The sequence below is a fragment of the Nicotiana sylvestris genome, chromosome 4 (genome assembly GCF_000393655.2).
Source record: "Nicotiana sylvestris chromosome 4, ASM39365v2, whole genome shotgun sequence".
In the NCBI taxonomy this organism is placed as follows: domain Eukaryota; kingdom Viridiplantae; phylum Streptophyta; class Magnoliopsida; order Solanales; family Solanaceae; genus Nicotiana; species Nicotiana sylvestris.
The window spans coordinates 72,169,534-72,313,712 of NC_091060.1; the positions used below are offsets into that span (position 1 = coordinate 72,169,534).

The 144,179-nt window shown below is 39.4% G+C and overlaps 3 protein-coding genes across 3 annotated transcripts in view; 1 reads left to right on the forward strand and 2 right to left on the reverse strand.

The window, feature by feature from the left end:
* The first annotated feature begins 59,769 nt into the window (after positions 1-59,769).
* Positions 59,770-118,448, forward strand: LOC104213927 (uncharacterized). Its single transcript, XM_070172013.1, has 10 exons — positions 59,770-60,200; positions 64,941-65,166; positions 65,318-65,404; positions 65,690-65,859; positions 67,146-67,288; positions 88,810-88,984; positions 89,057-89,651; positions 90,234-90,346; positions 117,194-117,437; positions 118,005-118,448. The coding sequence occupies exons 1-10, from the start codon at positions 59,980-59,982 to the stop codon at positions 118,227-118,229; spliced, it is 2,199 nt and encodes a 732-aa protein (XP_070028114.1). The 5' UTR covers positions 59,770-59,979; the 3' UTR covers positions 118,230-118,448.
* Positions 91,858-96,009, reverse strand: LOC104213933 (uncharacterized). The gene is made up of 5 exons (XM_070172014.1): positions 95,374-96,009; positions 93,692-94,606; positions 92,728-93,537; positions 92,490-92,608; positions 91,858-92,396 (listed from the first exon to the last, which is right to left on the reverse strand). Exons 3-5 carry the CDS (start codon positions 93,080-93,082, stop codon positions 92,352-92,354), a joined length of 519 nt encoding a protein of 172 aa, XP_070028115.1. The 5' UTR covers positions 93,083-93,537; positions 93,692-94,606; positions 95,374-96,009; the 3' UTR covers positions 91,858-92,351.
* Positions 118,449-142,867: 24,419 nt separating the features above from the next.
* LOC104222686 (subtilisin-like protease SBT1.5) overlaps positions 142,868-144,179 on the reverse strand; it is a 2,793-nt gene continuing 1,481 nt past the window's right edge. The window contains exon 1 of the mRNA XM_009773954.2: positions 142,868-144,179. This exon is cut by the window's right edge and continues 1,481 nt beyond it. Within this exon, the coding sequence (XP_009772256.1) occupies positions 143,059-144,179 (1,121 nt within the window). The 3' untranslated portion in view covers positions 142,868-143,058.

Below are 144,179 nucleotides of genomic sequence, written 5' to 3' on the forward strand. Positions count from 1 at the left end.
ATTTTAGGTTTCTTCGTTTGGTTCTGTGCATCAACATGACTGACCGATTCTTGTTTTTGAGTTTCTGTGACCATCTTGTCTCGAATATGTTTCTACTGAGTTTCTTAGCCTAACTTACATCGATTCTATGTGCTTTTGTTCATCTTGACTGTTAAAGACTTGCCTCTCTCTCATCGAATCAGTACTGTTTAACTTTTGTGCTTGCTAGAGTTATGTGTCGACCTCTGGTTATCCTTTTCTCACTCTATTTATATGCTAAACACTGACTCGGGACTCTCTCTTTGATTGATTTTGAGTTCCCTGTTTCTTGGCTTGATTTGAAAACTTTCCTTTAGACCTTCGATTCTTCCTGTTTAAACTTGGCTTATTTTGCTTATTCATGGGAACCTATGTTATTCTCCTTAAATCAGTATTATTTCGAGTCCTTGATTCACTGATTTGCTATATGTTGATTCTCAATTATTTCCATATTTTGCAACCTTATTTAGTTTTCTTACCTTATTTGGTTAACCGTGTTATTTGTTGATTCTTCACTAACTATTTCCTTAATTGAACCCTTGTGTATTTACCCCTAATTGTCTATTTTGTACCTAATTCCTTACTTGATTTTCTTTCCTTAAACATGTCCTGCTCTTTACCGTTGGTTAATTACCCCTTAATTGAGGGAGTACTTGCATTGATTTGATTCTAATTAGTACATGGTTCCATATTTATTGTTGAACTTTGATTCTTGCCTTATTTTCTACCTGTTTTCAAACTATAAGTATCCTGCTTTTTTTAACACAACACATGAGCACATTGGTTCAAAACTCTCTCTCTCTCACACTCAAAGCTTTCTTCTCTCTTTTGTGTTACTTACTACTGTTCTAATTTAGCCGGCTGCAAGCCAAGGCTAACTATTGGGTTCTCTTTCACTTTGTGTTTACTATCTCTTTATTGGTATGTTCTAATTTCAATTCAAGCCCCAAAACAATATGCTTCTTCTACTACTTCAATTTGTCATGTTTCTAATATGCTTCTTTCTATGGTTTTGTTGTTCAACCTGCAACTAACATGTCTACTTCATTGTCTTCTTTACTGCATGCTTCTGAATATACCCCATTAGGATTAGCCTGCTCATGAATCCCTTTCTAGTATACCCCAATGTGACTATGTTTCTCTGATTTCTAGCATGCACTTTCCTGTGTAAAGTAGTTGGCTATCCTAAGTCTGTTTGATTCTGTATTAACTCTGAAGTTCATGTTGTACCTTAAAATCCCTTGAACCCCTTTCAAGGCTTCTCTGATTCTGTACCTATGTGCATCTGTGCTTACTATGTGCCCTATACTTACCCCAAATCCTCCATTACCCCTAAGTGAATGTGTGTACCTGTTTGATTCCATGTATTGAAGTGTTGATGAACCTCTTCTGGTTCTGTATTTGGTTTGTTGATTGTTGGTCACCTTACCCATTTCAAAATTGTTTTATTTAATAACTCCCTATGTTTTTTTACAAAACTATTTCAAGCAATCTCTTTTAACACTGTTTTCCTACTAAAACCCGTTTCAAACTATGTCAAGCACTCTCACTCTACTCCTAAGTCCCTAGGTTTTGCCCCTTCCAGTGTGTGTACTGCCTTGGGATCCTTTTGAGATCCCTCTGAACTCCGACACACTGAGGCTGGCCCTTTCACACTGCACTTACTCAATTTGGTTACAAAGTCTAGGTGTGAGCACTGCCCGGGATCCTTGAGATCCTTAGGGAACTCTGACGTACCTAGACAATAATATTGTCTATGAAATTGGCATTTGAGGCTATTGGAGGTTTGGGAAATCACTTGGGCCTGCTTCAGGCTCTATATAGTATAACTTCTTCTTTTTCTTTTATCTATTTATGTAATTCATTCACCTGGTTTGTAATAATTTATAAATGAATATTGGGGTGATTAGTGAAAAGGGGTGGGTAGTTACATATTTGTGGGGGAATATGGGTAGAAACCATTCCAATAGGATTTTATATTTGCTATGTTTGCCTTACCATGCTAGAAATCATGCCTATAGGTTTCAAGTGGTTCCGATAATAGAAATCATGTCTATAGGTTTTTAAAATCAACTTCACAAGTAGATACCATGCCTATAGAATGTGATCCAGTTCAACATTTGTTATAACGGGTAATTACGTTTGTTTTCATTAAATATCATACTTACAAGTTTCTAACATCAGCTCTTAACAACTAGATATCATGCTTATAGGGAACAACATCAGAAATTCTGCCTATAAATCTAAAATTAGTTTAGTTTAAATAAGTCAGTTCAATTCATGTTAGTTTACTTCAAAACTGGTCTAATTAGTGGTTTGTTTTCCTGAAATAAATTCTTTCGAGTACTGCCCTAATTTACTATTAGAAAGTATGCCTATAGGAATTCAAGAGTCCATTTTTAAAATCTGCCCACTGTTTTACTATATCAAACGTAGTTATCATGCTCTTAAGACACCACTATTCAGCGTTTAGGCAAGCCTATAGGGTGAGTTTAAATTCTGCAACTCTGAAGTTGTATTTCTACTACTTGAAATTGTTCAGATTTAACAAATTTAATCAGTAGGCAAGTTAAATAGGATCCTTCACATATTGGCCTAGTTCAGTACTTTATAACCTCTGCTCACATAGATATCATGTTCTAGGATTTATTTTCTTAAGTGTTTGAATGTTGTTTGAAGACATACACTTATGTGATATGCTTGAGGAGGTAACTGTGAGCCTCTAACTTGCTTTATATGCAGTCCTAAATTGTTCTTGCATGTCTCCTAGAATTTTCTCCTTTTAAGCACCTTAGGGGTTGTCTAGAACTACCCAGATTTAGAGGTCCTAAAATATCTCCAAGGCCACAAAGAAGGGACGGGTAGTGGACGCATAGGCATTGTCAAGGTTACTAGAACACTTTAGGCTATGACCAAGGGGAGGGACTTGGGTAGAACAGGATATGATGACTGCGCGCTAATGTCACATGTAGCCCCTCATTGAGGAGTGTTTACCGGACATTATGTGGGGTGATCCTGTAGGCTAACCAACCTAGGACCCCTCCTTTCAGAAAATCCTTTTGCTTTACTTTTCCATATGTACACAACTTGTTCAAAATCTTTGTCTTATTATTTGAGTTATACAACGTCCAATGTGCTTTACTTGCAATTATTTGTTTCAACTACTTATTTATTAATGGACTAATTCATAAATATAAGTTCGGTCGGGACCCACAGTTGTGGACCAAGAGGGGTGCCTAACACCTTCCCCTCAAGGTAATCTCGAGCCCTTACCCTACATCTGTGGTAATGCAAACCAATCCAAGAGTTAATCACTCTAGGTTCCCTAACGCACCATAACTCGTTAGGTGGCGACTCTTCAAAATACTCAATTCCCAAAAGGAAATGAGTTACTACCCCCATAGATGTCGAAACTCAGACCTTTTTCTCCCCGTAAAAAGGGGAGGGAGAAAAAGGGGGTGCGACACCACTGACTTGCCCTTCTAGGCGGTTGTAGCATTCTTAGGCATCGCTGAAACATAACATATCGTAGGAAAATAAGTCCTTATTTCACACGATCCAAGATAAGAAGGGAGGATAACATCTTACATGTACTATAGCCTCTTGTTTATAGTGTGGTGCACAACACACTCATAAATAAGACTCTACTAGACACAGTCTGTAGACAACCCTAGGATGGAACTGCTCTAATACCACTTTTGTCATGACACAAACCGATGGGTTGTGACGAGTGCCCGAGTTCTACCTATCAAACACCCCTAAGCATACGTCTAAGATATAAACATGCAATAAGTGTAGGTCATGCATAACGTCTGGCAATAAACTACTGATTCATGTGAATAACATACACTGGAAAACATGCCCAAAAGTCATATATATATATATGGAATACGGTAGGGCGAGCCGAAAAGGCCACATTTTATCCAACTATAAATGACTGTCTACAGACCTCTAATAGAGTGTACAATTGTATAAAAGACGGGAGTAGGGCTCATAATACCTATATATGTATACAAAAGTATCATACCAAAACCCAATAGCAGCTCCGGATCAAATGGAGCACACCAACTCTCACTGAGCAGGATCCTAAGAAGGGGGACCATTAGCCTGTCTACCTGCACATGTGGGCATGAAATGCAGGACCCCAGGCAATAAGGGCATCAGTAGGAATAATGTACCGAGTATGTAAGGCATAAAAATCAGTATATAAAAGACATGAAAGAAACATGGAGTAAAGGACTCAACCTGTTAGTCTGAATAGCTCTGTGAATCATGAAATATTTATAATGTCATGCATATGCGTATAAATATCATATCATGCATAGGTATATGCGTACATAACATCATGAAGCCTCTAAGGGCAACCCATCATATCATCTCGGCCTCAGTGGGCAAAATCATTAACGTATCAGGTGGTGATGCGTATATAACGCCATAACATTTCCCCACATCCCATATACATATATTATATGCGTATATAATACCATATAGTAATGGGTCAATATGCATGTATAAATGAATGCAATGCACAATGAAGTAAGTCAATAAGATCTCTCGGGATGTCATAAGACCCATGAATAGGCGATATGATAGTAGGATATATGGGGAATCAAGAACATAGGCAACCCTAGTACTTATAAGAATATAATCATTTGTGAAAGTTGCGTGCTTGTGCATTTTGTTGTATCATATGGGTCATGCCAAAAGGAAAGAAGAGATAGCCTTAACATACCTCAAGTCGTCAATGCAACTCAACAACAATCTTATGACAACTAGAGAGACAACCTTATAACAAAGAAATACATGTACAACTTAGATGGCGCTAGTATATCACGTATCTCGAACGATAACTCGATTCTAAATAAAACGGACAGCATTTCCCTTGATTTTACTACTTCCTCAAGCCTACTATAGGCGAGATAACAACACAATACAACTAGCAACTCAAAAACAATCTAACTACAATTTGGGACCTTTAATACAACAACAAAAAACTAAATATACCATAACACACCCAATCAACAAGTTATCAATTAGCCTCAAATTGCAACGACGAGCGACCAGCCTACTTCCCTACCACATGTGGTGTTTCTCCATGCCTTTTATCCTTCCAAACTCCATAAATCAGCAGCACAATAGGCCAACACGAGTGGACTACAAAACAGTCCACTAAAAGTGAAATAAATTAAACTCACGGCTTCCGATCACTGTCCCGTGAGTTCTAACTATTAGAAAACGAATTTATCAACCTTCCTTGATACTTAAAAGCTTAAATACAGAAAGTATATATTTTCTTAACTATGAAGTACCTTCCAAAACTCAAACTACAAACAAAAAGGGAGGCGATATAGCGATACTTACGTAGTAGGGATTGTTTTAATGTTATCCTTCTTGATTCCGTACATGGGATGTTAATCTTATTTGAAACCCTAGAAGAGAGCTTAAGAATATGTTTATGGGTGTTCTCTGGTCGTGTTCTATGGATAAATGAAGATAAATACGACCTAAGACCTATATATATCAACTTTTGAAAAGTCAAAGAGGTACTAGCTTGGCACCCTAGCATTGGCCCATCTTCCGACACTTATATATTTTTATCCGAATGTCGTATCAATAAACGGTTAAGAGCATTGGAAACTACATTCCAAGACCTTAAATTTGGTATATAATATGTCCCAATAAGACCTCATATAACATACGAAATGCAATTCTCAAAAAGATTTGTTACAAAGCGAATCCTTCGTCAGTTTTTCCGCAACTTAAATCCGATTTTTCTCAAACTTTATATTTTATATCCAAACATCATATATAGTCATATTATGAATTTAAACTCATTTATATCATGATTAATAAGTCTCATATTTATTATACGCCACCTTGGGAGGCAAAGAGTGTAACACCTCGGATGGAAAAAGATGCCAAAGCTTATGTGATATACGTCAATGCTATGCACCATTGGTACATCAATCCACAGAACCATTAGACTTAGTTTTGTCAGCATGGTCGTTCATGAAGTAGGGAATGGATATCGTCATACCACTGCCACCGGCCCACGGTAAGGTAATATTTCTTTTAATTTTAACTAATTATTTTTCTAAGTGGGTTGAAGCAGGTCCTTATCAGAAGATCAGAGAATGTGAATTGGTAGATTTCTTGTGGGAGAACATAATCTGCAGATTTTGGATACCAAAAGAGATAGACTGCAACAATGGGTCACTATTTATAGGCACAAAGGTCACAAAGTTCCTCAAATACTTGAAAGTTAAGAGGATAACACCATCACCCTATCATCCGAGTACAAACAACCTAGCAGAATCAACGAACAAGGTGATCATACAAAATCCCAAAAAGAGATTGGAAACGACTAAAAGTAAATGGCCCGAAGAGTTGCCAAGTGTACTATGGGCGTACCAAACAACAACCAAATATAGCATGGAGGAAACTCCTTTCTCTCTTGTGTACGTGGCAGAAGCCCTGATCCTAGTGAAAGTAGGGGAACCGACCCTGAGATATTTCCGGTCAAACGAAGAAGCGAACAATGAAGCAATGTTAGTTTTTTTGGAGCTGCTCGATGAATGCAAAGACTTGGCGCATATAAGGATGGCATCCTAAAAGCAGCGAATAGAGAGATACTACAGTCATGCCCCAACCTCGGGAGGTGAGACCGACGCTCAATCGAGTGAACCCGACTGAGCAAGCCTTTTTGGACACTTTCTACCCAACCCATTATGATCAAGAAACCATGCTTTCATTTAATTAGACAGTAGGAAAGATCGTACATATAACATTGCTGGTTCATTTTCTATTACCACCCTTACACTATAGTTAAATTCCCAAAATTTCATACAGTTTACAGTTTAGAATAACAAGAGTTTAGAATTATAACACAGTCCAGTGACCCATCCAACACTCGTACATAACCCACACAAATGTCTACGGAGCCTCTAAAAATACAAAAGACGGTTATGATAATGCCGGCAACAAGGCCCCAGCTACACCTCAAAATGTGGTAATTTATAACAAAAGATATATTGCATGACCCTTGGAAGAAAAAGGGGCTCACCAAGACTACTGAAAGGAGGATGCACCACTATCTGCGATTGACACTGTCTATTACGGAACCACCTACATCCATTCAAATATGTAACGCCCCCGGCAAAAAGGACATTAGTACTATAGAATAGTACTAATATGTATAACTAAACACCATTTCATTAGAAAGAACAACAATACAAGAATAAAGTAATCATAAAGATCAACAAAAGCCTCAAACAACACCACATCATCAAATTAAGGAATCACACAGCTTTCAAATAATTTCTATAGCTTTATGTTGGGACATTTAATACTGTTACACCATCATCCACAATATCATCACTTTCTTGCGCGGAGTCCGATCACGACCCGGTCGGCTAGGTTTTCTCATTTACGACATGTATCTCAATCACAATTCCATTCTCACTTTTTGGTTTCAATATCAGCACACTACCACCATGTGTGCGGCATGGTGTCCAATCACGACCCGATCGTCTAGGCCATCTCACCAAGACATTTTCATATTTCATCAATCATCTCATTTCAAATTTATTTCACAGATATCAATTCATCGGCACTTGGGGCCACAATTTTTTTATCATGTTTGGCACTAGGCCACGTTTCATAACCCAAGCTCTTTTCCCACACATTTCACATTATTTCCACTTTTAACATTAAACCTTTCAATTCAAGATAATAGGCACATACAAGAGCAATTATAAGTCGTAAGCATAAAGAGGATTTCACACATTTCGGCGTAACAGGTTCAATTTAAACTCGACTTGAAGTCTAGGCATTTTAGCACATGTTTCACATTCTTCACACATTCTCAATTGACAAAATAGCATATTGAAAGCATTGAGACACACCTTGCACATATATTCTTGCAACACAAATTCATTTGAAATAGCAACCGCTACATCGATCAATTTTCAGAACTTACAACATTTGCATGGACACTAAGGAGGTTCAATTTCTAAGAAGATGTGGTTTTAGCCATACATACCTCAATAAAGCTTTTCTTAAATTCTTACAATAATTTTGTAACCCTTAGCAACTTCGATCTCTTAGGAAGAAGGCTTAGTAAAATTTAATTGATAATCTTCAAAGATTGGGCAAGGATTGAAGAGTGATTTGGTGAGGATCACTTTCTCCCTCTAGAACTCTTTCTCTCACTCCAAAGGTAGCAGAAAATAGCACAATATGGTCTAATGTGGTATTTTAATGGGATGGGTCGTGTTTTAAAAGTTAGAAAATAGGAGTTCTGACTTAACATGCGACCGCATAACTAATATGCAACTGCAAAAGGACTGCAAAAGTAGCCCTCAAGGGATGGAATCTTCTGCCCAGGTATGCGACCAATATGCGGTCCACATACCTATTTTGCAGTTGCATAATGCACCGCAAAACTACCCTTCACAAAAATCCCAAGGAGGTTATGCGACGACTATGCGGCCCGCATATCAATTATGCAATCGCATAATTGACCGCATAGTTGTATTTAAAATTAGCCAACCTTTTGCCTCACTCTGCGGCAACTATGTAGTTCGCATAGTTATTATGCAGCTGCATAATGGGCCGCAGAAATGCGCTCTTCTAAAAAACATTTTTCCTTTTTAATGCACAGATCAATCCAAAAAGTCTGGACCGTTTATAAATTTCTAACACATATTCCTAACTTGGCACTACGAGATTTTGGGTTTTTGAGTAAAAATTTCACGGGGCCTTATATCCTCCCCCACTTAAGATCATTCGTCCTTGAATGAGGATCAAGGTTAACTTATCAGTACTTTATGCAACTTCAGTTTCACACCACATACCAACAGCCCCCAAATTTTTCTAACTCTCTAAATTTCCAAAAAATTTTGCCAGAGTTTCCTTTGTAACTAGGCCTATCCACCTGACAGAGGGCCCCAGAAGCATATTTTGACAACTTATATGATCAAATGATGCAACGAAACACAATACAACACCAACTATGGCCCCATACTGAACATATAATCAGAAAGGAATGTCTTTACATTAGTTGAACAAGGGATACAAAATTTATAGGAAACAACTTTGTAGAACTATTATATGGCTATTCAAACAAATGGGGGTACTTCTTCTTCATTTCTTCCTCGGCTTCCCAGATGACCTCTTCAACTTTCTGGTTTCACCATAATACCTTCACGGAGGCAATTTCTTTATTTCTCAACTTTCAGACCTGTCTATCAAGAATGACAACTAGAATTTCCTCATATAACAGTTCTTTATTAACCTCAATAGTCTTAACTGGTACAATAAATGAAGGGTCCCCGATTACTTTCTTTATCATGGACACATGGAATACCGGGTGTACCAATGACATTTCAGGTGGTAGCTCAAGCTTGTATGCCACCTGACCGATCCTCTGAATGATTCTATATGGCCCGACATACCTCAGACTCAATTTTCCTTTCTTTCCAAACCGCATAATACCTTTCATGGTGGAAACCTTCAAAAATACCTGATCATTTACTTTGAACTCTAAATCTCTATGAAGAATGTCCGAATAAGACTTTTGGCGACTCTGAGCAATTTTCAACCACTCCTTAATGATCTTAAACTTCTCTATACCTACATCTTCTACCATACAACGCCTCAATTGGTGCCATCTGGATACTAGCATGGAAGTTGTTGTTATAAGCAAACTCTATGAGTGGAAAATGATCATCCTAGCTACCTTTGAAATCAAGAACACAAGCACGCAACATGTCCTCAAGTGTCTGAATAGTCCGCTCTACTTTCCCATCGATCTGAAGATGAAAACTTGTACTAAGATTTACCTGCGTACCCAAACCTTGCTAAAATTTCTTCCAAAAGTTGGTCGTGAACTGAGCCCCTCAATCTGAAATGATTGAGACTGGAAAGTTGTGCAACCTGACTATTTCTTTGATACACAACTGAGCATATTGTTCAGCTGTGTCGGTAGATTTGACTAGCAAGAAGTGCACTAATTTCGTGAGTCGATCCACGATTACCCAAATTGAGTTGAACTTGCGCGGAGTGCGCGGTAACCCTACCACAAAATCCATATTGATTATTTCACATTTCCACATTGGAATTTCTATGCTTTGATCCAATCCACCGGGCCTTTGATGTTCGGCCTTCACTTGCTGATAGTTCGGACATTTTGCCACAAAGTCTGCCACATCCCTTTTCATGTTATTCAACTAATAAAATTCCTTGAGATCATGATACATTTTTGTAGAACCTGGGTGTGCGGAATACCTGGAAGTGTAAGCTTCTACCATAATCCTTTCCCGAAGACCGTCAATATCTGGAACACATAGGCAATCCTGGTACCGTAGGGTACCATCATCCATGCCAAAGGAAAAAGTTGTGGTCTTGTGTTTATGAATCCCCTCCTTCAATTGGGCCAATAATGGATCATTGTATTGCTTCTCTTTCACTTCCACCACTGCCTTTGATTCAACTCCTTTTGTTTGAAAATATATTGAAGGCTCTTGTGGTCCATAAATACATCTACATGGACCCCATACAAATAATGTCGCCAAATCTTTAGTGCAAACACCACCACTGCAAGCTCTAAGTCATGGGTTGGATAGTTTTTTCATGATTCTTTAGTTGCCTAGAAGCATAAGCTATAACCTTGCCATGTTACATTAACACGCACTCAAGCCCGATCCTTGAAGCATTGCAATACACCACAAATCCCTCTGTACCCTCTGGCAGGATCAATATTGGCGCTGTAGTCAATCTTAATTTCAATTCCTGGAAGCTCCTTTCACAAGCATCTGACCACTAGAACTTAACTACTTTCTACGTCAATTTAGTCAATGGAGAGGCAAGAGTAGAAAATCCTCCACAAATCTTCTGTAGTACCCGGCCAAACCCAAGAAACTGCGAATCTCTGTTGGAGTGGTAGGTCTAGGCCAATTCTTTACTGCTGCAATATTTTGAGGATCAACCATAATTACTTCCTTGGAGATGATATGACCCAAGAACGAGACAGATTCAAGCCAAAATTAATATTTCAAAAACTTCGCATACAATTGTTGTTGTTGAAGACTCCACAGAACTGCCCTGAGATGGTCAGCATGGTCCTCTCGACTTCGGGAATACACAAGAATATCGTCAATGAACACTATCACAAAGGAGTGTAGAAAAGACTTGAAGACTTGATTCATAAGATCCATGAAAGCTGTCAGGGCGTTTGTTAGCCCGAAAGACATCACCAGAAATTCAAAGTGCCCATACCGTGTCCTGAAAGTTGTTTTTGGAGTATCCTGCTCCCTTATATTCAATTGATGATACCCGGACCGTAAGTCAATTTTTGAGAAACACTTAGCACCTTGCAATTGATCAAACAAATCATCTATCCTTGGTAGAGGGTATTTATTATTGATTGTGACTTTGTTGATTTGCCGGTAGTCGATACACATTCGTAGCGACCCATCTTTCTTCCTTACAAACGAAATCGGTGTGCCCCATGGCGACACACTCGGCCGGATGAAACCTTTATCTAACAAATCCTTCAATTCCTTCAATTCTGTCGGTGCCATTCTGTAAGGTGGAATTCATATAGACTGCGTGCACTGGCATCACGTCGATCCCAAAATCAATCTCCCTATCTGATGGGATCCTAGGGAGCTCATCTGGAAAGACATCTAGAAATTCATTCACAACTGGCACGGACTCAAGGCTAGGTGCCTCGGCATCGATGTCCGTAACCCGAACTAAATGATAGATACACCCCTTATTGATCATCTTTGCGGCCTTAAGGTAAGAAATAACCAACTTTTTGGCACTACATTATCTCCCTTCCATTCAACAATGGGCTCATTAGGAAATTCAAGCCTCATAGCTCTAGTCCGACAATCAAGTTTGGCAAAACATGAATAAAGCCAATACATCCCTATTATTACATCAAAGTCAACCATCCCCAATTCAATAAGATCGGCTATGGTATCCCGACCATGTACCGTAACAACACAATCTCTATAAAATCGCACGGCCGTAACACATATTCCTAACTTGGAACTACGAGATTTCGGGTTTTTGAGTAAAAATTTCACGGGGCCTTACAACTACAATCGAAGGGACAACCTCCATTATTTCAAAGTTAGAGACTAGGTTTTAAGGAAAGTAGCTTAGCACAACCGGGAGCTCAATGTAGGGAAACTAGGTCCAATATGGGAAGGTCCCCACTGGCTTTCAGCTTTCAACGGGAAAGGGTCATATGAGTTAGAAAATCAAGATGGAGAAAAGTTGCCAAGCAATTGGAATGTGGCACACCTCAAGAGATATTATTGCTGATAAACATCGCTTGTACTAAAAGTATGTGTTGCACTCTTTTTCCCTTCGTCCAGTTTTTGTCCCAATCAGTTTTTTCTGGCAAGATTTTTAAAGAGGCAGTAACAAAAAGCATAATACGAAGGAAGCTTCAGCAATACTACCTTTAAAATGACAAGTCACACAAGCAAAGAACCACTATAGAGCGGTTAGATAGTCTTTTGCTCGATAGCAAAGTTCCTAAAGTTAAGTTTGTTGTCAAATAGAGATTAACTGACCGTTCACAAGTGCAAGCCACTAGGGGATTGTAAGATAATCTTTGGCTCGATAGCATAAATTCCTAACGGGAAGTGAAGTTTGTTATCGAACTGAAGATTATCTAGCAATTCACTAATGGAATCCTTGAAGGTGTAAAACTTCCAATGTTTAAATTTTCATTTTTCTCATTTGAACACTGAGGGAAATGATATGAGGATAAGATAACAACGACTGCCACTTCGACCAAAATACGAAACCTGGAAACGTAATTGTATCATCGGGACCTGGGACTGTGCGGCCAGCCCCGTAGAAACAAGTTGTACAAGTTAGCCATAAGAAATGGCAATTTCTTTTTAGCATAATGAATGCTTATGTACTTTTGAAAATAGAAGGAATAAAGTAAAGTCCTTTTGTTTTTATCTTGTTTTTTGTCGGAATGATGAATTGATTGTATCATTTGAAAGTTAAACAAGTACTTCAAAAGCTATTGCCATAATTAACAGGAGATGTCCTCTTTAAGAGTACCGTAAACATAAGAGAGCCCTCTCTTATAAAAGCCCTCACGTTAAAGGGTTGATTTCGGAAGAACTTATGCCCGAAATCCAAATGCCTTCGAGGGAAAATACACCCGAATCCTTTCAGAATTAGATGCAAACAGTAAAACTTGTGTAAACTCTTAAATGAAAAAAGTTGCAAAGAGCAAACTTGCACAAATACTTAAACAAAAGGGCGCAAAGAGAAAAATGTACACAAAAAATGTCTTTTTTTGCAATAAATGTGCCAAATAGCACAAGTACAAATGTTTGAAAAAGAAAGCAAGAACTAAGTTATTGCATCTCCGGAACCCAGAGGAAGAGAAGCATCTATGCTCCTAGGAGATGTGGGTAAATCTACCATCGATTCGATATTTTGGCCTTCATTATTTTGGCCTTCAACATCATTGCCTTCTAGTTCTTCTTTAGTTCCCAAGAACTCAGAACCAGAACCAAAAGAATTGGTAGCATCAGGCCAGACTGGAAGACCTCTTTTTGCACCTAACTCCAACTCATGGGCCTTAGCGATTTCGGCATCAAAGTTAATGATACCCACTTTGGCCTCTTCCAAGGTTTTTCTCCTCATGTTGTACATAGCATATGTTTTTTCAATAATGAGAGAAGCCGCTCGGCGCTGAAGTTCTTCTTTAAGCTGGCCAACCTCAGCAAAAAGGTTTTCCCATGCAGATCTCATGGACCATAGGCTGATATCAAAATTACGGATAGTAAAGCTGTAGATTTTATTATGATATATGATCTTCTTAGGCTTCTCCTCCAACCGGACATACTTTTCTTCGGCAGTGATCGCTGCCAACTCGATGCTACACTAAGGTAGGAAGAGCGGGTCATAATAGCTTTTACCCGATATGAGGGTAGGGATCGATTTTCTCAGGGATCTAGTAGTGGAGTTGGATTGTCTGTCTAGCCTAGAGATGTGTTTGTACTCCTAATGTCACTTCAAACATTTTTGGGTTTTCGAATTATAACTATTTTTATAAAACTATTGATTAACACTAAATTATGCTACGAGAATATTGCTAAGTTGTATCTAATGGGAAGAAAGGCACTAGGGTCGTGACATTACCTAGGAGGCTAATTGACGGGTAGATGTTACTAAGGTTCGATTGACATAATTGGGGATTATGCTATAATCGTTGCACAATTTTACCCACTCTCACACCTCTCGGTAGAGAAAGTGACTTTGCCTAATTGACTCTCTCGAGACCAAATGGGTAGGCAAATTAGACCAAGCAACTAGAGTTCAAGTAGGGTAATTACTCTCTCGAAATTTAACCCGTTAATTGGAACTATCATTTCTCATGAGTCCATCCCAATTCCTTGTTAGGTCAATTTTGGGGTCATAGACTCTCTTTCTCAAGAAGAGTTAAACCCACAAAGCTTGAATCAGTGTTTGCTACCACCAATTCTAGATTAAAACATAAAATCAACCCAATTAGCAAACACCCATAGTCAATCTAACATTAGATGGCAACACCCATCAATTACCCACACTAGGGTTGAGCCACAACCCTAGCTAATGGGTTTAGCTACTCATGCTTGAAGAATAAAATACAGAAATAGATGAAGAACTAAGCATATTAATTAATTGCTAAAACTAAAATACAAGAATTTATTGTAAATATAAAAGCAAAAGTGCCAAAATGGCTACAAAATTCGTTCTCACAAGCACAACCCTTGTCTGATCTCTCTCCTCCCCTAAAAAATGGTGAAATGTTCTATTTATACTAGGCTAGAAAAATTGGGCAAAAATACCCCTGTGGGGTCAGTGCGGGCCGCATTAAATGGACCGCAACCGCACTGGGCTCACTTATGCTTCTCTGAACTTGGACTCCGCGTACCGCGTAGAATAGACCACGGCCGTGGAGGGAGCTGGCGCGGTCTGCACAATCACGACCGCAGACCGCATGGCACTGGCTTTGCAAACTTTCATCTCTCTGAATCTCATAACCGCGGACCACACAAAAGAGTAGTGCAGCCGCGGAGCATTCACCGCGGACCGCGAGACGTGTACCGCGGCCACGTTTCTTCTAGCCTGATTCACCGACTCTCTGAACAACCTAGTGCGGCCGCATTCCACTTTGCGCGGTCTGCACTAGGCCTTCTTTTCTTAAATTTCTTGGTCTTTGATACTTGAGCAGGTTTCACTCATTTTTTTGAGCCGATCTTTGACATTTCGTCACGTTGTTGATCAAACCTGCAATCAAGCACAACTTGTGAGCCTTTTAAGACTATTTTGTAACAATATATGATCAAAGCATAGGCAAGTAGGGGCATAAAACTTGTTAAAATCCTAACTTATTAACTCCCCCGAACTTAAACCTTTGCTTGTCCTCAAGCAAACAAAATAAGACCCACCCTTAATGGAAAATCCAAGTAATTCCAGCTGTCCTAAAGTAACCTCAACACGCATTAATTGGGACTAACAATTGTCCTCAATATGAATGGATCATTAACAAAATTTAAACTTTGAAAAACTATGGATCAAGTGTGACACAAGAGCATCAAGAATTGACTCATTACATCAAAGAACTCTCTTAATTACTTTGGTCGATGTGGAACCCAAACTCACACATCCTCAACTCTCCCTAAACAAACCTCACCTTTTAGAGTATAAGCACGCAAACCAAGGTTAATGGGAATTCACTCGTTTCTCTCAAGGAAAGGTCACAAGTTCGGCTCTAAGTATCATATTCTTGACCCTCATGTAAGTATCCACTAATGCGAGCATCATCCAACTCAAGATCATATAGGGCTTTTGTGGAGTCAATGTGAGGGCTTTTGGCTCAGGATAGGAAATGTTGTTAGTCTATATGGGTTCCATCTTCCCTTAAGCACTTCTTTTGATTCATTCTGGCACAATTCTCTTTGGCTCTTTGAGTATTTCACTACTTTTCAAGGGGTTAGAGAGACACATTGTCACTCTTTCTTATGCAATTCAAAGCATTTCTTCTTTTTCTACTTTTTCCACACCTTTTTCAATTTTTTTTTCTTGAATCTCGTTTTATTCTTTGCACATCCTTTTCTTTCTTTTTCATCACCTTCCTTTCCTTCTGCTTTTGTACCTTTTATCACTTTGTTTCCTTTCTTGTCTCCCCCCCCCCCAAACTTAGACTTTTGCCATTACTTATGTGACGATTTGGGTGCCAAGAGAGGGTATAATTTAGAACGGGCATAGGCTGGTAGCATTGGTTCTTAAAAGAAAAAAAGGTTTAAGGCTCAAAAGGGTTAGCTAGGGATTATATCATTGGTAGGCTATGGAATTGTTCGACTATTGTTTGGATCAAGGAGAGCCTATAATCACTTCTCAAGTCGAATTTCACTCAAAATTCCGCTTCAACAAACATTCAGGGCAAGTTCTAGACCATTGGCTCAGGACTTGGACTCACAATTTGATTTCTCACCACACACACTCAAGGATTGCTAAAGACATAGAGTCGAGTGCCCATAACAACCTTAAACACGATTGAGCACACAATAGTCCCGAAAGACCACATGATGTTTGTTTGGTCAAAACAAGAGTCTCAAGGTCACTACTTTCACCATCCTAAACACAACCAATTGTCTTTGACCGTGGGATCAAAGGCAAATGTGTTAGGCCCAAGTGAAGCTTTGCTTGAGGTACCTTTAACTATAAACTACTAAAAACAAAAGAAAAATTAAAAACTGACTCAAACTCTTTAGAAGGTTGTCACGCCATCCATTATCGGGAAGAGACACCTGGTTCGCACAATACTCCACCCTTGGAAAGAACCGTGGCATTAAGAAAACCAAGGGTTGAAAGCACCAAAACCGAAACAAAAAGGCTGCGAGCCTATCTACTAAGCTAAAAATGAAAACTTTGTACGAAAATAGAAAATATAATGAATATTTACAATAGGGTATTAGAATATACAACGGGGGATGAATATATATACAAAAATGTAAAGTTATATACAGACCAAATAAAAAAATCAACAGAAACATAAACTAAGTCAACTAATATATACAATCATCCAGATAAAACAAAAGTAGGGCGCACCCCCACAAATAAAAGCTGGCATTGTCCCCAGTGCCAACTAAACAAATAAGCATCAAAAAATAAAGATGAAAGGATATAGGATCTCCCTAAGCCTCGTCTATATGCATGGGAACATGAGGGGTCCCCGGGTCCTCTATATGTACGGGAACCTCAGACTGGTTCCCAGTCTTCTGCTGCTCAGCTGCTGGGACTGGGGCCTGGATCTGTACGGGCTGAATATCAGGAACATCCTGTGGCTAACTGGAGGAAGCCTCCGGTGGGTCCGCCAACTGGATGATCGCCTCAATGCACTATGGAGCTTCCTCTTCTTCTTTGGAAGTTGTTGTGTCTGCTCCTGCTGTGGCTCTGCTACTGGTGCTGCTGCTGGGACTGGATCCTCGAAGAGCAAGTCTAAAGGAAGTTGGTATGCCTTCAATTTGTTAACATCCTCCCTCAGCGCCTTCACAGACTACTTGGAAGCCCGTGTTTTGCGCAGCTTCTTGTGCTCCCTGGCAAGCTCCTTCAGGGCCTTGCCATGTGAATCCACCGCCTTAGCCAAGGTAGCCTGAGAATCGAGGATCTTTTGCTGGTTGGCAAGAATCTCCTTAAGTGAATCCTCAATAGACTAGGGCACCTGCACTGGCTGTGGTGCCGACTGAGCTGCAATGGTAGAAGTCAAGGTGGACAACTTGGATGAAGCAGTCGCCATCTAGTTGTTCAAGCTTTGAAGTGTCTGGCGGAGCTGGTGGGCGGTGATAGGATGGGTCTGGGAAGATGGATCCCCGGGCCAGCTGAAATAGAGGGACCAGCAGTAGTGGAAGGTCCGGGAGGCATGTCAGCAACTGTGGAAGTAGGCTCAGTGGAGGGCTCTACCGCAATCGGCTCTTCAGAATGGCCGGTTGGGGCAGAAGCAGGCGGCTTGTAATTTTTGTCCTTTGGGTTGTCTAACCCCTTCAAACTGTCCCATAAAAACGGAGCCATAGGTTTGACCTTGACATCAAAAGGTTTCTTCTCCACCTCCAGGTCCCGGAAATACATAGTGAGGGTGCTGGGAAAAGGGTAGTTCCGGTCATGCTCAACCCCCACTACAGAAATGACGCGGGATATCACATTGCCCATGTTGATAGGATATCCCACCATAATAGAAGCAATAAGAACAGCCCGGGTGAGTGGAATAGTCTGATCATGGGTAGTGGGGTCGAGTCAACCGCACACAAAAGTCAACCACCCTCTAGCCTCAAAGTTAAAGGTTCTCCAAAGTATTTTGGTCCCTGCTTGTAACCACTCTGGAACCGTACCCGGGATTGCCAGGTATGAAGCTAACCACGGACAAACCTCCTCGCCCATTGCCAACTTTTCATTGTAAAGGGACCCATCTTCATCATTGAACCGCAGGTATTCATTTATTGTCTTCCCGGTAAATACCACATATTTGTTTCTCACTTTGGTCAACTTAGTTCCCTTCAAGATGTAGGCCACATTGCTATAGAACTCCTTGACCATATGCTCATTCTCTTTCACACAATTATCGTTAAAGAACTCCCAACCAACTCGAGCCTAAAACTGTCTATGTACATTGGGGTGTAGGGGTAGGAGGTCTTTGTCAATGAAGCTCCTCTCAAGAATCAATTTTCGTGACGGCCACCATTCCCTAAACTTGTGGAACGCCACCTGGCTGACGAATTTATCCTCCCAAACAGCGAGATTCCTAGTCCGGTCAACACCCCCAACCTGCGGCACACCACCCCCCGGTAACTCCCCATCTCCCTCATCACCTCTAGCACCCTCTCCAGATATTGATGCTATGGGAGAGGTAGAGTATTAATCCCCACTACCTGCCGCTGAGCCCTCAGACGACCTAGAAGAAATGTTGATTGAGGCTCGATCATTGGGGGAAGATGGGGGAGTGTCTCTATGTATGGCATTCTCCGGTTATGGGATGTATAGAGGGACTGAATCTGAAGAGATCTCCCGGGAGGGCTCGTACTCACTCCCCGAGGTGTCAAGGGCTCTATCAGCCGCTTTGATTGCTTTCCTCATATCCTTTATGTTTTGTCTAGCCTGGGGAGTGAGTTTTACCATCCGTTGCTTCCCTCCCCGGGAGGAATTACCTCGGCCGGGTTGTTTGGCACCTTTACCTCGTTGTATGACCATTATCTGCAAGCATACACATCTAACATGGTTAGTATCAGCACATGCAGAGAATTAAGTCTTGAAATTAAATTGCAGACAGCAGATTAAATGTTGCAGAAACAGTTGTAGAACATGGCACCGCAGCCCACACAAACAGGAGTGCGGCCACACTGGGGGCACCGCGGACCGCGTAAAGGTGATCGCGGTCCGCATTAGGACAAGGCCCTGGACAACATCTCTCTGACTCTCCCCACCGCGGCCCGCACAAAAAGTAGTGCAGCTGCATTGGGGCACCGCGGCCCGCACAAAGTAGCACCGCGGCCGCGGTGGGCCAGCGCGGACCGCATAAAGTGCAATGCCGCCATACTGGGCATAGGTTCAATTTCAATCACTTGGGCAATGCGGACCACATCAGGGCACCGCGGGCCGCGGAGAGTATTTTGCACAGGCACTAAGTTAGGGTTTCATGTTTTTGCACAATTGTTCAAATTTGTTCACCTACTTTGTCCCTACTCATTTGCTCAACCATTATGCATATCCAGCACACAAACTCAGCTTTTAAAACTACCCTAAGCTAACAACTAAATAAAGAAGACGAAACTAACGAGATGAAAAAGAAGTTATAAGCTAAAAAATAAAATAAAATTAATCAAGTGAATGCACAAAGACTGAGTAAAACATTACCAGATGAGAAGAGGAAATGTAATTAGTTAATCTCAAGCAATAATCACGGTCAAAAGAGGTTATGAACAGTACTATGATGTCCCTGAGTGTAAAAAGTTCGAAAAGGGTAAATAGTGACATGTGGGATCTATTTATAGAAAAACCATGGGACCCAGCCTTACCTACCAGCGCGGCCGCACAAAACCGACCACGGACCGCGCTGGGTTTGTTCAAATGAAGCTTGACTAGGCAACCTATGCGGACCGCGAGAAACAGACCGCGGCCGCGGAGGTCCACCGCGGACCGCGCGAAATGGAATGTAGCCGTGTTGGCAAACTTCAGAGAGCACCACTTTTGACCATCACTAGTGCGGACCACACAAAAGCAACCACGGTCACACTGGCAATCTTCAGATACTGTTCAACCCTTTTTTCAAACTATTTTGTACTGCATCAACTCAATCCTTGCAACATCTCACAATCAGTTAGCTCAAAAATCAAACCTACACTACCAAGAAAACATAGAAAACAACAAAAAGGAAAAAAGACATGGGTTGCCTCCCAAGCAGCGCCTGATTTAACGTCGCGGCACGACGCATGTTACCAGCACATCACTTTAGATGGAGAAGTGCCACCATGTGGCTATCATCAAATTTCCAAGATAATGGTTGACCCGATGTCCATTGACTCTGAATACTTCACCATTCTTGTTCCTTAGATCAAGAGCACCAAATGGGGTCACGAACACAACTTTAAACGGCCCACTCCACTTTGACTTGAGCTTACCCGAAAACAAACGTAACCGGGAATTGAACAAGAGAACCATATCTCCAACCTTGAACTCCTTGCCCCGAGCATATTTGTCGTAAAGGTACTTCATTTTGTCCTTGTACAAGGACAAGTTGGAGTAGGCATGGAATCTAAACTCATCAAGCACATTAAGTTGTTCAATCCATAGATTTGCCGCAACATCCCATTCTAAGTTCAACTTCCTCAAAGCCCACATGGCCTTGTGCTCTAATTCCACCGGAAGATGACAAGCTTTCCCAAACACCAACCGATACGGTGACATACCAATCGAAGTTTTGTAAGCCATCCGATAAGCCCAAAGAGCGGCATCCAACTTTTTCGACCAATCGGTCCTATTAGCATTGACAGTTTTAGACAAGATACTCTTAATTTCTCTGTTGGAGACTTCCACTTGGCCACTAGCTTGAGGATGATAAGGGGTCGAGACCTTATGATTGACACCGTACTTAGAAAGCAATGTGTCGAAAGCCTTGTTGCAAAAATGAGACCCCCCATCACTAATGATAGCAGGAGGAGTGTCAAACCTTGTGAAGATACTTTTTTTCAAAAATGCCACAACACTCCGGGCTTCATTGTTGGGCAAAGCCACGACTTCAACCCATTTTGAGACATAGTCCATCGCCACGAGAATGTAAGTGTTCCCATAAGAGCTCACAAAAGGACCAATGAAATCGATGCCCCAAACATCAAAAATTTCCACTTCGAGAATTGTATTGAGGGGCATCTCATCCCTTTTAGAAATTCCGCCGGCTCTTTGGCACTCATCACATCACTTCACCAAATCGCTCGCATCTTTGAACAAGGTGGGCCAATAATATCCGCAACTAAGCACTTTAGAAGCCGTTCTCGCCCCGTCATGATGGCCACCATAGGGTGAAGAATGGCAAGCCTCTAGGATACTCAATTGTTCTTTCTCCGGGACACATCTACAAATCACACCATCCGTGCAAATCTTGAACAAGTATGGCTCATCCCAATAGAAATCCAAACTATCCCACTTGAGCTTCTTCCTTTGGTTAGAAGAGATCTCACATGGGATTATTCCGATCACAAGGTAATTGGGGACATCGGAAAACCATGGAATATCCTTCATTGACACCACAAGGAGTTGTTCGTCGGGAAATGAATCATTGATCTCAAGGCTGTCATAAGGCCTCCCCTCCTCTTCCAAACGGGACAAGTGGTCCGCCACTTGATTCTCACTACCCTTCCGGTCAACAATTTCTGGATCAAACTCTTGAAGAAGTAGCACCCATCTCTCAATCTTGCCTTGGAGTCCTTCTTGGTCATCAAATACCTAAGGGCAGCGTGATCGGTGTGCACTATAACTTTGGCCCCCATAAGGTAAGGTCGAAACTTTTCCATAGTAAACACAATAGCCAACAATTTTTCTCGGTGACTCTATAGTTTCTTTAAGCCTCATTCATGGTCTTGCTTGCATAGTACACCGGATGAAACATCTTGTTGATTCTTTGACCCAAAACAGCCCCAACCGCAACGTCACTAGCATCACACATGAGCTCAAAAGGCAAGCTCCAATTTGGTGCGGTAATGATGGGGGTAGAAGTCAACTTGAGCTTAAGAAGCTCGAATGCTTGCATACAACTCACATCAAACAATAACTTTGCATCTTTCTCTAGCAACTTGCACAATGGATGTACCACTTTAGAAAAATCCTTTATGAACCTCTGGTAGAAACCCGCGTGCCCAAGGAAACTCCTCACCCCTTTGACAGAAGTAGGGGAGGGAGCCTCGAAATAACCTCAATCTTGGCCTTATCAACTTCAATTCCTCGCTTAGAGATCTTGTGACCCAACATTATACCTTCTTCTACCATAAAATGGCATTTTTCCCAATTGAGAACAAGGTTTGTGTCTTCACATCGGGCCAACACTCTATCCAAGTTTACCAAGCACTCCTCAAAAGAATCCCCAACCATGCTGAAATCATCCATGAAGACCTCCAAGATATCCTCCACCATGTCGGTGAAAATAGCCATCATGCAACATTGGAAGGTCGCCGGAGCATTACACAATTCAAATGGCATTCTAGAGAAAGCGAATGTGCCATAAGGACATGTAAAGGTGGTATTCTCTTGGTCCTCTGGGGCAATTAGAATTTGATTGTACCCTGAGTAACCATCCAGAAAACAATAGAAAGCCCGGCCCGCAAGACGATCAAGCAATTGGTCAAGGAATGGCAATGGGAAATGATATTTTCTAGTCACCTTGTTCAGCTTCCAGTAATCCATACAAACTCTCCACCCGGTGACCGTTCTAGTGGGAATGAGCTCATTGTTGTCATTGGTCACCACGGTCATACCACCCTTCTTCGGCACACATTGCACCGGAGAGGTCCACGAACTGTTAGAAATAGGATAAACCACCCCTGCATCTAGCCACTTGATAACCTCTTTCTTTACCACCTCTTGCATCGCCTTATTTAGTCTTCTTTGATGCTCTAAGGAAGGCTTTACATCCTCCTCCAAGATGATTTTGTGCATGCAAAATACGGGGCTTATTCCCTGAATATCAGCTAGAGTCCATCCGATTGCCCTTTTCCGCTTTTGAAGTACCGCCAAGGTGGCCTCAACCTGTATGTTAGTAAGGCAAGAAGAAAGAATAACAGGTAAAGTAGAATTTGAACCCAAGAATTCATACCTGAGGTGTGGAGGAAGTGGCTTCAACTCCAACATCGGTGGCTCCTCAATCGATGGCTTTGTTGGTGGAGTTTTGCGGTTTTCAAAATCCAAGAATAGCCTCCTAGGCTCATATGAATATGAACCCATACAATGCAATGCATTCATGCATTCCACTCTACTAGAATCATCATTGACATCCATATTAAGAAGCACGTCCTCAAGGGGATCTTCAACATGGATCATGGAACTTGTGTCATCCACTATCACAGTTGTGACAATGTCCACAAATTAACACACCTCCGTGCTATTGGGTTGTCTCATTGATTTGCAAACATGGAATACCACCTTCTCATCCCCCACTCGTAAAGTCAACTCACCAGATTCAACATCAACCAATGCCTTCCTCGTAGCTAGGAAAGGCCTACCAAGAATAATCGGCACTTCAAAGCCCACCTCACAATCCAATATGACAAAGTCGGCCGGTAGTATAAACTTATCCACCCGGACAAGTACATCATCGATTATGCCCAAAGGTCACTTCATTGATCGATCCACCATTTGAAGTATCATTGAGGTAGGTCGAGGTTGTCCAATTCCCAAAGTCTTGAAGACCGAGTACGGCATCAAATGTATGCTAGCCCCCAAGTCACAAAGGGCCTTGGCAAAAACCGCACTTCCGATAGTACAAGGGATAGTAAAAGCTCCGGGGTCCTCAAGCTTAGGTGCCACTGAATGCACTATAGCACTCATTTGATGAGTCATTTTAATTGTTTCACACTCCATCGACCTCTTCTTTGTTACCAAATCTTTCATGAACTTAGCGTACCCCGGCATTTGCTCAAGCGCCTCCACCAAAGGCACATTGATTGTGAGGCTCTTCATCATGTCAATGAACTTTTTCAATTGATTGTCACTCTTTTGCTTTGCTAACCGTTGAGGATAAGGTGGAGGTGTCCTAGGCAAAGGTGCCTTGGCCTTTTGTACAACCGGCTCAGGCATGTCAATCACGTGTACCCTAGACGGGTTCACGACATCTTGAGTCTCTACCTCGGCTTCATCATCAATATCAATCCGCACATAATTGTTCACATTTTGATTAACCACATCATCAACAATCAAAGGTACATCATCATCCCGCAATTCAACATCCTCTTCCATAATTTGCTTTTGCTTTGAGGCATTCACATCACCGCCTTTCCCACTTCTTGTTTTAACCGCCATCACATGATTATTAATCCCACCCTTCGGGTTCACTACCGTATCACTCGGTAGCGCACCCCTGGGACGAGTATTCAACTCTTGAGAGATTTGGCCTAATTGCACCTCCAAGTTCCGGATAGATGTATTATGAGAAGCTAATTGGGCATCGGAATCTTGGTTCTTTTTTATCATTTGCTCGAACATGCTTTCAATTCTCCCCATATCACTCCCGTAAGAACTCGGACCTTGAGAAGGAATGGGGGTGGATTGTTCGGTTGTTGGTACATGGGGGGCCTTAGAAAGCCTTGCCCCCGGTTGCCTTGGTTTCCGCTATTGTTCCACCCTCCTTGATTGTTGTTGTTGCCCCAATTATTGTTATTACCATTCAAATTCCCTTGGTTGCTTTGATTACCCCAATTGTTGTTTTGGTTGTTATTATTTCAATTGCCACCACCTTGTTGTTGATTGTTGTTATTCCAATTACCTCCGCCTTGTTGTTGAATGCCCCAATTTTCTTGAGGACGTCATTGTTGATTCGAAGAGTTGCCTCTATTTCCTTGGTAGTTATTGACATATTGGACCTCTTCACTTTGGTCATCATAGCACTCATTTGAATAACCACCACCATCATTGTTGTTGTCATATTGTTCACAATTACCTTGAGTATGTTGCCCTCTTTGCCTCCTTTTCAACATAGAAACACCTTCCATTGCATTGACTTGGTGCGGGTTTTGGACTTGTTGCAATTGCGCCTTTGCCAATTGATTCATAGTTGTTGTAAGCTCGGCAATAGCTTGGCCATGATCGTGCAATTCCTTGTGAAAATGGATGACCGTAGGGTCACCTTGGGGCACATTTGCTAGGCTTTGCCATGCCGAAGAGGTGTCGGCCATTTCATCAAGTACATCACATGCCTCTTGGTAAGAAAGTTTCATAAAGTTCCCTCCGGCCAATTGGTTCACAATGCATTGATTCGTGGTGTTGATGCCCTGATAAAAGGTTTGTTGAATCATAGCCTCGGTCATGTCGTTATTAGGGCACTCTTTCACCATTGTTCTATATCTTTCCCATATCTCGTGCAAAGGTTCTGTTTGCTCTTGCTTGAAGGCTAGAATTTCATCCCGAAGAGCCTCCATATGACTTGGAGAAAAGAACTTGGCAATAAATTTGTCCTCCAATTCATCCCATATTGTAATAGAATGATTGGGGAGCCTTTCTAGCCAATCCAATGCTTTACCCCGAAGAGAGAACGGGAAAAGCCTCAATCTCAACGCATCCTCAAACACGGTTGTCTGCTTGATACCTCAGCATATATCCACGAACCCCTTCAAGTGCTTGTAGGCATTTTGATCGGAGGTGCCCCTGAAATACCCTCTTTGCTCGAGCAAGGTCAACATAACATTTCTGATTTGAAAGTTCCCCGCCCGGATTCGAGGAGGCACAATAGCACTGGCGTATCCTTGATTTGGTAAAACTCTAGGAGCCACTCTCGACGGTTGCGGAGGAGGGTCTGGAATATTGTTGTTCTCATTTGCATTTATATTGGCATTTTGGCCCCTCCGTGGAACTTGAGGTAAGACCTCATCTTATTCTAGATCCTCTACCTCCTCCCCCGCTATCACATTACCGAGAGGGTCATTTGCATTAAGAGCCATTTGTACCTGATTGATCGACACAAACAGAATTAGTAAACAAGAAAGAAAGAGAAGCAAAACACAAAATTAACTAAACAGATAGTCAATACTGTAAGCTCCTAGGAAACGGCGCCAAAAAGTGATCGCTGCCAACTCGATGCTACACTAAGGTAGGAAGAGCGTCTCGCAATAGCTTTTACCCGATATGAGGGTCGGGACCGATTTCCTCAAGGAGCTAGTAGTGGAGTTGGATTGTCCGTCTAGCCTAGAGATGTGTTTGTACTCCTAATGTCACTTCAAACATTTTTGGGTTTTCGAATTATAACTATTTTTATAGAACTATTGATTAATACTAAATTATGCTACGAGAATATTGCTAAGTTGTATCTAATGGGAAGAAGGGCACTAGGGTCGTGACACTACCTAGGTGGCTAATTGACGGGTAGATGTTACTAAGGTTCGATTGACATAATTGGGGCTTATGCTATAACCGTTGCACAATTTTACCCACTCTCACACCTCTCAGTAGAGAAAGTGACTTTGCCCAATTGACTCTCTCGAGACCAAATGGGTAGGCAAATTAGACTAAGCAACTAGGGTTCAAGTAGGGTAATTACTCTCTCGAGGTTTAACCCGTTAATTGGAACTATCATTTCTCATGAGTCCATCCCAATTCCTTGTTGGGTCAATTTTGGGGTCATAGACTCTCTTTCTCAAGAAGAGTTAAAGCCACAAATCTTGAATCAGTGTTTGCAACCACCAATTCTAGATTAAAACATAAAATCAACCCAATTAGCAAACACTCATAGTCAATCTAACATTAGATGGCAACACCCATCAATTACCCATACTAGGGTTGAGCCACAACCCTAGCTAATGGGTTTAGCTACTCATGCTTGAAGAATAAAATATAGAAATAGATGAAGAACTAAGAATATTAATTAATTGCTAAAATTAAAATACAAAAATCTATTGTAAATATAAAGCAAAAGTGCCAAAAATGGCTACAAAATTCGTTCTCACGAGCGCAGCCCTTGTTTGATCTCTCCCCTCCCCTAAAAATGGTGAAATGTTCTATTTATACTAGGCTGGAAAAACTGGACAAAAATACCCCTGTAGGGTCAATGCGGGTCGTATTAAATGGACTGTGGCCGCACTGAGCTCACTTCTGTTTCTCTGAACTTGGACTCTACGGACCGCGTAGAATGGACCGCAGTCGCGGAGGGAGCTGGCGTGGTCCGCGCAATCACGACCGCAGACCACATGGCACTAGCTTTGCAGACTTTCATCTCTCTTAATCTCATGGCCGTGGACCACACAAAAGAGTAGTGCGACCGCGGAGCATTCACCGCGGACCGCGAGATGTGTACCGCGGTTGCGCTTCTTCTAGCCTAATTCACCGACTCTCTGAACCACCTAGTGCGGCCGCATTCTACTTTGCGTGGTCGGCACTAGGCATTCTTTTCTTAAATTTCTTGGTCTTTGATACTTGAGCAGGAAAAAGTGATCGCTGCCAACTCGATGCTACACTAAGGTAGGAAGAGCGGGTCGCAATAGCTTTTACCCGATATGAGGGTCGGGATCGATTTCCTCAGGGAGCTAGTAGTGGAATTGGATTGTTTGTCTAGCCTAGAGATGTGTTTCTACTCCTAATGTCACTTCAAACATTTTTGGGTTTTCGAATTATAACTATTTTTATAAAACTATTGATTAACACTAAATTATGTTACAAGAATATTGCTAAGTTGTATCTAATGGGAAGAAGGGCACTAGGGTCGTGACATTACCTAGGTGGCTAATTGACAGGTAGATGTTATTAAGGTTCGATTGACATAATTGGGGCTTATGCTATAATCGTTGCACAATTTTACCCACTCTCACACCTCTTGGTAGAGAAAGTGACTTTGCCTAATTGACTCTCTCGAGACCAAATGGGTAGGCAAATTAGACTAAGCAACTAGGGTTCAAGTAGGGTAATTACTCTTTCGAGATTTAACCCGTTAATTGGAACTATCATTTCCCATGAATCCATCCCAATTCCTTGTTGGGTCAAATTTGGGGTCATAGACTCTCTTTCTCAAGAAGAGTTAAACCCACCAAGCTTGAATCAGTGTTTGCAACCACCAATTCTAGATTAAAACATAAAATCAACCCAATTAGCAAACACCCATAATCAATCTAACATTAGATGGCAATACCCATCAATTACCCACACTAGAGTTGAGCCACAACCCTAGCTAATGGGTTTAGCTACTCATGCTTGAAGAATAAAATACAGAAATAGATGAAGAACTAAGCATATTAATTAATTGCTAAAATTAAAATACTAGAATCTGTTGTGAATATAAAAGCAAAAGTGCCAAAAATGGCTACAAAATTCGTTCTCACGAGCACAACCCTTGTCTGATCTCTCTCCTCCCCTAAAAAATGGTGAAATGTTCTATTTATACTAGGCTGGAAAAATTGGACAAAAATACCCCTGTGGGGTCAGTGCGGGCCGCATTAAATGGACCGCGACCGCACTGGGCTCACTTGTGGTTGTGTGAACTTGGACTCCACGGACCGCGTAGAATGGACCGCGGCCGCGGAGGGAGCTGGCGCGGTCCGCGCAATCACGACCGCAGACCGCATGGCACTGGCTTTGCAAACTTTCATCTCTCTGAATCTCATGATCGCGGACCGCACAAAAGAGTAGTGCGGCCGCGGAGCATTCACCGCAGATCGCGAGACGTGTACCGCATCCGCTCTTCTTCTAGCCTGATTCACCGACTCTCTGAACCACCTAGTGCGGCCGCATTCCACTTTGCGCGGTCCGCACTAGGCCTTACTTGATACCTGCAATCAAGCACAACTTGTGAGCCTTTTAGGACTATTTTGTAACAATATATGATCAAAGCATAGGCAAGTAGGGGCATAAAACATGTTAAAATCCTAACTTATCAGGCAACAACAAGCTCTCCAGCTTTGGAGTTTAAGGCCTCCTCCAGATTATTCAATATTTCATCAGAGGCTGCCTCATGATCGGATGCAGCAAGAATGACATTATGGACTTCAACCCATTTGGCCCTAGATTCTAAATTAATCCCTCTACCAAGTGACCTCTTGGCTAAGGGACACTAATCTTTGCTCGCATTGCTATAACTGAGCCTCCAACTCAATGGCCTCAGTAGCTCGAGCTTCTAGTTCTGTGAGACGAGCAATAGTTTGGTCCCGCTCGGCCAAAAGTTGATCCCACTCAGAGGTAAGTTCCTCCATATCACGAATTAGCCTTTGAAGGCCCTCGAAAGCAAGGAAGTTGGCATGCAAAACAAGAATGCAAATTCAAAACCCTGCCCTAACACAAATACAAGAAACAACAGAGAAAATAAAAACTAAACTGACAATGTGTTGTGCATGGCATTGTTCAATAGACACTCTCCCAAGAGAGTTTGTATGTTTTCCCAATCTTTCTCTGAAGCCAAAGGCTTCAGATAATTAGCAAGTTCCACCGATCGGGATAACAGATTGCTTCTGGTTGAAACCGAGAGGGTGACGTTCCTCCTTCTTGGGGAATCTTCTGAGGGGGCAGCATAATTTTTCCCAAGGTTCGCATGAACTAGGGACTGGGGAAGAGGGACATCCTATTCTCGGGCAGTTGCAGCCGGCAGAGATGATGTAGCAATTGTTGGTGGCGAAAGCAGAGTTGGAGAATAGGGAGATGAAGCAGATAGAATTATAGGGTGAGACACACCTACGACAAGTATAGTGCTGGTTGTTGGTTGCTCGTCAACCGAAAATAGAAGAAGCCTCGTACTTAGCCTTACAGTACCGGGTGCTGCAGCGAGGACTCAGAAGTGTGAGTTGGAATCTTCCACCACATCAAACTCCCCCCAAGAGTGCCGAGGCATCATTCTCGGTTGGTATAGATAACTCAACTAATTGAGCATTCTGTTTAGCTTATGAAGGTTGTTGTCTTCTATGTAGAGAAGCCCCATCATCACTAGCTTCTCCATCATCGTCGACCACCACGATTTCTGGGACCAGCTCAAGCGCGTCGCTCACCTCCACAACATCCAGCGATGCTCAAGCACCGCATTCTTTGCCTTTTTATTTGTTCCCCCGACCGCAGATGAACATCTCCTTTTGTTATTGCTTGTTCTCCAGCCAGGGAATCTGAGAAGAAGCACTATCACGACCCTAAACCCGGACCCGATCGTGATGGCACCTCTCGTGAAGATAAAGCTAGTCGACACACTCCCAATTCATTTTAAGCAATTAAATAATACAAATTAAGTCTTAATCATAATAATAATCCCAAAATAAGGTGAAACAATACAATTGCGGAATAGACATAGCCCGACATCGGGGTGTCACCAGTCATGAGCATCTACTATCCGAATAGAGATAGGAAAAATCTGTATAGTCTATTACAGAACTAAACAAGGAAAAATAAGATAGGGGAAGAAGCACTGGGCTGCGAACGCCGAGCAGCTACCTCGTGAATGTCCAAAATCTGCTGAAAGCTCTCAACCCTCGCAAGCAGGACCTGAAGCGCCTGAATTTGCACGCAGGGTGCAGGGAGTAAAGTGAGTACTCCAACTCAGTGAGTAATAATAATAAATGAAGACTGAGCGATAAGAAATCACGTAAAAGCACATCAACATGCTATAAAGGAGCAGTATAAAACCAGTAAAAATAATGAAACAGTGAAAACATGTAAAACCACTTAGTTCAGAAGAAGCTTCTTAAAAACACCTTTTTAACAGTTAAACAATTTAATGAAAAGTAGCTAGAATAGATAAACACATAAAAATCTGCCCCTTGGGCACAATGTCAACAGAATTCGCCCCTCGGGCAATATCATGGAACAACACCAGCCCCTCAGGCTATATCTCATATCACAATGGGTACCCGCGCTCACTGGGGGTGTACAAACTCCGGGAAGGGCCTCTTACGGCCCAAGGGCAATATCAATCCATCTTGTGGCATAATCAGTAGGCTCTCGGCCTCATATCAACAAGCCACCTCGTGGCATATAACCTCAGGCCCTCGACCTCATAATCATAAATCAGTGTATCCTCACAACACAGGTCCTCGGCCTTACTCAGTTAGAATCTCATAAGCCACTCGGGCAAGAGTAAAACATGATGCTCAACTCAAATTATCATTTAGAATATCATTTAATGTGTTAAAACATAGTAAACATGGATGAGTTATAAAAACAGTAGAATATAGCATGACAGGGTACAAGAATAAAGTCAAAACAATGAGGAAATATTAGTAAAAATCCCTTAAGAGTCCAAATAGTCAGCATGAGGCCCAAATATGGCATATAGCCCAAAACATGATGATAGCCAACAGTTTTCAGTCAAATATGCGGTAAAACAGTCATTCGGGATGGACTAAGTCACAGTCCCCAATGATGCACAACCCCACGATCGTTATCTAGCGTGTGCGTCACCTCAATATAGCACAACAATGTGAAACCGGGATTTCATACCCTCAGGACAACATTTACAATCATTGCACACCTTTATCCGGTCCAAATCTCTAGCTCGCGATGCCTTTGTCTCTCGAATCGGCCTCCGGATGCGCCAAATCTAACCAAAATCGGTGCAAAACCATCAAAATAAGCTAAGAGAACAAAGCCTACCCGAAAGAAATCAAATTACAACACAAATCCCGAAATTGGCCAAATCCGACCCCCGGGCCCACGTCTCAGATTCCGATAAAAATTACATCAATAGACTCCTTATCACTCCCCCAGTTCATTCATATCAAAAGCATCAAAATCCAACCACAAACGACCCCTCAAATCCCAAATTCTAGGTCTTCAATTACAAGCCCTAGTTCTTCAATATTAGGCTTAAATTCCATGATTAATTAGGTAGAATTCACATTAGAATAGAGTATTAAGTCCGTAAATCTTACCTCCAAGTGTTCCCCCTTGAATCCCTCTTTAATCCCCTTCAAAAAGCTTCAAAATCGCTTAAAATGGTGGAAGTTAGCCCTAAAATCGCGGACAATGGCTATTTAAACATTCTGCCCAGGCATTCAAATCATTCTTTGCGAACGTAGTCAAAGCCTCGTGTTTGCGAAGCACAAATTGACGTTGACCACATTTCCCTCTTTCGCGAACGCGACCACTACCTTGCGAACGCGATGACTCCACAGCTCAACCTTTGTGAACGCGGCTCCCCTCTTCGCGAACGCCATGCTCAATGGCCCAGCCCTTCGCGGATGCAGGACCTCCCTCGCGAACGCGAAGGCCAAAACTCCAGCCTCACATGCTAACCCTTCGTAGACGCGAGGGCCCACTCGCGAACGCGAAGGCCAAATGTCTACAACACTCAGCAGCAATTTTCTGCAATTTTTCACAATATGAAATGGTCTGATTGACCACCCGAAACTCACCCGAGGCCCCCGGGTCCTCAAACAAACATGCCAACGTATCCCATAACATCATTCAAACTTGTTCCAATCTTCGGAATGCTCAAAACAACATCAAAACACCGAATTCGCATCGGATTCAAGCCTAAGAATTCTGAAATCTTCTAAATTACGCTTTTGATCAAAAAGTCTATCAAACCATGTCCGAATGACCTGAAATTTTGCACACACATCCCAAATAACATAACGGAACTACTTCATCTCCCGGAATTCCATTCCGACCCCTATATCAAAATCTCACTTATCAACCGAAAAACGCCAAAATTCCAATTTTGCCAATTCAAGCCTAAATCTACTCCGGACCTCCAAAACACATTCCGATCACGCTCCTAAGTCCCAAATTACCTCCCAAAGCTATCTAAACCATTGGAACTCACATCTGAGTCCTTTAACACATAAGTCAACATCCAGTTGACTTTTCCAACCTTACCAAAACCTTTCTGAAACCGAGCCAACCAACCGATCATACATAAAACCGACAAACAAAGCAATAAGAAGTAGAAATGGGGGAAACGGAGCGGTAACTCATGAAATGACCGGCCGGGTCATTACATCATCCCCCTTTTAAACAAGCGTTCGTCCTCGAACGAGTCAAGAAACATACTTGAAGCCTCAAACAGGTGAGGATATCTGCTCTGCATCTCCCGCTCGGTCTCCCAGGTAGCCTCTTCCACGGGCCGACCTCTCTGCTGCACTTTCACTGAAGCTATATCCTTTGATCACAACTTTCGAACCTGACGCTCCAAAATAGATGCTGACTCTACATCATAAGTCAAATCACCATCTAACTGCACCGTGCTGAAATCCAGAACATGAGACGGATCCCCAATATACTTCTGGAGCATAGAAACATGAAATACCGGATGCATACTCGACAAGTTGGGTGGCAAAGCAAGCTCATAAGCCACCTCCCCAATCCTCCGAAGCACCTTAAAAGGCCCAACGAACCGAGGACTCAATTTAACTTTCTTCCCAAATCTCATAACACCCTTCATGGGCGAAACCTTCAACAGAACCTTCTCACCAACCATGTAGGACACATCCCGAACCTTCCTGTCAGCATAACTCTTTTGCCTCGACTGCGCTGTACGAAGGCTCTCCTGAATTACCTTTACCTTTTCTAAAGCATCCTGCACCAAGTCTGTCCCCAATAGCCTAGCCTCACCCAGCACAAACCAACAGATTGGAGATCTACACTGCCTCACACACAATGCCTTATATGGAGCCATCTGAATACTCGACTGGTAGCTGTTATTATAAGCAAACTCTACGAGTGGTAGAAACTGATCCCATGACCCTCGAAAATCAATGACACAAGCACGCAACATGTCTTCCAATATCTGAATAGTGCGCTCGGACTGCCCATCCGTCTGAGGGTGAAAAGTTGTGCTCAACTTAACCTGAGTACCCAACTCTCGCTGCACAGACCTCCAAAACTGCAAAGTAAACTGAGTGCCCCTATCTGAAATGATGGAAACTGGGACACCATGCAAACGAACAATCTCCCGGATATAGATCTCTGTCAACCGCTCTGAAGAATAGGTAGTATACATAGGAATGAAGTGCGCAGACTTGGTCAGCCGATCCACCCAAATAGCATCGAAATTCTTCAAAGTCCATGGGAGCCCAACTACAAAGTCCATGGTGATCCGCTCCCACTTTCACTCTGGAATATCCATCTACTAAAGCAAGACACCCGGTCTCTGATGCTCGTATTTCACCTGCTGACAATTGAGATACCGAGCTATAAATCCCACAATGTCCTTCTTCATTCTCATCCACCAATAATGTTGTCTCAGATCCTGATACATCTTCGCGGCACCTGGATGAATGGAATACTACGAGCTATGGGCCTCCTCCAGAATTAACTCCCGAATCCCATCTATATTGGGCACACATATCCGGCCATGCATCCTCAACACCCCATCCTTACCAATAGTCACATCTCTGGCATCATCGTGCTGAACTCTGTCCTTAAGGACAAGAAAATGAGGATCATCATACTAGCGCTCTCTGATGCAATCATATAAGGAAGACCGAGAAATCACACAAGCCAAAACCCGACTAGGCTCTAAAATATCTAACCTCACAAACCGATTAGCCAAGGCCTGAACATCAACTGCAAGAGGTTTCTCCACAACTGGAATATATGCCAAACTCCTCATACTCACTGCCTTTCAGCTCAAAGCATCGGCCACCACATCGGCCTTCCCCGAATGGTACAATATAGTAATATCATAGTCCTTTAGCAACTCCAACCATCTCCGCTGCCTCAAATTGAGATCCTTCTGCTTGAACAAGTGTTGGAGGCTACGATGATCCGTAAACAACTCACAAGACACACCATACAAGTAATGCCTCCAAGTCTTCAACGCATGAACAATGGCAGCCAACTCCAAATCGTGAACGGGGTAGTTCTTCTCATGGGGCATCAACTGACGAGAAGCATAAACAATAACTCTACCATCTTGCATCAATACACACCCAATACCAACTCTCGAAGCATCACAATACACGGTATATGAACCTGAAACTGATGGCAAAACTAACACTGGAGTTGTGGTCAAGACTGTCTTGAGCTTCTGAAATCTCTCTTCACACTCATCCGACCATACAAATGAAGCACCCTTCTGAGTCAACTTGGTAAAGGGTAATGCGATGGATGAAAATCCCTGAAAAAATTGGCAATAATAGCCTGCCAAACTAAGAAATCTACGAATCTCTGTGGCTGAGGACGGTCTGGGCCAACTCTGAACCACCTCTATCTTTTTCGGATCAACCTGAATACCCTCGCTGGACACCACGTGCCCCAAGAAAGCCACTGAACTGAGCCAAAACTCACAATTGGAGAACTTTGCATAAAGCTTCTCCTCCCTCAATCTCTGCAACATAACTCTCAAATGCTCCGTGTGCTCCTCCTGACTACGCGAATACACTAGAATATCATCAATGAAGACTATGAAAAACAAGTCGAGATAAGGCCGGAACACGTTGTTTATCAAATGCATGAACGTTGCTGGGGTATTGGTCAGCCCAAAAGACATCACCAAGAACTCATAATGACCATATCGGGTCCTAAAAGCAGTCTTAAGAATATCCAAGTCCCTGATCTTCAACTGGTGATAACCTAAACGGAGATCAATCTTGGAGAATACTCTCGCTCCCTGAAGCTGATCGAATAAATCATCAATGCGGGGCAAAGGATACTTGTTATTAATTGTTACTTTGTTCAACTGCTCATAATCAATGCACATCCTCATGGTGCCATCCTTCTTCTTCATAAATAGAACTGGCGCACCCCAATGTGGCACACTAGGCCGAATGAACCCCTTATCAAGGAGTTCCTAAAGCTGCTCCTTTAACTCCTTCAACTCCGCTGGTGCCATATGATACGGCGGAATAGAAATGGGCTAGGTGTCTGGCACCAAGTCAATACCAAAATCAATATCCCTGACCGGTGGCATGCCCGGTAGGTCTGCAAGAAATACGTCGGGAAACTCCCTCACAACTGGAACAGAATCAATACTGGGAGTCTCTGCGCCGATATCCCTCACAAAGGCTAGATACGAAAGACAACCCTTTACAACCATACGATGGGCCTTCAAGAATGAGATTATCCTACTGGGAACATAATCATTCAAACCTCGCCACTCAATCCGTGGCACACCACTAATATCACTATCCTAGCATGACAGTCTAGAATAGCACGACACGGAGATAGCCAATCCATGCCCAAAATAACATTGAAATCCACCATACATAATAATAAAAGATCCACTCGGATCTCCAGACTCCCCATAGTCACCACACACGACCGGTACACACGGTCTACAACAACAGTATCGCCCATCAAAGTAGATACATGAACAGGTGAAACAAGAGACTTACGGGGCATATCCAAATAACGAGCAAAGTATGATGACACATAAGAAAAGGTGGAACCGAGATCAAATAATACAAAAGCATCTCTATGGCAGACTGAGTAATAACAGCATCAGAAGCAATAGCATCGGGTTTAGCTGGAAGTGCATAGAAACAGGCCTGACCACCACCTGATCGACCTCCCCATCTAGGGTGACCCCTAGCTGATTGACCTCTACCCCTAGCTGGTTGGGCGGGTAGTGGTGAAGTAACTGGTGCCTAAGCTGATGGCTGACTCCTCTACTGAGATGAACTCGCAAGACGACGAGGACACTGCCTCCACATATGACCCATCTCTCCACACTCATAGCAACTCCCGGGTGCTGGAGACGGGGACTGAAAGGAACCCCTAGCACTGGAATGACTAGCAGATGCACCTGGCATAGAAGAGCCCTGAACTAATGGAGCACGGGACAAACTCTGAGCTGGAAGGGCACTAAGTGATGACTAGCCCTGATGAGAATTGTGAGAACCATGACCCGATTATGCCCCACGATAGCCTGGGCGAGCTAGTTGAGCATGCCTGAATGGACGGCCTTTGCTGTGCTGAAACTGACCTCTCGAAGGAGCACCACCATAACTACCAGATCCTCGAGGCCTCTTGGCCTCCCTCTCATCTTGCTCCTGGCAACGAACTGACTCAATCTCACGAGAAATGTCGACAACCTCCTCAAAAGTAGCACTAGACACCCTCTCCCTGGTCATGAGAATACGAAGCTGATAAGTGAGGCCATCTACAAACCTCCTAATCCTCTCTCTATCTGTTAGAACCAACCAAATAGCATGACGAGCTAACTCGGAGAACCTCATCTCATACTGCATCACAGTCATCTCTACTTGACGCAACCACTCAAACTGTCTACGCAACTCCTCTCTACGAGACTGCGGCATATACTTCTCCAAAAAGAGAACGGAGAACTGCTGCCAGGTAAGGGGTGCTGCACCAACAGGCCTACGCCTCTCATAAGCCTCCCGCCAAGTGAAGGCAGCTCCAAAAAACTGAAAAGTAGTAAAAGCGACCCCGCTGGTCTCCAGAATACCCGTTGTGCGAAGAATCCGCTGATATTTGTCCAAGAAACCCTGGGCATCCTCGCCCTCTGCACCATTGAAGGTCGAAGGCTGAAGTCCACCAAACCTCTCCAACCTACGTTGTTTGTCCTCTGGCATGGCAGGAGCTACATAGTCCTAAACAACTACAACCGGCTGGGCTGGATATGTCCCCGATGTCTGAAGTCCTTGCACGACCTGCTCAGGTGTGCGAGCGACGGGAGTTTAAGTGCCTCCCCTGGCCTGAGAAGTAGTTGTGGCTGTAGTAATTGAAACCGCCTGAGCTAGGCCAGTGCATACTGATAAGATCTGATCCAAGGCCTCCTAAAGACCTGGATTCACAATGGGCACAGCTGGTGCCTGAGTTGGTGCTGCTGGAGCATCCACAACTAGGACATGATCCTAAACTGGGGCGGCTAGTAGATCTACAAGTGCTGCCCTAGCTGATGTGCGTGCCACACCCCTGCCCCTACCGCGTCTTCGGCCTCTAGTGGCCATAACTGGTGGTACTGGTGGTCGTCCATCCTGACCGGTAATATGTGTCCTCATCATCTGTGAGAGAATAGAATAATAGAAGTTTAGTACTCGGATCAACAGATTTGCACGAAAATAATTTCAAGAATATGAAGTTTTTCCTAAAAGTTCTGCAGCCTCTCGAGGATAAATACAGACATCTCTGAACCAATCCGCGAGACTCTACTAAACCTGTTCATGACTCGTGAGACCTATGTAACCTAGGTTCTGATACCAACTTGTCACGACCCTAAACTCGGACTCGGTCGTGATGGCGCCTCTCATGAAGACAAGGCCAGTCGACATACTCCCAATTCATTTTAAGTAATTAAATAATACAAATTAAGTCTTAATCATAATAATAATCCCAAAATAAGGTTAAATAGTACAATTGCGGAATAGATATAACCCGACATCGGGGTGTCACCAGTCATAAGCATCTACTATCTGAATAAAGACAGGAAAAGTCTACATAGTCTATTACAGAACTAAACAAGGAAAAATAAGATAGGGGAAGAAGCACTGGGCTGCGAACGCCGAGCAGCTACCTAGTGAATCTCCAAAATCTTCTGGAAGCTCTCAACCCTCGCAAGCAGGACCTAAAGCGCCTGAATCTGCACGGGGGTGCAAGGAGTAAAGTGAGTACTCTAACTTAGTGAGTAATAATAATAAATGAAGACTGAGAGATAATAAATCACGTAAAAGCACATCAACATACTATAAAGGAGCAGTATAAAACCAGTAAAAACAATGAAACAATGAAAACATGTAAAAACATTTAGTTCAGAAGAACTTCTTTAAAACACATTTTTAACAGTTAAACAATTTAATGAAAAGCAGCTAGAACAGATAAACACATAAAAATCCACCCCTCGGGCACAATGTCAACAGAATCTGCCCCTCGGGCAATATCATGGAACAACACCAGCCCCTCGGGCTATATCTCATATCACAATGGGTACCCGCGCTCACTGGGGGTGTATAGACTCCGGGAGGGGCCCCTTACAGCCCAAGAGCAATATCAAGCCATCTCGTGGCATAATCAGTAGGCTCTCGGCCTCATATCAACAAGCCACCTCGTGGCGTACAATCTCAGACCCTCGGCCTCATAATCATAAATTAATGTATCCTCACAACACAGGCCCTCGGCCTTACTCAGTCAGAATCTCATTGTAAGCACGTGATTTTTGCCCTATATGAGAATTACTCCCAAAAAATTCAAAAATAGAGTAATTTTTCTTGATGTGCAATTTTGTGATATTTTGTGATATTTTGAATAATTATTTGTATTTGTCTGTGCATGTTTATTTGCTAAATTAATAAAAAATACAAAAATATGTCGCATTTTGCATGTAGGATTTAATTCTACAATTGTTAGTAATTAAATTTGTTTTACAAAAATTAAAAATTACAAAAATAGGCATCGTTTGCATTTTTAGCATTTAATGTCCAAATATACAATTTTATGCTTAATTATTACTTAATTGTGCGTTAATTGTTATTGGGAGTTAATTTGCGCTTTTATAACTTAATTTAATTCTTAATAATAGTTTAAGTATTTTTATAATTTAGTTTTAGAGAAATAAAAGAAGAAAAGAAAGCAAAAATATAAAGAAAGTCGGAATTAGGCCTCTTCTTCAATTTCAAGCCACAAGCCCAAAAAATGGCCCAATCTTCCCTACGACCCAGTCCATTTCGAACTGGGTCGACCCAGTCCATAACCCAACACCCCTATTGTCTTGCAAACAACACAAAACAAAAACAAAAAAGAAGAAAAAACCCTAAAAAAGACCTAAGTCATCCGCCCCCCCCCCCACTTTTGCTTCTTCTTCTCCATGTTTCTCCAAAGCTCATCCATGGCTTCCCCCTTAAGCTCCAGCAACTTCGTCTCCTTCGACACAAGCGCACACACCACCAAGAAGCCCATCTTCTCCATGTCAAGCTCAAAAGGCTCGTCCATGGCTGCGTCTTCGTCGTCGACCCATCGCCATGGCCATAACGCCATGTTTGTTGCTTCTTCTTGCTGCCTCTGCGTCGTCCATGGCTTCCCGAACTGCTGCTCCATTTTCTCCATAAGCTGCTGAACACAGCAGCAGTAGACGACCAGCTGCTTCCTCCGCCGTAGTTGTCGTTGCTGCTGCTCGAACTTGCTTCAACTGTGCAAGGCTGCGACTCCATCTCCTCGCCATTGTTGCTAGCTGCGAGCTTCTGCTTCACGCTGCCATGGTCGCCACTGCTGCTGCCGTTCCAGCTCGTCCAGCTGCTCCTCATTGACGCAGGCAGCCATGGCTGCTATTGCTTCTCTTCTATTCAAGCTGCGTTTGCTTCATGTTGCTTCGTCGTCCTTCGTTCGAGCTTTGTGCGAGGCTCGGACAGATTTGTTTACAATCAAAGTTCGTCGTTGATTCATCTCCGGTTAGTTGTTTTTGAGTTTTATTTTTTGTCCATATTTTGTTTGATATTTTCCGGATCCAAAATCGTTAAATGATTTAATCCTTATTTTGTTCGTTGTTCATCGTTGAAATAATTTTCTAGTGTGTTCATGTTGTTTGTTAAATTAATTTTCAGATTTCAAAATAAAAGTTTAATTAGTTGTTTTCATGTTTATTTCATGTTTGTATTATTGTTTAAGTAAGTATTTGTTAGTTTGATGTTTGTTAGATTCAAATTGAAATTTAATTAACTATTTCTTCAATTTGTTTCATGTGTTTATGTATTGTTAGAAATTGTTAATATTGTTAAGTTCAAGTTTAAGTTCATAATTGTTTCTTCGTCGATCTTGTTATTTGTTTAAAGAATTTAGTTGTGTTAGAGAAATATGTTGGTTTAATCGTTTAAATCCATCATGTTTGTTGTTTAAAATAGATTTAATTCATGTTCATACTTTGTTTGATTGTTCTTGAATCCGAAATTTGTATAGCTTGATTTCTTGTTTACCATTTGTGATTATTTCTTGAATTTGTCTCATAAAGTTTAATATAGGAATTGTTGGTTGTAATGTTGTTAGAATTGATTTTAAGTTCAATATGATTGAAGTTAGAAATCTAAATATACTTGTTTGTTGTAGTTGTTGAATCCGAAAATAGGATTGTTTGTTGCTAAAATATTGTTCAATCAAATTTTAGTTGTTCTTTGTTGTTCAATTTGTGTTCATGTGATTTGTTGTTGAAATGTTGTTAAAATCGTGTTCATGTGATATTGTTGTTATGATGTTCATCCGTGTTCATATTGTTGTTTGAACATTGTTAGAAATTGATCATATTGTCTATATTTTGGTTAAGTTTGATTAATTGATGTGTTATAGCTGATGGGTAGTTTGGTAAATTTGTAGTACGTTCAGGGGTAGTTTGGTAATTTCAGTAAGGTCGGAGGGGGTAGTTTAGGAATTGTACATTTTGTAATTGTTTATTTGAAGCATGAGGGACAAAATGAAATGGGGTGGGTTGTGATATGATTATTTAATATAAAGGGGGGACAAGACAAAATTTAAAGGGGGAATCTTGCATTATTTTAAATGAAGCATGGGGGACAAAATATAATGGGGTGGTGTGATATGTTTATTTAATGTAATGGGGATGAGTGGAAAGATAATGGGTTGGGTAGAGAAAAAGTATTGATTTAATTGATTAAAAGATTTATGGGATGGGATTATATATATGAAGTCTTGAACACAAGACAAGAACAGAAATAGGGAGAGAGATACGAAAAAAAATTCACACACAGATAGAGAGAGAAAAACCGGACAGAGAATAGAAGAGAGAAAAATTCCGAAAAATATTTAAGCTTTCAAAATAAAATAAAACTAAAAAAAATCTACTGCTTTCTTTCTTTGTTTGAAATTAGTATTAATGGTTGTTGTTTCATTTAAAGCTTAAAGCTTTTGTTTTTGGGATTACTACTCCACCGGTCTGTTACTGGGTTGTTACTGTTGCTGGGCAGTTGTTGCTATTGTACTGTTATTACTGCTGCTGATTCTCATCATCATTTTCTTTTGCTTCCAATATCAGGTATATATTTTAAATTCATGGCATGAAAAGCTTCAACATGGCAAGTAAATGAAGTTTGGAATTATAAGGATGTCTTCTACTCATTTAAATTTTATTAGTTTAAGTTTCAGTTTTGTTTTAGTTGGTTAATATAGTATTATACTTGACATGATAAACTGTTAACTAATTAACCTTCTGGAGTAGTAAATTCCACGATAATCTTATATGTTTTGAGGACTAGTGATGACATTTACTGTTTAAATTGTTGAGATAGGGAACAATGCAGAAAATTCTTGTGATATTGTTAGCTAAGTAAAGAATAGTACGGAAATACCCAGAAATTACATTACTAGATTATTTTGTCAAATATCCAATTTTGTTTAAAGCTAGATGATGTCGTCTTATTAAATCAATTGGTAGATTAGTTCTCTTTCTTAATAACAAATGGCATAGTTATTTTAGGAACGCGATCAACTCATTTCTTTTAATGTATGAAATAATGTCGATGATTTTTTTACAAAATATAGAGCTAGTGTTTGTAAATATTCGCATAGGCAGAGTTATTGTTTATCTCAAACTCAATCTTCGTAATCAAAAATTAACTAAATAATTATAACCTCAGACTAAAAACAAGTGGTGTAAAAGAAAGATGAGATTTATAAATTGTAACATTTTAAGTCAAAAATGTGTAAATAGCGTTTGCTACAAATAGAATAATGAAAATTCTTCAAAAATATCACTTCCTTTCTTACATCCATTCTTTCCCAATTTTTATACGTAATTTGCACGTTGTTTATTTGGGTAGGCAAATATTGTATTCACTAAATGGTAGTATTAATCACACGTTGTTTATTTTACTCCTCAAATTCGAATGGTTTGAGGAATATAATTCATACGCGAAAAAATATAAATTGCGATCAACGTCCAATAAATTGTAAATTCTTTTTAAGGAATTTAGAGAACTAGAAGAATATTTATTTCTCATGACTTTCACATAAAAATGTATGGATGTAATAAACAATTTGTGGAAAATTTATACTACCATCAAGAATATTTTTGTGATTAGGGATACGTTCGCGTAACCTAATTATATTTCTAAAAGCAATTCGGATTATGCGTTCGCGTGACTTCGATCGAATATTTAATAAAAGGGATTTCTCGGAGAATATCATTATTAATTTCATAAAAACCCGAGATGTGAGGTTCACTACTTAATTATACCAAAAGGGCGAATGTTTTTGATTTTATTTAAAGCATAATTTCGAAAATGATTATTTTAATAAAAATATTATCTATATTATTGTGTACACGTGCGCGTGACACAACTCCGCATGTTTTAAAAAATATAATTTATAACACGAATATACGTACGCGTGATTCGATTCAAAGAAGGGTCTTTAAATCTAAATAGAAGCGGTAACAATAAAATCATGCAATAAAAATGTATTTAACAAATCAAAATAATCAAGCCGAATATAACAGTTGAGCGACCGTGCTAGAACCACGGAATTCGGGAATGCCTAACACCTTCTCCCGGGTTAACAGAATTCCTTATCCGGATTTCTGGTGCGCAGACTGTTAAATAGACAGAGTCATATTCTCCTCGATTCAGGGATTAAAACTGGTGACTTGGGACGCCTTAAAATTCCCAAGTGGCGACTCTGAAACAAACAAACAAATCCCGTTTCGACTGTCCTTTAATTGGAGAAAACTCCCTGCACCCTCGCGGGCGCGGAAAAAGGAGGTGCGACACTCATAAGTCACTCGGGCAACAGTAAAACATGATGCTCAGCTCAAATTATCATTTAGAATATCATTTAATGTGTTAAAACAGAGTAAACATGGTTGAGTTATGAAAACAGTAGAATATAGCATGACAGGGTACAAGTAGAAAGTCAAAACAGTAAGGAAATATCAGTAAAAATCCCCTAAGGGTCCAAATAGTTGCCACGAGGCCCAAATATGGCATTCAACCCAAAATATGATGATAGCAAACAGTTTTTAGTCAAATACGCAGTAAAACAGTCATTCGGGATGGACTAAATCACAATCCCCAACGGTGCACGACCCCACGCTCGTCATCTAGCATATGTGTCAACTCAATATAGCACAACGATGTGAAATCTGGGGTTTCATACCCTTAGGACAACATTTACAATCATTACTCACCATTATCCCGTCCAAATCTCTAGCTCGCGATGCCTTTGCCTCTCGAATCAACCTCCGGATGCTCAAAATCTAACCATAATTAGTGCAAAACCATCAAAATATGCTAAGGGAACAAAGCCCACTCGAAAGAAATCCAATTACAACACAAATCCCGAAATTGGCCAAACCCGACCCCCGGGCCCACGTCTCGAATTCTTATAAAAATTACATCAATAGACTCCTTATCACTCTCCAAGTTCATTCATATCAAAAGCATCAAAATCCAACCACAAACGACCCCTCAAATCCCAAATTCTAGGTCTCCAATTACAAGCCATAGTTCTTGAATATTAGGCTTAAATTCCATGATTAATTAGGTAGAATTCACATTAGAATCGAGTATTAAGTCCATAAATCTTACCTCCAAGTTTTCCCCCTTGAATCTCTCTTCAATCCCCTTCAAAAAGCTCTAAAATCGCTCAAAAATGGTGGAAGTTAGCCCCAAAATCGCGGACAATGGCTATTTAAACATTCTACCCAGGCATTCAAATCCTTCTTCGCGAACGCGGTCAAAGCCTCGCGTTCGCGAAGCACAAACTGACGTTGACCACATTTCCCTCTTTCACGAACGCGACCACTACCTCGCGAACGCGATGACTCCACAGCTCAACCTTCGCGAATGCAGCTCCCCTCTTCGCGAACGCGATGCTCAATGGCCCAGCCCTTCACGAACGTGGGACCTCCCTCGCAAACGCGAAAGCCAAAACTCCAGCCTCACCTGCTAACCTTTCGCGGATGTGAGGGCCCACTCACGAACGCAAAGGCCAAATGTCTACAACACTCAACAGCAGTTTTCTGCAATTTTTCACAACATGAAATGGTCTGATTGACCACCCGAAACTCACCTGAGGCCCTCGGGACCTCAACCAAACATGCCAACATATCCCATAATATCATTCAAACTTGTTCCAATCTTCAGAACGCTTAAAACACCGAATTCGCATCGGATTCAAGCCTAAGAATTTTGAAATCTTCTAAATTACGCTTTTGATCAAAAAGTCTATCAAACCACGTCCGAATGACCTGAAATTTTGCACACACATCCCAAATGACACAACGGAACTACTTCAACTCCCAGAATTCCATTCCGACCCCTATATCAAAATCTCACCTATCAACCAGAAAACGCCAAAATTCTAATTTCGCCAATTCAAGCCTAAATCTACTCCGGACCTCCAAAACATATTCTGATCACGCTCCTAAGTCCCAAATCACCACCCGTAGCTATCTGAACCATCAGAACGTACATCCAAGTCCTTTAACACATAAGTCAACATCTGGTTGACTTTTCCAACTTAAGCTTCCTCAAAAGAGACTAAGTGTCTCAAACTATACCAAAACCTTTCCGAACCCGAGCCAACCAACTCAATCACACATAAAACTGACAAACAAAGAAGTAAGAAGCAGAAATGGGAGAAATGGAGTGGTAACTCATGAAACGACATGCCGAGTCGTTACAAGCACTTGCACCAAAAGCAGGCCCGGAGACACCTGTTCGAGTAAATGCCTCTATAGTAGCCTCATCGCGTCAGCAATATTAGCCAAAACGTCCTCCTCGGGGATGAAAACTGAGCCTTGGGGTAGACCTGAATTCAACAAAAGAGAAAGGTTAATCAACTTCCTTATACGAAAAGTAAAAACAAGATGAGTTCGATTTACCATGATTTTTGGACTTCCACCCATACTTAAGGGTAGTTCTTTCTACGTGTAGGTATGGGGCATAGTAACGTCCGAAATTTTTTGGACCCACTGGTCCAAGCCTTAGAATTTAGGTGGTACCCACCGAGTTGCTGAAACAAGCAAAGGAAGAAGGGTCAATAATGATGATGGACGATCTTTATTGGAATAAAAGACAAATGGTGAACTTACCAGTACGGTTCCATAATTCCAGAAAGGATGAAGCCGTGGACTGAATAATGTCACTAGTGGCAATTTCAATGAACATTTCTATCCACCCACGGTCATTGTCATCAATAATGCTAGATAGCAGAGCATGGTGGCCACACTTGCTGAAATTTATCATTCCCCCGTGAAAAATCTTGGGGGAATAGAGATTCATTAATCAAGCTAGGTTAGCTCCTCTCCCGTCTCCCGGTAGAATCGCCAAAGACAAGCGATTGTCCTCCACACAGAAGGACTTATTTATGCCAGGCATACCTAGTAGCGGATGCAGAACTCTGCGATGACGGAATCAAGCTCTCCATGCAAAGAGAATGGCCCCAAAGTGAAGGGGTACGTATAAAAATACATAAAACCCTTCTTGGGTAAGGTTACCCGCTCCGCCAAATCAGGAGCGATAATGTTTAAATCTTAGCAATGGCAGTTTTCCTTCATAGCAGGAATACTGGAAGGACGGATGGAAGAAGGGTGTACACTAACAACTCGCATATGAGGGTGAGCGGAAGGATACTTCTTTTCGAAGTTCTTAGTTCTCACAAGACTCTTTAGGATGATGGTACTCACTGTAGGAGGAGCAACATCACCAGCTTTAGCTTTGTTCTTTAAGGAACTAGTGTTGTAGAAGAATAGGCCATTTTTTATCAGAAAAGAAGGAAAGTTTTCTCTCAAGAAGAAGGTTAAAGAAAGGTTGGAGACATGGTACGAGTTGAGTAAAGGGAGTTTGAGAAAATTCGAAGAATTATGAAGTATAAATGAAGAAGTTTGATGCATATAAGTAAAGGAATAGGTGGCAAAAATCATGGCCATAATTACCTCGATCACGGCAAAAGTGATGTTGAATCGTGGGATGACGTGTTTTTGGGGCATTAAATACGAAGAGGCGTGCGTCTAATCAACCATCAGAAACTTTTCAGAGGGTATCAGAAAATTTCCCACTAAGAAAGGTATATCTACTAACTTCCCGGTGACACAAAGTTATACCACCGGAAAGCATGGGGACTATTTGTATGGGGTAAAATATGCTTGTATTTAATGATCATATGAGAAAGCGACACGTGGAGCCGAAGACAAAAGACATTCAAACCCAAAGGCAATGATCTCGCTTTTCTACGGAGAGAATGATATTCATAAAAACAAAATAAATGCCTACCATCCTATAGCATTTATTGAAGAATATTCTATAGTATTAAGTGCATGATCCGTTATAGAGAATATGCCATTTACTACCCATTATTACACATTCCTCAATGGTCCTCATAATTGTCATTAAAGAGGGGCTTGATCCTAGGACCTTGTTCCCTAGGTGAAACTATAAATAGTGAGTTTTACCATCATTATAGAAAACAAATATTTAGAAAAACATATACTATATTCCATCAAAAGCTCATATACACTTTACTTTCTTGCACACACACACACACACATATATATATATATATATATATATATATATATATATATATATATATATATATATATATATATGTGTGTGTGTGTGTGTGTGTGTGTGTGTGTGTGTGTGTGTGTGTGTGTGTGTGTGTGTGTGTGTGTGTGTGTGTGTGTGTGTGTGACGATCAATTTTGTATTTTCCCCTTAAAATATGAATTACCCAACCCAACCCGACCCAATACCCATTTATATATATATATATATATATATATATATATATATATATATATATATATATATATATATATATATATATATATATATATATATGTATGTATGTATGTATGCGTGTGTGTGTGTGTGTGTGTGATATGCATATAATATACATATTTTATATATGTTTTTGGCTGGCGAATGCAATTAGTTTCAGTTGAGCATCAATTTTGTATTTCCCCCTTAAAATATGAATTACCCAATCCGACCCAATACCCATTTAAATGAATTAAAATAATATTAAAAGTGGATTCTTATCACACAAAAAAACTTAGTTTGGAATGCATGAGATTCTGACTAAAAAGGGTATAATTAGAGAGAACTTAGAACAAAAATGCTATCAATTTGAATGAATATTGTAACGACTCGATCGGCTGTTTTGAGTATATTAGCCTCGATCCCCTAATTTATGCTTCCTCTATATTTTATTAGTGTTACGTAACTTTTCGGGGTGTTTGGTTTTGATTTCGGTTTAGTTTCGGAGTGAAATAGGACACATATTTCCTAAGTTGGAAGGTTAAGTCGTAGGAGTTAACTGTAGTTTGACTTATGTAAAGATGACTCCATAATGGAATTTTGATGGTACTGATAGCTTTGTAGAGTGATTTTGGTGTAGGAGCGTGTCCGAATGTTGATTTGGGGTTCCGTAGGTCATTTCGGCGTGATTTGGTGAAAGTTGAAAATTGGAGGAATTTGGAAAGGTCGACCGAGAGTGGACTTTATTGATATCGAGCTCGGATCCTGATTCTGGAAGTTAGAATAGGTCTGTAATGTCAATTATAACTTGTGTGCAAAGTTTGGTGCAATCAGAGTAATTTTGGTATGAACCGGCGTCGGTTTCGGAATTCGAAAGTTCATAGTGGCTTAGGCTTGAATTTAGGTTGCTATTCATTGAATTTAAGTTGTTTGATGTGATTTTTGGCCTAGACTAGTTTAGTTATGTGTTTTGGAATTAGTTTGTATACTTGGATGGGGTCCTGGGAGCCCCGGGTCTGAATCAGAAGGAAATCAGATCAAGATTGGACTTGTGTGAATCTGCTGAAACTAGGCTGGTTCTGGTGTCTTCGCACTTGCGGAGGGATTTGCCGCAGGTGCGGGCTCGCAAATGCAACCCACTGGTTGTAGAAACGAAATTGTCCTAGCCCAACTGGGATTGCAGGTGCGATCATTTGTCTGCAGAAGCGAACTCGCGGATGTGGAGGTTACCTTCGCAGAAGCGGAATTTGGGGAAGTAGCCTTGGGCGTGACCGCAGATGCAGTCGTTTCTCCGCAGAAGTGGGCTCACAGATGCGAGCTCTTATCTGCAGAAGTGCAACTCTGGGACTTAAGCTGGGACCGCACATGCGATGGTTTTTCTGCAGGTGCAACATCGCAGATGCAACAAAATTCCCGCAGAAGCATTTTAACTAGGCAGAAAAGAGGGTTTTCGAGGGATTTTCTTCATATTTCTTTTCGGGATTTTGGGAGCTCGATTTGAGACGTAATTTCGAGTGTTGTTCAAAAAAAGTGTTGGGGTAAGGATTGTTGACTCATTTTTGACTAATTCCATGAATCTACTGATAATTACATCTTTTAATTAGTGTTTTGGAGTTTAAAATTGGGAAAAAAGTGTAGAAGTTCTTAGACTAAGTTTTTGGGTTTTGAAAGGCTAAATGAGGTCGGATTTGGATAATCTTATATAGTTGGACTTGATATCGAATGGGTGTTTGGATTTTATAATTTTGGTCGAGTTCCGAGATGCGGGCCAGGGTTGACTTTTTGGGGCGATTTTTCAATTCTTTGCTAAAATCGTAATTTCATTATTTAAATTAGTTTCCTATAGTTATATTTATAGTATGAATTTAATTTGGCTAGATTTGAGCCGTTTGGAGTTGGAAAACCGAGGGAAAGGCCTGTTAGTTAATTGACTTAGCGTGGTTTGAGGTAAGTGACTTGTCTAACCTTGTGTAGGGAAAATTTCCCTTAGGATTTGGTATTGTTGCGACAATTTTGATATGTGGAGGCCGTGTACGCAAGGTGACGAGTGCGTATACTGGCTAAATATTGACATCCCGTTTTTAGCTACGTAGTTTCCCTTTCATGCTTTAATTAAGTTACTTTGGCATGTTATAGTCACCTTGTTTTGTCTAATTTCACATGTCTACTTGTCTTATCTCTTATTTGAAACTTGTACTACATGTTTAGTTGAATTACTTGCTTTCTTAATTCTGTATTCATTATTTAATTGTAGGAATATTTACTTGAAATTTGCTATCCTTGAAATATCTTGCTATTGAGTTTGGTATTGAGTTGCAAAGGCCGTGGTTTCTATTGAGGTAAAGTGTAAGTTGTGAAATATCATTTTATTGAGTTGTTATGTTTTGGCATTCGTGTTATTGTTGAGATGATTTTTTGGTTGTTTGCATGAGGTTTCTGTCGTGAAGTTGCTACTATTTGCACTAGGATCTGCCATGTTGTTGTTATTATTGATACGCATATGGTGGTATAAGGTCTGGGTGTTGAAACGCATGCGGTGACATAAAATGGGCTTGATACGCATGGATAGTAGGGAAACTACTAGAAGCCATGCAATGTGATAATATGGGCTAAAATGCGGGGTGCTATTTCCGGAAAAATAATTTTCAAAACTAAATGTAAAGGCTCCCGTGGTGATATAAGAAAAAACTGTGAGTTACTTTATAATATGGGACTACGAGGTGGTACCTCAGTAGGGCCCCTATTTATCTTTCTCTATTTGTTGTATTTGTTTGGTTGTTGTTTCCTTAACATGCAAAATCCTTGTTTTCCTTTCGTGTTGTATTAACTACCTTGATTCCGTGTTGTTAACTTTCTGTAAATTCTTTATTGTTCACTTCTTTTGTCATTATCATTATATCATTATATCTTTTGTCTTGTTTTTTATTATCTCTAGTAGGGCTTTGACCTGACCTCGTCACTACTCTACCAAGGTTAGGCTTGACACTTACTAGGTACCATTGTGGTGTACTCATATTACGCTTTTGCACACGTTTTTGTGAAGATCCAGATACTTCTTATCAGTCCCAGCACTAGTGCGCTGAGTTTGCATCTGGAAACTTCAAGGTACACCCGCCCACATCTGCAGGCCTCAGAGTCCTCTTCTATCCCGTTCTTCCTTATTTCTTTATACTTGTATAGACAGTGATGTACAGGATTTTTCAACACTATATCTAGAGCTTGTGACTTATATCTCACCAGGTTTTGGGGAGTTGTACCATTGAGTTTATAGTTTTTATTTATGAAATTGTTAGAGTTTTGAAATTCTAAGTTTTATTTAACGTTTCCGCATTTTGTTAGGCTTACCTAGTCTTAGAGACTAGGTGACGTCGTGACATTCTACGGAGAGAATTTAGGGTCGTGACAAATATCTTGAAAAGAAAAATAAAAGATAGAAGCATGATGTTTTTAAGGATTCACTTTTAGTATTATTTTAACTTAGGGGAACTTTTAGAAATGTCTATTATTTGGAGGCTTATTGCTAGGCGTAGCTATAATTTAGCTAATTATATTATGTAGATACTAATTACTTGCAATGGGATATATCTCGTTGTATTCAATTCGGTTGTATACACTGTATTCAATTCGAATATATTTGTGCTTACATATTTTATATTGTATTCAATTCCACTGTATTAAATTTAGTTGTATTCAAACAATAAAATATCAAGAAATAGGTTGTATTCCGCTTTATTCAATTCGACTGTATACACTGTATTCAATTCGACAATATTCATTCTTATCTATTTTACATTGTATTAAATTTTACTGTATTCAATTCGATTGTATTCAAACAACAAAGTCACAAAAAATAGTGATATTCGGTTGTATTCAATTTACTGTATTCATTCGTAACTATTTTTATACTGTAATCAATTTATCATATTCAATTCACTATATTTAAATACAAGCAAAAATATTAAAAAAAAATAAACTATGTTTGCATTAAAAAATAAATAATACACTAAATCTGAGTGTATTTGTACGGAATTCAACGTATTTGTATCATTGTGTGTGACTTAACAACAAAGAAGAGAAGAAAGTTCGTCGGAGAAGGCATTTTTCGGCCAAGAAAATCACCACTCTCCGTTTGGATCTAAAGTTGTATCTGGATATTAAACCTCTTTCATTTTCAACTGAAAAAAAAGGGTTCAACAAAAGAAATTGGGCATTGACCTCAAATAGCATTTGATTCCTATCAAATGATCGGGAGTTGACTTTATTGATATGGGGGTCGAATTCTGATTCTGAAAGTTGGAATATATTCGTTGTTTCATTTATGACTTGTGTGCAAAATTTAAAGTCAATCGAAGTTAGTTTGGTATGAATCGGCATTAGTTTTGGAAGCTGGATGTTCATGGTTTCAGTAGGCTTGAATTGGGTTATGATTTGTAGAATCGATGTTGTTTGATGTGGATTTAGGCCTCTAGTAGATTCGTTATGTGTTTTAGAATCTGTTGCTATATTCGAACGGGGTCCTGGGGGCGCCGGGTGTAAATCTGATTGAAATCGGATCATTTTTGAACTTAGTTGCCACAGAAGCGAGATCCCTTGACAGAAAAAGGGGCAAATCGAGGGTTTTATTTCATTCTTCATCTTTTGACTTAGAGAGTTCGGTTTTGGGAAATTTTGAGAGAGATTTTCAAGGAGTTGATTAGGGTAAGTGATTCTAACTTGGATTTGGCTATTATACATGAATCCATCATTATTTTATCATTTAATTAGTATTTTGAGTTGGAAAAATTGGAAAAAACTGTGAAAACTTCATAGACTATATTTTGAGGATTTGAAGGTCGATTTGAGATCAGAATTGAGTAATTTTAGTATGGTTGAACTTGTTATTGAATGAGTAATTGGATTTTGCAAGTTTGGTCGGGTTCCAAGAGGGGGACCCGAGGTTGACTTTTGAGTTGACTTTTTGATTTTCTTTAAAGATTGCAACTTTATTCGAAATAGTTTCCTATGGTTTGTATTTATGGGATAAAGTTATTTTTGGCTATATTCGAGCCATTCAGAGTCGGATATTTACGGAAAAGGCTTACTAATGCATTGAGTTAGCGTGTTTTGAGATAAGTATCTAACCTAACTTTGTGTGAAAAAATTACCCCTTAGGATTGGTGTTGTTTTGTGTTAATTGTGATACGTAAAAGCCGTGTAGCAAGGTGACGAGTAGTTACACGGGCTAAATGTGGTAATTGACTTATTTAACCTATGTAGATTATTTTCATGCATTTAATTTAGTTGTTATAACATGTTATATTCATCATCGTTAATCTATCCTTAGATGCTTCATTTGACATTGTTAATACTTGTTTCATCTCTTACTTGTTATTTGCTCTTACATGCTTAGTTGAAGTTACTGGTTTCTTATTTCCTTGTTAAATACTTAACTGTTGAGTTACCTTACATGAAGTTATTATTTCTTGAAATATCTTATTGTTGATTTTTGGTGTTGAAGTTGTAAAAGTTGTGATCACATTGAGGCAAAGTTGTAAATTATTGAAATACCATTCTTGTTGAGTTATTTCACTCGATTGTTATTGTTGAGACTCCTATACATATTGTGATTGAGCCATGGACTATTTATTGTGGAAATATTATTATTATTGACTTCTTTGGTAAGTAGTGGTATTAGGCACTTGAGGTGCGATCGGTGATATATTGTGATATTGATACGCATGCGGTACCTCGGACATAATTCTTGTTGTTATCTTTCATTTACATCACTTGTGTTTTGTTTGCATCATTTTCTTGGTGTTCTTATTACATGTTTCCTCCCTTGATGCCTTTATTACCCTAACTTTCGGTGTAGTTATCTTATTGTATTTCTTCATTGTTTCATTTCTTGTTTCCATTATTATATTGTACCATACATGTCAATTTCTTTATTTATTCCAGTAGGTGTCTTGACCTGACCTAATCATTACTCTACCGAGGTTAGGCTTGATACTTACTAGGTACCGTTGTGATGTACTCACACTGCGCTTCTGCATATATTTTTGTGCAGATCCAGGTACTTCATACCAGCCTAGGCATCCGTGAGTTGAGCTTGGATCAGAGACTTCAGGGTATACCAATTGGCGTTCGCACGCCTCGGAGTCACCCTCTATCTTAGTTTCTATTGCATACTCATATTACAGATACTGATGTATTAGGGATGTTTTAGTATACTCGTGTAGAGCTTATGACTGGGTTTCACAAGATTTTGGGGTGTTATTTTCAGTTGTATTGTGGAGTCCTTTTTATGATAACTGTTGATTTTAATTAAAAGTTTTATTATTATTTTCGTTAATTCTTCATGTATGTTAGGCTTACCTAGTCTTAGAGACTAAGTGCCATCACGACATCCTACGGAGGGAGATTGGGGTCGTGACAAATCCATATACCTTACATGCAAGCTCATAATCTTTTCAGCTACCAATGAGGGACTTTATTCACATACCTAATAATCTTCCCTCGCCCCCCAAACTAAGTTTCATGTGGGCCACTACCACGAACCACGAGTCAAATTTTGAGATTCGCTATGTGTGGCCCATATCATTAGAATATTTGTTACATCCGAATCTTGTAACTAGTTTCTTCTTGTGTTCGTGTCTCCAAGCTTGTAAAGGTAAGCAAATCGAGCCTCACGCTTTCACTGTCCATTGCCATACTCGTCCAGCCGAACCTGGGATTTAATACTAGTTGTAGGGCTCAACTAGCCCGTAGATACTATTAACTTGGTGTGATATTGTTCGTTTTGGTAGAAGCCCGTGCGATTTTCCTCAAAAAAGTCTTCATACCATTAAGATATGCCTACAACTTGTGTAGACTCCCAATCTTTTCAGCTGCCGATATGGAACTTTGTTCCCGAACCCAATAACCTTTCCCTTAAATTAAGTTTCACGTGGCTCACTATCACAATCCACGGGCAATTTTTAAGATCCACTATGTGCGACCCACATTGTTAGAGCATTTATAGCAACCGAAGCTCGCAACTAGTTTCTTCTTATATACGCATGCCCAAGCTCATAAGGGTAAGCAAGTCGATCCCCACCCCATGACTATATCACTGCCATACTCGTCGCGACAAACTTTAACTCTGATACTAATTGTTGGATTAAATCAGTCCATATATACTTTTAATATGGTGTGATATTATTCGCTTCGGGTCAAGCCCGTTCTTTTTTTTCTTCTAAAAGGCCTCACTCCTTTAAGAGATCCGTATACCTTATATGTAGGCTCCTAAGTTTTTCAACTACCAATGTAAGACTTTATTTGCACATCCAACAAAAAAAATATTTTTTTTACTATTTATAGGATTTGTTACATCATCATCCCCAACTATCATTCTTGCCGTTTAAACCCAAGCTTTCCAAAATACAAAGGGCAAAATACATAAGTAGCCACCTGAACTTTACACCAAATCCTTGTTACACACTTTCTGAGGACGAATATCATATTACACACGAAACCTTTCAAAATTGTGTCTAGTACACACTACTAGATTCTTAACCAATTTCTCAGAATATGTGTAGTGTCACGCACCAATAACATCATGCCACGTATTAATAATTTTTTTAAATAAAAAAGGCTTAAATTTCTGTTGACCAGTTTCTCTTTCATAGTCTCTTTCTCTTCCAGAAAGAACCAGAGGTACCACACCATACTTCAATTCTTCTCTTTATATGAAGACCCACTTTCTTCATCATCTTTGTTCTTATTTACCACTATTTCTCCTTACTCTAAAAATTTATTACCATTTTTTGGTTTCTAGGTTTTGTTTGCTATAGAAATATCATTTTTACCGATGAGTATTGCCATTGTAACAGTGGCCGGAAAATAGAGGTCGCCATCGTTTGCAGTTTTAACAAAACGAGACCAGATCTGAACGAAGAACCACCAATTTGTCGGAAAGATCTGAGAGCTTTACCCCGTCGGAGAAAATCTGACCTCGTCGGCCATGAACTGACAGTGAAAGTAACAACCTGGCAACAGAGGGCTCGGCGTTGCTTGAGGTCGCTGCCGACATTATGAGTTATGATCGAGATCTACTTAAAGGAGATGAAAGGGGTAGGAGATGGGAGGCGTGGGAGAGCAAATGGTGTTGTGGTTGTCGCCGGATGCCCAAGACGGTAGGGGGTTCCAAATGGGGAAGAAAACCTGAACATCTTTATCTTTTCTTTTAACTAATAATTTAAGAAAAATAAGGAGAACAAATAAGATTTGGACACGTGTGCGTATATAAGGATTTGGACAAATAATGCATAGGTTTTATGCGCTCAGTGTCTTTTGTTAAACACACGCGTGCCATCTGGCAAAAGTAGTGTGTAGTAGACACAATTTTGAAAGGTTGCGTGTGTAAATTGATATTCGTCCTCAAAAAGTGTGTAACATGGATTTGGTGTATAGTTCAGATGGCTACTTATGTATTTTGCCAAAAAAAGAAACCAATAGAGAACTCTGCAACTAATTAACATGTACTAATAATGAACTGCTCTCACTTTTAAAACTACATAGCCATATTCAGGTGTCCCTCCCCTACGATTTATCCTTCCACCCCAACAAGCGGACGATGAGTATTTAATTACTAAACTAGTACCTTACAACTTTAACAACATGTTATTCCTTCCATCTCAAATTATCTGTCATGATCTTTAAAAATAGTTGTCTCAAATTATTTGTCATTTTAGAAGTTCAAAACAAAACTAATTAATTTTTTTCTTATTTTACTCCTAGTAGTAATTGTTCTTGAAGATAACACGTAAATAGAATAAATATTCAATGAAGATAGATTATATCTTAAGACATAAATAGGAATAAAATTATCAAAAATTCCTCCTAATTAATATTTCTTAAGGGTCGTATAAAAGAAAAATACGACAAATAATTTGAGACGGAGGGAGTATTGTTCTATTTTGCAACTCTATAGGTTATGAAATTTATCCTAGAAAGAACAATGTAACAAATCCTAAGAAGTCATAAATGACTAAACAATGGGAAAAACTATTTTTTTGGCATTATCACCTTGAAGATTATAAATAGGAACATCAAATTTTGGAAGTTTTATAGCTTTACCCATAAAAACCAAATTAATTATCCTTATCTACTCATTTATTTTTTTACCCATTAAACTAATTACTGTTCCTACCCATTGTAGGTTTTGTGGGTAATTGGCTATTTTTTATCCTTTTCTTTTTCCCCTTTTTCTTTATTTTTTCTTTTTTTTTTCTTCTCTTTTTCCATTCTTTTTCAAAATCATATTATTCTTTATTTTATTATATTTAAATAATCTGATTCCATATTCAATTTTGGCTCCATTCTTTTATTTTATTTTTTCTCTTTTTTCTTTCCTTTTATTCATTTTCTTTATTTCTTCTTTATTTTCTAAATTAATTTAGCTATTTTTTTCTTTTACTTTTTTTTTATAACTAATTATATTCACTTTTTTTGCTCCTTTTCTTTATTCTTTTTTATACAATAATAAAAGATAACTAATATAGTAAATATTTATTCATTTTCTTTAATATCGCTGATAGTATAATATACTATTTGTCTTCTTTTTTTCCTCTTTTTTTTTTCTTTTTTAAGTTAATTATTAGAACAACTTACATTATATCCGTTTTCTCTTCTCTTTTTTTTCATTGCATTTTTAAAAATAAAAATATATGTATTATTGTAAATATTTCTAGTATATAGGATCCAAAATTATATATTATTATAATAATATAGCATATTAATATAATCAAATGGCATATTAGTGTTTAATGTTATTATAAATTACTCGTCATAATAGAATACCAAAAGTGCATTTAAATATATCAAATAGGTATATTACTATTTTATATTTTCCAACACCTACGTCTTATACAATGAATATCAAAAAATTCATTTAAGAAAACAATTGCAAGGACTTAGATGGAAAAAATTTAAAAAAGACTTATTTATCACGTCATACTGTTATATTATATTGTATACTATAACAGTATAATGTTACTATAACCATGACTTTAGATTTGCACAATTGCGCATAAATGATTCAACAAATAGTAGTCGAAGTACACTATTATGGTATATCGTATACAATTACAACATGTTGTTGCAGTATATTGCACATTATTATAATATACCATTATAGTTTTTTGTATAGCATTGTAGTATACTATTAGGTAATGTGTTCTTCTTCGATAATTACAGTATACCGTTGCAGTATATTCTATACTATAATAGTATATTGTTACAGTATAGCCATATACTCCTACAATATATTGTATACCGTAGCGGTTGGGTAATTGTGTTCTTTTTCAATTTTCAGCTGAAAAATTCGATATCAAATCACCTCAAATCAGCTCCAAATGCGATTAAAATTTAATAAGAACTCCAGAAGGTACTATAAGCAATTTTTAATAACACCCACTTTAATCAATGTCAGAAACTTTTCACCAAAGAAAATTACAAACCATTGGGTGATCGAAGACAAAAAATGTCAAATACAATAATTGGAGAGAGGACATATGAAAGGAAGAATATCTATAACTACGTATCAGTTTGACCAATTGGAAGTGCAGAAAGGCCGGCAGCAACAATTAAACAAGTTGGGGTCGGTTATATGAACCATGCCCCTTTTGCTTCATTTAAGCTTATCTGAGGCCAATATTATACAAAATAAAAATAAAAAGTACTAGAAGTTCTCTACACAAAAATATTGAGTAATCAGAAATTTAGAATCCTTGTACTGTTGTGCTAAGCCATCCTTCAACTCAGAAATCTTGTTGAACAAGAACAAGGGGGGGTGGGGTTTCTTAACCATTATTCACATATATATAAATAAATGATCTATCTTGATGTGAAGTAATTTAAAGATTAATTCTTTTTCAAGACTTACAAGGAGAAAGTTGAGAAAAAGGAATCCTCAAATTTAGCTTCTTCTTATTCTTCTTCTTGATGACCTTCTTGTAATCCTGCAGAACACAAACATCGCCATTGCAGATGAATCGGCTGGATTTTTAGGACTCTGAGAAGCAAATAGCTAATGGGTGGGCGGGGTAAATAATCTGAGCCGCATATGTAGGAAAAGTAAATAGTCTAGGCTTGGACATTAAATGGTAAATAGTTTGGGCTTAACAAGGGGGGGGGGGGGTTTCTTATCCATTATTCACACATATATAAATAAATGATCTATCTTGATGTTGTGAGTAATTTAAAGATTAATTCTTTTTCAAGACTTACAGGGAGAAAGTTGAGAAAAAGGAATCCTCAAGTTTAGCTTCTGCTTATTCTTCTTCTTGATGACCTTCTTGTAATCCTGCAGAACACAAACATCGCCATTGCAGACGAATCAACTGGATTTTTAGGACTTTGAGAAGCAAATAGCTAATGCATGGGCGGGGTAAATAATCTAAGCCGCATATGTTGGAAAAGTAAATAGTCTAGGTTTGAGTATTAAAGGGTAAATAGTTTGGACTTAATGAGTATAAAGTGAGATTTACATTTTTAGTTCGGAGGCAAAAACATCAAATTACTCTCGTTTAAACGGACTAGTAGCTACTTCACTACTTCCTCCAGTCCATAATAAGTGACCAATTTGCTTTGGACACACCCAATAAGGAAATACTAAATTCTAAATAAAAATAGTTAGTGTAACTAAATTACCCTTAATTAAATATTGTAGCATAATTTAATGTGAGGAGTAAAAAATTTTTTAGGAATACGTACATAAGGATAATTTTGAAAAAATAAATTAATTTTTTTTTAATTATATAGATGAATACTTATTTTGGACTAAAATAAAAAAGTAAATTGATAACTTAGTAAATTGACAATAGCTCATTGTGGACAGAGGGAGTAATATAATTTAAAAGCTGACCTAATAGTCGACCCAAAACAATGGCTAGGCCAACCAATTTTCTAGCTAAGCCAAAGCTCGTGACAGGACAAGTTCTGATTTCGCGATTGGCGCGTCCTTGCCTTTCCTATTCCCTAATCCCTATAATAAAATCCGTTACCAATTAGAACCATATCTATCCGCCGGCGGCAACCGCCCGGCGATCGATCTGAAGCCTGTAGTAGGAAAAAGGAGAGAAGTGAAGGCAAACAGGAAGATGGAGAATGAGAATGCACTGGGATTGGGGAAAAGTAAAAAGCAGAAGAGCAATGGAAACGAGATTAAGAGTATGTTAGCGTTGAAATCCATATTCTTTTTCAGCGGCAAAATGCGTAACGGTGACAATGAAGGTGTTGATGATGTAGCCACCACTCCGCCTTATCAGCCTTTAACTTTTCTCTCTCCACTCGCAAACTCTGTTGTCTCTCGTTGTTGCAAGTAAACTCCTTTTCTTTCCATGTAGAAGCATACAAATGTATTAGTAGCTTATTGTCTCTGAAATGCGATTGAACATAAGGCACGAGGCTGCTATTACCAGTGTGCCCATGCTGAAGTTTAAACAAATCCTGTTGGGGTAGATGGTTTCAATAATCTACTTAATATTTATGTTCGCATGCTATTACAATGCGAATGTGCTTATTTTCAGAGGTGCATCCATGATTTGATGGTTGCCGGTGACACTAAACTTACCACTCGTCAAGGAGATTGAATTAGGTAGGGTGTTCGTCCGTCTATTTAGACATTTCGGTTCGGTATTTTCGGTATTAGGTTTCTTAAAATGCAATACCAATACCGTATCTAATTAAATTCGGTATGGTTCGGTTTTTCTCCTTTCGGTTTCGGTTTATTCGGTTTGGTAACTTCGGTTTATTCGGTTTGAATACTAACTAGTGAATAGAGTCATAGAATGTAATATTATGAATTAAAGTACTCAAAAGTACAAAGCGAAACACATTTGTTGACAAAAGTTTTGTCCAAAACTAGCAAATGTCAACTTAGAGAGAGAAAACTGTACATAAAAGAATAAATTTGATCATTAGAAATGTTTTGTTACTTACTTAGAGTTAATTGATAAACTTAGAGAATAAAGGAAAGTAAAATTTTATATTTTATATTTATGTTATAATTAATAATATGTGTATTGTGTAATATAATATATATTTCGGTACGGTATCGGTATTTCGGTATTTCATTTTAAAATACCAAATACCATACCTAATACCAATATTTTTTAAAACTTAAATCAAATACCATACCGAATACCAAATACCAAAATTTTCGGTTTCGGTACGGTAATTCGGTATTTACCAAATTATGCACAACCCTAGAATTAGGGGGTAAATTTGGTTGGTTTGCTTTGTTTAGAATTAGTTCGATTCATTTTGAATTAATTCGAACAATTTACAAGATATTTGGTGCATAAATAAATAGGTGATAAGTAAACTGAAAATGTTGGATCCTTTATTTGACATCAAGGAAAAGTTGACATTAAATAGATAAAAGAAACAAAAGGGTTAAATCAAATTCAAACAAAAATTCGAGATCTAGAAAAAGAATATAGAAGCAAATATGATTTTATAATTTAAATAAATAATAAAAATGGTATTGTACAAAGAAAGAGAAGAAAAGAAAATGAAGAAAGGAATAAGCAAGGTCAAGAGTAAAAGTAATATTAGCTTGCTAATGAGTAAAACAAGTGTCTATCTTGGGCATTGCACCAGGAAAAGTGGTACCTTGACCAAGGCACCTTGGGTCACTTTGTGACTTCGGTTGCCACTCTTCAAATATGGACAATCTCTTTGCGTGAAATTCTAGTACATACGTCAAAGTCTACCCAATTGACCGGATGGCACCCCCATCCTCTCCATAGATCCGCCCCTGCTCATTTTACATTTGTATCATGGGCATCAGCAGGAGAGAGAGAGAGAGAGCAGTGTAGTCGAAGTCTCATTTAAGGCCGCTTAAGCCCTGAAACTTAGAAAAGCTCAAGGAGGGCGCTTCATGTTGCTTAAGTTGCGCTTTAGTGTAAGACAAGGCACTAAGGTTTGTGCCTCATTGCCCATGAGTTCTCTCTTGAATCAAGCGGCACTAAACAACAAATATAATTGGAAATAAGTGTATGAGCTTCTAAGGGAAACATTATGAATGAATTTGTTACTTTGTTCTTGAATTACATATAAATTTTTATTTTTTTCCTTGCGCCTTTTTTAACTAAAGCCCATACTTTAAATGTGCTTTGCGCTAAAAGCCCAAATAAACCTAGAGCGCTTTTTAGAGCTTTTCGCTTTTGACAACACTGTGAGAGAGAGAGAGGAGGGAGGGAGGGATGAAACATTTTGGCAACTCCAAAATGTCATAAGAAGTTGCATTAGTATTTTGGGTACTACCTTGTGCATCAATGAAGGCGGTGAGAAAGCAGGACCTTGAAATTTGCGTCTGCTTGTTGTACAGGCATTAGGCAAGTGTTCCTGTTATACCTTAGTCTTTCTACAGCCATCATGTATTGGTAGAAGTCGTTGTTGATGAAAGAAAGCATATAGAACTGATACCATGATAGCCACCAAAGTGAAAGGCAAGTCATATAGAATAATTGTCCGAGTAACCATATTATACGGGAGTGTTTATTGAGCTTCTACACATTAGAACTGATCACATTTTACAAAAGGTGTGAGTAGCACACATTGAGGACAAATGAAAGAAGATACTTGAGATAGTTTCATCATGTCTTACGTTTATTGAACATGTTAAATGAGACGAGCTAGATCTGATTTTTTTTTTGACTGGTAAGGTAGACGTAAAATCACATGAAAGAAAGTTATCTTGAAGGACCTAAAATCTCTTGAAGCGCATGCACACTTATGGAGAACTCTAGTGTTAGAGATCACAAAATTACTGAGTAAATGTATGAAATGGATCCAATAGGAAAATGGATTGTGGGAATTCATAAGCTGTCCCCAAAACCAAGTAGCTTGAATTGAGGTGTAGTCTTTTTTTTCCCATTTCTAACATCTAAATGATGTACAAAAATTCTCTGCTTCTTGATTAAGCTAGTTGTGCTTTTTGGTTGAAATGATCAACCATATTACAAGGACATCAATCACTAATGATGTTTGTTTGTAACATGATTTCACTGGTATTTAAATTTGAAATCATCCTTAGTCTATATGATGCTAAAGAACAATGGGGCTCTTGCACTTCTCTCTTGATTGCCCAGAATTTAGTGATTGTTCTTGGTTTCATGTCCTCTATGTAACTTTCTAGGGTCCTGATGTCCTTGAATAGTATCAACTCTACTGGAGAGCCGAGTAAAATGTTATGCATCAATACTTTTATCTATTTCTTTATCTCGGGAATTGATGTGGTAATATACTTTCTTCTTTGGTAGGAAGTTCTTTTAATAAATCTTACAATTTAAATTAGTATTGTTTTAGACATTTACCATTTTATCCTTTCGTGAATATACAAATGTCATTTATCTTATCGTGAATATACATGTCATTTCTGCCAAGAAGTTGGGTGACAGTAGATCTTTAACATCAACATTCAACTCTAAACTGGAATGAAATTTTTTTCTAACAGCCAAGCGGTGGGGAGAGAGATTCCGCTAGGAAATAGGAATCTTACTTCATTAAAAGAAAAACAAAGTCCATCTTTTTCCTTTTCTTGGAGCTTAGGTTTTAATATAAAAGAGTCAAGCACACAAAGAATAGAGAATTTAAGCTGTAGCGTGGCTTCCTTTTCTTAAAAGGGCTTTGGTTAAAAGATATGGAATTCATGTTAACTAATTTCAACAGAATTGTTCAATCATGATGAAGGTAAAACTGGTCCATCTAACGTAAAAGCTCTAGCTCCTCTTTTGTTTTCACTTTTGTTGGGAGAAAGGATGCTTAGTGCATGTTTTCTGTGGCACTCTTCTTATATCTGTGGCTGTCACTTTAAGTTTTAATAAAGGCAGAGATGTCTAAGAATTTTTTTTCTTTTTAATCAGTTAGGAGAATAAATTTTCTACTAAACCATTGGTGTCAGAAGATTTTATCTGATAAATCATTTGGTACAAAGCGACGTCATAATTCAATCAAGATGTGTGTCTATTCTTCTTGATTTTGTTCTGATAATTATTATGTTGATAAATAGTTTTATTACTATACCAGCACTAAGCTAAGGCTTGCATAATTGCACCAGAGTCTAGACTGAGTCCATACAATTGCAAGATAAGTCAATCATGTTCAATATATCATCTAACATGTTAACAGGATTCAACTAGCACCAAGTAGAGATTTTGAACACATTTATATACAGGATATATGATCCTCTATTCCATCAAAACCTCTACTGTTCCTATCTATTTCACTGTCCACAAAATGCAAAGGGGAATTTCATAAAAAGAAAAAAAGAAAATCCAAAATGAAATTTTTCTTCAAACTGGTCTCTGTATCTTCGTTATCCTCTGACCCTGCTGCATAATGCTTCTTTTGAGCTTCCTACCATAATACACTGCACGCCCAAGCAAGTTCAGAAACATACTCATATTATGCCAGGTCAGATAGCAATGTAGAAAAAGATGGTCCACAGATTCTATGTAAGTGCACCTATTATATAAACTGAACCTCTTCTTTGTAAATTACCTTGCGTAGGCACGGATTTTATAATGCTGTCCATCCAAAGAATGCCGCTTTTGGTGGGGTTCTTGTTTTCTGTAGCATTTTCCAAGGCCGTTATGCATTTTTCATATAATTCAGATTTGTCAGCAACTAGTGACAAAATTTTACAGGGAACCTCTCATCTGTCTTGGCTGTCCATAGCAAAATATCGGTCCTGTCATCTTGGATACCACGATCCCCAGCTTCTCAGACAATAGATTAACTCTATCAATTTCCCAGTAAAAAGTATTCTTCAGAATTTTCCTGACAATTATTATTTCTGGTTACTGCACGTTCTTTTATTCTGTTCATAATCCACAGACATACTAGACCACATTCGAAAAGCATCCTTAAAGCCTTTCCGAGAAAGAAATCTGTGATAGAATTTTTACCCTTTTCACTTTTTTCTGTAGAAATCGAAATAGGAGACTTGGTGAAAATCTTGCCACAGTGCCACTAGAGTTTTAAACTTTCCTGTAAGCTAAGATATTTGTTTATGAGATGTCTTAACTTATTGTCTACTCTGCCTCAACTGCAGGATTTTGCAGTTACATATTGAAGAGCTGCAACATCAGTTTGATTCAGATCTTCCTGATGATGTTAAACAACCTTTACTGATATATGCAAGGAACTTTCTGGAATTTTGCTCCTTCCAAGCTCTTCAAGTGGCAACCACACAGCCTGATTATCTGAGCGATAAGGACTTCCGTCGCTTGATGTTCGACATGATGCTAGCATGGGAGGCTCCTGGTGTTGGAAATCAAGTACTAAACTACATGAGATATCATTTAGTAGCTCTTTTTCAAGATTGCTTTCTTTTCTCAATTTCTAAATTCCTGTTGCTATGCTATAGGTTTGGCTGTCCATTTGTACGTCTAATTTTCTGACGATACCGTCATGGGTTTGTCTTCACAGGAAACTGCTGCTTCTGATGAGAGGGAAGTAGAGGATGAAGATAGCTGGTCATTGTTTTATTCGGATTGTACAAATATGGCTGTTCAGGTTGTAATGGATTAACATTTTCCTTCATTTAGTATCTATTTTTGGAGTAGACATTTGTAGGTTACTACTTTTTTCTGTGACAGAAAATTGTATACCTCCACTATAGAAGGTTCTATACTGTTTGAAGGCATTAGAAATAAAAATTCGTTTATATCTAAAGAAAGAAAAATATGTTCTTTCTTGGGGTTGCATTAACTGCTAATAATTTTCTCAGAATGGCATCATGTTTTTTCTTGAAGTTTCTGCTGCCATTTGTTTATCCACTTATTTCTCGTCTCTTGCCAGGTTGATGATAAAAAGACGGCTGGTGCAGATTCATTTTCACGAATAGCTCCTGCTTGTGCTATTGTTGCAGACATTATAACAGTTCACAATCTTTTCGATGTCCTAGCAAGTTCTTCAGGTCATCGGCTTCATTTCCTTATATACGACAAGTACCTTCGGAGTCTTGAAAAGTATGGTCCATTACTGAGCATTAGTTGTTGAACCCCACTTTACCTTTTTGTTCTTCGGGTACTTTACTTTCTCACAAAAATTGAAATCAAGCTGGTCACATATCTTTTGAGATTAGTTGGTTTCAAGTCCTCAACTAAGGACAAAATTTTCACTAAAGACTTAGAACTTTCATTACAAGATGGAGTTTACCTGATGCTCGAAGGATGGGAAAGCATTATTTAGATATAACTTGGAAAGCCGCTTAAAGATATATTTAAATATGAAAATAATTCATATGCAGTGATACTGCATAAAGATGAGCTAGAAATCTTGGGTATGTCATTTCGAATTTCTTAAAAATTTGTTGTTCAATCGGCTCCGGGACTATTATCATGCTTCTCCTAGCTTCATTTGTTGAAACTATTTGCACATATCTCCCTAAGTCGTTGGTGTTTTGGAAGACATATTCATGCACTTACTCCCACTTCTCCATCTCCTGCAAAGTTTGCCTGTTCATTTTGATGTTTGCTGTAGGACTAGACAAACATGGATAAGCAGTGAGGAGTTTGTTAGAATTCGACTGACAAAGTTGATCTTTCTTTCGACCCACTTGTACCAGCAATCTGTCTCAAATTTTGCATTCTGTGATCTCAGATGTCTTGTTTCCAGCAACAACAATTAGGGAGAAGGGGAGTTTCTCACTCTAGCAAAGTATTGTTGAATTTTCTATTCTGAATTTGGTCCAATTTTATAATTGTTTTCTTTACGGTAGCATAAAATAGAGAGGAAATTATTGCTCCTTTTGTTTAGTTATCTGATAGCTTATAAATATGTTAACAAAAGCATCAGATGTGATTTTTTCTAATTTTGGCCTTCTAATTTATGTTTCTTTTTTTTTGTGTGGATAAAAGTAATAAATTTCATTTAAAAAGAGGCAAAAAACATGCCCATTTTGGTGTACAAGGAGTATACCAAGAAATAGAGAATCTCACAACAGTTCTAATTTATGTTATAATAATACATGATTTAAGTTTTCCATCAGCAGGAAAAAATCATAGATCTGTCTCTAGTTGACTCTCTCTCTCTCTCTCTCTCTCTCTCTCTCTCTCTCTCTCTCCCCTGTGTTGATAACTCAGGCTTGGACATATTTTAGCAGAACCGTCATGGTAATATTTTGTTTTAGGAACTTTACGAATTGGATGCACTTATAGACTTGCTTTGATATGAAGTCTTGGTATATCCAGACTAAGATCTGGCGCTTAGATGAATGATTACTTATCAGTTGTTTCCTCATTTCCTACTGCAGGGTGATAAAGGCAGTTCAGAATCTCAGCGGACCTCAAATGATGTCCAACCTTTCTCTTGCAGAGGAAGAGATAATTCTAGAGGTAGATGGTACGGTACCCACACAACCAGTTTTGAAACATATGGGAATATCTGCATGGCCTGGTAAGTCATAGTCTTTTTTCTCAAAAAGATGATTCCAGGTTTGATGCTTTGAGTACCATAACTCTACTAAAATCATCTAAAGATAATTTCATTCCTTTTCGAAATATGAAACAAAAGAAGGTTCTGAAATGGCAGTTTTACATTTTCATTTTTTTTGGAATGAATGCTTTGCAAATTTTAGTTTTGGAGGTTTAAGTCAGTGACAAGTGGTTGCAAGGCTGACGACATGTGAACTTTGTGTTTCTTCAAAATTCAATAAGAAGCACCAAATTTTACCATATTTTACAGTAAAAAGAATAAGTATTTGTTTCTGTCTGAATTATTTAATGCTATATATTCATGTAGATCTACGTCACATTAAACAAGATGAGTCAAGAAGTACCTAATCCCCCCCCCCCCCCCAAAATAAAAAATGAGTAATGGAGTAAAGACAAGTGAAACATCCTTTTTTTTTTGGTTTTGATAAGGAAACTAAATGTTCAGGTTGAGGTTCGGCCCCCAACCTCAATGATGGACATGCTTGACCAGTGAACCAGGAAGCCCTCTTTTAAAGAGAAGTGGAACATCTGGTGTAAGAAATGAAAAAATTTGCTCAAAGTTTCCTAGAATATGGTGAGTTTTCCTTGGGTCGCTTGCTTGAGACGACGAACGCATTGCATTTTAGGCTGTGGATGTGATCAAGCACTCTGCAAAAATGGGGAAAAAAGTAATAACAAAAAAATAATTTCAGGGTGTGCTCGAGCAAATCAGGCATCTGGTTTCCGCTATGAGGAAGAAAGACGTTGAAAGAGAAAAATGATGCAAAAGAGAAAAGTTCAAATGTCTATTTAAATATTCTTGCCAATGTTTACCTATTAACTAATTCATCAAATCTGGAAGATTAAGATAAGCCAAATATACTTTGAAGTAAAAAAGAAGGGTGTGTTCGCTAGCAAATTCAGTTGGATAATGATGCATCTGTGTTTGGTAAGACTGGGCTACTGAGTGTATGTCCCATCATTAATATAGTAGCATTTGGTTTACCAAGAATAACCTCTTATGAGGAATACCCATCATACAAAACATACATGTTATTGAAATTAGAAAATACTCTTTTTTTTTTCTCCGGGAGAATTGATTCTGTTTCTATTTATCTGAAAACAATTGAGTGTTTGGACTGACTTTTGTGAAAGTGGTTTTGGAATTGTTTTAGAATTTCTGGGTTTGAATTTTAGAAAACATCACCTAAAGCCCTTAAACATACTTTTGAGATTTTATTATGGATGAAATTAATAGAATAAAATACGATTGAACATCATTGAATGCTACTAAACATATTCAAATAAAACAATCTGTTGAGGAAAAGAAAACTTACAAAGAAGTGGTGTACAAAATGCTAAAAAGAAAGTCGGATAAGTCTCCTTCCACCCGTGGGGTTCAACTTGTCACTAACTGTTTGTTTGGATGGTTGTTACCTATCATATTGTTACTTTATTTAAATACAATGTTTGTTTTGATTGTTACTTTAGTTTTATTGTATCATATCGTTAAATCAATCATTATGTAACGACGAAAAGTGCCACTTTTGTGAAACGGCGGATTTGGTGTAGTAGCGTCGTTTCTTTGCTTTTTTCCATTCATCTTGCCCTTCTTTATTATTAAACAATCATATTTTATTCTTTATCCTACATTTTTATATAATAATTCTACTCCGTATCCTATTTTTTCTTAGTAATATTGCAAGTTTATTCTTCATATTGTTAGTGGGTGACATCATGAAACGACAGCGAACGATACAATCTATCCAAACATTGTATTCATCAAACAATACAATACGATACATTATGAAACGACATGTAACAACAATCCAAACAAGCTGTAAAGTTTTTTAACAGAAGAAAAGGTTCTCTTTGTTTCGTGACGCCTAGGCAATAAAATATTTCTCTAGTCCAATTTATGTGACACCATCTAATTAGGCAGGAGGTTTAAGAAATTAATTTGATATTTTTATATGAGTAGTGGTGGAGGAAAAAAATTGTTCTCTTATTACTTATAGAAACAACAACAAACCCAATATAGTCCCACAAGTGTGGTTTGTGGATGGTAGTGTGTACGCAGACTTTACCCCTACCTTGAAGCTTGAGAGACTATTTCTAATAGACCCTCGACTTTTACTTATAAAATAGTATATAAATAATTATTGAAAAGTTTGTTTGGTATAGTAAACATCACATCAGGTAGTATACATATGCTTCACAACGAAAAGTCATATAAATTAGGACCGATGTATTAACATGATTTCCAGCTTGATATCGGATCTCTAGATGTATCTCCACTATCATTCTAATGCTTATTATCCATAAACTTCAGCCAAGCACCATAACCCCAAAAAAAAGAAAAAGGAAAAAAGAAAGAAAGAAAAAAGAAGTGAAGCAACATCGCTAGACTAATTACAACAATTGCAACCCAAGGATATGGCCTACCGGTAAATAAAGTGAGATAAAAACCATGAGAGACCAGGGTTCAAATCTCAGTTTAGTCAAAAACACAGATGATTTTTCTCATCTGCCTAAGTCTTGGTGAGTAGAGTTACTCAGTACTTTTTTTTTGATTTGCTAAAAGTAGTCTATTGAAGATTAGCAGCAAGAAGATGCTGTCAAAAACTGTACATGATAGCTACCTCACAAATTGTGCAATGAGCCTAAGAAGTGAATGGCATCTATATCACTTGCAATCGCCATGTTGCACCAAAAAACAATTGACGATTGACATCTGTACTTAATACTAATTACAGATTCCTTTTTGCTATAAAAGATTCTTGCATTCCTCTCCTTCCAGATAATCCACCAGTCCACATATTGCTGAGGGCAAAGACTTCCAGATCTTTAGTTTTGACTTTCCAAATCCTTTGAAGTGCCAGCTTTGTATCATGTCCATTGTTGTCCTTGGCATTGCCTGTGTACTCCCAGAATGTTGAAAATGAAGCTCCATATCTGTAATGTGGACGAACAGTGGAGGAAGAGGTGTCTGGTATCTTCGTTATGGTTTTCACAAAGTGGGCACCTGCTGCAAATGTTAATTCCCCTTTTCTGAGGTGGTTGTGCGCAAGATATGAGCTTCCCCCACAGTGAAGCATTCCACCTTCAAAGACTTTTTCCAAATATATTCCAAGGCCAGTAGTCCATGGGGGAAGGGTTCTAGTTTCTGGTACCATGACTTAACAGAGAACTTCCTTCTGGCATCCCATTTCCAGGATAGAGAACCAGTTCTTGGCATTAAGGATGGGGGGTTATGAAGTTGCATAGAAGTGAGCATAGATTGTCCATTTCCCAATCATGTATATTCCGTCAAAATATGATATTCCAACCCTGTTTTGATCTGCAACATGAAACTGAGGCCTCATAGTCTTGCCCCACAGTTCCTTCTCAAAACAGTAGTCTTGCCCCACAGTGAAAACTGTTGGATATTGATCGTTTAGAGGTGATTGGCCTGGCCATGGGTCTACCCAAATCTCACTTTCATACCATTTCCAATTTCCACAGAACTGTTGAGTTGAAAGGAACTCCATTGCACTATCACAGGTTTCCAGATACCACAAAAGCTAGGGAGTCATTAATTGGTTATTCCGGGTTAAGAAGACCATTCTATGAACAACAACATTCCTGCACAAACGCCCAACTTCCATGTTGAATCTTCAAAGCATTTGTTTTGCAAACTTAAAGATTGAGTCCTCAAGTCCTTGACTCCCATTCCCTCCTGCCCGTTTGTATGTAGTAAACACTCCCCAATTAACCAAGTTGAAGGTCATGTTCTCCTTGTTTTTTCCTTCCACAGGAAATCCTTTTGCATTTTTTCAAATTTGTGAGCCACTGAAGCAGGCAGAGGGAATAAGGACATGGTATAAGTAGGCAGCAAGCTTAACACACTGTAAATTAACCCTTCCACCAAGAGAGATATTTCCTTTTCCAGCATGACAACTCTTTTTCACATTTTGCCAAGATGTTATCCCAGATTGCAGTAGCTTTAGATTTAGCTCCCGACTGAAGGCCAAGATACTTGGTAGGAGAAGACCATATCTTGCGTCCCAAAATTTCAGCAATCTATTGTTGGGTACCTCACCTCATTCACAGGATATAGAACACTCTTTGTGTAGTTTATGTGGAGGCCGAACACGGGTTCAAAGAATAAGTGAATCATTCAGAGATAAAGTATTTGGTCTCTATCCGATCGCAAAAAATAAGAGAATCATCCTCATGGAGAAGTCCCTTGATTTCTCACATTAGCATTAAGACCTTTAATCCAGATGTGAACATCTGTTGTTGTCATCGTTATAGCGAAGCCCTCCACAACCAGTGTAAAAAGAAAAGGAAAGTGGTTTCCCTGCCTTAAACCCTTTTGTGTTTCAAAGAGACCTTTCAAGGAACCATTTATAATAACTGATAACTTCATTGTTGAGAAGCAAAAATGGATTCACTTTATCCATTTATCGCCAAAGCCCATGAATTTCAACATATCAATAAGGAATGTCCGGGAGAGGAGAAGCAAAAATGGATGCACTTTATCCATTCATCGCCAAAGCCCATGAATTTCAACATATCAATAAGGAATGTCCAGGAGAGGAGCTATATGCTGACAATGCAAAAGGAGGCTTGTCCAAGAGATAAAATCAAGATAATCGATGATAATTCACTAGACAAGAGTCGGTTCAAGATTGATGCAGGTTTCGTACAAAGCAGGGTAGAATATCACAATAAGTGCTTATTAGGATCCTTCAAAGGTGATATGAATTTTTTTTTTTTGCTGGGAGTTACAGAACTGGGCAAATAAGGTATGGAAAGTCCCATCAGGTGTTAAGGTGATAGATTTGAATGACGAATATGCTCTTTTAAGTTCCCATCACACAGTGAAGATGAGAGAATTGAGATGGAAAAATGGTGTTTTTACGATAAAGAGTTAAGGTTGGAACGGTGGTCCTCTGTTTCAACATGTTACCGGAGTAATTGCAAGCCCAATCATGTTTGGATAAAACTATTTGGTTTCCCATCACATTTGTGGTCGTAGAATATTTTTAGAATGATTGGAGACAGGTTTGGAGGTTTTTTGGACATTGATGAAGACACAAGACAAAGAAAACATCTGAGATGGGCAAGAATTTGTGTTAAGATGTCTGACGAGATCCCGCCGGCAAAATTGGAGTTCTTTGTTGATAATTTACTGTTCACATTTCCTATATGGTGGAATCCCCATCGTGGGTGGTTGAAGTTGATCAGAATCTGACTAGGAGTCACCGGAGTGTGCCCTAGAAGGTACATGGTCCCTAGATGGAGGAATTAATGTTTGCGTGTGTTTCCACGGAGAAAAAAGCTTCGAGAGGGGTTATGTGTGACTCTCGCATGCTAGACAAAGGAGTAATTTCTGAATTTAATCCAAAAATGATTAATGGACACGTGTCAAAGAAAGAGAAAGAGTTGAGTAAGAATGATATACCTGGTCCGTCAAAATTGGTTGAGCAGATTAATAATAACTATGGAACAGGAGATATGAATGGTATTTCTGTCTGTTCAGGCCCAAATCGAAAGTCGAATAAAGTTGGGCCAAAAAAGGGCAACATGGAAAACTTATTTTTAGGCACAAGTGGATTAACCAATGCAGTTTAAAACAAAACCCTTTTAACCGTGTAGTGTCTGAAGACTTTACACATTACGATCCCTTGAGACTAGTAGTCGAGTTATTCCCGGAAGAATCCCATACTTCGAAAATTAAGACTTTAACCCTAGTCCAGGTTCAAGATAGAGGCAATGGAGATTCAAGAAATTTGGAGCATCCATGTGTAAGGGAAGAAGAATCAAGCCTAGGGATTGAGAATCCCGGGCAAGAAGATGACACAAACATGGTGGAAAATACATGCCAAAGGTCAGAGTACTCTGAGAAAGAAGATGATACTAATGGGGTATTTGAGGATAGTGAAGGCTGGTCGATATGTTTCTTCTCTAATAGTGAAACTGAATCAGACCTTCCAATCTCTATAGATCCGATTGCGGTGGCAGAAGTTCAAGACACTTTGAGGTTGTAGTGGCACGAGGATTAATATACAAGAGAGGTTGAATCAAATGGAAGCATCAAAATGGCTAAAGAGGAATATGATGAAGATTAGCAAGCAATTGGGGATGAAATCTTATGAAATTGAAGATAAATTTATTGGAATTGCTGCTACGAATAGAAAATGGGAGACCTAAGGAGCAGCCTTCTTCTAGAAGTAATGCCTCTCCTGGTAAGTAGGGTGAAAGGGAGTTAAAAGCCTTAAAATTTGGAGTGGGTTTTAAAGGGGAATCTAGTAGTGGAGGAAGAAGCAAGGGTAGGAGGGCTTTAAGTAATACTCAATGAATCTGAAAAGCATTTGTTGGAACGTGAGGGGACTACATGATAAGGAGAAAAGAGAAACGGTCTATCTTTTGTTGAAGAAATGGAATGCAGACATAGTATGCCTAGTAGAGACAAAAATGAAATATGTTGGTGTTACCTATATCAGATAAATTGGAGGCTCAAGTTGGTCAAATTGGGTTGAACTGGAGGCTTAAGGGAGGAGTGGTGGGATCCTGATTTATTGGGATAAAAGGAGGTGGAATTGCATAGACAAATACTTGGGCCAACATTATATTGCTATATTTTGGAAGAGATTAACATGGGGCATCAATTTGGTTTCATGGGGGTTTATGGCCCTTGTGATAGAAAGTTGAGAAAAACCTTATGGAATGAGATTGCAGCTATTAGTGGAATTATTTCACAACCTTAGGCAGTGGGAGGAGATTTTAATGTTATCAGATTTATGGAAGAAAATTGGGAGAGGCCAGAAATACAAGAGCTATGAGAGAATTTTCAAATATCATTATTGAGTTATCATTAATTGATATCCCTCTGCATGGTGGTGGTTACACATGGTTCAGAAACAGTGTGCATCTAGATTGGATAAGTTTCTCATTTCAGAAAGGTGGGATGGATATTTCAAATGCATCAACCAAATAGTGTTGCCAAGAACCACTTCAGATCATGTCCAATTCTCTTAGAATGTGGTGACTGGAAAAAAGGGAAAGAATATTTTAAGTTCGAAAATATGTGGCTTGAGCATAAATGATTCGCTGATTTGGTGAAAAATTGGTGGGATTCTTATGAGGTGGAAGGGGAAGCTGATGTAATTCTTGCAAAAAAATTGAAGCTGTTGAAAGAAGACTTGGATAGGGAGACTTTTGGAAAGTTAGAAGACAGGAAAAATATTGCTTTGGCAAAACTGGAAGAGCTAGATCATAATAGAAGAACTATGTCAATTGAGCAACAAGTAGAATATGAGGCGGAAAGAATATCCATCGAGAAAGAGCTAGAAGAAGTGGCAAAGGCTGAAGAAATTTAATGGAGGCAGAAGTCTAGATGCCTGTGGATTGAACAAGGAGACAAAAAAACTAAGTTTTTCCATAAGCAGGCAAATGCTCACAAAAGATTTAACAATATTGATAAATTAGCTATTGGAGATGATTTGGTGGAGGATGAGGGAGTTATTAAAGATCACATTTTGGAATTTTATAAGATTCTATTTAGCGAAACTGAACCATGGAGGCCATAATGGAAAAATGATGACGTTCAGAGATTGACAGAGAATGAAAAAGAATGGTTGGAAAGAGCTTTTAATATGGATGAATTAGATGAGGTGATCAAATCTTTTAAAGGTGACAAGGCACCTGGTCTTGATGGTTTTAGTATGTGTTTTTTCCAAAAGTGTTGGAGTATAGTGAGAATGGACATATGGAAGGCAGTTGATGCATTTTATATAAATGGTCATTTTGTCAAAAGTCTGAATTCTGCATTTATTGCTTTAATTCCTAAAAGGAAAGGAGCAGTAGAGGTTAAACCGTTAAAGACTTTAGATCTATCAGTCTATTGAGGAGTGTGTATAAGATCATTTCAATGTTGCTAACAGAGAGACTTAAGACAGTAATAAGCAAGCTAGTATCTCCTAATCAGAATGCTTTTATCAAAGGGAGGCTATTATCTAATGCTTCTATTGTAGCAAATGAGAGTCTAGATAACTTGATGCGGAGAAAAAGAAAGGGATGGCTTGCAAGCTTGATTTGGAGAAAGCATATGATCATGTCAATTGGCAGTGTTTATTGCATTTGTTGAGATTAATGAATTTTGGGGAGAAATGGATAGATTGGGTCAAATTTTGCATTTCAACAATGAAGTTCTCCATTCTTATTAATGGAAATCCTCAAGGTTTTTTCAGTTCCCATAGAGGTATTAGACGGGGGATCCCCTGTCACCTTATTTGTTTGTCATGGTTATGGAAATTCTCAGTACTATGTTAAGGAAAGCAGAAAGTTTGGGTTGGCTAAGAGGCCTTCAAATAGGTCGAAATGATCAGGAAGGTATGCTGCTCAGTCATATTTTGTATGCTGATGATTCTCTTTTTTTTTGTGAAGCTGATAGGAATCAAATCTTGTATTTGAAAGGAGTTCTGTTGTTTTGAGGCAGTCGCTGGTTTAAGGATCAATTTGGCTAAGAGTAACATCTTCAGTATTAATGCTATTAATGCTAATCCCGAAGAAGAAAGGAGCCACTGAGCTGAGAGATTACATGCCAATTAGTTTGATTGGTAGTGTTTACAAAATTGCCTCCAAACTCTTAGCAGAAAGGTTAAAAGGGGTGATAGGAAAATTGGTGTCTAGTCATCAAAATGCTTTCATAAAAAATAGGCAGATCACAAATGCAACTCTTATAGCTAATGAGATATTGGATTGGAAGATGAAGTCTGGGCAACCTGGTCTACTTTTCAAACTTGACATAGAAAAGGCATTTGATCAACTTAATTGGACCTATCTGATAAATACACTAAGAAGGATGGGATTTGGTGAATGTTGGATTAGATGGATCAGATTTTGTATCACTACAGTGAAGTACTCAATCCTGATCAATGGTGGACCAGTTGGATTCTTTTCTCCCCAAAAAAGCGTCAGACAGGGAGATCCTCTGTCTCCTTTCTTATTCATCCTTGCTATGGAAAGGCTTAGCAAAATGTTAGATAAAGTAAACCAGCTTCATTGGCTAGATGGTTTCAAGGTGGGAAGTGCAGATGGCAACTCTGTTACAGTCTCCCATCTGCTCTATGCAGATGATACTTTGATTTTTTGTGAAGCTGAAAAATCACAGGTCTTATACCTCAATCTTACACTTATATCTTTGAAGCTATCTCAGGCCTACATATGAACATGTTGAAGAGCATCATCTACCCAGTCAATTCAGTTCCAAACTTGGAAGAGCTTGCGGAAGTAATGTGTTGTAAGGTGGGCTCTTTCCCTACAACATATCTGGGTCTTCCTCTGGGAGCTAGATACAAAGCTCTAGGTATCTGGAATGGAGTAATTGAAAAATTTGAAAAAAAGTTAGCTTCCTGGAAAATGCAGTATCTTTCTCTGGGTGGTAGAATTACACTCATCAATAGTGTGTTGGATAGCATTCCTACCTACTTCTTGTCCCTATTTCCAATCCCAGCTAAGGTCCAAAGGAGACTTGATCAACTAAGGAGAGATTTTCTATGGGAAGGAAATAGTCAAACTCACAAATTCCATTTGGTTAAATGGCCAAGAGTTATTCTCCCCAAAGTGCATGGAGGGCTAGGAATAAAAGATCTCACTTTACACAACAAGAGTTTGTTAATGAAATGGCACTGGCGGTACAACATGGAGAACCCTGGGCTGTGGAAAGTTGTAATACAAGCAAAATATGGGGTGGCATACAACTGGTGTACTAGACAGAGTAGACTGCCTCATGGTTCTGGGCCATGGAAACACATTTCAAAGTTATGGGGTGACTTTCAACTCAAGTCATCACTCAAGCTTGGGAATGGAACTTATATTTCTTTCTGGAAATATAGATGGTTAGGGTCAGAGATCCTGAAAGACGAACACCCAAGTTTATTTCTTTTGGCTAGCAACAAGGATTCCACTATTGAGCACTATTGGCAATATAACTCATGGGCCTTGCAGTTCAGAAGAGATATCCAAGACTGGGAACTAAATGACTTGCTGAGATTGCTTTCAAAACTATCAGATTTTAAGGTCAATCCTCAGGTGAAGGACAAGCTGGAATGGGGAGATTCCAAAGATAAAACCTATACTGTCAAAAGAGGATATGGCAATCTATGCTCCAATAAAGAGCTGATTGACAAATGGCCGTGGAAGCTCATATGGAGAACCAAACTCCCTATAAAAGTAATTGGTTTTATCTGGACAAGCCTGCATGAAGCATGCCTTACTCAAGACAACCTCAGTAGAAGAAGCATTCTGACAGTGAACAAATGTTTTATGTGCCAGGAGGAGTCTGAGAGTGTGAGACATTTGTTTCTTCATTGCACAGTAGCAGTTGACATATGGAACATGTTTTTTTCAGTTTTTGGACTTGCTTGGGTCATGCCTTGCAGTATCAAGGATGCTTACGAGAGCTGGAGCTCATGGAGAGTTGAAAAATCCATCAAAAAAACTTGGCAAATGGTGCCTGCTACTAATTTTTGGTGCATCTGGAATGAGAGAAATCGCAGATGTTTTGATGGGATTTCAACTCCTAATCACTCTCTTAAAGCAACTTGTCTAATCAATTTCTTTACTTGGTTCAACTAGGCCCCTGTAACTAGCTTTGAATCTTTTTGGGATTGTGTCTGCTCCTTAGTTATGTAAGTTTTTGTATAGGAGCAGCCACACTTTTGTTGTATATTTTTGCTATGCATCTTCTTGATGCCATTTAATGAAATTATCTTACTTCATCAAAAAAAAAAAAAACATCTTCAGTATTAATGCTGATGACTGTGTGGACGATCTGACAAACATTTTGGGCTGTAAAGTAGAAAATTTTCTCACTGTTTATTTGGGATTGCCTTTGGGTGCAAAAAGGAAGGATAAAAGCATCTGGCAAGGGGTCATTGATAGGTGCAACGGTAAGCTGACTTCATGGAAAAAGCAATACTTATCAATGGGGGGCAGGTTGACTTTAATAAATTGTGTTTTGGATGGGATACCTACTTACACTATGTCCTTGTTCAAGATGCCTGCATCAGTTGAGAAGAAATTAGATTCCATGAGAAGGCAGTTTTTGTGGGATGGGAACTCAGACAAAAAGAAGATACATTTGGTCAAGTGGCAAGTAGTCACTGAAGACAAAAAAAAAGGAGGATTGGGAGTGAGAAATTTGAAATTGCATAATAGAAGTTTGCTTTTTAAATGGCTATGGAGATACACTTCAGGAAGTGAGGAAATTTGGCAGAAAATTATAGATGCTATTTATGGAGATAAGATGGGATGGAACAAAATTCTTCACAGTTGAAAAATTGTGGGAGAATCTAGAAAGAAACAAGTGATTGGTGGGATGAATTTTTGCAGTATACCAGATTGGAGGTAGGAAATGGTGGTAGAATTAAATTTTGGCTGGACACATGGTGCGGAGATGAGAGTTTTAAAAGCAGGTATTTAGAGTTATTTAACTGTGCTTTAAATAAAGAAGGTTATATTGCTGATTTCAATTCAAATTCTGGATGGAATATTACTTTCAGAAGAAAACTAAATGATTGGGAATTGGATAGCTTTTGTCAACTACTTCAGCAATTAAATACTTGCTCAGTAGATCAGAACAATGCTGATAGGCTGATTTGGATCAATAGCAAGGATAAGTTATTTTCAGTGAACAATTGCAACAAGATGTTGCTGCAGCAAAATAGTCAAGGAATCTCTAATTGGCCTTGGGAAGTGATCTGGAAAACAAAAGCACCGGCACCGGAGAAAGCAACCTGTTTTGGATGGAGCAGCTAGGGGTGCTTGTCTAACTCAGAATAAGTTGCAGAGAAGAGGCTTTTCATTATGCAGCAGATGTTACTTCTGTAATTCAGAGTAGGAAACTGTTGAGCATTTGTTCTTGCACTGTAGATTCTCAAGGCAATGTTGGGAATTGTTTCTTAACATCATTGGCATATCCCTGGTGTTACCACATAAGATCAGTGACATGTTGATAATGTGGCAGTCTCAAAGAGTCAAAAGGAATTTACAGCAAATCTGGAAAACCATCCCTAATTGCATTCTATGGACTTTATGGCTAGAGAGAAACAAGGCATGCTTCGAAGGGAAGAGATTGCTAATATCTAGAGTAAAAAACAAATGTATTAAGAACTTTTATTTGTGCTGTTATAGTAATACCCTAGATAGAATGGATGAATATCTGGAATTTTTTGTACTTACTAGGGGGAATATGTAACTATGTTGGTGAAGAAGTTATACTGATGCCTTGTACTTTGTTTTCTGTACCAGCTCGGTACTAGTTGAATAATAAAACTTTTTACTCATAAAAACAATAATAATTAAGGAGTGTCCAATGCAACAACAACAACAACATACCCCCAGTAAAATCCCACTAGTGGGGTCTGAGGAGAGTAGAGTGTACGCAGACCTTACTCCTACCCCGAAAAGGTTAGAGAGGCTATTTCCGGGAGATTCTCGGCTCAAAAGGAGAGACAATAATATCAGAAAAGAAACAAAAGAAAAGTCATGTAGCAATTAAAGATGCCAGAAAGAAAATAACAACAACGAATAAGTGAAAGGACAATAACACAAAACTATGCAAAACAACAATGTGAACACAACATAGACCGCTAACAAACCTAAACAAAACTCTATCAGACTACCCGGTACAAAGAGGGAAAGAACTCTCGACTACCCCCTAGCCTACCACCCTAATGCTCGACCTCCACATGTTCCTATCAAGAGCCATGTCCTCGGAAATCTGAAGCCGGGTCATGTCCTGCCTGATCACCTCGCCCCAATACTTCTTAGGCCGCCCTTTGCCTCTTCTCGTACCTGCCAAAGTCAACCGTTCACACCTCCTAACCGGTGCATCTAGGCTTCTCCTCCGCACGTGTCCGAACCATCTAAGCCGCGCTTCTCGCATCTTGTCGTCCACGGGAGCCACGCCCACCCTCTCCTGAAAATCTTCATTCCTAATCTTATCCAGCCTAGTGTGCCGACACATCCATCTCAACATCCTTATTTCTGCTACTTTCATCTTCTGGATATGTGAATTCTTGACTGGCCAACACTCAGCTCCATACAACATGGCCGGTCTAACCACCGCTCAATAGAACTTACCTTTGAGTATCGGTGGCACAATCTTGTCACACAGGACTCCAGACGCTAACCTCCGTTTCATCCACCCCACCCCAATACGGTGCGTAACATCCCCGTCGATCTCCCCATCTCCCTGGATAATTGACCCTAAGTACTTAATACTTTCTCTCTTGAAGATGACCTGTGAGTCAAGCCTGACTTCCACATCCGCTTCCCCCGTCACGTCGCTGAACTTACATTCCACATATTCCGTCTTATCCTACTCAACTTGAAACCTTTAGACTCCAGGGTTTGCCTCCATACCTCCAGTCTCCCATTAACGCCACCTCGCGTCTCATCAATCAGAACTGTATCATCAGCGAACAACATACACCATGTCACCTCTCTTTGGATATGGTGTGTCAGTGCGTCCATCGCCAGAGCAAATAAGAACGGGCTGAGCGCAGATCCTTGGTGTAACCCCATAACCATCGGAAAAGGCTCTGAGTCACCTCCCACGGTCCTAACCCGAGTCATAGCTCCATCATACATATCCTTTATCGCCCTAATGTAAGCCACCGGCACACCTTTCACCTCCAGACACTTCCAAAGGACGTCCCTAGGGACCTTGTCATACGCCTTCTCTAGGTCAATAAACACCATATGCAAATCCCTCTTCCTATCCCTGTATAGTTCCACCAACCTCCTGATAAGGTGGATAGCTTCCGTAGTAGAACAACCCGGCATGAACCCGAATAGGTTTTCCGATATAGGCACCACCCTCCTTATCCTCCCTTCCGCAACCCTCTTCCAAACTTTCATGGTATGACTTAGTAACTTGATACCCTATAGTTGTTACAATTCTGGATATCCCCTTTGTTCTTGTACACTGGGACCATTGTACTCCACCGCCACTCATTAGGCATCCTCTTTGTCCTGAAGATAACATTAAAGGCGTAATGGCTTCCTGACCACTTAAACTTGTAGGGCTTTTGAAAGCCGATACACGAACTTTGGATTTTCCCATTTGAACACTTCAACTTGACAAAATGGGTAATAATAAACGCATTTGATCGTTGACCATGCCTATGTGGAAGCACTACAACTGACATGGCTAAACTGTGTGCAAATCACGCTCCCAAGACGCGTGAATAGTATTGTTTTTACTTAAAAAAATTAGAATTAGAATAAAATATAAATAAAAAAGGAAAATGAAAAAGAAAAAAAAAGACTTTTCCAATTTTTTTATCTTCCCAGGTGTCCACCATGGATTAAGTGATGCTATCATATGAGTAAGTGATGCTACGAACTTCACCAGACTATGCCGGAGCATGTAAGTTCAGAATCCTAGTGAAAGAGGCTGAGTAGAACTGGAGGGTGCATTGGCATTTGGTCGAACACTGTTATATGAACAGTGTGCAGAATGACCATTTTGGATATTCGAAAGATTTGGCCCATGTAAGGTCTGGTTTGAAGGTTTGGAAACACTCTCCTGAGGAGCAGAAGTAGTTTGGCATTGGTTTTGAGTCCTTTGATTTGCCTGATCACCTTGCCCGGCCAACTGGTGAAGTTTTGAGTTTTCAACTTGGTGGTGATGGTTGATTTCCTGAATGGATTGAGCTGAATCTTTGCATAGAGGATCCATGGGTGTAGTAGAAGGGATTCCAATTGGAAATTGGTCTCCAATTAGCCCAGAATTGATAGGGGCATTTCGTCGAACACCTTGCTCAACCGGACTGCCTGAGCTTTTGGATTGTAAAATTGGAGGAATTGGTTGGTACCCATATGAAATTGGAAGTGTAGGAGCATTCTCCTCATCAAGGCAAACATTTTGGTACCTTTCTTTTCCAATTTGGATACCTGGAACACCTTGCGCGTTCATTTTTGCCTTGCCGGAGTTCTGCTGCTCGTCGGACGGGACGATTCCCGCGGTGGAATTGTCGAACTATGTTTCAGGCGTTTTTTTTTCCTTTTTGTATTTGTAACTTTTTTTTTTCTTTTTCTGATTTTGTATTTAAAAATGGGACCCACAAATAACACATGGCAAGTAATAAATAGCTTAGCATGATGTGTTGTACATGTCAACGAAATTGATATACACGCTCTGGTGGATGTGTTTATTGTTACCCATTTTGTCAAGTTGGAGTGTTCAAATTGGAAAATCCAAAGTTCGTGTATCGGCTTTCAAAAGCCCTACAAGTTTGAGTGGCCAGGAAGCCATTACACCTAACATTAAACAACCTAGTCAACCACTCCAAGCTTGCTCTACCCGCGTATCTCCAAAACTCTACTGGAATCGCGTCTGGTCCGGTCGCTTTGCCCCGATTCATCTTACCCATCGCACCCACGACCTCCTCAACCTTGATGCGCCTACAATACCTAAAGTCTCGGTGACTCTCGGAGTGCCCCAATTGCCCTAACACAATGTTTCCCTCCCCCTCTTCATTCAGAAGTTTATGGAAGTACGAATGTCATCTTTGCCTAATCTGGGCCTCTTCCATCAATACTCGACCGCCCTTGTCTTTGATGCACCTCACTTGATCCAAGTCGCGAGCATTCTTCTCTCTCGCTTTGGCCAACCGAAATAACTTCTTGTCCCCACCTTTGCCCCCAAGTTCCTCGTAAATCCGCACATCGTCAAAAACCTTCTCTATATCTAATTTGCACATGATTCCGGCTTTCCTTTGTCTTAGTCGGGAGTCAAGACACTCATTTGCAATGATTGATGTGCGTAATCTGTCTTCCACTTACAAAAGTCATCTATGGGGATGAAACCAACTGTCCCATTAGTCTTGAGCCTATTTGCAAGAAGTTAGGACAATACCTTGAAAAACTTTTCATTAAACTAATCAGCCTATAAATCTTTTAACTCTTTCGTGCCATTTTGTTGTTGGAATAAGAGCAATATAAGATACATTTAGACTTAACTGTCATCAGACTGGAAGTGGTTTGTTGCATTAGAAAGGTCCTTCTTGATGGTGCCCCAACATCTTTTGTAGAATTCCATGGTAATCCATCTGGGCGGGGTGCTTTATCCACATTGCATTCCTTGATTACATCTAAAATTTCCTCGTGTTTGAATGGTCTTTGCATCCACTGTGTTCCTCATCCAAAATTGAAGGCAGATTTTGACGTTCCATGGTCTTCACTATTCACGCGCAAAGGTCATAATCGTATCAACTAAAAAAACCACAGAATGGTCATAATCATATCAACCAGATGGACCACATAAAGGTCGTAATCACATAAACTGCACGGAATGTCCTATCGTGCCATAATCAGCTCAACCACACTCAATATCCTATCGTGCCATAACCTCAGTTCATATAAGAGAACCATATGCAGAGATGTATGTATATATGATGCATATGGACAAGAGAGAGGAACGTGTGGAATGTATGCGTGTGTATAATGGATGATTATGGCTAAGAGGTAGTGGATAATTTGATCAAGAGATGATATCAGTTATGCTCTAGATACCGTAGGTTGACTGTGCAACTATGGAGGATCTTCATGAGCTTAAGGGGAATTTTGTGGGTTAATGCCGAGAAGAGTACTTGAAGTTCTAGCATGCTGGAACAAAGAAGGTAATCTTTCTAGTTAAGAGAGATAAAGGATTGTCCCAGCTTGCATCTGGTGGACAATTTGGGAAGAGAGGAATCTGTGATGCTTTGTAGAAAAATACAGTAATATCCAGAAGTTGAAAATGAAGTGTCTTAGTTCTTAAAGGACAATATTTAGAAGTTCACGAATCTATTTTTGATGTTTTAGGCTCCTTATAGATGGCAAAGGAGTAGGAATGTTTTTTGTCACAGTTCTCCTTGTAATTAGAGGGGGACTCCACAACTTTTGTGCAGTCTATATATAAATATACATTATATTACCTTCTCAAAAAAATAATAATGTATGATTACGATTATAACATGTAATCCATATACAAATAACCCATCATTGTCCAAAAAAAGTATCAAAAGCCTAGACGTGATCTCTAACGTGAATAAGAAAGCTTAAGTAGTCAGACAAATAAGCATATCACTAGGAGAACATGTATCAAAACAAAGCATTAAAAGGCCTAAATTCTCCCCAAGCGTGGAAAACCTTGGTATACGCATTTATGCTCGTCAACTGGTGTATACGTTACCCCCAAACACATAACACATAACATATAACACATAAGTCCATTTTAGGCAAAATTCTCTCAAGTCGAGATTAGGCAGGACACTTACCTTCTCCAAAATAAGCTTCAACCTTCAAGAACACCTTTTCCTTTTTCTATTGCCTCCAAAAGTCTACAATCTAGTCAAATAATACTCAAGAAGGTCAAATAATGCTATTGGAATCAATCCCACATGAAAAAGATTCAATCTTTATCAAAATCTCAAAAGTCAACAAAAGTTTAACTCGGGTCCACATGGTCAAAACCCGATACAAGATCAAATTACGGTGGCCCATAACCTGTCGGGTCCAAATATGTAATTTGTTTTCAAATTTGAGTCCAAATCGTTATTCAAAACCTCAAATTTTACTTTCTTAAGTTTTGATTCGAAATCCCTTTTTCCCTCTTTAAAATCCTTGATTCTAAGACAAAAATCGAAGATTGATTCATGTAATAATCACAGATTCAAGTTAGAATTACTTACCTAATGTAGTATATGAAAATCCCCCAAAAAATCCCCTCAATCTGAGCTTCCTAGCTCCCAAAATGGTGAGATGAACTCAAAGTTTGAAATCATGTTATTTATGCAAGGGCCGAAGAGTGGCTGATATTGCAGAAAATGGTTGGCATGGCTGCTGCTGCAATTTTATTGCTGATTTTGTTGGTTTTTGCCTTAAAAACGTTCTCCGAATACCTTGAAACTCATCCGAGCCACCCGTGGCCCCTCCAAACCATCCCAACAAGTCCACATACACTACATGAATTTATCCAAAGGCGCAAAACACAAAGGGAAACGCTACAATTCGAAATCAAGGTCCAAGTCAAGCTTTTGAACTCTTAAGTTTCTAACTTCCATGCAATAGCACCGAATTGCACCCGAGCCACTCGGGTCCTAATTCGAACATGCATACAAGTTGAAAATCATCATCCGAACCTTATTGGAACCTTCAAAATGAATCTAAGCTCGTTTAGTCATATTGTTGACTTTGATTAACTCTATTCTCTTTAAGGTTTCTAGTTAACAAGTAGGCATACCAATACGCTCTCAGGCCCTTTAGGACCCGAACCACCGATATCCGCAAGACACAATCACCAAATGAACCTGTGTGAAGTGGGAAGTCTCAAATAAGGGAACGACATGCTAGAACTCCAAACGATCAGTTGGATAGTTACACACTTTTCCATCCCGAATGATGACCACCCCTACCTAAGTCCATTAGCTTCTAGAGCAGCATAAGCAACCCTTTGTCCCAAACTTTCCTTATTGTTGATAATCTCCAGAAAAAAGGGTTGTCTTTATGTAGCAGTTGCTACTTATATGGCAGTCAAACAGAAACCTCAATCACTTTTTTTGCACTGTTGTATTACTGATTAGCTATTCTTGACTAATCAAGTGGTCCATGCCTGGGAATACACATGATCTTTTGCATTGCTAGTATAGGTGGCAGGGGCTGGACAAAGCAAGAAATAGCAGGCGGAGTACTATTCCAGCATGTATTTGGGGGTGATTTGGAGAGAAAAAAACCCAAAATATTTGAGAGAGAAACTCAAATCAGTCTGGTGGATTAAGTTAGATTCTATCATGTTATTTCATTTTTGGTGTAAAACGGAATACGTAAATGAGGCATAAACTCTCCTAGAACCCATAGAGGCCCTCTAGGATTACATGAGGGCCATACTTTTGGTGTTCTGCACTGTACAGAAACTCTAGGACTAACTTTGTGCTGTTTATAAATACAATTATTACCTTTTCAAAAAAAAAAAAAAGGTAGATGAACGAACTAATGAGACTTGCCATTTCAGGTGAACTGTCAATGCTCATTTTTAAAGTTTTTGAATTATTGAAAAGGGGAAAACAAGAAAAAGGTAAAAAAGGAAGGAAAGAAGCACGTGTGGGTAACAAGGAAGGGAAGAAGAGGAAGAAAAGTGAAGGTAAGAACCAACAAGGGTTGTGGTGGACTGATAAGTACTCCTCCATCCTTAACCAGAGGTTTCGGGTTCGAGTCCCTGGGTATGGAGTCGGCTTTGTTAGGGAGTGCTTTACCCCCTAATATGGGACTTCCCGATGCGAATCCGGATTTAGTCGGGCTCCAATGTGACTACCGGACACTGTGTGAGAAACCAAAATAAAAAAAGAATTTGAAGGCAAGAAAATAAGAACATTGACGATGTGGAGGGAAGGGGGAGTGGTTGGAGGTGATGGGACAGTTGTGTAAGGGTAGGGAAAGATGATTACCAGAAGGTGGGGTAGAAGACGATAACTTTGCGTAGGTATGAACAAGATAAATGAGGTAAACGGGAAGCAAACCAAACTAAAAGAAGGTGGAGTCTGAAGGGGAATGGTGGCTGCTGCTTTTGGAGGGAGGTGAAGAGGAATGAAGAAAAGGTTGACCCTCACCTTAATTTTAGGCGGGATGATAACAGTAATTTAAGATGTATTACATGTGGGATTCCTAAATTTGATACTAATATCAACCCGTCTAAACAAGATAACTAGGGAATTGAAGAATACTAAGTTTGATAATTGGCTAATTTGACTTTTAATACTGTACCAAATATGGGAATTGGAGGATAAGGAGTCTGTTGGTTGACTGTTTTGACTTTAATCCATATCAAACATCGGTTAAAAGAATTCCAGGGATCTTGAATTGTCAAATACAAAATAAACAGATAAATCAAATCCACAAAAGAAATTGTGCTATTTATCATGTTTGATATATAGTCAAGCCACGGTTGTTCCGATTTTTTTTAGGTTATAGCAATTGGCTAATATACACCTATAACATCATTTGGCATTTAAATCTTATTTGGCTATCACAAAATATATAAAATATCAATTGGATTATCATATTTTAATGTTATAAAGATAAAATAAATTATTTAAATTTAAAATCTCAAAAGATATTCATATTTCACTAATTAAAAGACGGTGAACTCTTACCCAATGGGATACAAATATGTTCATCTTTCAATGGAAAAATCCTTAATGATTGAAGTATGTATTGATGTAATATTCTTTGTCAAAAATGGTGTATTAAAGTTCCAAAATATTTGTTCAAAATCTCTAGACCTTTTATTAGTAATCTGAGAGACTCTAGTTCAATATGTGGTTATGATAGCAAAGCCGCACTAGTGCTTTCTTTATCCTGAAAATAAATGACTAGCAACAGAAGTGGGAAATAGTAAAATCAATCAATATTTGAGTAAGGTTGTTATAGAGGGGTAAGTTTACAAAAAAATTATCGTTATATTGATGGTTGTTGCTATTATAGGGAGAAAGCTGTTGCAGAGAGGTAACATATAACATAAAGAATTGATTTTAAAGAAAATTTGGCTGTTTTAGTGAAATTGTTATAGAGGGTGGATGTTATAGAGAGGTTTGACTGTATCTATTAACAAAGCTATCAAGCTTAATAATTTTCTTGAACTAAGTGAAGGTTTAGGTGCATTTTTTGCTGATTCTAATATGCAAATACGCATTTCCAATAGAAATTTGATCTGTTCACTCATTTAAGTTCTTCGTAAAATATTTAGGAGACTTGTCTATTTCTTAATCAAAGTTTACCAAGAACAATTTTGATCGTAAAGACTTCATGACAAATTGCTTTATTTTTACCGTTCCTTAAGCCGAGAGTCTATCAGAAACAACCTCTCTGCCTTTATAGGGTAGGGGTAAGGCTGCGTACACACTACCCTACCCAGACCCCACGTATGGGGTTAAGCTGGGTTTGTTGTTGTTGTTGTTGTTGTTGTTGTTGTTGTTGTTCATGACAAACTTACCTTTTCTCGGAAAGGAAAAAAAAGACTTCATGAAGAAGCATATTTTCAAAACTTTCCTTCTGATGATAATTTGTATAGAGTTAGATATAGGCAAATATCATTAGCTATTATACATTTGGACCTTCACTTTTATATTGTTCCCCACCTACCAAGAACAACTTTGATCCGAAAAGACTTTATGAAGAAGCATATTTCTTGAACTTTCCGCCTGATGATGATGATTCATATAGGGTTTGATATAGGCAAATACCATAAACAATTACACCTTCACTTTACAAGGAAGGCGATCACCTATGTAGGGCAAGTGAAATTATTTGTACTTATCAACTGCTAGTTAAGAACTATCTGTTTACTCATAGAGAAGAAGAAAAAGAAATCTATCTGTCTACTGATCGTTTGTTGTATATTTAGTCCTTTGCCTTTTTCCTCCCTTAGTTGCTAAGATGCTTTATTCTTCCATTTTCCCTTTCATCCAGGAAGGTTGACATTAACCAACTATGCTCTCTACTTTGAGTCTGGAATGGGCTTATATGATAAAGCAGTGCGGTTTGATCTAGCATCCGACTTGAAGCAGATCATTAAGCCCGAGCTAACTGGACCTTTAGGTGCTCGCCTCTTTGACAAAGCTGTTATGTACAAGTCGTCATCTATGTAAGTTTCATGTTCTCAGTTGAAGCTATGTATCCTAACTCACCAGGGACTAGTAACGTTAAGTTTGTACAGGGTAGATCCTGCATATTTTGAATTTCCGGAATTTAAAGGAAGTTCAAGACGGAACTATTGGTTGGATATCTGTCTTGAAATCTTCCATGCTCACAAATTTACTCGGAAGTATAATATCAAAGAGGGTCAGCAGTTTGAAGCACTCGCTAGGGCTGTTCTTGGAATTTACCGATACAGGGCAGTAAGAGAGGCTTTTAAGGTATCTTCTTCCAACTATAAAACCCTACTGTGTTTTAACTTGGCAGAAAGTCTTCCTAGAGGAGATGCGATCTTGGAAACTTTATCAAGTCGCTTGACACTCATGAAATCTGCCAGCAATCATCGTGGGTTATTGGGTTCTCCTAGTGCAAGGAGACAGGTGATACACCCAGTATCACGGGTGTCACTTTGTAGACTTGGTATTATCTCATGCAAGGAGGTTGACATAATTGGAGAAGCAACAAATTTGGTTGGAGATGTCTGTGTTGGTGAGATAAATCCTCTGGAAAATGCTGTCAAGCAGTCAATGAAGAACATTGGAAGGGCTGAAGCTGCACAGGCAACAGTTGACCAAGTCAAAGTTGAAGGAATTGATACTAATTTAGCTGTAATGAAGGTGTGCAGTGAACTCCTTTGTCTTTCTCTTTTTTCTTAACGTATCGTTCCTGTGATTCTGGAGATTGCTTTACTTGTTCTGTTCATGATAGTTGATCCCTGCTAAGGACAGTTCCTCGAACAGGAATGCTGCCTTAAATTGTGAGTTACTTCAGTCGATCCTATGGTTAAAAATGGTGCAAATCTGAAAAGCTGCAGTTCTTTTTTTTTTCCCTAGGGAATTAAGAACGTAGCTTGATTGTTGTTCAGCAGCTCATATGTCTCTTGTTTTTAGAGTAGTTAGCAGCTCCACTAATTTGTGGCACCCTTTGGTTGGCTTTGATTATTGTTGTAAAATTAGAACTGAGGAGTACCTGCACCTCATCTTTGAAAGTATCACTTCAATGAGGATACTTTGTTGGCTTTGCTTCTTGTTCTTAAAATTTGAAACGAGTTCCTGCACCTCATCTTTGAAGTGTATCACTTCATAAACGGGATACTTGACTTGTGATGCATTATTGCTGCTTAGAAACTTACTAGTCGTAGAACTTCTAGTACATAATGTTTCCTCGTTCCTCAAGATCACCTTTTTTTTTCTTCACAGGAGCTGCTTTTCCCTGTCTTCAAATCAATTAACCACCTTCAACAATTAGCTTCGTGGAAAAATCCATGGAAGTCGATGTTATTTATGGTGCTTATAAGCTATGTTATAATCAGGTATCTAAGACTTATCTTTTCCTTTATCTTATGTGCGGGCCAGAACTCGTGTCCAGATTTCTCCTTATTGGATGTGCATTGTCATCCCTTCCCATTCCTCGTTACCTTCTCATAGAAATTAGTTGCAACTCTTTATAGAATTCCAAATAAATCACAATAATGCTCCGTAATGGAGGAGACAATGCTGTAAATTTACATAGTTCTTGTATTGTTTCAAATTTTAAAAAGAGTTACAACAACAGCAACAACAACAACGAGCCAGTAGAATCCCACTTGTGGGGTCTGGGGAGGTTATTGTGTACGCAAACCTTACCCCTACCCCGAAGTAGAGAGGCTGTTTCCAAAAGACCCTCGGCTCAAGAAGACGAAAAGAGACAATATCAGTACCACCAATAGAAAACATAGGAAAAATAACATCATGAAAATGAGAAAGTAGATGCAAAGGAAAAACGATAGACAGACATAGACCGGGCGCTATGGAAAAACGAAATAGTAGTAAGACACAACATTGCCACTATCTGACTTCGACAGAAATCCTACTAGACTAGCCTCACAAAGGGACAAAGTAAGGAAAGATTCAACTATCTCCTAACCTACAACCCTAATACTTGACCTTCACAGTTTCCGATCCAGGGCCATGTCCTCGGAAATCTGAAGCCTCGCAATGTCCTGCCTGATTACTAAAAAGAGTTACAACAAGCCTGTAAATTGATTTTTGCAACATGAGTGCTTTTACAAGAAGCCACATTGCTCTCCCTTTCTTTAAGAAGCCATATTGCTCTTATACGCCCATAAAGTCCCTTCCTTTCTCACCTTTTCATAAAGTCTAGTAATCTCTCATTATATGAGTCAGCCAGTTAGACGTACATCTACATAATTCAAAAGAAATGAGCGTTGAAGATGAAACATTCAATTGGCTACTGACTTATAAAAACAATCAGTTAGCTTGTGAATATCTAAAGTAGGAGGAAATACATCTTTGGGGTACATAGAGCACCAGGGGTCGTGTAGCCCATAATGGGATAGTCTAGATTAACTATCCTTCCCGACTGGCAGTGTTGAGGGGTTAATGAATGAGCTCGCTACACTTTTATATGTGTTTGGTATATATAACACTACGCGTGTGATATCCTTATATATATCTAGTCTACATCTCTTTCAACCTGAATAAAAAATTTAATTCACAAGTGTAGCCACTGAAGCAATTGTTCTAATGTGTAAAGAAATTGCCAAAAATTCATATTTTCACCAATAAGATTTTCTCTAGAACAACAACAATAAACCCAGTATAATCCACATTAGTGTTGTCAAAAGCGCAAAAAGGCGCTAAAGCCCTGTTGGAGCTTAAAGCGCAAAGTGCACTTAAAGTGTGGGCTTCACTGAAAAAAAGCGCACTATGAAGTTTTATATATATATATATATATATATATATATATATATATATATATATATATCTAATATTTAGAGAACATAATAGACACATAAATAATAAATATATATTGCTTATAATGAGGTAAAACTTCATCAAATCATCAACTTAAGTCTTAATAAGGAAATATAAACTCATTCTAGATTCCACTTCTAATCACTAAAATAATATTCCTCCATATAATCTTCCTCAATAGGGTGATTCTCATTGGTGTCACTAGAACTATAGCCACCAATCTCCTCTTCCGAATCAGAATCAATGTCATCTTCTATGTCAACAGACTCAATACGTGGAGCTCGGGAGCTTGAGGCATTGGTTGCAATAACTCCTGACTGTCTCTTTTGTCGCCTTGTGTATGTCAACACGTCCTCACTACCCGACGCTCTTGCAACATACCCAAAGTCAAGCTATCACCACCAAACACCAACTCATCTTCTGCTTCCGCATTAACACCCATCTTCCCAATCAGCCACTCATTACTATGATCGATGTTATCCAATGAGATTGGATCAATAACTCTCCGCAAGTCATAACGGGCTTTTAAAGCACAATTATACTTGACATACACTAGGTCATTCAATCTTTGATGCTCCAATCTGTTTCTTTTTTTTTGGTATGGATCTGTTGCATGGAATATCTTAATATTAGTGATATAGTCTAATTGATTAACTAAGCAAAGAAAATAAATAAAAAGTATACATTACGAGTACTTACATGCTCAAATACGCTCCAATTACGCTCACACCCAGCAACACTAGCCGTTAAACCCAAAATTCTAATGGCTAATTTTTGGAGATGAGGAGCTGAATTACCATATAAATTCCACCATTCAACTGTAAAAAGTGTTATGTTGACCATCATTATTTCTAAGTTAATGTAACTATGTAAGTATTAAGTAAAATTTTAAACATAAACTAATAATTGTGAATTTAAAGGTTAATATTTCAGTTACCAGGAGATCTTGTCGTTCTAGATCTTTTTGCAATCGGAAGACCAAATTGTTGTTCAGCTTTAGTGTACAGTGGTATCTCTGATATAATCTTGTCTTGTACTGCAGTCCTTGGAATCAATTTTTCAATACAAGCATACAACCCATCTGTTACTTCTCTACAATTTTCAATAGCTGAATTTTGATAGAAGTACTCTGGATTTAGATAATGTCCAGCTGCATGTAATGGATGATGCAATTGGCATTGCCATCTTTCATCAATAATCTTAAAAATATCTTTGTACTTAGCAATATTCCCGTCAAATACCTTTGCAATAGCCTCCTTAGCTCTATCCATGGCTTCATAAATGTACCCCATTGCAGGTTTTTTTTCATTATCAGCTAATCACAACACTTTAACAAGAGACGCCATTATTTTTAAAATATACACAACCTGGTTCCAGAATGTTGTCATCAAGACGGTATGAGCTACACTTTTTCCCTTTGGTAACTTAGACCATCTATTAATCACCCATTTATCAGATTTAAACATTGCTCATAAATTAGTTTTTTGACAATGCAATCGTTGCAAAGTCAGAAAACTCGTCGCAAATCGAGTAATCCCACATTTCACCAACTCTTTATTTTTTGTGAAATCTCTCATCATATTTAAGACTCCTGAGTGCCCATAAATGAAACCGACAAGGGCAATTGCTCTTTGAAGGGCCTTCTTAATGTTTGGAATCTTCCCTATGGCTTCCAACATAAGATCTATACAGTAGGCTGCACATGGCGTCCAGTATATGTGTCTTCTTTTTTTCTGTAAGATTTGACCTATAGAAAAAAAGTAAATAGATATGCTAAAATTTAGAAATCAGCTATAGAAAAAAAAAGTTGATAGATATGTCAAAATTTAGGAATCAGAACTTTGAATCGATATTAGAAAGTAAAACATAAAACTTAAACATTTAAAGCAATAAATTCTTACCAGCCAACACAAAGTTGCTACCATTATCACTTATAACTTGAACCACATTATGCTCTCCAACACGCTCCACGTATCTATCAAGCAATTCACATAGTTTCTCTCCGGTCTTAACAAATGAGGAAGCATCTATCGACTCCATAAACACTGTTCCATGCGGAGAATTCACCAAAAAATTTATCAAAGTTCTTTGTTTTCTATCTGACCATCCATCCTCCATAATGGAACATCCATACTTCAACCACTCCTCTATGTTTGTTTATAATCTCATTGGTTAACTCAACCTCCTTCCTAAGTAACGGAACCCTTAATTCGTGGTAGCTTGGAGGCTTCAAGTTTGGACCATACCTTCCTATAACCTCAACTGCTTCCTTAAAACTTTTTGAGCGAACAACATTGAATGGGATCCCATTATCGTAAAAGAAGCGAACAACTTTTTGAATTGTCATGACTCTTGCTTCTTTATCACATGAATCTTTGATATTTGTTTGCCTAAGTGTTCCTTGCTTTTGTAGAAACACATCCATAGGTCCCTTTCCTTTGGCCAATTTCTTACTAGAGCCACTAGGAAAGCTTCCTCCACCTCTTTTCTTATGAATGATCTCGTGGACTTCATCTTCTCCACCAACATCGTCTTGATAATCAAACTCATCAAGTCTAGAAAATTCGTTAGTATAGACTTCCTTTCTTATTTTTTTCTCCTCCATGTAATTTTTCAATTCCTCTCTAACCTCCTGTGGGCATACTGCACACTTTGCTGCATTCCTAAAGTTCCCAATCAAATGTTGTTTTGCCCGATTAATTCCCCCCGTGGTTGTTTTTCCACAAAATTGCATGTGACTCTTGTAGTGTCATTAGGATCCTTCAAATGATTATATTTCCAGCCAGGATCCCTTCGATTGCCTTTGGACAGGTCCTCTGCCATTTTTAATTTTGAAAAAAAAAATATATAATGCGTCTTGCAAGCAATTATAATTTGTAAATAGTGATACATAACAAGAACATAAAGCTGGACAGTCCTCTGTCATTTATAATTCTGAAAACTTATTAAAAAGTAATATGTAATGCATTTTGCATGCAATTATAATTTTTAAATAATAATATACAACAAAATATATAAGGTAGGTAGAACCTCTGCCGTTTAATTCTGAAATAAAATAAATTAATATTATGACATTTTGCATGCAATTATAATTGTTAAATAATGATATACAACAAGAATATAAAGGGGAACACTACTGGGGTCCACCACTATGCCATGACTTCTAAGAAAGTGTGGAGTCCATTATTTGTGTCTTTATCCTCTCTTAGTCTCTTTACAGGTGTTGCATATATAGTGATAGTTATAAAAGTTTGACAACATGAATCATCAAACAAGGACAAGTGTCCCTTTTAATTCTACAAAATTTTCTACAAACGCAAAAGGACTAAGTATAAAATTTCAGCACCAAACCCATTTATTTTCTAACTTTACTAGTTTATTCACTTTACCCAAAAGGAAAAATAGCAAAAAATTTAATCACAAGAAAAAAGTTAACTCAGTCAAATACTCATATTTTAATGGAGAATTCTTTTGTTTGTATCTCTTATTACAAAGAAAGAATAAAAGAAGAAAAAAATGAGTAGAAGAGAGAGAGGCGTACAAAAAGTATTAAGAGATAAATAAACGGAGAAGAGAAGAAGACCTGTTATAGAGGCTTGTTCTGCTGCAGTTGTTCGATTTTATCTTTTTCTGTTGCATTCCTTTGACTCCTCTGGCCTTCTTATAATTCATCATCTTCTCTTTTTAAATTTTTTGGGAAATCTAATTTGCTCCCTTAATTAGTTTTTCCATATTTCCCTGGCTATTTACCATATATATGGTCTAGGGAACTGTGACAGACTAACTTACTATGATATTAAAAAAGGAAGTAAAGGTCCTCTAACACACGCGCTTCGCTTGAGGTCACGTGGAGCGGCAAAGTGTTTGTGCGCCTCGCTTTTGCGCTTAGGCGCGCTTTTAATTTCACTAATCCACATAGTGGGGTCTGGGGAGGGTAGTGTGTATGCAGCCTTCCCCTACCTTGTGGAGAATATTTTCTCCAGAACAAAAGCAAAAAGTAAAAGAGAGATAGCGCAAGACCCAAAAAAAGGAGAAGAAATTAAAAGAACATGATTGCTAAAGAAGAAATTTTCAAGATAAAAAAGTAGAAAGGGAAAACGATAGAAGAAAACCCAACAAGAGAAATATAGATAATGCAACACTGGAAAACGGGAGAAGAGACTTAACGTTTGGGTGGCTAAAACAGAGGAGGCCTAGGGGGTAAGAGCAAAGGGGTAAGGGACTATGAGGGAGAAAGAAATTGGAAGAGGAATTTTTGCCTTCTTGTCTTTTAAAACTAAGGGAAACATGTACTCTTTTATGTCTTATTCCGTTGGATTAATATTATGATCTCTTTTATGGGCTTCTTTATCAACTCCGACTAGGACTATTCATTCTGATGTATGGGGTCCTATCCAAACTGTTTCTTTCTCTAGTAGTCGATGGTTGGTTACTTTCATTGATTGTTGCACTAGGATGACTTGGGTATATTTGTTAAAAGCCAAAACTGAAGTTTTCTCTTGTTTTCAGTCATTTCATAAGATGATTTGTACTCAGTTTGAATCCAAAATAAAAATCTTGAGAACTGACAATGACAGAGAATATATGGATAAAAGATTCGTTGCTTATTTGGAATCCAATGGAATAGTCCATCAGACTAGCTGTCCTTACACAAGTGCACAAAATGGGGCCGCTGAAAGAAAAAATAGGCATTTGTCATAAGTAGCAAGATCTTTTATGTTCACCATGCATCTACCAAAACCTTATTGGGGGGATGCTATTCTAGTGGCTGCCTATCTTATCAACAGAATGCCACTTAAAACTCTCAATTTTCAAAGTCCTCTGGAAGCTTTAAAGGGTAGGAATGAATACTCCAAAGGTGTTTGGGTGTGTTTGCTTTGTCCACTCTTAGAAATTCTGGAAACTTGATTCTAGAGCTATAAAGTGTTTTCATAGGGTATTCTTCGACACAGAAAGGTTACAAATGTTATCATTCTCCATCTAAGAGATCTTTTGTTAGCATGGATGTTACTTTTCGAGAATCAGTATTACCTCATCACCTTTTCAGGGGGAGAGTAGTAAGGAGGAAGAGGTGATTCTACCTAGTTCCATTACTGGACCTCTTGATGACATTGTCACATGGGACAGTGAAATTGGAGAAATAATTCAGGGGGAGACTATTGGGCGTTTGGATAGGCCTGATTTGAAAACTTACTCAAGGAGAAATAGTGCAGAAGAAGCCATCATGCAATCTACCGAAGCTGAACCTTCTTCTACTAGTGAGTTATCTACATTTCCTAATGAGTTAGATGAACCTATTGCTCACATAATAGGAGTCAGATATGCACCACCAAACATCCTTTATCTAATTTTGTCTTCTATAATTCTGTATCTCCTTCCTGTAGAGCCTTTGCTTTGTCTGTTTCTTCTATGTCTATTCCCTAGAATTGGAGGGAAGCTTTTGCAGATCCTAAATGGAAACAAGCTATGATTGAAGAAATGAAGGCCTTGTCAAAAAATAAATCTTGGAAACTTGTCACTTTACCATCAGACAAGAAGTTGTTGGCTGCAAATGGGTATTCATTATGAAGCACAAAGTTGATGGCTCGATTGAAAGATTCAAAACACGATTGGTGGCTAAGGGATTCACTCAAACTTATAGAGTGTATCAAGAGACATTGCCCTGTTGCTAAGATAAACACTATTAGAATTCTTTTGTCTCGTACAACTAATCTTGATTGGGACTTGCAACAATTTGATGTGAAGAATGCATTTCTTCATGGAGACATAGAAGAAAAGGTGTATATGGAGATTCCTCCTGGATTTGATACTGTGAGAATGCACGAGAGAAAAATCTCTTTTAACAATGATACAATGAGCCCTATATATAATACATATTCTACTCCTACTACATGTAGGATTAGGACATATTCTACTTTTACTACATATGAGACTAGGATTATTTACACATAACTATCTAACACTCCCCCTCAAGCCGGTGCATACAAATCATATGTATCGAGCTTGCTACATATGTAATTAATACGAGGACCAATGAGGGACTTGGTGGAAATATCTGCAAGCTGATCATTCGACTTCACTATGAGTTATACCAAACTCCTGGATAATTGTGCTGAACTTACCAAACCAGAATCGAGGAGACTGCTCTAGACCATAAAGTGACCGGCGCAATTGACATACAAGGCCACTAGACTTTCCCTAAGTAATAAAACCAGGTGTGCTGATAAACAGGAGTTGGCCGAAAAGTCGCCGGAGAAATTTGAAAATAGTGAGATTAAGCCGAATTCCACACTACAAAACATGTTTTAAAACACCACCAGAAAACAGAAACTTTTTTGGAAATCAATGTTCACGCCGGAAAAAGTGCATTGTTCACGCCAGTAAAAATAAAAGTCGTTAGAATTTGATGTAATTTATATGGGTAGGCTTAGAATCACTGAGTGAGTAAGATGTCTTGAAGAAGTTTTGTCCAAAAGTGGCCGGAATGGCTCACACGTGCCGGAAAAGTAACTGTCTCTTGTTGGAACCCTAGTTCTGGCAGCACGTGAGGGACTTTCTACCGTTTTTGCCGAATCAATTGACTGGAGTTTTGTCGCCTGACATTTCCGAACAAGATGGTAGTGTTGGTTTTCGCACAACACTTACCGATGAGGAGATAATGCAAATTAATCTTGAGTCGTCAATCGGAAAGATACACGGTGACTGTCTTTTCTGTTTCGATGAGACGGGGATCTCTAGGGTTTGGTCGCACAAGAATTTAGGTTCTGATGGTGGTACTGGTATATGCACAATACCACTATAGCAGTGATGAACCCTGGGAACAAGGCGAAGTTGCCGGAAAATTGCACGACGACGAGATCTTTCTTCCCGGATGTTGTTGAAATGACGCACAACGACAATTTTCTCACTAAAGCTTTGATACCATGTGAGAATGAAGGAGAAAAATCTATCTTTTAATAATGATACAATGAGTTCTATATATAATTCATATTCTACTCCTACTATATATGAAAACTAAGATTATTTACACATAACTATCTAACAGATACTGTACAAAGTCAAGGAAAGATATGCAGATTGAAGAAAGCCTTGTACAGACTGAAGCAATCCCCCAAAGCTTGGTTTGACAGATTCTGCAAAGCAATGATCTCCTTTGGTTACCAACAAAGCAATACTGATCACACCCTCTTCATAAAACATCATACGGGTAAACTTACTCTTCTCATAGTTTATGTTGATGACATAATAGGAGATGACAAAGAGGAGATGACCCGATTGAAGAAGTTGTTGGCACATGAATTTGAGATCAAGGATCTAAGAAAATTGCAGTAATTATTGGGAATTAAGGTTGCTAGATCAAAGAGGAATCTTTATTTCTCAGAGGAAGTATATTATGGATCTCCTGAAAGAAACTGGTATGACAGGTTGTAGACCCGCAGAATCGCTCGTTGAAAACAATCACAAGTTAAAAAGCGGAGTTGGAGAGTCAGTTGTTAGGCGAGATATCAGAGGTTGGTTGAAAGACTCATTTATCTCTCCCACACTAGACCAGACATAGTTTTTTTAGTTAGCTTGGTGAGTCAGTTCACACATGATCCCCGAGATCCTCATATGTAAGCTGTCTTTCACATTATACGGTATCTGAAGTCTGCTCCAGGGAAAGGTCTACTTTTCTTCAAACATGATCACCTATAAATAGAAGCCTTTACAGACGCGGATTGAGCTGGATCTCTAGATGACAAAAGATCTACATCCGACTACTGTACGCTCGTAGGAGGAAACTTGGTTATTTGGATGTCACGTCCCAAACTACCCCCTAGACGTGACTGGCACCCAGCTAACACCACCTGCCGGGCGAACCCCTTTCTTTAACGTTTAACCATTTACACAAATATTAGGAGAAAAATACAAACCTAATATATTATTAATAATTAAAGAGGAAATGATTATCGCCAATACCTTAGTCAATTGATAGAAAAACCAACAATCACTCAATTAATAAAACTCTAGCCCAAATCCCACACTAAGACCATGGAGCATCTAACAGAGTAATATGAGGTTTATTGACGAGTTTGCAACCTAAAGAAAAAAAACTAACTAACACGAACTAGGTAAGTCTGAAACGAAAGCCTCCATGAACAATGCGGTGGCTCACCTTAGCAATAGGATCCGCTCGAACAAACTCGTCAGCCACTAGCTCTATCTCCCGCAACGGTATCTACATAGAGATGCAGTTAAGGAGTGAGTTATACGTAAATATAACCCAGTAAGATCCTCGACCCGTCACTTTAAATACTTCTGGGACAAGTGTTAGAAAATACAAACACACTGCAACACGGATATATAGTAAATATGATAATTATACAATAACTCAATATATGTGTATCAACAGAGTTATTAAGAATTGACCAACAAGGATACCCACTAAGGACTTATCATAATTGCAGCGAAAGAAATTTACCAACACACTTACGAGTCCACAATGGCACCACAATGCCTCAAATATGTAACAGAGCATACACAATGCTCGGGTGATGTACAAAGGCATACACAATGCCCCAACATCATGGCGCACAGCCGTATCAAACTCAACATCATGGCGCACAGCCGTATAAACCCAACATCATGGCGCACAGCCGTATCAAACTTAATATCATGGCGCACAACCGTATCAAACTCAACATCATGGCGCACAGCCGTATCAAACTTAATATCATGGCGTACAGCCGTATCAAACTCAATATCATGGCGCACAGCCGTATCAAATTTAATATCATGGCGCACAGTTGTATCACACTATCAAACAACTTATAAAATAATATATTTTTTTTTCATGAAATAATATATTTGCGGCTAGTATAAGACCACCGACTCTGCCAAGCGCACGCTTGTCCCAACACATGGACCAGACAGAGAAAACACACTTTCAAAACGGGTTTTAGAAAAGCAAGTATCAAAGCTTAAAGTCTCACTTACCTCGCTAATCACGTGTTTTCCAACCTTGCAACGTCTAGAGCACCGACCAAACGGCCTTCAATGGCCTCAATCTATACAACATATTGACAACCGATGTCACTTAATGGGTCAAACTGAATATCCATAGCTTTCAATCTTAGAGCTAAATCTTGATATCTCACTCCTTAAATCACGAATTAAGGGGAAAGATTAATAATATCCCATCTAACTTAATTATTTAATTAAATTCCTATAAATTAGGACTCGGATTCCAGTAATAAAAATGACCAGAGTAAAAGTCAAAATCTATCTAAATTCAAAGACAAAGATTTGAAACTGTAGATGTAATATTAATATTAAAGTTTCAATGGATTCCAGGTGCATATTCTGGACGAATTCACATTTGATATAATGTACAACTATTTTATTATAATAAAATAATTTATTTATTATTACTTAATCATTATGCCTCCTAATCATTATCACTTCATGCTTAATAATGAGCCGTCACTTCAATTCCATGACATAGATATATATTTGCTACATAAAAATATGTATTAATAGACGTCTTAATACCTGAATATGAAAATTGAAAATCACGATAATAGCTTTCTGAGTATTTGTTAGTTTCTCCTTTTTGTTTGCTTGCAGGAGCTTTAGTGCTCCGTTCTCCCCTCCGTAATTCTAGATTCTTTGAGATTTCAAAGAATCTCTTAATTCTCTCCTTCTATATGATGCCCTACGGTATTTGTCTCTTTGGGCTTCGGCCCTTTTATTTTTGTTTTCTTTTTGTCCTTTTTTTTTGGCTAATGACTTAAACGTACAATATTAAAATGAGTCATTACATTCTCACCCACTTAAACAAGCGTTCGTCCTCGAACGAGTTAGAAAGAGTACCTGACATCTCAACCAGCTACCCCTACTTTTTCCTCATATCTGTCTCAGACTCCCACATAGCACCCTTCATTGGATGGTTGTCGCACTTGTCTATTAACAATAGATATCGGACCTTCCCCATAATTCAAATTTTCATCAAGCTTTACATCCTCGGCCTTAATCTTCTAGTTATTAGTATTACTTACATATCATCTAAGCATGGACACACGTGGAACACGCGATGAACAGTAGACAATCTCAAAGAAAAAGCAACTCTATACAACACCAGTCCAATCCAAAATCTCATACATACCAATATATTATGAACTTAGCTACCTTTCATATAAAATCTCAAAACTCCTTTCATGGAGGAACTTTTTAAAAGACGTTTTCATCTTTCATAAACTTAAATAAGATTCGTTTATCGACATAAGATTTTTTTTTCTTTTTCCTTCTCTCCTTTGTCTGAAGTCGTTCCTGCATTCAGTACAACCTTCTTATAGGCTTGCTAAACAAAATCTGGACCAATAACTATGATTCTCCATGTTCGAACCAACCAACGAAAAAAAATAAAAATTTACACCAACTTCATCTGAAGCCTCAAACAACAGGATTTATATAACAAACTAGTACATATTACGAGGCACAAACTTGGTCAAAAGTAACTAATCATGAACCATTTCCCTATGTATCATCACGTTGTGGTTGGGATACCCATATTCTGATGCACCCATTGAGATGGAACACATCCAAGTGCCAGGATGATCATAATCATATAGTGGAACACATCTACTGTTCTTGTATATGACAATGCCAGAACATATCCAAACACTCCTACAAAACGCTCTTATGTACGACGGCGCTGGAACACATCCATATGCCCCTACGTAATGCTCTCACGTACGATGGCGCTGGAACACATTCACACACCCCTATGTAACCACTTCATATACCATTACTCTAATCACACATGACAATACGGGCATCTCGTACTATTGCACTAACTTTCTAACATATTGTTGCATAGACTAGTATGTTGGATAACAATCTAGATTGAATCAGGCATGGGAGCTCAATGAGCTTATCACTTTCACCAAAACTAGGATCACAACTTTCTCAAGAATCGTGATAGACTAACCACGAAGTTACAATAATCTGTTTTTTTTTCTTTCTAATTGAATCATCCATGTCTCTAACGCTCGTATTTAGCCTATGAACAACTCAAATACTAAAGAGCAATATTTTTTTTTTACTTCTCGTAACCTAATCTGTCATTGTAACTCTTTTTATACTATTCCAAGCTATATTTGTGGATATTGAAATTACTAAATTTTATAAATACTGTATCTCTTGGATTACAAATCTCTTCAAGTCAATTCCCACGATTGTATAGGAGATTATATAACCCCATAATATGAAGAGCTGCTCGGGGGATCGCACCCCTTGGCCTAGGCCTTTCTAATGAGATGTGATTTGTCTAGGGCTAGCTGAAATTTCAATACTTTGCTTATGTACAATTACAAAGTACCAAGCATTCTAATTGGATTAGATTAATATCAATGGATCCTTTATCAGTCATTCATACATCTTCAACTCTTTAGCTATAGTTATTTATTTTATTCACTATCAAGTAGGTCCTGCTTCTAAGAGCTGATAACTAAACGCCCTAATAAACTCAATACTCTCATATCGATGAACTTTGCTTGCTCAAACAAAGACAATTATGATGTCACATGTGCTCTAGCTTTAACAGACATAATACCATTGATCTACCATCATTTGACTAGATATCACAAGGCCCAGAATATCATAACATAAGAATAAAATTTCACACTTATAGCCTCTATATTTAATCGTTATTATCTCGATATCCATAGGACCATCCTCAATCGTTGCATATGTTTCTATCAACTATGAAACTATTCTAGTATGTCGTTAATATACATAATAAATAATAAGGCTATGGAACTATTCGAATATTCGGTTCCTCTATTCCCTGATGATTACTGGTGCCTTTTACTACTTAAAAGACATCACTATATGTCACACCAGCCATAACAAGTCTTCAAATACGTTCTTCCGAATGTCTAACTCTTTTATCTTTCAATCATAATATCCAGATCACAATTCTATTTTTGAATATAACACCATGTGACTAAGAACATAATCATCTCAGTATGAAAAAAAAAGATACTTGTCATTCATAGTACTCTGGGTCATCGATCAATTATCGATAAACGCATGTATGGGTCCGCCATTTTGTGTGTGTTCTTCCCAACTAACAAAACTTACCTTAAAAGTGATATATTTGGTCTAATGACCTCTTAACCCCGAAATCATGTAACTTTTTCTTTTAGTTCCTTTGACCACATAGAGCCATTCGATAACATAAAATAAAAATATGCTAAGCTTCTAGAATTATATTAATACCCAAGTCTATCACCTCAATAACTCCTCTGAGGATACATTCACAAAGACTAACTCAATAGTTAGTTACTCAACTCCGTTACCCCAAGTTATTACCTTTCACTTATTTATCATATCTAGAACTTTTTATTAATGAGGTAGCTTTGCCTAGAGACATACCAAGCGAATCCTCTATAATAAGCTCAATCGAAATAGGAAATTGACAGTCTTTCATAGCAAGCAAGTATAAAGAAACACAAAGTCGACTAATCCAAGCCCAAGATAACCTCAATTCAATCATACTAAGTTATAATAACTTCGTTAGTATATCACAACTCTGAACCATGTCCACACATATACGATAAATTGGCTCAATAGTAAGACCCATCTACTTAGGTTAAAACCAAATGGTAGATCTAAGTACTCGATTTTTTTTTTAATCCTCATATACTCAATCATCTTATAACATGTTGCTATTCTTCCTCAAATATAAGCTTTATCAAACACAATGTATGTTAACAAAATTGTATAAACTGATTACTTTTCTCAGAAATAGTCATGTCATTTCATTTTTTTTACAAGCTAGCATTTATGCACGGACTCTTACCATTAACAGATTTTACATTACGTGGTGCCAGTACCATAATTATATTTAATGCACTTGAATTGTTCACTCTTACACTACAGTCACACGTATAACATCACTATCACAATACCACTAAGGCTATCAAATCGCTTCAAGAGGCATTAAACTAAGAAATATATAAGCACTTTCCTCAGATATATTTTACCATCATGTCCAACAACCTAGACGTGGCTAATTTATTACACCTCTTATGTTACCGCTCAAATCTTTTCTGCCCTTTCCAAACTCATAATGGAGGGTTATATCCGCGAACTCTAAAGTTGAATAATTTGCTCTTAGGAAGAAGTCGTATCCTAGATCACTTTACCATTCAAATAGAGTCTTGACATTCAAACATTTGACTAACTCTCTACATAAAATTTTGTGAGCTTTCCTTCATAACTCGAGTTATCCCAAAATTTATAACCAATCGATTCTCAAATAGAACCAATGCCTACAACGGCCCATGAATTCAAGGCCACCCTCAATCTCATATATTTTATTCAAAACTTCCAAATCAAGTGCATTGTCCAACAGACGCGGATGCACGTGTCCAAACCATCTGCGAAAGGGACATTCTAAGGTTCAACTTCATTCATCTCAACGCACAAATAAGAAATGAAAGAGGGGAAAATGTCTCAAAGATTAAGCCATGCATGTGTAATGTCATGGGCGGCTTTCCAGCCGTGCCCCATGACCCCTTGGGCGCGCCCCGTGGCGTCCTAGCAAGCCTTCCAATGCCTAGCGCCACGGACGGCCCCGTGGTCTTGGTCGCGCCAAGTGACAAGCGCGCATGTGCCTCTGTCGCCCCACCGATATCCCTCGCCAGCGCCCAACCGCAGGCAGATGCCAACAGCGCCGCGCGCGCAGACAATGCCGCGCGCGCAGATCCTGATGCCAAAGACTATGCTGCCGACAACGGCCCTGTTTTCTGCCTTATAGCAAACTAAGTCTTTTTCATTGTAAATATAGAGTAGTTTTATTCCATGTAATTTCATTATGTTTCTCTAGCTTAATCAAGTCTAGTCTTGTAGCTTTGGATTATTTTTTTTAAGCATTATTAAGGGGGACCAAACAATCAAAACTTTCTAGCAAGCAAACAATTCTCTGTACTGGTGTCTCTCCCCCTCGACACCGCATTTCCTTTCTGTAATAGCTTTCATTAATGCAATCAAGCTTTCTTTCATTCTCAATTCTCATTCCTGTTCTCTCAATTTCTCTTGACATTGGTTTTCCCGTACGGCACTGACAATCTAGTCTAGCGTACGGAGGGGACCTCAGTTGGCGGACAGCAACTGCACTGACATCAGTTGCTTAGCCTTACGTCGCCCTTCCAAGGAATCTCAGGAAGGCGCCGCGTAACAGTTGGTATCAGAGCCTAGGCTCGACATCGGACGAGGGAACGCATTGCCATTACCACCATTTCTGACCATGGTGAATCATGGGGACCGCATTGCGGCCCTTGAACAGACGGTTGACGGATTACTGCCCATCATGGATACGGTGCCTGAACTAAGAACCAGCCTAGGGCAAAGGTTGGATGACCTGGACCGCAGGGTGCTCCAGGCCGAAGTTGACATAGAAAACATCAGTCGTGACTCCGAGGGAGATCGGCAAACGGCAGCCACAGAGGCAGCCGAAATTTTTGGCAAATTCGAGGGACTCCAACAGGAGCGTGCCGAGGATTTAGCTTACAGGGCACAAGAGGCAGATAGGGTGACTGCCATGCAACAAACTATTGACGACTTGACAGACAAGCTCAATGTTGTCAATGCTGCCTTACAGGGCCTACTGCGAGGCGGTGGAAACCAGGTCGGGGGCGCTGCAAACCCCACCTCCGCGACACAAAAACTGAAAATTCCTGAGCCAAAGCCATACAGTGGAGCTAGGAATGCCAAGGAAGTGGAGAACTTCATTTTTGATGTCGAACAATATTTTGATGCTGTGGGGGGCCTAGAAGAAGCCAAGAAGGTAGCAACTGCTGCCATGTATCTTCAGGGTGATGCTAAACTCTGGTGGCGGGTGAAATACGAAGCCATCAAGGCCGGTGAAGATGCTCTCGAAACATGGGCAGAACTGAAGGCAGCCATCCGCCTACAATTCTTCCCCGAAAATGTTGAATACAATTCAAGGAGAAAGCTACGGGAGCTCCGTCAGACCAAATCTGTGCGGGACTACGTGCGGGAATTCTCCGCGCTCATGCTAAGCATACGCGACATGGGGGACAAAGACAAGCTCTTCACTTTCCTAGAAGGGCTGAAACCTTATGCCCGTATGGAGCTACAAAGGCAACGGGTAGATACCCTGCCCAAGGCGATCCAAGCAGCTGAATGCCTTGGGGACTATCAAATGGAAGCTCGGAAGGATAGGCCTCAACCGCCTACCCGAGCGGGATTCAAAGGGGGCCAGTCTAGCAATGGTGGCCCTAGCAGAAGTGGGGGAGATCGGAACTCAACCAAACCTAAGGCTCCCTCCACAGGCAGCAACAGTGCTGCATCTAACAACAATGATCGGGGGAGGAAGCCTCCTTCAGGGTGCCGTCATTGTGGCGGACCACATTGGAACAATGAGTGCCCACATGCACAGATGAATGCCCATCAGACTTTTGATGATGGGACGGATGACGATTCAGACGATGCGGATCAGACTGAACCCGTAGGTGCCTTCAATGCAATTGTTGGCTCCATTTCTGAGGCATTAGCAGAGACTAGTGCTGGTATCCGTAAGAAGAAGGACCCATGTCCAGTCACCAAGAAAGGGAAAAAGAAGGCGGATGATGAGACTCCTCTTAAGCACGAGAGGACCTTAATGTTCGTTGAGATGAAGGTGAATGGCAAGCCCATTCGGGCCATGGTAGATACGGGTGCTACCCACAACTACTTAGCCTCGACTCAGGTGGAGCGCCTTGGTCTAGTCGTAGGGAAAGGTAGAGGCCGTGTCAAGGCTATCAACTCACCTCCCCAGCCAGTGGGTGGAATAGCCAAAGAAGTACCGATGAAGCTTGGCCCTTACGAAGGAAAATTCAACTTGCGCGTGGTGATCATAGATGACTTCGAGTTGATAGTTGGATTGGAATTCCTGAGGCAAACCAACACCATGCCTGTACCGTATGCTGACATGTTACTGATGATGGGAGCAAACGGGGCCAAGCCCTGCGTTATCCCGTGCATGCCCATGAAGATGGCCGTTGAAAACATCTCGGCCTTGCAGTTGAAGAAGGGGGTCAAAAGAAACGAACCTACGTTCCTGGCAACCCTCTGCATCGAAGATGTAGAATGCTCCTCGGGTCCCATTCCTGAACCCGTGAAGGAGCTACTACTAGAGTTTGAAGATGTCATGCCACAAGACATGCCAAAGCGACTACCGCCTAGGCGCACTGTGGATCATGAAATTGAGCTGGTGCCGGGCGCGAAGCCACCTGCCCGGGCGCCTTACAGAATGTCACAACCCGAACTCACCGAACTTCGGAGACAATTGACGGAAATGCTAGACACAGGGATTATCGTGCCCTCCAAATCCCCATACGGGTCCCCTGTGCTATTCCAAAAGAAACATGATGGTAGTCTACGACTCTGTGTGGACTATCGGGCTCTAAACAAAATTACTGTGAAGAACAAGTACCCTATTCCGTTAATGGCAGACTTGTTCGATAGACTGGGTGGTGCGACAGTGTTCACCAAAATAGACCTGAAGACAGGTTATTGGCAAGTTCGGATTGCAGAGGGTGATGAGCACAAGACGACCTGTGTGACAAGATATGGGTCGTACGATTTCCTAGTTATGCCATTCGGCTTGACTAACGCCCCAGCTACATTTTGCACTTTGATGAACCAAGTCTTCCGGGAGTACATTGATGAATTCGTGGTGGTCTACTTGGATGACATTGTGGTATATAGCCAAACATTGGAGGAACACCTGATGCACTTGCGGAAGGTCCTAGCTCGATTGCGGGAGCATGAACTATATGCGAAGCTATCTAAGTGCTCCTTTGCTCAAAAGCAAATTGACTTCCTCGGACATGTCATTGGGGAAGGGCGGATCAAGATGGACCAGCAGAAGATTCAGGCAATCACAGATTGGCCGCCACCTAAGGATATCCACGCCTTGAGGGCGTTCCTTGGTCTATGCAATTTCTATCGGCGATTCGTGAAAAACTACTCCCTCATTGCAGTACCATTGACAGAACTCCTCAAGAAGATCACGCCTTGGGAATGGGGACCCAAGCGAGCGGAGGCCTTTAACGCATTGAAAGCGGCTATGTCTAGTAGCCCCGTCTTGGCCCTTCCTGATCTGGCCAAGCCATTCGAAGTACAAACAGATGCATCTGACTATGCCCTCGGTGGCGTCTTGCTACAAGAAGGGCATCCTGTGGCGTACGAGAGCCGGAAGCTAAAAGATGCAGAGCGGCGCTATGCCGCCCATGAGAAAGAATTATTGGCTGTCGTCCACTGCTTGCGCCTCTGGAGGCACTATCTGCTGGGAACCCCGTTCGTGGTCAAGACAGACAACACAGCTGTTAGCCATTTCATGACCCAGCCGAAGTTGAATGGTCGACAGGCCAGGTGGCAGGAACTCCTAGCTGAATTCCACTTCAACCTGGAATACCGAAGTGGGAAGACCAATCATGTTGCTGATGCGCTCAGTCGGAGAGCTGATCTAGCATCAGTGTGCTTACTCGCCACCCTAAGGGGGAGCGAGGTAGCCACCTCCATCAAGGACCAGATACAAGATCTACTCATCAAAGATCCTGCTTCACAGTATTTGGTTGATTTGGTAGGACAAGGCAAGACTCGCCAGTTCTACATGGAAGATGGTTTTCTGAAAGTGAAAGGGAACCGACTTTATGTTCCTAAAGGAGGAGATCTACGAAGGACTCTTCTAGCGGAATGTCATGATACTCTGTGGGCCGGCCATCCCGGTGAAGAACGCACCATGGCGTTACTTCGCCGTGCATATTATTGGCCTCAAATGGCCGATGACGTTGCTCAGTATGTGAAGACTTGTCTAGTATGCCAGAAGGACAAGTCAGACCGCTTAACACAGGCGGGACTCTTGGAACCACTAGCTGTCCCAAAGAGACCTTGGGAAAGTGTTTCCCTGGATTTCATCACCGGATTGCCCAAGGTCGGAGATCTAACAACTATCTTGGTTGTGGTAGATCGGTTTTCCAAATATGCTACCTTTATTGCTGCCCCACAATATATATCAGCAGAAGATACAGCTCGACTCTTCTTCTCTCATGTCGTCAAATATTGGGGCCTACCCAAAGATATTGTTAGTGATCGTGACTCACGCTTCACTAGCAACTTTTGGACCCAACTCTTTAAGTGTCTTGGGTCGAAGCTGAATCACAGCTCAAGTTTTCATCCGCAATCTGATGGCCAGACGGAGCGGTTCAATGGTATGTTGGAGGAATATTTGCGTCATTTTGTAACCGGATCGCAGAAGAATTGGGTGAAGCTTCTGGATGCTGCTCAACTGTGTTTCAATTCACAAAAGAGCTCTAGTACAAACAAAAGCGCTTTTGAAATTGTTACCGGACAGCAACCGCTACTCCCACACACCGTCAATGCACCAAATATGTCTAAATCTCCTCGAGCTGCTAGCTTCTCTAAAGAGTGGAAGCAAAATTTGGAGATAGTGCGGAGCTATCTTGTCAAGGCTCAAAAGCGGATGAAGAGGCATGCTGATCAGAATCGTCGCTTTGTTGAATACCAAGTAGGAGACAAAGTGATGGTCAAAATTCCAAAACGTTACTTATTTGCAGGGGTCCATGACCCTCGCCTATTGCAAAAATATATTGGACCCTTGTCCATTGAAAGGCGTATTGGGAAAGTTGCATACCGGGTGGATACCCCAGCTTGGTGGAAAATTCATCCTGTTTTTCATGTCAGCCTCCTGAAACCTTTTCGGGAAGATACAGAGGATCCTTCAAGGAGCCAGCTCACAATACCCAGTATTCGAGGGCCCAATTCAACCGGGAAAAGGCGTGTTGAAGCTATCCTTGATGATAGAGTGATTCATGCCTCAAGGAAAGATCACCAGGAGTTCTTGGTGAAATGGCAGGGCTGTGATACAGAGGAGAACACTTGGGAGAGGGGAACAAACCTCAAAGCCTACAAGAGCCTAATTGAAGATTATCTTGCAAGTAAGGCGCCGAGGACGTCGCCAACTCAGGTGGGGGAGAATGTCATGGGCGGCTTTCCAGCCGTGCCCCATGACCCCTTGGGCGCGCCCCGTGGCGTCCTAGCAAGCCTTCCAATGCCTAGCGCCACGGACGGCCCCGTGGTCTTGGTCGCGCCAAGTGACAAGCGCGCATGTGCCTCTGTCGCCCCACCGATATCCCTCGCCAGCGCCCAACCGCAGGCAGATGCCAACAGCGCCGCGCGCGCAGACAATGCCGCGCGCGCAGATCCTGATGCCAAAGACTATGCTGCCGACAACGGCCCTGTTTTCTGCCTTATAGCAAACTAAGTCTTTTTCATTGTAAATATAGAGTAGTTTTATTCCATGTAATTTCATTATGTTTCTCTAGCTTAATCAAGTCTAGTCTTGTAGCTTTGGATTATTTTTTTTAAGCATTATTAAGGGGGACCAAACAATCAAAACTTTCTAGCAAGCAAACAATTCTCTGTACTGGTGTCTCTCCCCCTCGACACCGCATTTCCTTTCTGTAATAGCTTTCATTAATGCAATCAAGCTTTCTTTCATTCTCAATTCTCATTCCTGTTCTCTCAATTTCTCTTGACATTGGTTTTCCCGTACGGCACTGACAATCTAGTCTAGCGTACGGAGGGGACCTCAGTTGGCGGACAGCAACTGCACTGACATCAGTTGCTTAGCCTTACGTCGCCCTTCCAAGGAATCTCAGGAAGGCGCCGCGTAACAGTATGGACGTCTACATACCCATGAGCAAGACTCCACCAAACACTGCTCCATGATCCGGGACTTAAAGCCTAGGCTCTGATACTAACTTTGTCACGTCCCAAACTACCCCCCTAGACGTGACTGACACCCAGCTAACACCACCTGCCAGGCGAACCCCTTTCTTTAACGTTTAACCATTTACACAAATACTGGGAGAAAAATACAGACCTAATAGTATTATTAATAATTAAAGAGGAAATGATTATTGCCAATACCTTAGTCAATTGATAGAAAAACCAACAATCATTCAATTAATAAAACTCTAGCCCAAATCCCACACTAAGACCATGGAGCATCTAACAGAGTAATATGAGGTTTATTGACGAGTTTGCAAACCCCAAAGAAAAAAAAAATAACTAACACGAACTAGGTAAATCTAAAACGAAAGCCTCCACGAACAATGAGGTGGATCACCTCAGCAATAGGATCCACTCGAACAAACTCGTCAGCCACTAGCTCTATCTTCCGCAACGGTATCTGCATAGAGATGCAGTTAATGAGTGAGTTATACGTAAATATAACCCAGTAAGATCCTCGACCCGTCACTTTAAATACCTCTGGGACAAGTGTTAGAAAATACAAACACAATGCAACACGGATAATATAGTAAATATGATAATTATACAATAACTCAATAAATGTGTATCAACAGAGTTATTAAGAATCGACCAACAAGGATACCTACTAAGGACTTATCATAATTGCAGCGAAAGAAATTTACCAACACACTTACGAGTCCACAATGGCACCACAATGCCTCAAATATGTAACAAAGCATACACAATGCTCGGGTGATGTACAAAGGCATACACAATGCCCCAACATCATGGCGCACAACCGTATCAAACTCAACATCATGACGCACAGCCGTATAAACTCAACATCATGGCGCACAGCCGTATCAAACTTAATATCATGGCGCACAGACGTATCAAACTCAACATCATGGCGCACAGCCGTATCAAACTTAATATCATGGCGCACAGCCGTATCAAACTCAATATTATGGCGCACAGCCGTATCAAATTTAATATCATGGCGCACAGTCGTATCACACTATCAAACAACTTATAAAATAATATATATTTTTTTTCATGAAATAATATATTTGTGGCTAGTCTAAGACCACCGACTCTGCCAAGCGCACGCTTGTCCCAACACATGGACTAGGCAGAGAAAACACACTTTCAAAACGGGTTTTAGAAAAGCAAGTATCAAAGCTTAAAGTCTCACTTACCTCGCTAATCACATGTTTTCCAACCTTGCAACGTCTAGAGCACCGACCAAACGACCTTCAATGGCCTCAATCTATACAACATATTGACAACCGATGTCACTTAATGGGTCAAACTGACACTTTCAAAACGGGTTTTAGAAAAGCAAGTATCAAAGCTTAAAGTCTCACTTACCTCGCTAATCACATGTTTTCCAACCTTGCAACGTCTAGAGCACCGACCAAACGACCTTCAATGGCCTCAATCTATACAACATATTGACAACCGATGTCACTTAATGGGTCAAACTGAATATCCATAGCTTTCAATCTTAGAGCTAAATCTTGATATCTCACTCCTTAAATCACGACTTAAGGAGAAAGATTAATAATATCCCATCTAACTTAATTATTCAATTAAATTAATATAAATTAGGACTCGGATTCCAGTAATAAAAATGACCAGAGTAAAAGTCAAAATCTATCTAAATTCAAAGACAAAGATTTGAAACTGTAGATGTAATATTAATATTAAAGTCTCAATGGATTCCAGGTGCATATTCTGGACGAATTCACATTTGATATAATGTATAACTATTTTATTATAATAAAATAATTTATTTATTATTACTTAATCATTATGCCTTCTAATCATTATCACTTCATGCTTAATAATGAGCCGTCACTTAAATTCCATGACATAGATATATATTTGCTACATAAAAATATGTAGTAATAGACGTCTTAATACCTGAATATGAAAGTCACGATAATAGCTTTCTGAGTATTTGTTAGTTTCTCCCTTTTGTTTGCTTGCAGGAGCTTTAGTGCTCCGTTCTCCCCTCCGTAATTCTAGATTCTTTGAGATTTCAAAGAATCTCTTAATTCTCTCCTTCTATATGATGCCCTACGGTATTTATCTCTTTGGGCTTCGGCCCTTTTATTTTTGTTTTCTTTTTGTCCTTTTTTTTTTGGCTAGTGACTTAAACGTACAATATTAAAATGAGTTATTACATTGGAGAAGCAAGAAACAAAGTGTAGTTACTAGATCAAGTGCGGAAGTAGAATATAGAGCTATGGCCCTGGGTGTTTGTGAATTGTTTTGGCTACAAAAGCTACTAGAGGAATTGAGACCCTGGGAAAAAGGAAAATTTTCCTTGTACTGTGACAATAACGCTGTCATCAGTATAGCTCATAATGTAGTCCAGCATGGCCGAACAAAGCATGTGGAAATTGATCAACACTTCATCAAAGAAAAAATAACTGGTGTTCTTGAGTTTGTTTCATGTGCCATCGGAAAAACAATTAGTTGATGTGTTTACCAAGGGCCTCAACAAACGGGCTTTTCATACACTGGTTTGCAAGTTGGGCATGTGCGAAATCTTTGCACCAACTTGAGGGGGAGTGGTGATTGGCTTAATTATTAGGAAAGATTTGATTCTGATTGAGATTTGATTTTTATTTATTTTCCTTCCTAAAATAGTCATAGGACATAGTATATAAATACCTTTGCTTGATGTAAGAAATACACATAAATACAATAAGCCTTTTCTCCTTTTAAAAAATCTACGAAGATTTCATTCTTGAAAATTCAGGAGAAGCTTCTCCATCTATTTGTTGATTGCAGTGTACTGACCTGGACTGGCAGTCATCATGTATATGCAAGTATTCAAACTTCTCTTGATCCTTTTTGGTGGCAAAACTACTCCTGTATCTGGTTTAGATTCTATCATCCTTTCTTGTTTACATTATGTCTTTGGTATCTTTCCCGCTATACTTGTGTGAACCAGACATAACTGGATATGACCTTTAAACGTAGATTTGGACACAAGCTTTCTGCTGTAGGCGGGGACACAATATGCCAGACTTCATTTCTGTTTAACAACATTGGTTGTTATGCGTCTTGAACATCAATAAGGAATCCAAATTTATCATGACCAAGGAGAAAAGTGGCTTTGAACTGATTCAGTGGTTGGTGTACCAGAAGACAATATGATTTGTGTTGAGATCTGAAACAGAATTATGATTAATGGGATTCCAACTTAGTAGACAAATAATCTGAATTCTTTTTGTCAATGAGACCTATTTGTTGTTTTTAGTTGTTCACCGATAGTCTTAGTGGCATGCATGTCCCTTCATATTCTTAGATTTTTATTACGTTATGTGGTTTTGTTCGCCTCAGGTATTGTTTTCCCCGTTGCGATTATTTGGTACTACTTATCCTTTATCTCTCCCATTTTCTTTTATCTTCCTTCTTCCTTCCTTCCTTGCTTTCCTCTTCTTTTTCTTGCCCTTACTGACCCGAGGGTCTATTGGAAACAACCTCTCTACCTGCATTAGGTAGGGGTAAGGTCTGCGTACAGACTACCCTCCCAAGACCCCACCTGTTGGGATCATACTGGGTTTTATGTTGTTGTTGTTGTTGTTGTTGTTGTTGTTGTAATGAGACCTATTTGTGAAACTCATACATGGTCTAATTGCATTTGGAAAGTTGTGTTTTTGTGTTGCTTAGAGTTAAATTTTCTAAATAATGTACTTGTGGAGTAGTGTTGACTGAAACTTTATTGATTAAGTTCTAAGCATTTATCTTTCTCCTATCTTGCCTTTTTTCTTTTTGACAATGTAGGAAATTTCATGCTAGTACCAAGATGTAGTGCAATTTTTTTCGAAAAAGTAATAAGGAGGTACTACAAAATTACAGAAGGGCATCATCAGTTGCATAGTTACATCATTTCCCCATGTATTCCGAGGAATCAAAAAGATAATCCAAATACTCTATGGAACTATTCTGACTCCAAAAGTATAAATTTTGTAACCATCTGTTTTTAACAGAAGAGATATGATGTTTGCTTCCTTCAAAGCATCTTTTATTCCTTTCCAATCAAAGAGTCCACATGATGCACGTGCGATCTATACTAGATCTGACCATGATGCAAGATCTAGAAGGCCAAGAATCCAAGAAATTCAAGAAGTCCAAGAATCCATCCAAAATTAGGATTTCTTTCCTTGAAGATTAGGATTTCTTATTTCTTGTTTCCTAGTAATTTAATTCTTATTTTAGTAGGATTATATTTGTAGTTTTAGTCAAACTCGGATTGTTAGTTGGTATCTAATCCTTACTAGAATTTTCTTTTCTATTTTAGTTAGGATTTTTTCTCACCCTTATTCTTATTCTAGTTTAATTAGGATTAGTTTTCCTTAACCTCATCAATTTTACTCATTGTAATGCCTATTTAAAGGGCTCAATATGCTGAAAATAATGATGGGTGATTAGTTTTTCTAAGTTCTTGCTTCAAAAACGTGATTTAATTTTTATTTCAAAGACGTGATTGAGCATCTAAATCTGGGTTACCAAAAAGTAAACCAAACCCTGACTGTTACGAGAACATCATCGGATTTCAAAGTAGCACGATCCAATTCAAAATTTTCACCCAATTGAGCAATATTATTACTTTAATTTTATTTATCTTTATCTTTTAGTTAGGAATTGGTTTAAATGGAGCGGCATAATTAGTGAGAATTCGTATAGCCGACTCCTACTTGCTTGGAATTAAAGTATAGTAGTATTTTTTTTTAGTTAGAAGTAGAATATAGATACGTCATCTTTAGTTTGGAATGAGGTTTTGTTCGTTAGTTACAGATTAAGCTTTACCTAATCTTATTTTCTTGGTTAGAGCTAATACTTTTACTCCCTCTGTTTCAATTTAGATGATGTACTTTGACTTGGCACAAAGTTGAAGAAAAAAAGAAGACTTTTGAAACATATGGTGCTAAAAGCTTAAGGGCAAAAGTTTAGTGGGGCCATAGTATTTGTGTGAATAAAAGTTTCTCATTAAGTAAAGTGAGTAGAATGAAAAGTTTAAAGTTAAATTGTTTCTAAATATAGAAATGTGTCATTCTTTTTGGAACAAACTAATAAGGAAAGCGTGTCATCTAAATTGAAACGGAGGGAGTAATAGTTTTAGGAGTTATGGGACTATCATATACTTTGTTTCGAAGACTTGATGAGTAATACCAAATGAACAATCTCTCTCTCTCTCAAAATCCGTCTCTTATTCTTCCCTCATCTCTCTCCTACTTCTCTCTATTCTTTCTCCCTTTCTCCTTTTTTTCGCTTTTTTGCTACGTCAAGTTTAGCATAGAGAAGTAATTTCCAGGTGTTATAATGTTGGAGTAAGATTCAGTTCACTGTAATCATTTATGTTAAAGGAGAATGGAAATTGATCAGCTTCCTTCTATTTGAGGTGACTGGAAAATTGTTGTGCTTTCACCTGATAATTTCGATTTTCTGTCTTCCATCAGAACATTGTTGATTCTATCTGTCTAAAATATACCAATTTCCTCTATCCTTTTTCCCTGTGATCCTTAGCTCTTCTGAAATGTTTCATTTTTCATATGCAGGGGATGGATAAAGTACTCATTGCCGGCGCTGTTAGTTGTGCTTGCAGTTATCATGCTCTGGCATAGGAATGCCGGAAAAGGGAGGCCATTAGAACCACTAAAAATCATAGCTCCTCCTCCAAAAAATGCTGTTGAGCAGCTTTTGTTATTGCAAGAAGCTATTAGTCAACTTGAGGCATTAATCCAAAGTGGCAACATTGTTCTACTGAAAGTACGAGCTCTCATTTTTGCTGCCCTTCCTCAGGTATTATCATATATTCCTCGTGTTGAACTGCTTTAAAACCAATCCAATATTTGGGTTTTGATGTCATATCTTAATTCTTAGCATAATTGAAAGTTATGGGAGGGGGTTACTCTTTTATAGTTTGAGATTTAATGCATACATGAAAGCGAGTGTGAAAACCTAGCAATAGTTGGGACTTTACAGAGTTGGCAAACAACTTGTTTTTTTGCCATTGATAATGTTGAAGAGTTAATATATGTCAGTACTATAGTTTCATGGTTTGAGATATTTAATGCATACATGGAAGTGATGGAAAACCTAGCAATAGCTGGACTTGAAGAAGCTCTAGAAATTGGATACTGCGCAGGTTTTTCTGTGATAATCAAAATGAAGGTCTAAACAACTTGAAGGTTCTTTTTCCCTTAGTTACACAAGCTTAGAGTGAAGAAGTTATCTAGATACAAATTCTCTCTAAACTGAAATAATTACACTCAGCATTTTTGGAATATATAAAGATCATTGTTAAGTCTACAATTATCGCAAAGTATTTATTCTTGGTGATATGAATTTTATTTTCATCATGTTTAGGCAACCGACAGGACAGCTCTTCTACTGGTGATCATGGCCTTGGCTTTTGCTTTTGTGCCACTAAAACATTTGATTCTTTTTGCTTTCTTGGAGTCTTTCACAACGAACATGCCTCTCAGAAAAATTAGCAGTGAAAGAGATCTCCGACGGATTAGAGAGTGGTGGATCAGGATACCAGCAGCCCCTGTGCAGCTTATGAAACCTGATGACAAGAAGACAAGATGAGTAAAATGATTCATCACAATTATCTTTATAAACAAATATACTATAATTTCAAAAACCATGAACGCTAGGAGTTTTCGATTGATGGCATACAGTTTTAGCATAATTTCTATTTTAGTCCTTGTGTTATTTAGCTAAGCACATTGGACGTTCAATTGAAACAAAATGTGTTTTCTTTAAAAAATTACCCCCTTTATACCAAAATTGCCCATATTTTACTTTCTTTCCCAGCTTGGCCCACTTTGTAAATAACTTTTTTTATAATTCTTTAGCCCAACATTAATGTCATGCCCCGACCTAGGGAAGTGGGATCGGGCTCAACCGACATATCCTGTCAAGCAACCCTACTTGGTGCCTACTATCTAACTTTGCCTATGAATGATTCAAGAATAAATAACAAGAGATAGTTAATCGAGAGGGTAAAAATGTACAACACCGAGTTTCACTAATTAGGAAATTTTGTTGTTAGATGGCAAAATAATACAAGTCCATCGTTCATAAGCGAAGCAACGGACAAGAACAATATTTATAGCTTTCCCCTATTCAAAACATGACTCACAGTATGTTTATGGAGCCTCTAAATAGACATGAGAAAAGAAAGGCTCTGGTTATACCTCAAAATAATGTACAAGGAGACAATACAACATACAGGTCCCGATATAGAGTAGGGCTCACCAATGTTTGTTGAAGAGTTAAGCTCCTACTGAGAGTCCGTGCCTCCTGTTGAGGTACCACTTGTATCCATTAAAGATGCAACGTCCTCGGCAAAAGGGATGTTAGTACATATGGAATAGTACTAGTATGTAAAGCTAAGTTACCCTTACATGGAATGAAATGCCAACATAAGCAGAGAGATACATGGAAGTAATAAGAAAAGTCAACAGTATTTAAAATGCCAAGTTAAAAACATGATAAGGAGGTGTAATATAAGTAAAAACTTCAAATGAGCATTAGCGTTTGGGTTGGGAGATCATTAGTTACCGACATAATAATATAATATATAACCACCATGTGCGTAGCATGGCGTCCAATCTCGGCCTGATCGGCTAAGCAGTCTCACCATAATGCTGTGTGGATCGACGTGTCTATGCTAGCAATAAAATACATTATCCCAATATTGGGGCATAATCTCATAATGGTGCGAAATAGACTTGTCCCAATCGACTCCTACACCGTTACATGTAGTTTTTGGGTATATGCCTTTCAACCTACACCTTCTCGGTTATATAACAATACTCCCAAAAATATTTCATATAAAGCCTCTCATGAAAACCTTTTCTTTGTCCCTTGGAATATACATTACATCATCATTCTCATTTTGGCAAATCACCACATTTTATTTTCATGCTTTCACTTCCTTTACTTGCCATGAGTCATCATAAAACATTAAAGGTATTTAAAACATTGGAGAATTATAAGTGCAAATACATGAGTTAAAACACTTGAAATGTTTCCAAAAGGAGACTAGCAATTTCAATTGAAACATGAAATGAATTCATAGATATTCGATAAATCAATCACATTTGAAATATTCTTCAAAGGAGAGCTTAAGGATGGTAATTGAAACAAGACTTGAATACATAGGCATTTGATAAATCGTTCATTTGAAGCAATTTAACACAGTGGGAATAGGAACTTGAACAACCATACTTGGAGATCATGGAATCCGGTTCTGCAGAGGGAGTTTAGTGAGCCTACCTTAATCAAGCCTTTCCTTAGGGTTCCTACGACGCTCCACTACTCTTAGAAACTTCAATCTACATTAACATAGTTCAGTTGAACCATTATTAGTAAGATATCCTCATATTTAGGTCTTTTAGTTTTTTTTATCAAGCACTTGGTGTGCATAGCATTAACGACCTCTAGTAATAGCGTTTCTTCATTCCTTACACCCCTTTCCATAACTACATTTATTCCATAACCATCCACGCAGGGGCGGAGGCACGTTGAGCCAAGCGGTGTCATCCGACACCGCTTGGCCAGAAAGTTTTATTTATTAATATATATGTAAATAATCTGCAAAAGGAAATATAGTCTAAATATAATAAATGACACAACTTGATGTTAACAACTACGTTGGCCCGTTGGTGAAGTAATCCAGTTTCTGCTTGTGGTCAGGTGTTTGACTCCCCACGGTGAAAACAGCTTTATTCTTAATTTTTTTTAGTATTCTTCTGGAAATTTATTGAAAGAAGCAGCATCCTATGGATTCGAATGGATAATGAGCTATTGAGTAAATTTTTGCTGCCTTATATAGTTTTTTTTGGGTAATATTTGTACTGAGTCTATTATGAGTACATTTTATAAAAATAAAAGTTCGTGGGGGAGAACTATACTACTATATTTGAATTGTGTTTTTCTAAAGTGTAATTTCATTAAAGTAATCTCTTCGTTTGTACGTCTCTCTAAATTTCGACACCGCTTACAAAAAATTCTGCGTACGCCCCTTCATCCACGGGTAGTAGGTGAACCCCAAATAATACATGCATAGTCACCCACTATTCTCAACCAACACTTCCATCACACACCCGCCTTTCCCTATTCTTCACAAAATTCCAATTTTAAAATTGAGCTTATAGATTCCAATCACCATCCTATAAGCTCCAATACTTAAATCTTACCTAGGAATTCATTATTAAACATTGCATGTAAGTTAGGGATGGAGTTTTACCTTGTTAGCAGAAGACTTAGTGCGTTCCATTCCTTGAATTCCCCAGGATTGGCAAGAAATTGAAGAGTAGCAAGTTTGGAGCTTCTTCCTCTCTCTCTAAATTGCTCCCCTCTTTTCAAAATAATTTGATTTCCTCTCTAAAATAACCCCTTAGGCCTTTTTATTAAAATGGAGTTGGGTTCGAAAATTCAAAAAATAACCCTTCGTGCCGATCTGCGATCACAGAATATACCGCAAAAAGTCTACGCGGTCCGTAAAATAAACCACAAAATATCCTCCAAATTTGAGTTGGATCTGGACAGGTCTGCAATTCGCATAATTGTTCTGCGGTCCGCACACTGGACCGCAAAATCTCATTAAAAAAATTCTCCTACCGATTCTACGACAAATATGCGGTCCGCATAACCCACCGCGAAATAACCCTCAGAATCTAGTTGCTCCTGCCTCCATCGGCAAAGATTCTGCGGTTAGCGGAACCGATTTGTGGTCCGCATAACTAACCCCAAAAACGCCCTTTCCTGCCAATTCTTCTACCCCCTTCACAATGCATTGCACCGTTCACAAATCTGTACCGCGACGAGCTTCTACAACCTTCTGAACATAATAGTTTGACTTTGGCACTATTAAGACTTTCAATACTTGACAAACTTTACGGGCCTTACAATTAAAGAGTGTCTCATGAATGGAAGTGTCACCGAATGAGACCAAAATATGGGCGATACCCAAGAACGAGCTCTCCATCCCTTAAAGTTGGTTTATCTTTCACATTTTCTTCGTTCTCATTGAAATAATTTTGAGCTGATGAGACTGCACTGTCTGGTTGAAGTAGTATATTCAGTTCTTGAATGAACCAATTAGGTGAAAAGTTTTATATAGTCCAAATTGCAGAGATCACCATATCCTAGACTATGGAAGAAGAAATCCAAATCAAGATAAAGTTTCTTGCTTTCATTCATGATTTACCTTGTTCGGTAATTTTATACCATATTTGGTTTCTGTATGTGGTGGTAAAGTCGATATTCTCTTTATTGTGTTTTACTGAAACATGTATAGAAGTTCTGTTATATCTTGCGTTTTCGCACGTTAAAAGTTTTGTCTTCTGTTAATCGACATAGACTCAGGGATGAGATTATCTTGAGGTTAACATATTTATGCTATTTATAACAAGCGATAAATAAGTGTCATGAAGGATAAAGAGTACACGAATTAAAGAAAACGAGTTTCGTTGAAAGTGGCCAATTTGGGATAAAATACGGGTCGAGCAATAATACCCGATAATTATGAGCTAGTACCATGCAAAGTACCATATGAACACGATAGTATGATGTATAAAGTATATTAAAAATAAGTAGAATTTTAAGTAATTTGAGATAATTCTTAATTATACGGGTAATTGGTTAATTACCAGGTAATTGGACATTACCTAGTTAATTAGTGAATTATGAGATAAGCCTAACCCCCCTCCCCCCCCAAAGAAATGTAACGTGGCAGCATTAACTAGCCTAGAAAATGACTCTTTAATCTTCTTGAATAGGTGGCTATCTAGGATTTATTTGGAATTAATAAGTAAAGACTTATGATAAGTCTTATCTCATTTTTCATTTGGACAAAAGAAGAAAAGAGCATTCATAATCCAAGTAAGAATCATATATATCTTTTTCCTAGTTCCAAATGCTTCAAAGAGCAGAAGCTCAGTTCGTTCAAATTGCTTCAAAGAACAAAAGCTTAGTTCGTTCAAATTGCTTCAAGAACAGAAGCTAATTCAATCCGGTTCTTGCGATTCTAAATTCAATCCAACGTGCAACAACACAATTCCAATGAGAATTTGTTAGAATTGTAGCAACGTAAAATTTTGCGGTTCTAAAGGAGTACGTGCAATCTTCTCCAAGAGTATTATACGTAGTTTTCCCTACTCCAGGTATGTTAAGGCTATCCCCTATTTCTTTTTGGCATGATCCAAGTTATACAGAAGAAACGAGCAAATACACAATTTTCATAAACGACTCTATTCATAGAAATACTTGGGGTCTCTGTGTTCTTGATTCCCCATGTGGCATATTATTATATCTTCTGTTCATGGGTCTCAGAATAATACGCAGTTGAAAAAGTTTGTCCGAAAAGAATATTGAGATTATTACATATTTTTCATGCATTTCATTCATTTATACATGTGCATTGACTCATGACCAGATGTTGTTATATACGCGTATTTATATGTATATATATGCGCGTATTTATATACATATATATATATATATGTATGTGTATATATATATATATATATATATATATATATATATATATATATATATATATATATATATATATATATGTACGTACGTACGTATGTGTGTGTGTGTGTGTGTGTGTGTGTATGTGTGTATGTGTGTGTGTATGTATGTATTGCCACGACCCAAAATCCCAACCCGATCGTGATGGCGCCTCTCGTGAGGACAAGGCCAGCCAATCAACAAAACAATACATCTCTTTATAATTACTTAGCAGGAATAAGTCTAAATCATGGGCAATATAATCTTAAATGCGAAATAAACGTGATAGAACAAGGAAAACCCTCCCAACTCAGCCCGAAATCGGGGTGTCACAAGTCATGAGCTACTACAGAGTTTACTAATATTTTACAAAGTCTGGAATTATCATAAATAACAAAGATAAGGGAGAAAACGGGGCTGCGGACGTCAACAGCTACCTCGTTACTCCTAGTCACCGCCTGGTCTGGAAAGAATCAGCGCTCAGGAGCGAACTCAGCTCTGCCTGTATCTGCACACATGGTGCAGGGAGTAATGTGAGTACTCCGACCCAGTGAGTAATAAAAATAAATAACGACTGAAAACATGAAATCTCATAACGGCACAATATAGCGCTATCCCAAGCAGTAAAATCAGTTATACAGTAAAATAGTGAGTATCAGATAATTCTTCTTTTAAAACAGTAAAGACAAATAATTTCCACAGTAAGGATAAATCAAAAGCTTGCCCCTCGGGCTCAATATGTAAATCTCAGTATAGTATCAGCCCCTCGGGCTCACTCCCAACTCACCAGCACACAACATCAGCCCCTCGGGCTCACTCCCAACTCACCACACACAAGCAACGGCCTCTCGGGCCCACTCCCAACTCACCTGGGTACCCTGCGCTCACTGGGGGTGTGTACAGACTCCGGAGGGGCTCCTACAGCCCAAGCGCAATATCAATAGGCCTGAAAGCCTTCACACATCACACACGAGGCCTGAAAGCCTCCTCATATAACACTCGAGGCCTGAAAGCCTCCTCACATCACTCAACATATCCTCACGTATGGCCCTCGGCCTCAATCAGTCCAGAAAATAATCATAAGCCTCTTGGGCATCAGTAAAACAATAGTGCTCAGCTCAACAGCATTATAAATATCATTAAATCTCGAGTTGAGTATAAATGTAGCTGAGTTCACAAAATAATATAATTCAATTGGACTGAGTTCAAATAATATTTCAATTCGTGAGGAAAATAGTGATGTAAATTCACAAAAGATTTCAGATAATTGGCACGAAGCCCAAATATGGCAATAAGCCCAATCATAGAAAACAATAAATCTTTATCAATTACGCGGTAAAAATATCAACTGGGATGGGCCAAGTCACAACCCCCAATAGTAAATGACCCCGCGCTCGTCATACAACGCGTGTCTCATCTCAACATAGCAGTATGTTGTGCAATCCGGGGTTTCAAACCCTCAGTGCATCATTTAAAATCATACTCACCTCAAGACGGTCCAATGTCTACTCCACTATGCCCTTGCCTCTCGAATTTACCTCTTCGCGCATCGAATCTAGTTAAAACCACAACGAATACATTACAATAGGCTAAGAGAATATAACCCAATCGAAAAGACTCGAAAAATATCAAAATTCCTAAAACCCAAGCCCCGGGCCCACTTCTCGAAAAATTACGAAAGTCACATCACCGGATTTCTCGTCTCGCCACGAGTCCGTACATATAAAATTTACCAAAATCGGAGTTCAAATGACCCCTCAAATCTTCAAATCTTATTTCAAATCCCTAGGCCTAAATCTTCAATTTACTCCTCAAAAACATGTAATCTAGTCGGATTATTCGATGGTAATTCAATATTATTGAGTAGAAATAATCACAAGTGATTACCTCAAGATTTCTTGCTAAAAATCGCCCAAAATCCGAGCTTGGAAGTAAAAAAAATGACCAAACTCGGACTGCTGGACATTAAATCTGTCCAGAAATTTTCGGTAGTGTTCACGCGGGGGCACTATTCATGCGCATGAGGTCCACGCGGTTACTGTTCACGCGCGGTTACTGTTCACTGCTGCAGAAAATACAGCAGCTTTTAAGAAATTTGCAGCACAACTATTTTTAACTAAAATGGCTCTAACTCCATCATACGAACTCGGAATTAGACGATTCTTGTTCCTATGAGTCACAAATAATAATACGAACACAACCCTTAAATAGAAAGTCAATTCAGAGCTTGTTTGCCCAGTTCAATACCCATTTCACTCGTTAAACAATTAACTCACATTTCACGTCAAAAACCCAATCGCGACTTGATGAAATTAAACCAAAATTTCCAGATCAGTCCTATAATTCATGATTTAAATTCTAGAAGTCTCGAAATCAAATTTGGATCTCTAGAACTAAAAATGAACCTTTAGATCATTACATTTATGCTCAAAACGACAAAAATCTTCCAAAAATGACCCGTTGGGCATCCGAAACACACCCGAGGCCCCCGGGACCCCGACCAATAATACCAACCAGTCCCAAAATACATCACAGACTTGCTCGAGGCCTCAAATCACATCAAACAATGTTAAAATCATGAATCAACCTCCAATCCAAGTTTTATGAACTTTAGAATTTCCAACTTCTATTTCCGATGCCGAAACCTATCAAATCACGTCCGATTGACTTTAAATTTTGCACACAAGTCCAAAATGACATAACGAAGCTACAGAAATTCTCGGAATTCCATTCCGACCGTCGGATCAAAATTTCACCTATCAACCTGAAATCGCCAAAATACTAACTTCGCCAAAATGAGCTAATTTCTTCACCGGACCTCCAAAATTAATTCTGATTGCGCTCCTAGGCCTTCAATCATCCCCCGAAACTAACCGAATCATCGGAATTCAATTCCGAGCCCTCTAACTCACAAGTCAACGTCCGGTTGACTTTTCCAAACTAGTTCTTCCTTAAAGAGACTAATTGTCCCATTTCATACCAAACTCGATCCGAATTGACTCAAATTCACCAAGTACACATATTGAAACATGAATAAGCATTTAACGGAGAATACGGGACGAAAATACAGGAAACGACGGTTCGGGTCGTTACATTCTCCCCAACTAAAACAAACGCTCGTCCTCGAGCGAGTTAAGAAACATACCTGGAGTTTCAAATAGGTGCGGATACCTGCTCCGCATCTCCTGCTCGGTCTCCCAAGTAGCCTCCTCCACGGACCGACCTCTGCACAGTACTTTCACTGATGCTATATCTTTTGATCTCAATTTTTGAACCTGTCGACTCAAAATAGCCACTGGCTCCACATTATAAGTTGAATTTTCATCTAACTGTACTGTACTGAAATTTAAAATATGAGACGGGTCCCCAATGTATTTCCGGAGCATGGACACATGGAATACCGGATGAACACCCGACAATCTAGGCGGCAAAGCAAGCTCGTAAGCCACCTCTCCAATCCTCCTAAGTACCTCAAATGGTCCAATAAACCGCGGACTCAACTTCCCTTTCTTTCCGAACCTCATAACACCCTTCATCGGCGAAACCTTCAGCAAAACCTTCTCGCCCTCCATAAATGACACATCTCGGACCTTCCGGTCCGCATAACTCTTCTGACGCGACTAAGCTTTGCGAAGTCTTTCCTGAATCACCTTCACCTTTTCTAAGGCATCCTGGACCAAATCTGTCCCCAACAACCTAGCCTCACCAGGCTCAAACCAACCCACTGGAGTTCTACACCGCCTCCCATATAAGGCCTCATACGGTGCCATCTGAATACTGGACTGATAGTTGTTGTTGTAGGCAAACTCTGCAAGTGGTAAAAATTCAACCCAAGAACCTCCAAAATCAATCACGCAGGCACGCAACATATCCTCCAATATCTGAATAGTACGCTCGGACTGTCCGTCCGTCTGAGGATGAAATGCTGAACTCAACTCCACCTGAGTGCCCAACTCGTGCTGAAAAGTCCTCCAAAACTGAGAAGTGAACTGAGTACCTCTATCCTAAATAATAGTAACTGGAACACCATGCAACCGCACAATCTCCTGAATAAAGATCCTAGCCAGCCGCTCCGCAGAATATGTGGTACACACCGGAATGAAATGCGCTGACTTGGTCAGCCTATCCACAACGACCCAAATCGAATCAAAATTCTTCAAAGTCCGAGGAAGGCTACTCACGAAATCCATAGTAACTCTCTCCCATTTCCACTCAGGAATAATCATCTGCTGAAGCAAACCGCCCGGTCTCTGATGCTCATATTTCACCTGCTGACAGTTGAGACACCGAGCCACATATCCCACAATGTCTTTCCTTATTCTCCTCCACCATTAATGCTGTCTCAAGTCCTGATACATCTTCGCAGCACCCGGATGGATGGAATACCGCGAACTGTGGGCCTCCTCAAGAATCAAATCTCTAAGCCCATCAACATTGGGCACATAAATATGACCCTGCATCCTCAATACGCCATCATCACCTATAGTCACATCTTTGGCATTATCATGCTGAACTCTGTCCTTAAGGACAAGCAAATGCGGATCATCATACTGGTGCTCTCTGATGAGATCATATAAGGAAGATCGAGAAACCACACTAGCCAATACCCGGTTAGGATCAGAAATATCTAACCTCACCAACTGATTGGCCAAGATCTGAACATCAACTGCAAGAGGCCTCTCCCTAACTGGGATGTAAACCAAACTCCCCATACTGACTGCCTTTCGGCTCAACGCATCGGCCACTACATTGGCCTTTCCCGGATGATATAGAATGGTAATATCATAGTCTTTAAGTAACTCAAGCCATCTTCGCTACCTCAAAATAAGATCTTTTTGTTTAAATAAATGCTGAAGACTGCGATGATCAGTGAATACCTCACAAGATACGCCATATAAATAGTGCCTCCAAATTTTTAAGGCATGAACTATAGCAGCCAACTCCAAATCATGAACATGGTAGTTCTTCTCATGGGGCTTCAACTGACGAGAAGCATAAGCAATAACTCTACCCTCCTGCATTAGCACACAACCAATCCCAACTCTGGAAGCATCACAATATACCATGTATGAACCTGTAGCTGATGGTAACACCAACACTGGAGCTGTGGTCAGAAGTGCCTTGAGCTTCTGAAAGCTCTCCTCACACTCGCCGGACCATACAAATGGGGCACCTTTCTGAGTCAACTTGGTCAAAAGCGATGCAATAAAAGAAAACCCCTGAACAAATCGACGATAATAGCCTACTAGCCCAAGAAAACCCTGAATCTCTGTGACTGAGGACGATCTAGACCAACTCTGCACTGCTTCTATCTTCCTTGGATCAACCTGTATACCCTCGCTGGACACTATGTGTCCCAAAAATGCCACAGAACTTAGCCAAAATTCACATTTGGAGAATTTTGCATAAAGCTTCTTCTCTCTCAATCTCTGCAACACTACACGCAAATGCTGGGCATGCTCCTCCTGGCTACGCGAGTACACCAGGATATCATCAATGAATACAATAACAAATGCATCCAGATAAGGCTGAAATACACTGTTCATCAAATGCATGAACGCTGCTGGGGCATTGGTCAGCCCGAAAGACATAACCAAAAATTCATAGTGACCATATCTAGTCCTGAAGGCAGTCTTGGGAATATCCGACTCCCTGATTTTCAACTGGTGATAGCCCGAACGGAGATCAATCTTAGAAAATACCCTCGCTCCCTGAAGCTGATCAAATAAGTCATCAATGCGAGGCAAAGGATACTTGTTCTTCACTGTTACCTTATTCAACTGCCTATAATCAATGCACATTCTCATTGTGCCATCTTTCTTCTTCACAAATAAAACAGGTGCACCCCACGGGGACACGCTAGGCCGAATGAACCCCTTATCTAGGAGTTCCTGAAGCTGCTCCTTCAATTCTTTCAGCTCTGTTGGTTCCATACGATATGGCGAAATAGAAATGGGCTGAGTGCCCGGCACTAAGTCAATGCCAAAATCAATATCCCTGTCCGGCGGCATGCCCGACAGGTCTGCAGGAAATACATCAGGAAAGTCCCTCACAACTGGGACAGAATCAATACTAGGAGTCTCAGCTCCAACATCCCGCACAAAAGCCAGATATGATAGATAACCCTTCCCAACCATACGCTGGGCTTTCAAGAAAGAAATTACTCTACTAGAGACATAATCAGTCATGCCACGCCACTCGATCCTCGGAACACCCGAAATAGCCAAAGTAACTATCTTAGCATGACAATCTAGAATAGCATGATATGGAGATAACCAATCCATGCCCAGAATAATATCAAAATCTACCATGCTCAACAGCAGTAGATCAACTCGGGTCTCCAGAACCCCAATAATCACAGCACATGACCGATACACACGGTCCACAACAATAGTATCGCCCACCGGGGTAGACACATGAACAGGTAAAGTAAGAGACTCCCGGGGCATACTTAAATGACGGGCAAAATATTAAGACACATAAGAATAGGTGGAACCGGGATCGAATAATACAGAGGCATATCTGTGGCAGACTGAACAATTCCTGTAATGACATCATTTGAAACAATAACATAAAAAAAAATAGGCCCGTCCACCGCCTGATCGACCTTAATCCCCGTAAGCAATAACCGACTCACCAACACGCCTCAAACTGGAACCAATATAGCACAAAATCGTGCAATCAACTTATTTAATAGCAAACTCCCCAACTTGGCTCAAAGACATAGATCAAAACGCACTCAATAAATCATAACGCACATACTCTATTATTGCCGTAATACCATAGTGAGATTGAACTCACTCCTTCATAAGCTTGTGGAAACACAAATCATCTAGAATTTTAACTCTTCTGCAATTCTTGCATTCACTCACATAACAGTTAAGCCCACTCTCTAGGCGACTAAATTTATATTTCAACGCATATTCTTTACTTGTAAATGAGATCTTCTAATAGACAGTATAAGAATCGCACCACCTTAGAACACTCCGCAGGAGATAACCCATATGTTTCACTTCTAATTAATATTTTTGTATACCTTCCACCGTCATTCACATTACACAATCACTTAGTCTTCCTAAGTCTAAACTCATACCGTAACATGAAATTTACTTCACTCCTAACAGGAGACATGAAAAGATTCTTCACGCACCCATAACTCGGGGCTACACATCAGATCACAATGAATATCAAATACTTAATAGTTAATCTATTATCCTGACGCCCTTCCTCGTCACCTCCAAGTCATATAGATATATCTCGCAGTCCTAACATACTCCTCACGTGGCTATCCAACCATCATTCCCACTAATAGGGACAATACCGGACATATAATTTCAAAACTCTTGCTCGCACAATCAGCACTTCGGTGCTCAAGCCATAGGCAAGGATCCAGCCTCAAGTCCTCCAGACTAGCCTAACATCAAACTCATAGCGATTACGTCTCGCCCTTCGTCCGGGGAATTACAAGCCATCAAGGAACATCTAATACTGAGCGCTCGTTCGCGCATACGAACACGTGGATAGAATTGTAAGAGTTACTTTTTTTTCCAGCTGAATCAAGGACGCACGATAAGAATTCAAGAATATGAAGTTTTCCTAAAGGTTTTGCAGCCTCTCGAGGATAAATACAGACGTCTCCGTACCGATCCGCGAGACTCTACTAAATCAGCTCATGACTCGCGAGACCTAGTAACCTAGTCTCTGATACCAACTTGTCCCGACCCAAAATCCCAACCCGGTGGTGATGGCGCCTCTCGTGAGGACAAGGCCAGCCAATCAAAAAAACAGTACATCTCTTTATAATTACTTAGCAGGAATAAGTCTAAATTATAGGCAATATAATCTTAAATGCGAAATAAACGTGATAGAACAAGGAAAACCCTCCTTAGGATCCTTGATTAGCGAGAGTTGGTGTGCTCCACTTGATCCGGAGTTGCTTTTGATTTTGGTACGATACGTTTGTGTACATATATGGGTATGACGTGGCTGAGTCCCGTCTTTGAACAATTGTGTTTCTATTAGAGATCTGTAGACAATATGTCTAGTTGGATATTATGTGGCCTTGCCGGCTTCCAGTTTTGAGGTACATAGTTGTCTATAGCAGCCTTGTCGCCTCGTCCTACGTATGTTGCACGTATATATACATATGCCTTTTTGAGTAGGTTTCCTCCATGTATATTATTCTCGTAATTCAGCAAATGTTATTCAGGTTTATATCTTAGATGCATGCTTAGGGGTGTTTGATAGGTAGGACTCCGGCACCCATCGCGGCCCATCAGCACGGGTCGTGACAAGTTCACCATTGAAAGCCATTCGAAACTTCAATTTTGAAAATTGGGTTTTTCGAGTTTGTCAGTTATTATGATTGAGTGTTGTTCCATTATTTCGAAACATCAAGAAGAGTTCAAAACTTAAGATTAAAATCATTTGGAGTAGATATGAGCTAGACTTGAGTTAAATTTCAGAAAAGGTGTAAGGAAGAAGACAAAATCAGTTTTTGTGTAATAGTGTACAATATATTTTAATATTGTATATGAGTGTATAAAAATCTCTTATAACTATTATACACTTTATACACCTATATACATAATGTACTTGCATTTTGTGTAAAAGTATAATTATTGTTCAAAATCAGTTCAAATCTTCATTAAATGACTTTAAATTTTATTAACAACCTCCTTAGATCCTTTCTAACAAGTCTAAACAACACCCACTCTAAATTTCTCACAAAATTAAATTCAAAATTTTAACCCACTTATTTAAGCTTGTTTAACTAAAATGGTGGATTATATTAGTAATTAATTTTTAAAAATAAGAATATGGTTTTCGAGAACCTATTTGGAGTTAGATGTTGAATCTTGACCTATTATTTTTGGGCTACAACTTTTCAAAGTTGTATATAGGTCATCTAGTTACAATGTATGTGTGTGGAATGTACTTATGTATAAGTCTCTCATTTTTTTAATCCAAATATTAACTGAAGCTTAACGGAGTTAACTTCAATTAAGGGCAACTTCAACTTTTTGCGCTACATCCTCCTCATCTCATCCTTTACCTGTGTATTCCACTTGCATCGATGTAACGACCCGACCGGTTATTTCGAGCTCTAATGCGTCATTTAGTAGTTTGAGGCCTTTAGTAACTTCACTTCATATTTTATGACTTGTACGCGTAGTCAAAATTAAATTTCGGGAAGTTCAGAGTTGATTCGAATGTAAAATTCTCAATTCAGAAGCTTTAAGTTGGAAGAATTGATCAAGGTTTGACTTTTGAGTAAACTACCTCGGAATGGGGATTTAAAGGTTCCAATAGGTCCGTATGATGATTTCGGACTTGGGTGTATGTTCGGGTTGAGTATCGGGTGGTTCGGGAGCATTTTCGGTGCTTATTGTAGAAAAGTTGGCATATTGAAGGTTTTAGAATTTCCTAAGCTTGGTTTGAAGAGGAATTTGGTGTTATCGATGTCCGTTTAGGGTTCCAAATCTTGTAATAGGTTCAAATCGTTATTTGTGACTTGTACGCAAAATTTGACGTCATTCCGGATGTTTAAGCATGATTTGGCCGCGTTCGTCAAAGTTTTAATATTTGAAAGTTGAAAGAAGAATTTTTATCATCGATTCGCGGTTTTGATGTTATTCGTGGAATTTAGAGCCTTTGTATAAGTTAGGTTAAGGTATTGGGACTTGTTGGCATGATTGAACGGGGTCCTGGGGGCCTCGGGTGTGATTCGGGGTGGTTCCAAACCAAGTTTGAATGTTTTAATGCTGTTGGTTGTTGGTGCTAGTGTCGTGCTTCGCAATCGCGAGTGGGCTTACGCAATCACGAAGGAGGATATTTGGACTGTTAGGAAGTGTTCATCGCGAACGCCATGAAGACGTCGCGAACGCGGAGAAAAAGCTGAGCTACCCTTCGCAAATGCGTCAGGGAGTCGTGAACATGTAGAAGGAAGGGGATCCGGGGAACTTAGAGCCGTTAAGCCTTCGCAAACGCGGTACCTTTACCGTGAACGTGAAGCAGTAGGATCTAAAGGCTTCGCGAACATGGCCTGGTTGGTGCGAATACGTAGAGTAAATTTGGGCAGCAGTATTTTTGGCCTTCGCAATCGCGAGGGAATTTCCGCAATCGCGAAGAGGAAAAACCTGGGCAGTGAGCTTTTTATTTCGAGACTTAACCCATTTCTCTTACATTTTCACTTGGTTTGGCGATTTTTGGAGCTCTTGGAAGGGAGATTTTCATCATCTCATATGAGGTAAGTTATTCCTACTTGTTGTAAGATAAATACATGGTTTATATATGGATTTAAACATAAAATTTCGTAGAAATAGTGGGATTTGGAAGAAAACCTAAAATTTGGTATTTTTGGATTTTGACCATGAAATTGGGCATGGAATTAAGAACAAATTATATCGGTGAGTTCGTGGCATTATGGGTAACCTTTATCATCAAAAAATTTTGGAATCCGGGCACGTGAGTCCGAGGGTTGACTTTGTTGACTTTTCGAGCGAAATTGGAAATTATTATAAATTGATGAATTATGAGTGTTGGAATATATTTTTATTGGTTTTCATGATTGTTTGACTAGTTTTGGATCGATGGGCATTTGTTTGAGGTGCTAGGGAGGTGTTGGAGCCGGTTATGGAATTTCGGACTGAGGTAAGTCTCCTGTCTAACCTTGTGAGGGGGAAATTACCCCGTAGGTGTTATACTTATTACATGCTACATGTCGTGGGAGCTACGTACATATGAGATGACGAGTGTCCGCGCGTATGCTAGAATTCCTAATTATGTCCCGATAGACTTAGAATCACACAATGCTTTAATTATACTATTTGAGTTAGTCTTGTCTGTTTAATTACTTCAATTCACATTATGGCCTAAGACTAGACTCATGTAGAGTAATGGAGTCACTATTTTAGATATTTGACGATCGAGCTGTTTGCCTTAGCAGTATCACGTATCATATTCTTATGGGATTGGTCCGTTCGCCTCGGCAGGGTTTGTATCACACTCTTATGAGTTCAGACTGTTCGCCTCGACAGTTTTATGAAATACTCTTATGGGATCGAGCCGCTCGCCTTGGCAGAATCGTGCGAAATACTTGAGAAGGAGTTCACGTACTCATGAGTTTCCTGACTTGAGATGTGATCGTTGATTTGGTATTGACCATAACATATTCCATTTGAGGAGGTATCCGATAATTGAGGACTTTGTGTTCATTGTTCAGCTGTAGACCGTATTGTTTGCCTATATCTGTACTCATTATTTATTCACCATATTTCATACTTGTCTACTTTATTATATTTGATTTACTAGACCACTAGTAAGTTTCAAAGTCGATCCCTCATCACTATATCTTCGGGATTAGGCTAGATACTTACAAAGCACACGATGATTTACATACTCATGCTGCATTTCTGCACCAAATGTGCAGGATCTGACAAGTTCGTTGGTGGTCATTTGGGCATGTGGGCACAGCTGCCGATGGGACTTTATAGTGAGTTGCATTCCATGCTACGATTCACAGCACACAGAGTCTCCATCATAATTATTTAGTTTATCTTGTCTATCTTGTATTCCAGATAGATATTGTATTTTTATTGTACTTTCTAGTAGATGCTCATGCACTTGTGACACCGAGTTTTGGGGGTTCCTAGTGGATGTTCATTATCGTAGTTCACGTTATTATTATCATTTCACTTTATGATTTACTTATATTCGGAATTTGGTGAAGAAAAGCACAGGCTTCTGTGAGTGCCAGATTTTATTTTATTTATTTAATGAAATTCCTGATTTTAAAAATTTAAAATGGATGATTATTTATATGGTTCATCATTGTCTTGCCTAATGATGACTTTGGGCGCTATCACGACCTATAATAGATTTTGGATCGTGACAGCTTGGTATCAAAGCACTAGGCTCACTTAGGTCTCACGAGTCATGAGCAAGTCTAGTAGAGTCTTGTAGGTCGGTACAGAGACGCCTGTACTTATCTTCAATAGGCTACATGGCTATTAGGAGAGCTTCCCTTCCTTGATTCCTCTTTGTGAGATTTGATCTCATTGAATCTTATACCTTCGATTCCTTCCTACTCATTCATATGCGATGTCAGGAATTTGTTATCAGTTGAGCACCAAGGAGTTGTGAAGATGCTGCAGATGTGGTGTAGGATATTTTTCCTTGCATATTTGGGTGGGCTAATATCATCGCCTTGTAGAAGGGTGTTATGTCGTTTCAGTCAGTGCTAGTGTTGCCTATGGTCGAGATTTTATATTCTCGAATTTGGTGAAATTCTTGTTAACATTGTGGTGTCGTCGTCCTTGATTGAATGCATTGAGGATCATCGGCATGTTGGGCTTCATTTGTTTTCCTCTGGGCACAGTGTTATGAGATGGAACCTAAGAGGAAGTTATCAAAGATGGCTGTGTGTTGTGACTTCAGGATCGAATTGGCGTTTCCAGTGTTGATGGTTCAAGAGAGATGATCTATGAGGCAGTTTCTATGCGTAGGATTTTTGAATATGACGAGAAGGGCTTGATTGGAATGTAGGAAAATGTGAGTATTTGATCATTGTTTTGGATGCAATACGACTTCGAGTTTCAAACATATTGTTGGACCTTCGGGTAATGTTAATGAATGAAAGGATTCTTACGGCTGGTAGATCAATGTGGACCTAGGGAGATTAATTGATTTCATTATGGATGTAACTATAGCAATGGCGTTGGAGGAGGTCGATATGAGGTTACACTGGTGGGCTATCTCAAGTGAGCAGGTTAGTGGTTGCATGGTTTTGATGAGGTTCCTACGAAAAGTTCTACTTTCTGCCTAACATGGGATGCATGTATTGCGATGTGAGCTTGGGTCGCTTAAAGAAGACGATATGAACCCTAGGAGGTTGAGTGTGCGATGATGGCTGATGATTCGGGACATGTTATGATTTATGCAACAAGAGCTTGCGAGAAGTTGGCCAAGTAACGGTGTGGGATCATGGTAACTGGGAAGAGGAAGTCATTGGGGGGTCTGTATCTATGTGATTGTAGCGTACAGCTAAGTGGGGGGGGGGACCGTCTATGATTGGGTCATGTGGTTGTGTGCCACTGTAGTTTCTGGTTATCGATGAATTGGTGGAGTAGTTATGACCAAGAGGAGAAAAACATCAAGGGTGTTTTGGGCAAAGGAATTTGATGTATATGTGCTACATTTCACCTTATCAATTCATGGGCGGATGTTGGGGGTGACTCAGAATTTATGCTTCTTGTGGATGTGATTTGTAAGGAAAATAATTCATCCAGTTGCTTTTGGGAAGTGTTCATGTACTAGCAGAGTACGAGAGTTTGGTTACATATTCGGGACCAGGTCAGAGTGGGTGACTCTCAATAATGGTTCTAGTGGGTTCAAGAATTAAAATGCGGCGTTTAAGGATTTTGGGTTCGTTATATGGCTGAGGACTGGGTTTTGCAGCAGAGTGTGAAGAATACTTGGGGAATTACTATGCTATCATCGGGTCTATAGTGCAATGTTAGAGAAATGGGTGAAACAACTTTGGATTCGCAAGAGGTCTTCTAGAATGGGTGTATTAGCGGGATATACTATTGAGTGCATGAGGATGGTATGAGATGACAGATCGGTATTGAGACGATTTGGTCTTGTGATTTGGGTCACTCGAGATGAGTGTAGTTTGGGTCCGTTGTGTGTTTGAATATAATCATTATTTCAAAGGCAAGTCAAGAGTAAATTGGAAGAAGCTGAGTCAGTTAGTAATGGTTTGAATTAGCATGGTCGTGAAAATGATGAGTTCCTTCGGCGTGATAAGTTATGCGAGTGATTCGTGGCTGTACGTGGGGGCTTGATAGCCTCGTAATTTGAATTATTTGGATGCATTTGATTCTGAAAGCATCGTTGTGTGTAAATGGACCCCAAAAGAGTTGTGGTGATTTAGACTACGACTTGGAGTTTTGCATTTCTGCGGTTATGGGAATTTGGTTGCATGTTGCAATTTTTCTTCTGAAATATGTTGAGTGAAAGGGGTTCTAGCCGATGAAGTGTTTATTCTATTAGTGGTTCAGGGGTTATGGTGAAATTCTTGTACTCTCGCTTATCGGCATGATAGGTGTAGTGAGTGGTATGGAAATTGGAAGTTGAGGATCAAGGTTGCGGTACAATGTTGATGAGAATGTCACGAGATCGGAGGAGCGGGGGGAGGATTCCAGATGTTCAGAGTATGCTGGCACTATTTTCGGACAGCCTGAGGATGGTCTTTGTGATGGAAGAAGATTTGGGTATTGATATGCAGAAGGTTGATGTCTAGATTTTTACTACCGGGTGCGGAAAGTTTTGGGAGTATATCCCATGGGAAGATCATATGAGTGTGATGTGTTATCCATTTGATTGGTAGAGATTGAAATCAGGTAGGAGGATTCTGGCACTGTCACTGATTGGAGGATTTATGTCTGAGAGACGCACTATTCCTTTGGTTGCGGACTGTGGGAGTTGTTCTTGATTTGATGGTTGATCGTATGTGTCATGGATGGGGTCGCTATGGATCTTTGGAAGGTTAGTGACCTATTTTGGGATGATCGGAACCTGCTTTGAGGTCTGTAGGTAGGCCTTATGTAAATGTATATTTAAACTAGATCAGATATGCTTATTCAGCATAACATTGCTTATGGATGAGTATTTGAGTGTGGTGGATGGTATTCCTCGGCGATCCCGTGTAGCTTGTGGTGTTTTATGAGCAAGATGGCTATCAAGATGTAGGTCATTTATTGCACCTTAGTCATGCTCAAGGTTTGTAGCGCATGGCGCTATCCGTCTCCCTAGGGATGTATTTATGCATTGGGCATGCTTATGATCGATATTCGAGCATTTCGTGGGTTTGAGCATTATGGCTTGATGGGTATTTCCCTATTGATTGTTATGTGTGGATCGGGTGGCACGCCACCACGAGTATCATGTATGGATCGACTGTTGGCCATTGATGGCGTCATATGATATTTTAGACGGTGTTTGAGGTGGATTATTGCCTAAGAAGTTTGTACTGGGTGAGACAAGGTTATTGGACATGAAATCAGTGCGATCGGATTTATGTAAGGTAAATTTAAGGGAAAATGTCACTATTCAGTTTAGAATGAGGTAATGGTTCTTGTTAAGCGGAGAAACTTCATGAGTTACTGATTTAAGGGGTGGTTATGAGTTCCTGCGCATCTCTTTCATTATAGTAGTATTGTGAGGGTTGAGACCAGGCTTATATGTGTTATGAGGTATACTAGGGGCATCATGTTAGTGGGTTTGCAGCTTCTACGGTTGAAGGATGTTATTATGGGAATACGAATTATGCGGCGCATTACGTGGTTTCAATATGGGTGCATGATCATATTTAGTACATCGGGTTGAGATTGCTACAATGTTCGTATGTTAGAATTCGGTCTCATAGGGAATTCAGGATGTTGGAATTTATCTCTAAGGCTTGTGGGCTAAGGTACCAGGAAGGATCTTCAGTCGGGCTCGAACGAGTGGCTCACATGGGTTGTGGTGGCATGGGTAGGTGCACGAATCATTAAACGACGATTTTAAGTAACTCCGGAGCTGTTCTTAGCACGTTCGAGGACGAACATATGTTTAAGTGGGGGATAAGGTAACGACCCGACCAATCATTTTGAGCTCTAGCGCATTGTTTGGTGGTTTGAGGCCTTGCTTAGCTTCACTTCATGTTTTATGACTTATACGTGTAGTCAGAATTGAATTTCGGGAAGTTCAGAGTTTATTCAGATGGAAAATTCTCAATTTTAAAGCTTTAAGTTGGAAGAGTTGATCAATGTTTGACTTTTGAGTAAATGACCTCAAAATCGGGATTTAAGGGTTCCAATAAGTTTGTATGATGATTTCGGAACTGAGCGTATGTTCGGTTGAGTATCGGGTGGTCTGGAGCATTTCAAAGCTTATTCTGGAAGTTGGCATATTGAAGGTTTTAGAATTTCCTAAGTTTGGTTTGAAGAGGACTTTGGTGTTATCGATGTCCGTTTGGGATTCCGAATCTTGGAATAGGTTCAAATCGTTATTTGTGACTTGTACGCAAAATTTTATGTCATTCCGGATGTTTAAGTATGATTCGGACAAGTTCGTCGAAGCTTGAATTTTGAAAGTTAAAAGAAGGATTTTTATCGTCAATTCGTGGTTTTGATGTTATTCGTGGCATTTGGAGCCTTTGGATAGGTTCGGTTAAGGTATTGGGAATTGTTGGCGTGATTGGACGGGGTCCTGGGGACCTCAGGTGTGATTCGGGGTGGTTTCGGACCAAGTTTAGATGTTTTAATGTTGCTGGTTGCTGGTGTTGGTGTCGTGCTTCACGAGCGCGAGTGGGCTTAAACGACCGCGAAGAAGGACTTTTGGACTATTAGGAAGTGTTCATCGCGAACGCGACGAACACGTCGCGGACGCGGAGAAGATGCTAGGTTACCCTTCGCGAATGCGACAGGGAGTCGCGAACGTGTAGAAAGAAGGGGAGCCGAGGAACCTAGAGCCGTTAAGCCTTCGCTAATGTGGCACCTTTACTGCAAACGTGAAGCAGTAGGATCTGAAGGCTTCCCGAATGCGGCCTGGTGGTCGCGAACCCGTAGAATAAATTTGGGCAGCAGTAATTTGGCCTTCGCGATCGCGAGGGAATTTTTGCTGTCGCTTGGATAGGATATTTTCATCATCTAATATGAGGTTAGTTATTCCACTTATTGTAAGATAAATACATGGATTATATATGGATTTAAACAGGGAGTTTCGTAGAAATAGTGGGATTTGGAAGAAAACCTAGAATTTGGTATTTTTTGATTTTGACCACGAAATTGGGCATGGAATTAGGAACAAATTATATATTTGAGTTCGTAAAATTATGGGTAATGTTTATCATCAAAAAATTTCGGAATCCGTGCACGTGGGCCCGAGGGTTAACTTTGTTGACTTTTCAAGTGGAGTTGGGAATTATTATAAATTGATTAATTATGAGTGTTGGAGTATATTTTTATTGGTTTCCATGATTGTTTGACTAGTTTCAGATCGATGGGCATTGGTTTGAGGTGCTAAAGAGGCGTTGGAGCTGGTTATGGAACTTCGGATCGAGGTAAGTCTCCTGTTTAACTTTGTGAAGGGGAAATTACCCCATATATGTTATACTTATTACATGATACATATTGTGAGAGCTACACACGTATGAGGTGACGAGTGTACGTGCGTATGCTAGAATTCCTGAATATGTCCGGGTAGACTTAGAATCACGCATTGCTTTAATTGTACTATTTGAGTTATTCTTGCTTGGTTAATTACTTGAATTCGCATTATGACCTGAGACTAGAATCGCGTAGAGTAATGGAATCGCTAATTTAGATATTTGACGAGCTACTTAATTAGCCGTAGAAATTGTACTTCTCTTAAGGATTTTGTCCCTCGCTGTGCGTATTCATGCGAAAGTTTCTCTTGAATTCCATAACTCACATGTATATTCATGAGTGGGGTCATAGACCCGTAAAAGCTTAATACTCCTATGGAATCGGGCCATTCGCCTCGGCAGTATCACGTATCATATTTTTATGGGATCGAGCCGTTCGCCTCGAGTGTGTTATGTATCACACTCTTATGGGATCGAGGCCGTTCACTTCGACAGTTCTATGAAACATTCTTATGGAATCGGGCCGCCCGCTTCAACATATTCATGCAAAATACTTGATAAGGTGTCCACGTACTCATGAGTTTCCTGACTTGAGATGTGACCGTTGATTTGGTATTGACCATAACTTATTTCATTTGAGGAGGTATCCGATAATTGAGGACTGTGTGTTCATTGTTCAGCTGTAAACCGTATTGTTTGCCTATATATGTATTCATTGTTTACTTACCATGTTTCATACTTGTCTACTTTATTATATTTGATTTACTGTACCACTAGTAAGTGTTAATGTCGACACTTCGTCACTACCTCTTTGGGGTTAGGCTAGATACTTACTGGGTACGCGTTTGTTAGTCGTTATTTGGGTACGTGGGCGCCACTACCGAGGGGACTTTATGGTGAGTTGCATTCCATGCTACGATTCGCAGCAAAGATTCCCATCACAATTATTTACTTTATCTTGTCTATCTTTTATTTCAGACAAATATTGTATTGTTATTTTAGTTTCTAGTAGATGCTCATGAACTTGTGATACCGGATTTTTGGGCTTCCTAGTGGATGTTCATTTTTATAGTTCACGTTATTATTATCGTTTCACTTATGATTTATTTATATTCGGAATTTGGTAAAGAAAAGCACAAGTAGAGGGCGCCCTAGATGGGGAGGCCCGACCCGTTGATATGATTTTTATGGTAGGGCTGAGGCCGCTGCACCAAATTGTGTCGTTACATGTATGGTAAATATTTATCATAGAGGAGCATCGGTCTTATTTTGATTTGGTCCTGTTTATCGAAGTTTGTCCTCATATTTTGCTTCATATATGGGTGTGTTTCGTGATTCTTGTACTCTGTATATGTGTTTGCACCTGTTGAGAGATTCTATAGTGGTAGTTCGTGTCTATCGTTTTGGGTTGTTCAATGTTTAGAGTTATGAGACTAGGATGAACTTTCTGTTACTCATTACGGTAGGTTTTGATGTGATTTCTGGATTGTTTGGTTACGATTTGTGATTTAGGCGCTCCACCGGTATGGGAAGTCCGTTACGTGTTGAGATTTTGTTTCTCATAATTGAGCTAGTGGGGTGATGTGTATTCTTCTTGTGATTCAGAGATGAGGATGAGATCCTCGTATTTTTGTTACACCCCATGTTTTCATACGCAAAAGTACATCGTAAGTCAATTGATGTAAGCTCGTAAATTAGATCCTATATGAAAATATATAAAGTAATTTAATGATGTTATATCCCGTATTTCCGTTCAACATATACACGACTAGGTTGAGGGCGAATGCACTTAAACGTGAGAAAGGAGATTTGGACAAATAAAAACGAGCTGCTTGCTTACCCGACGTGCCTGCTTCACCAACTTACTTTCTATCCTACTTGTTGGGAGCTTTTCGTACCAGATCTATGAAAGATGAACAATGGGCTCATCGTCGGGTGTGATAAAGCAACTCTCCTCGGGCCTGGAACGAGCTCTAGGACCTTGGGAGATATGGCAAGTGGTTACGCACGACTAACGAAGGGCAGTGATATTCGTACCTAACTGGATATCATGACGCATATCTCGCCCGATGTCGGTTACAGATCAGTAATTAACGAGAAAGGGAGATTTTTACCGTTTTTAGACTTGTACTAGGGATGGAACACTCCTACTATATAAAGGGGAAGTTTTTCTTTGATAGACACATTGTAACACGTAAAACAAGGCAATACAAATTCATTTTCTGCTTTCTAGCTATTAAAGAGTTCTTACTTTATTGTTGTTCTTCATTCACAATTGGCTTCGAACCAAGGGTCCGATCGAGGGCTAAACTACTGTTCAACCTAAGTTCGAGCCGGGCCGTAATACTACAATTGGTTTGATTATTCATTTTATCTTTAATTCGTTTATCTAATATTCTTGATTATTTGTATTGGATATGTCCACATGTTCTTAAAACCGCAATTTAATTGTTATCCGTTTTAAGGGTAAATCGTAATAAAAAGTAAGAACAAAGATTCAAGTAAAATTTTAGCTACAGAATACATGTACTAAAACAAATAAATCAACACACATAACATAGATGATCTGTAAACACGGGAACACGGTAACTACATTATCTGATAACTTCATATCATACGTCAAGTAATCGATTCATCTTTCATGCTTCCTACCTTATTTTGTTTCCTCTCTTGCTCATGAGGTGGATAGTAATTCATTATTTAAGAATCATCATAATGGTAGCCATTGATGTCATGGTTTCATAAACCTTGTTTCCAAACAACAACAAGAGGGGAAACCACTTGGTGTTTCCCGTCTGTCCAATTCAACATGCCCACCTCTACCAGCGAGCTTAGAGTTGTCACCGCCAAATTCTCAGCCTTAATGCGAACCACATAACTTTGTCTCTGACCCCTTTCTCTGAAATCTATTTTGGTTGGTGTTACAGTTACAGTCGCACCTTTAGGATTTGTCACCAATACTGTGTAAGTTGATGGAGCCTCACCAATATGTGTCACAGTCCTTGTCAGTTGTACAATTCCCATACCTGGTGCTTCAGTCGAATCAATAACCACTGAGATTGCCGGATAATTAAAATCCCACGGCTTATGATGCTTCCCCATGCACCTCCATGGTCTCCTAGCAATCTGTCTAATATCCCTACCACTATAATTAGATGCACATAAAAAGTTCAAATAATCATCGATTGTTATGTCATAAACCAATCCAGGATCAACGGCTTTTTCGGGATCCACATGTCCTGCACCCATGTCCAACACCGTTGAAACGTTATAGGATTTTTCATCTAGCAACATCTTGCCTTGTTGATCTTGGGTGTATGCTGTTGTCATGAGAGCTGAGCGAATCATTGCTGGTGACCAGTCCGGGTGCGCTCCTTTGAGTAAAGCCGCTAAACCAGACACGTGCGGACAAGACATAGATGTTCCCGATTCAATATTAAACTGAGTGCGTCGCGTGTCAGATGACAGCTCAGTCGGTGCCACACCATCCGGCCAAGCAGCTAAGATATTCACTCCAGGCGCAATGACATCAGGCTTGAGAACGAAAATAGACTCCGCGTTAGGTCCTCTAGAGGAGAAAGATGCAACTACGGGTGCCGGTTTTACCCCAAGTTGAGTTCCGTAGAAAGCCATAGTCGCTGTTGGATTGTTGTTGGAGTTGATGTAATCACGAATGATGTTACCAGCTGACTCGGTAACCCCGAGTCCAGGAATCAAGTGTGCATCTGCAATTAGGCCTTCTCCCATGGGTGCTACATTTGCTACAATGACCCCAGCACCACCGGCTTCATTCACGACCTCTCCTTTTGCTACCCTTGGAGTGCCACCACGATCGCAAACCACAATCTTCCCGTGCACAC

Coding starts and splice junctions, on each gene's coding strand:
- LOC104213927 (XM_070172013.1), top strand. CDS start 59,980: ATGGAGAATGAGAATGCACTGGGATTGGGGAAAAGTAAAAAGCAGAAG. Junction 65,405..65,689: donor GTACAAATATGGCTGTTCAG/GTTGTAATGGAT, acceptor GTCTCTTGCCAG/GTTGATGATAAAAAGACGGC. Junction 117,438..118,004: donor TTTTTGCTGCCCTTCCTCAG/GTATTATCATAT, acceptor CATCATGTTTAG/GCAACCGACAGGACAGCTCT.
- LOC104213933 (XM_070172014.1), bottom strand. CDS start 93,082: ATGGGGTACATTTATGAAGCCATGGATAGAGCTAAGGAGGCTATTGCA. Junction 92,609..92,727: donor TAGAACGACAAGATCTCCTG/GTAACTGAAATA, acceptor CACTTTTTACAG/TTGAATGGTGGAATTTATAT. Junction 92,397..92,489: donor ATTGGAGCGTATTTGAGCAT/GTAAGTACTCGT, acceptor TCCATGCAACAG/ATCCATACCAAAAAAAAAGA.